The sequence below is a fragment of the Tamandua tetradactyla genome, chromosome 15 (genome assembly GCF_023851605.1).
Source record: "Tamandua tetradactyla isolate mTamTet1 chromosome 15, mTamTet1.pri, whole genome shotgun sequence".
NCBI classification, from domain to species: domain Eukaryota; kingdom Metazoa; phylum Chordata; class Mammalia; order Pilosa; family Myrmecophagidae; genus Tamandua; species Tamandua tetradactyla.
The window spans coordinates 77345252-77448310 of NC_135341.1; the positions used below are offsets into that span (position 1 = coordinate 77345252).

Here is a 103059-nt window from a genome sequence, read left to right on the forward strand (position 1 = left end):
CTTAGCTTCCTGAGGAACCGCCAAGCTGCCTTCCAGAGCGGTTGTTCCATTTTACATTCCCACCAACAGTGGATAAGTGTGTTTTTTTCTCCATATCCCTCCAGCACTTGTCATTTTCTGCTTTTTTTTTTTTTATCATGGCCATTCTAGTGAGTATCATATGATATCTCATTGTGGTTTTGATTTGCATTTCCTTAATAGACAGTGAAGTTGAGCTTCTTTTCATGTGCCTTTTAGTCATTTGTATTTCCTCTTCTGAAATGTGTCTGTTCATGTCTTTTGCCCATTTTTTAATTGGGTTGTTTGTCTTTCTGTTGTTGAGCTGGAGAATCTCTTTATGTGTTCTAGATACTATCCACTAACCTGATATGGGCTGTCTCCCATTGCATACTCTGCCTTTTTACTTTCTTGACAAAATTATTTGATGCACAAAAGTGTTTGATTTAGAGGAATTCCCATTTATCTATTTTTTCCAATGCTCGTGTTTTGGGTCTAGGTCTAGGAAACTGCCTCCTATTACAAGTTTTATAGGATATTTCCCGAAAAGTTCTATGGTCTTAGCTCCAATGTTTAGGCCTTTGATCCATTTTAAGTTAATTTTTGAATAGGGTGTGACGTGGATTCTCTTTCATTCTTTTGAACATGGATATCCAGTTCTCCATGTACCGCTTATTGAAGAGGCTCCTCTGACCCAGGTGATTTGGCCGGACCACCTTATCAAGATCAATTGTCCATAGATGAGACAGTCTATATCTGAACACTCTACTTGATTTCATTGGTCAGTATATCTATCTTTATGCCAGTTCCATGCTATCTTGACCACTGTAGCTTTATAATATGCTTTAAAGTCAGGTAGTGTGAGGCCTCTGACTTCATTTTCCTTTCTCAAGGTATGTTACCCTTTCCTTCCAAGTAAATTTGGTTATTGTTTTTTTATTTCTCCAAAGTAAGTTGGGATTTTAATTGGTATTGCATTGAATCTACAAATCAATTTGGGTAGAATTGACTTCTTAACTATATTTAGTCTTCCAGTCCATGTGCATGGTATCCCCTTCCATTTCTTTAGGTCTTCCATGATTTCTTTTAGTAATTTCTTACACTTTCCTGTGTATAGGTCTTTTGTATCCTTAGTTAAATTTATTCCTAAATAGTTTATTCTTTTGATTGCTATTGTAAATGGAATTTTTTTCTTGATTTCCTCAGATTGCTCCTTACTAGTGTATAGAAACACTACTAATTTGGGGGTGTTGATCTTGTACCCTGCCACTCTGTTGTATTCACTTTTAGCTGTAGTCGTTTTGCTGTAGATTTTTTTGGAACTTTCAGCATATAGTATCATGTCATCTGCAAACAGTGAAAGTTTTACTTCTTCCTTTCCAATTATTTCTTTTTCTTGTCTAACTGCTCTGGGTAGAACCTCCAGCACAATGTTGAATAACAGTGGTGACAGTGGGCATCCTTGTCTTGTTCCTGACCTTAGATGGAAGGCTTTCAGTCTTTCTCCATTGAGGATGATGTTAGCAGTGGTTTTTTCTTATATTCCCTTTATCATGCTGAGGAAGTTCTCTTCTATTCCTATCCTTTGAAGTATTTTTCATCAAGAAAGGATGCTGAATTTTGTCAGATGCCTTTTCTGTATCAATCAAGATGATTATTTGGTTTTTCTGATTTGATTTGTTGATATGGTGTATTACATTAATTGATTTTCTTATGTTGAATCATCCTTGCACACCTGTAATAAATCCCACTTGGTCATGATGTATGATTCTTTTAATGTACTGTTGGATTTGATTTGCAAGTATTTTGTTAAGGATTTTTGCATCTAGATTCATTAGAGAAATTGGTCTGTAGTTGGTATTAGGGTGATGTTGGCTTCATAGAATGATTTAGGAAGTTTTCCACCCTCTTCAGTTTTTTTGAAGAGTTTGAACAAGATTGGTACTAATTCTTGAATGCTTGTTAGAATTCACATGTAAAGCCATCTGTTCCTGGACCCTTCTTTTTTGAGAACTTCTTGATGGCTGATTCAGCCTGTTTACTTGTGATTGGTTTGTTGAGATCATCTATTTTTTCTCAAGTCAATGTTTGTTGTTTATGCATTTCTAGGAAGTTGTCCATTTTATCTATATTGTCTAGTTTATTAGCATATAGTTGCTCATAGTATTCTCTCATTACCTCCTTTACTTCTGCAGGGTCAGTGGGTATGTCACCTCCTTGATTTCTGATTTTATTTATTTGCATTCTCCCCCCCCCCCAAGTCAATCTAGATAATTTTATGGCTTTTCTCAAAGAATCAGCTTCTGGTTTTGTTGATTTTTTCAACTGTTTTCACGTCTCAATTTTATTTCTTCCCTTTTGTTTGCTTTGGGGTTAGTTTGCTGTTCCTACTCTAGTTCTTCCAAGTGAACAGCTCCTTCTTCCTTTTTAATATAGGCATTTAAGGCAATAAATTTCCCTCTTAACGCTACCTTTGCTGCATCCCATAATTTTTTGATATGTTGTGTTTTCATTTTCATTTGCCTTGAAATATTTACTGATTTCACTTGTAATTTCTGTCTTTTTTTTTTTTTTTTTTTTTTTTTAAAGGAAAGACAGAGAGAAGGAAGGAAGGATAGAAGGAAGGAAGGAAGGAAGAAAGGGAAACATCTTTTAAACATTTTCTTGTTTTATTGTATTCTGTTTCTCCGTTTTTGTTACATGGGCTGGGGCCGGGAATCGAACCGAGGTCCTCCGGCATAGCAGGCAAGCACTTTGCCCGCTGAGCCACCGCGGCCCGCCCTGTAATTTCTGTCTTGACCTACTGGTTGTTCGAATGTGTTGTTTAGCCTCCATATATTTGTGAATTTTCTAGCCTTCTGCCTGTTATTAACTTCCACTTTCATTGCATTATGATCCAAGAAACTGTTTTACATGGTTTCAATCTTTTTAAATTTATTGAGGTTTGTTTTGTAACCCAGCCTATGGCCTGTCCTTGAGAATGATCCATGAGCACTCGTAAAAAATGTATATCTGTTGTTGTGGGGCATAATGTTCTGTAAATGTCTGTTAAGTCTAGTTCATTTATTGTATTATTCAAATTATCTGTTTCTTTATTGATCCTCTGTCTAGATGTTCTGTCCATTGATAGGAGCAGGGAATTGAATTCTTCCACTCTTATGGTAGGGGTGTCTGTTTCTCCCTTCATTGTTGTTACTGTTTGTTTCTTGTACTTTGGAGCATTCTAGCTCAGTGCATAAGTATTTATGCTTGTCATATCTTCTTGTTGAATTGTTCCTTTTATTAGTACACAGTGTCCTTTGTCCCTTTTAACTGTTTTACATTTGAAGTCTAATATATCAGAAATTAATATAGCTATTCCTGCTCTTTTCTGATTGTTGTTTGCATGAAATATATTTTTCCAGCCTCTTACTTTCAACTTATTTTTTACCTTGGTTTAAAATGAGTCTCCTGTAGACAGCATATTAATGTGTCCTATTTTTCAATCTATCCTGCCAGTCTGTGTCTTTTGATTGAGGAATTTAATCCATTAACAATTAATGTTATTATTGTAAAGGCAGCACTTTCTTCTACCATTTTGTCTTTTGGATTTTATATGTCATATCAATTCTTTTTTTTAATCTTTTTACCTTTACTCATAGTCTTCAGTTCTACACTCTTCTTCCAGACCCTTCTCTCCTGTCTTTTCCTACCTGCCTGTAGTGCTCCCTTTAGTATATCTTGCAGAGCTGGTATATTAGTTACAAATTCTCTCAGTGATTTTCTGAAAATATTTTGATTTTTCCCTCATTTTCGAAGGACAGTTTTGCTGGATATAGAATTATTGGTTGGGAGTTTTTCTCTTTTGGAATCTTAAATATATCATACCACTGCCTTCTAGCCTCCATGGTTTCTGCTGAGAAATCCATTATTGGGTTCCCTTGTATGTGATGGATTGCTTTTCTCTTGATGCTTTCAAAATTTTCTCTTTCTTTGACATTTGAGTATTTGATTAGCAAGTGTCTTGAAGTAGGTCTATTCAGATTTATTCTGTTTGGGGTACACAGCACTTCTTGGATCTATAATCTTAAGTCTTTCATAAGAGATGGGAAATTTTCAGTGATTATTTCCTCCATTTGTCTTTTTCTTTTTCTGTTCTCTTCTTTAGGGATGCCTGCAACATGTATATTTGTGCATTTCATGTTTTCATTCAGTTCCCTGAGGCCCTGCTCATATTTTTCCATTCTTTTCCCTATATTTTCTTTTGAGAGTCAGATTTCAGATGTCCAGTCCTCTAGTTCACTAATCCTTTCTTCTGCCTCTTCCAAGTCTATTGTTGTAGGTTTCCATTGTTTTTTTCATCTCTTCTATTGTGCCTTTCACTCCCATAGGTTCTGTGATTTGTTTTTTCAAACTTTCAAGTTCTTCTTTTTTGTTTGCCTAATGCCTTCTTTATGTTTTCCCTCAACTCACTGATTTCATTGTTGATGAGATTTTCCATGTGTGTTCAGACATCCTGAATTAGTTGTTTCGACTCCTGTATCTAATTTGAATTGTTGATTGTTCCATTGACTGGGCCATATCTTTGATTTTCCTAGTATGATTCATTTTTTTTTTTTTCTGGTATCTAGGCATTTGATTTCCTTAATTAGTTTATTCTAAAGGTTTTTTCATTCTTTTACCTAGGATTTTCTCGTTGGATGGCTTTGTTCTCTATCTGGTCTTTGACATTTAGTTCAACTTATTCTAGGCCTCTAAGCATAAGGTCTAGAATTTTTCAGTTCTAGATTTTCTGTTTTGTGTCCTGCGTATATGGACTTTTTTTTGAGGAGTGTCTCCTCCGATATTATAGACCTCAGTCAGATTTTTTTCTGACCAGACAGGCCCACATTTCAGGAGGGAAGTATAGTTTTCCCTGAGGGTGAGACCCAGTAGGTTGTCAGACTTCCCTAAGAAGTCTCTAGACTCTATACTTTTCCTATCTTGCCTAGCATGTGTCACTTTTCTGCCTGGGGTAAAGTGATGTGGTGCCTTTAACTTCAGCAGACTCTCCCTGCTAGGGGTGTGGTTGAGACAGAGGAGAGGTTGTAGGTTGTCATTAATTGCTTCAGTCCCTGGGCCTGAATTCCTTGAAGGAGGGATTCCACTTGAGCTGGGCCCCAACTTTCTCTTGGGGAAGATACACCCTTTTATGGAATTAACTCCTTTCATCTGACTAGTTACTTTGTCTCTCAGACAAGCTTAATTCTGCCCTTGCCTGTGGCAGTGCTAGAGCCTGAGAGTGCTTCTAGTTCTATCTAATGAGCTGTGAAGGAGCAGAAAAAAAGCTAAAAAAAAAAAAAAAAAGCATTTCAGAGCTGGATCCCTGCTTCTCAGATTTGTTAATCAAGAGCTTAAGTTCGTTCATGGCTCTATGTATCTCCAAGCTCTATGTGCCCTCTTTTCTTTGAGTCTAGCCCTTTTCCAGTATTTTGTGCTGTCTGACTCAAAAATCCTGTTTTTTTTTGTTTCTTTTTTCCTTTGTCAGCCCTGCCCCTTCTCTGCAGGGGCAAAAATTCCTAGTACCTTTAGTGCTTATTTTAGGTTTATCTGTTGATGGCCTAACTTTAGGAGTCAGAATTTGTTAATTAATTCTGAAATTGAAGCTTGGTTGAGCTACGCCCTGCTGCTGGTAAAATCTCTTTCCTTTCCCCTCCAGGAATCAGTCTGTGGGGGGAGGGGCACCAGCCTCCATGGCATGGGGGACTTATAGTTCTGTGTGGGGTCTCAGTTGGTTCAGCTTGTCCAGACTGGTGTATGCTGTGTGTCCGGTCACTGACGTGGCCCCAGCATTGTTCTGAACTATTCCTGGCTATTTACTAGCTGCTCTGGAGGACAAACTAAATTCCACGCCTCATGAAGCCACTATCTTGTCCCCTAAAATTTTTTTGTGTGTAGAGAGGCAAGATGTACAAAATGAAGTAGCGAATGTTTTTAAATTTAAAATATGAAAACTCAAAACATTACTATTATAAATTTTTTCATGTTAGAAGGGTCTGTCACTAACACAGGGTAGGGAGATGGAACTATCTGATGTTTTGGAGGGGCCGGGCTAGGTTTCAGGACTTATCTGGACCAGGGACCCATTTGGAGGTTGTAGGTTTCTGGAAAGTTAAACTAGCACATGGAACCCTTGTGGAATCTTATATATTGCCCTAGGTGTTCTTTAGGATTGGCTGGAATGGTCCTGGTTGGGGGTCTTTTTACTTTTTAATCCCTCCTAATTTCCCCACCTTTTTATTTTTCTTGCTGTTTAATTATTGAAAGAAACCTGGTCATTTGGCTTGTAGAACTTTCCACATTCTGGATTTAGTTGATTGCTTTCCTATATTTCCTATCAACAGGTAGTGTGTCAGTTACTTATTTGTTGCCTGTAGGTTCCTTCTTTGCCGCACATTGTGATTCAGGAGATCTGAACCCTACTGACGCTCTCCTTTGCCAGCTGGCTTTGCCCAGAGAGGAACACTAAGACTAGAGCAGGAAGAAAGGTCTTTCTTTCCTCTTTCTGTTCCCTGTAGCAGCTAGCAGATTGGCGTATGGGGGCCACATGGCCTGCACCCTCTAGCAACTCTTGCAGTTCAGCTTCAATGCATATCCTCCAGCAGGTTTCACCAATCTGGTGGCAGTCATGTTTTCCCCTCATGGGTCTGAACCTCAACCATACTTAAGTTTCTAAGTTCCTTGTTCACTACCTCAGCCCTAGAGGTAGTGGCTGTTTTCTGTGGTTGCTACCCTTTAGCATTTTCCTTGACCCCTTTTAGCAGTTAATCATTCTATATGTTAAATTTTTCCTGTTAAGTAACTGGTGTAGTTTGTTTCTTGACCAAATGCTGGCCAGTAAAGAAAATGTATGAGACATTTTCTCCAGAAGACAGACTCAAAAATTGGATTTAGGGGATTGGTTTGGTGGTACTTCTGGCTCAAGCAAAATGAACAACTCCTTGCCAATGAGAAATGAGTTGCTTGTAATCCATGACATGCAGGGGCATTACAAATAAACTGTCATGTCTGATTGTGATGAAATGTCTATTGAAGCAAGTGCCTTGTGAGCCTGTGGGAAACTTGGACTGTGCTTGGTTTTTATGACAATAATAAGGACTACAAGAACTAATATGGGGTTAATTTCTCCTACAGAAAAAAATAAGCTCAGGCCCTCAAGCTCTCAGTTCAAGGCAGTCTGAGGACCAGAGAGCTTTTCATGACAGCCCTAAAAGAATCTTACTTCATGTTGCCTGGGACTGATATTGCTGACAATCAAATGCAAAAGTTAATTGTACAAGTTGCAGAATTACAGTATCAGTTGAATTCGCAGCCTCATCAAGTTTCTAACGTGAAAATTAGGATATTGATTGGGAAGAAAAATTGGAATGGCACCTCGAATAAAGCTGAGTCTTAAAAACTGTGAGGGTCTCTCTGTAACTCCTTTGCCAGTGCAAGTACCTTGCCAACTCCTGTGACTGAGGTGGCTAGCCTTCCTTTCTTGAAAACCTTGACATTAACTCATATGAAACAGACGCCTTTCAAAGAGATGCTCGTTCTTAAGAAACCTCCCATTTGACTTTAAAGTCGAAGAAACCATTACCTAACACTATGTCCTAATGTTTCCCTGTGTTTTCTTCTAGGAATTCTATAATTTTGGTTGTTATATTTACACTCTGATCCATTTTTAGTTAATATTCAGATCTGGTGTGAGGTATAGGGTCCACCTTACTTCTTTTGCACATGGACATCCAATTTCCTCTGCATCATTTGCTGAAGAGGCTATTTTTCCCCATCCAGTGGCCTTGGCACCCTTGTCAAAAATCAATTGGCCGTACAGGTGAGGGTTTATTTATAAACTCCCAATTTTATTGCGTTGGTCTATATTTATGTCCTTGTGCCATTACCACAGTTTTTTATTATTGAAGGCTTGTAGTAAGTTTGAAAATCAAGAAATATGAGCCCCCAGTTTTGTTCTTCAGGATGGCTATTCAGGGCCCCTTGCCTTTCCATATGAATGTGATGATTAGCTTTTCATTTCTGCAAAGAAGGTTGCTGGAGTTTTTATTGGGATTTCTTCCAGCAATATTTTGTAGTTTTCAGTGTACAAGTCCTTGGCATCCTAGATACTTGATTCTTTAAGTTGTAATTGTAAATGAATTTTTTTCTTGGTTTCCTCTTCAGATTGTTCATTATTGATGTATAGAAACAGTACTGATTTTTTATGTTGATCTGGTATGCCACCAGTTTGCTGAATTCATTTATTAGCTTTTATAGCTTTGTACATGGAAATTGTCCATCTTGTCTAAGTAATTTGTTGGCATATAATTGTCCTTAGTATCTTATAATCCTTTTCATTTCTGTGGGATTGATACTAATATGCCTCCTATAATTATTTCTGATTATAGTTATCTTGTTTTTCTCAATCAAAGAGTGTTATTGATTTTGCTGAGCTTTTAAAGAACCAACTTTTGGTTTCGTCATCGTTTTTTTAATTCTTTTTTTTATCTATACTCTAGTCTTTGTCATTTCCTTCCTTTTGCTCACATTGGGTTTAGTTTACTTTTTTTTTTCTAGATCCTCCAGTTGTGAGGGTACGTCTCAAATTTGAGATCTTCCTTTTTTAATGTAAGCATATAGATGTATAAACTTCCTCTCAGCTCTGATATAATTGCTGTATATTTGAATTGACCCCTTTATCACTACATAATGTCCTTTGCCCTTTGTAATAGTATTCAACCTAAAGTCTATTTATTCCACAGGTCTTCTAAACTCTGTTCACTTTTTCCTGTTCATTTTTCTTTTGCTTATCAGCCTTAATCATTTCAATTCCTGTTTGTCTTCACAAGATTGTAAAATGTGGTTTTTGCATCAGTTTGTTTTTGCTAACTCCTGACACTAAACTCCTGTAGTATCATTAGCTGAATACAAACTTAAGGAACAGACAACTCAGGGACTAAATCTTAGAGTGAATACATTAAAATATTAAAATGCATAGGGTGCAACAAAAGATTCTATGGTCCATCCAAAGAACAAGAGAAAACTTCAGAAACCATTAACATACACCAAACTTTGGACATGAACAGACAAAGGCTTTTTTTTTTTTTTTTGGCATGGGCAGGCTCCAGGAATCAAACCCAGGTCTCTGGCATGGCAGGTGAGAATTCTGCCACTGAGACACTGTTGCCCGCCCCAAAGGCTTTTTTAAAATGATCTTCAGTATGCTCAAAGAGATTCAAAAAAAATATGAGCGGGAAATAAAAGATATCAGGAAAATAATGCATGAACAATATGAGAATCTCAATAAAGAGACAGAAAATTTTAAAAGGAACCAAACCTAAATATTGGAGTTGAAGATCACTATAACTAAAATTTTTAAAATATTCGCTTGAGGGTTTCCACAGAAGATTAGGGTGTTTAATCCGCTGACATTCAATGTTATTGTAAAAGCAGTACTTACTTCAACTATTTTATCCTTTGGCTTTTATTTGTCAGATCTATTTTTTTCCTCTTTTTATCCTTTTAGTTATCCTTACTAATACTTTTCATTTCTGTGCCCTCCCCTAGGCCTTAACTGTCTTTTCAGCTAGCAGAACTCCTTTTAGTAAGTAGTTCTTGTAGGGCAGATCTCTTGCTAATAAACTCTGTCACTTCTTCTGTTTATCTGTTAAATTCCATTTTTGAAGGACAGCTTTACTAGATAGAGAATTCTTGGCCATCAAGTTTTCTCCTCCAGTATCATAAATATATCATACCATTGCCTTCTCATCTCATGGTGTCTGATGAGAAATCAGCATTTAGTCTCATGTGGCTTCCCTTGTGTGTGGTGAATTGATTTCCTCTTGCTGCTTTCCAAATTTTCTCCTCTTTGACATTTGACAGTCTGATTTGTATGTGTCTTAGAGTGGGTCTGTTTGAACTTATTCTGTTTGAAGTATGTTTGGCTTCTTGGATTTGCATATTTGTTTCATTTATAAGGGTTGGGAAATTGTCAGCCATTATTTTCCTTGAATATTCTTCCTGGCCCTCTTCCCTTCTCTTCTCCTTCTGGGACACCTGAGATACGCATGCTTATGTGCTTTGTGTTGTCAGTCATTTCCCTGAGACCCTGTTCAATTTTTTCAAGTTTTTTCAGTTGTTCTTTTGTTTGTTCAAATTTGGTTATTCTGTCTTCTAGCTTGCTGACCCTTTCTTCTGCCTCTTCAAATCTGTTGTCTCTAGTACATGATTTCATCTACAGTCTTTTCATTTCTACAAGGTCTGTTATTTTTTAACATATTCTTTCAAATTCTTTATGGTCTCCTAGTGTTTTGTTTGTTTGTTTGGTTGGTTTTTAAAAGGGGAATGTTAAGTTGCAAGTTTACAGTCCTAAGCCTATAAAAATGTCCAAACTAAGGTATCCAGGGAAAGATATCTTAATTCAAGGAAGACTGATGGGTCTGGAACACCTAGATCAGCTGGGAAGTCACATGGCTGATATCTGATGGTCTTGTGCTCCTGAGCTTCACCGCCTTCAGCCTCTGTTCCCCTGTAGGTTCCTCATTTTGCTTCTCTGTGGCTGGCTTTCATCTCTTGGTTTCCCTTGGCTCTGTCTGGGTACTGGCTTGCTTAACATCTCATGGTGACAGCTCCTGGGCTCCAAGCTTTTGCAAACAGATATCTGTGTCTCTGTTCTCCAAGTGTCAACATCTATGTCAACTCTGCTGTCTCCAAAATGTTTCCCTTTTAAAGGTCTCCTGTGAACTAATGAAGACCCACCTGGAATGCGTGGAGTCACATCTCCATCTAATCAAAAGGTCACACCCACAATTGGGCGTATCACATGACCATGGAGATAATCTAATTGCCACTTACAATATTGAATCAGGATTAAAAGAAATGGCTGCCTCCACAAGAAAAAGATCAAGATTAAAACATGGCTTTCCTGGGGTACATAATACTTTCAAACCAGCACATGTGGGAACCTCGAACATATAGCCTGTTGTTATAGGGTCACTTAATAACCTATATTGTTACTTAATAAATGCGCCTGAATGACTAGGTATATGTAAAATGAAAAACAAATTCCCAAGGAATTGGAGGTTAAAAAATTTAATAATCTTACTGATAAGAACAACTTATTAAATACTTCCTGTGTTCCAGATTCTATGCTAAATGAATCTTTTGCACACTTTATTTTATTTAATGCTTAGACTTCAAAGTAACTTATAGCATATTTATTATCATTCACATTTTGAAAATGAGACAGTTGAGCCTCAAGAAGCCTAAGTACTTTTCAAAAATCACATTGCTAGCAAGTAGATCATCTATTGCTGCGTTATAAACCACCCCAAAATTTAGTGGCTAAAACAGCAGTGTTTTATTATTTCTCACAATTCTTTGGGTTGGCTGGGGCCCAGCTCATAGGTTCCTATGCTAGTCTCTTTTGGGTATCTCATGTAGCTGCAGCAAAATGGCAAATGCTGTGCAATATCTCATAGTCAGATGCCTTAGTTTTCCCCTGCAGCTTCTCTTTCAGCCGAATGTCTACCTGGCCTATCAATTTATCCCTAGTGGCCAGGGCCAAGGAAAAAGGAAGCTTCCAGACTTTAATAATGCCTAGATCAGGAGTCCCAGAATGTCATTTTCCCCATAGCTAGTAGTTAAAGCAATCATAAACTTAGTCTAGACCCCAAGGTGAAAAGAGAAGCATGTCCATCCAGGACAGGGTAGAGTTTGTGGCCATCTTTTGAGATTCTCTATTATTATTTTTTTGGCATGGGCAGGCTCTGGGAAGCGAACCTGGGTCTCCAGCATGGCAGGTGAGAATTCTGCCACTGAGCCACCGCTGATTCTGTATTTTATTAGAGGGGCTGAACACATTCATTCATCTCCATTTATACCAGAAAGGCTGAGCAAACATGGTATTAATGAAATTGCTTGGATTCTTGGAGTTCTGCATGGGATCTCAGTTGTTCCACGCATTCCAAATTGGTGTACGCTGTGTCCACTCACTGATGTTTCCCCAACAGTTGTTCCATATAGTTCCTGGCTATTTGCTAGCTGTTCTGGACAACAAACTATTCTCTACACCTCACTATGCCTCCATCCTGCTCTTAGTCTCCATCCCTTAATAGCTTCTTAATATCCTTTATTTCTTTATGTATATTTCTCTTCATCTCCTTGAACATTTTTTATTAGTTCCTAATTGTTTCTCCTCTAACTTCTTAATTTGTTGCGTGACTAGGCCATATCTTCCTGTGTTTTAATATGCCTTGTGATTTTTACTGATATCTGGTTATCTGATTATCCTGATGAGTCAGCTTCTCTCTCTCATCTAGGATTTAGGTGTTGCCTGGGTTTGTATTAGGGCACTGCTTCGACAGTTGGATTGTATTTCCCAGCCAACAAGCGTAGGGACCCATTCAGGGGGTGTAGACCAGCTCTGATGGGCCAGGGATAGGGTCTGGAGAGGTTTTGTTTTTCCTCCTGACATCCCAATCTTCCCAGCAGATGGCACTTTGGTTAAATATTTGTCCTTAAAAACTGTTTGACTAATGGAGCCCAGCAGGTGGGGCTGACATTGCAGGGATCCTGTGTCCTCAGTTCACCAGCCAATATCTGGCTTGGTGTCGGGCGGCATATCCCTCTTTGCTTGGGCCACAGGGCTCCCATAGCCATATTCCCCCCTCCCCCCATCCCATGCAAGGACCATGCTCCTTCTGCTGCTTCCCTCAAGGGTTGGGGATGGGCATCAGGTATCACAGATGGAATTAGCGTTTTCTCAGCTCCTTTGTTCTGCACCGACCTGGACATTGAAATGTCCATCCCTGTCTCCTGAGTCCCCAGTTGATTTAGTTTTTGCTTGGCTACTTGCTGCCTTTGGGAAAGGAGTAGGTCCTGCCCTTTCCTCCCTCATCCTCCATTTTGGAAGCTCCTCCCTGGGGGTCTTTGTATTCCACACTCCCCAGTGGCTTGTGTCCTACTGTAAATTTGGGTCTCTGTCAGGATATAGTTGGGAATCTGTCTCAGCACTGTAAAAGATTTGTCTGTCCTGGTCAGAGGTGGAGTGATCCTGGTTGCAGTCTTTTGGTACTTCCCAAGCTGCGTGGGACCAAGTAAAGGGAAGAGAAGAGAACCAGCCAGTCCAGGACAGAAGTTCGCTGATATTTTTCTCTTTCAGTGTTTGTAGGGTCCTTCTCCAGTCTTCACCTTCCTTCAGAGTTTTGAGTGAGATATGGCCTTTTTTTTTCTATGAATCTCTGGGGAGAGGTTTTTAGTAGATGAGTTATGCCACCATGTTGATGATGTCATTCTCCCCATTTTGTTTTTTTCTTCCTGTTTTTAAGTTTACTTTTCTTCATTTGGCACATATCCTTTCCTGCAACTCTACCCGTTTTCCACAGTTCTGAGGAAGATGATTCTACCAGTTCTTGCTAGTTGTTCTAAGACTGTATAGTGGAACTGAACTGTGTTTCACGCCACCATCTTGGCGTGGTCAACCAGAAGGCCCCTACTCCATTTTTGAGAAAAACCTGTTAAAATTTCAGAACTTGGTGCCCATGTTAATGGCTTTACTATCCTTTAAAACTCACTAGGAACTGCATAGTTACAATCAGTTCTGATTTTGGTTTGTCCCTTAAACAGAATGAGGCAACTTTATATTTAGACAATTGTGGTAATAACATGTATCTGGTAATTAGGATTTAGCACAATAAAAGCTAATGTAATTTAATTGTTCTCATAAAAGGTTTGTTCCAACCTAATAGGATATTCTAAATAAATAACATCAGAAAAGCTTTTTAAGCTAAGTTTTGCAAATCTTTTATTGCTTTAACAGGAGAAAGGATGCCAGAGTATTAAAAACAAAAAACAAAAAACCTTATCCCTCTGGACATAACTTAGTACTAATCCAAGTCACTACTTTTATTCTTTATTGTTACATTTTCCAAGTTTTGACACCTAAACTTGGCAAACATCATGGAGATTTGTACAAATATACATATACATACATACATTTATATATATATATAGATAGATAGATAGATATATACACACACACATACATATTTACAGTTAAAGCCTCAGCCTCATTAAAACTTGTGCTCAGGCTCCTGTTAAAAAGAGGTAAAATGATGAGAAGATAAAAGTCAGGAGAAATATTTTGAGTTAATCCTAATTGATAACTCCTTTGTTATGAATTAAAACAGACATTTTAAAGCAAAATCCACCGCTGTGCTAGAACTTTCTTACAGGCTCAGACATTAAAAAAGAAAAATAATTAAGTCACCCACTTCAATGTGGTTTAATGACAAACTAGCTGAGTTATATTTTATTTTTGTTATATTAGGTAACATTTTATTCAGGAACAGTTAATAATTTAGTTCAGTGATTAAAAATTCAGGTGTTAATTAAAAACTGTCTTCAAGCCTAATCATCATTACAGTCTGAAGCAGAATTCTCCAAGTACTTGTCTTTAAGTCACTACAGAAATTCACTGCAGTAACAATCACACTTTTAAAAAAAATATTTGATAACTAAAGAGTAAATACAATTAGTGTACTCGAGGTCGTTTGATTTTATTTTTCACTATAGGAGCTTTTCTCTTTTGTGATAATCCAGGCACAGTTTCCTTATTATTCTGAAGAAATGAAACAGCTTCTGGTAGACAGTAACTTTCTACTGGAGGAGGAGATTCCTATAAAAGTAACAAAAACCAATGTTTGTATTTTTCACATTTCATAATGTTAAGTGATCAGATAATAGATTCTTTTAATCTGCTTTTTACCAGAAAAACTTTAAAAGGAAAATGCATATTCATTCTTAAGTTCTTACAAAGAAAACTTCTATCTTTCAAAGGCATGTTATTAAGCACTTGTCTTGGTTAGTGAATAGAACCTGTGGTCTCACTTTTATCAGAAAAAATAGTGTATAACTCAAGCAGAGTGGGACAAGCATAGATTTTAATAGTGGCTTCATCTGTAAAATATGGAATAAACCACCATCCCACAAAATGGTTAATAGCTATCATTTAAGTGTGAGACATTATGCTTAGTATTTTACATTTAATTTTTATTTCAGTTTTACAATAAACAGGCTAGACCAGGTATTTTTTATCCCCATTTTGCAGATAAAATAGATCAAACTAAACAACCAGCATTATATTACTAGCAGGTGGAAAATCCAAAATTCTTTGAATTTTGACTTCCAAATTCTTGCATTTCTCTCCCTTACAATGATAACACCCACATAAAAGAAAAGGATCTCCCCCTCCCCCTTATTATCAGGGTAATAAAACTTTAATTGTCTGGCAATATGGGAGAGTGGATAACCTGAGTATGGACCACCACAAAATACCAGGTGAGCCCGTTTCTATTCAACTCTTCCAGATAACCACCTGTTCTAGTTTGCTAGCTGTCAGAATGCAACACACCAGAGACGGATGGGCTTTTAATAAAAGGGGATTTATTTCATTAGTTCTTCAGCGGAAAGGCAGCTAACTTTCAACTGAGGTTTTTTCTTACGTGGGAAGGCACAGGATGATCTCTGCCGGCCTTCTCTCCAGGCCTCTGGGATCCAACAACTTTCCCTGGGGTGATTTCTTTCTGCATCTCCAAAGGCCTGGGCTGAGCTGCGAGTGCTGAGATGAGGTATGCTGACTTGCTTGGGCTGTGCTACATTGAGCTCTCTCATTTAAGCACCAGCCAATTAAATCAAACATCATTCATTGCAGCAGGCATGCCTCTTAGCCGACCGCAGATGTAATGAGCAACAAATGAGGTTCACATACCATTGGCTCATGTCCACAGCAACACAATTAGGTACCTTCACCTGGCAAAGTTGACAACTGAATCTAACTACCACACCACCATAACTGCCAATCAAAACACATTAAAAGTAACTACTCTTAAGACAATGGACAATGAAGAAAATCAAGCAAATAATAAAGAGGGCTTGATATTTGGAAGCAGGATATGGTATGGAGTGAATTTCCCTTTTTCTATTTTTTATTGCCTTTAATCTAAGGACAGGTCCCAATTTATGTCATGCACACTGGCTAAAACTAACAGAAAACTTGCAGCCTTTCTGGCTTAAAAACTTGAGGGACAACATTCTAGGGCAAACATGGCCTCTGGAAGTTACGGTGGGAGATCCCAGAAAGGGGGGAAGCTCCAAATTCAGTACATAAATTTCATAAATCTCAAGCTAAGAGTAAAAGAACTGAACTGAGATTGGAGCCGTCAATTACTGCAAAATGCAAAACTACCATTAACAGAGTGTAGTTTCTACAATTTATAATTATGTCCATGATATAATCCAAAATTACTCCACCTATGAAAAAAGCAGAACTTGGCGGATTCTTAAGACAAAAAATAATCAGAATCACTCCAAATGAAATGAAATATTTAGGTACAAACTTAAAATATATATGAGCTATTTGCTGAAAATCACAAAATGCACATGAAAGAAATCAAACCTAATAAATAGACTGCCATGTTCATGGACTGGAAGAGACAACAGAGTTAAGATGTCAGTTCACCCAAATTGATCTGCAGGTTTGATGCAATGCCTTCCAAAATCCCAGAAAGGTTTTTTATAGGCAGAAAGGTGTACATAAAAATCTATGTGAAAAGATAAAACAATCTTGAAAAAGAATAAAGTGGAAGGAATCACTAAATCACTATCTGCTATTATGCTTACTTTATATAGTTAAAGTAATCAAGACAGTGTGGTATCACAGAGAAGAGACACACAGATCAATAGGACAGAACAGAGAACCCAGAAATAGACCCACACAAATAACCCGAACTGATTTTTGACAATGCCATAAATGTAATTCAACTAACGGAAGACAGCCCTTTCAATAAATAGCGATTGGACATTCTTAGTCCAAAAAGAGAAAAAATCAAACAAAAACTTTTCATCTGAAGTTCAAGCTTTATATAAAGCTTGACTCAAAATGGATCATAAACACAGAATAGAAAAAAGATGAAACTTTTAGGAAAAAATAGATCAAGAACCTTCAAGATCTAAAGCCAGGCAAAGAGTTCCTAGATTTGACACCAAAAACACAATGGATAAGCACTAGACTCAGATACGAAAAGACAGAAGAGAGAGGTATGGGGAAGAGTGTAGAAAGAAGGAAAGTCAGATATGATATATATAATACAAAAGGCAAAATGGTAGAGGAAAATATTATCCAAACAGTAATAACTCTAAATGTTAAAGGACTGAATTCCCCAATTAAAAGACATAGACTGGCAGAATGGATTAAAAACAGGATCCTTCTATATGCTGTCTACAGGAAACACATCTTAGACCCAAAGATAAACATAGGTTGAAAGTGAAAGGTTGGGAAAAGATATTTCATGCAAATAACAACCAGAAAAGAGCAGGAGTGGCTATACTAATATCCAACAAAATAGACTTCAAACGTAAAACAGTTAAAAGAGACAAAGAAGGACACTATATACTAATAAAAGGAACAATTAAACAAGAAGACATAACAATCATAAATATTTACGCACCGAACCAGAATGCCCCAAAATACGTGAGGAATACACTGCAAACACTGAAAAGGTAAATAGACACATATACCATAATAGTTGGAGACTTCAATTCACCACTCTCATCAATGGACAGAACATCTAGACAGAGGATCAATACAGAAAAAGAGAATCTGAATATTACTATAAATGAGCTAAACTTAACAGACATTTATAGGACATTACATCCTACAACAGCAGGATACACCTTTTCTCAAGTGCTCATGGATCATTCTCAAAGATAGACCATATGCTGGGTCACAAAGCAAGTCTTAACAAATTTAAAAAGATTGAAATCATACACAACACTTTCTCGGATCATAAAGGAATGAGGTTGGAAATCAATAATAGGCGGAGTGCCAGAAAATTCACAAATACATGGAGGCTCAACAACACACTCTTAAACAACAAGTGGGTCAAAGAAGAAATTGCAAGAGAAATTAGTAAATACCTCGAGGCAAATGAAAACGAAAACACAATATATCAAAACTTATGGGACACAGCAAAGGCAGTGCTAAGAGGGAAATTTATTGCCCTAAATGCCTTTATCAGAAAAGAAGAAAAGGTAAAAATGCAGGAATTAAGTGTCCACTTGGAAGAACTGGAGAAAGAACAGCAAACTAATCCCAAAGCAAGCAAAAGGAAAGAAATAACAAAGATCAGAGCAGAAATAAATGAAATTGAAAACATGAAAACAATAGAGAAAATCAATAAGGCCAGAAGTTGGTTCTATGAGAAAATCAATAAAATTGATGGGCCCTTAGCAAGATTGACAAAAAGAAGAAGAGAGAGGATGCAAATAAATAAGATCAGAAATGGAAGAGGAGACATAACTACTGACCTCACAGAAATAAAGGAGGTAATAACAGGATACTATGAACAACTTTACGCTAATAAATACAACAATTTAGATGAAATGGACGGGTTCTGGAAAGACATGAACAACCAACTTTGACTCAAGAAGAAATAGATGACCTTAACAAACCAATCACAAGTAAAGAGATTGAATTAGTCATTCAAAAGCTCCCTAACAAGAAAAGTCCAGGACCAGACGGCTTCACGTGTGAATTCTATCAAACATTCCAGAAAGAATTAGTACCAACTCTCCTCAAACTCTTCAAAAAAATCGAAGTGGAGGGAAAACTACCTAATTCATTCTATGAAGCCAACATCACCCTCATACCAAAACCAGGCAAAGATATTACAAAAAAAGAAAACTACAGACCAATCTCTCTATTGAATATAGAAGCAAAAATCCTCAATAAAATTCTAGCAAATCGTATCCAACAACACATTAAAAGAATTATACATCATGACCAAGTAGGATTCATCCCAGGTATGCAAGGATAGTTCAACATAAGAAAATCAATTAATGTAATACACCATATCAACAAATCAAAGCAGAAAAATCACATGATCATCTCAATTGATGCAGAGAAGGCATTTGACAAGATTCAACATCCTTTCCTGTTGAAAACACTTCAAAAGATAGGAATACAAGGGAACTTCCTTAAAATGATAGAGGGAATATATGAAAAACCCACAGCTAATATCATCCTCAATGGGGAAAAATTGAAAACTTTCCCCCTAAGATCAGGAACAAGACAAGGATGTCCACTATTACCACTGTTATTCAACATTGTGTTGGAAGTTCTAGCCAAAGCAATTAGACAAGAAAAAGAAATACAAGGCATCAAAATTGGAAAGGAAGAAGTAAAACTATCACTGTTTGCAGACGATATAATACTATACGTTGAAAACCCGGAAAAATCCACAACAAAATTACTAGAGCTAATAAATGAGTACAGCAAAGTAGCAGGCTACAAGATCAACATTCAAAAATCTGTAGCATTTCTATACACTAGTAATGAACAAGCTGAGGGGGAAATCAAGAAACGAATCCCATTTACAATCGCAACTAAAAGAATAAAATACCTAGGAATAAATTTAACTAAAGAGACAAAAAACCTATATAAAGAAAACTACAAAAAACTGCTAAAAGAAATCACAGAAGACCTAAATAGATGGAAGGGCATACCGTGTTCATGGATTGGAAGACTAAATATAATTAAGATGTCAATCCTACCTAAACTGATCTACAGATTCAATGCAATACCAATCAAAATCCCAACAACTTATTTTTCAGAATTAGAAAAACCAATAAGCAAATTTATCTGGAAGGGCAGGGTGCCCCGAATTGCTAAAAACATCTTGAGGAAAAAAAAACGAAGCTGGAGGTCTTGCAATGCCGGACTTTAAGGCATATTATGAAGCCACAGTGGTCAAAACAGCATGGTATTGGCATAAAGATAGATATATCGACCAATGGAATCGAATAGAGTGCTCAGATATAGACCCTCTCATCTATGGACATTTGATCTTTGATAAGGCAGTTAAGCCAACTCACCTGGGACAGAACAGTCTCTTCAATAAATGGTGCCTAGAGAACTGGATATCCATATGTAAAAGAATGAAAGAAGACCCGTATCTCACACCTTATACAAAAGTTAACTCAAAATGGATCAAAGATCTAAACTTTAGGTCTAAGACCATAAAACAGAGGAAAATGTAGGGAGATATCTTATGAATCTTACAACTGGAGGTGGTTTTATGGACCTTAAACCTAAAGCAAGAGCACTGAAGAAGGAAATAAATAAATGGGAGCTCCTCAAAATTAAACACGTTTGTGCATCAAAGAACTTCATCAAGAAAGTAGAAAGACAGCCTACACAATGGGAGACAATATTTGGAAATGATATATCAGATAAAGGTCTAGTATCCAGAATTTATAAAGAGATTGCTCAACTCAACAACAAAAAGACAGCCAACCCAATTCACAATGAGAAAAAGACTTGAACAGACACCTACCAGAAGAGGAAATACGGATGGCCAAGAGGCACATGAAGAGATGTTCAATGTCCCTGGCCATTAGAGAAATGCAAATCAAAACCACAATGAGATATCATCTCACACCCACCAGAATGGCCATTATCAACAAAACAGAAAATGACAAGTGCTGGAGAGGATGCGGAGAAAGAGGCACACTTATCCACTGTTGGTGGGAATGTCAAATGGTGCAACCACTGTGGAAGGCAGTTTGGCGGTTCCTCAAAAAGCTGAATATAGAATTGCCATATGACCCAGCAATACCATTGCTAGGTATCTACTCAAAGGACTTAAGGGCAAAGACACAAACGGACATTTGCACACCAATGTTTATAGCAGCGTTATTTACAATTGCAAAGAGATGGAAACAGCCAAAATCTCCATCAACAGAAGAATGGCTAAACAAATTGTGGTATATACATACGATGGAATATTATGAAGCTTTAAGACAAGATAAACTTATGAAGCATATAATAACATGGATGGACCTAGAGAATATTATGCTGAGTGAGTCCAGTCAAAAACTAAAGGACAAATACTGTATGGTCCCACGGATGTGAACCGACATTCGAGAATAAACTTGAAATATGTCATTGGTAACAGAGTCCAGCAGGAGTTAGAAACAGGGTAAGATAATGGGTAATTGGAGCTGAAGGCATACAGACTGTGCGACAGGACTAGATCCAAAAACTCAAAAATGGACAGCACAATAATACCTAATTGTAAAGTAATCATGTTAAAACACTGAATGAAGCTGCATCTGAGCTATAGGGTTTTTTTGGTTTTTTTTTTTACTATTATTACTATTTTTATTTCTTTTCTCTATATTAACATTCTATATCTTTTTCTGTTGTGTTGCTAGTTCCTCTAAACCGATGCAAATGTACTAAGAAATGATGATCATGCATCTATGTGATAATGTTAAGAATTACTGATTGCATATGTAGAATGGTATGATTTCTAAATTTTGTGTTAACTTTTTTTTTCCGTTAATAAAAAAAAAAAAACACAATGGATAAAAGAAATAAGACTTCCAGGAAGATGGAGTGTGATAGGTCGAGCTCAGCCCTGCTCCAAAGCAGCTAGAGAAGTGACAGAAAAATGACTGGGGCAGTGGTTCCGGGGCGTTAAGTGACTGGGAGTTTCTTCCTCCCCATGCAAAGAGGCCCTGGTTGCTCAGACACAGAGCTGGACACCATCTAGCTAGTGAAAAAAAACCTAACAAATCCCTTTCAAAACAGGAGCCCAGAGCCATTAGGACCACATGGACAGGGAGACAGGGAGGAGGAAGTAAGCCAAGCCACATTCTTTGAACGTGCTACCCTCACACGGGCCGCCCACCCCATGATTCCCCATGAACCTGAACATCGTCACCTGCCCACCCCCACTGCACTCCAAGCAACCCTGCCCCAACCCCAATGCTGCACATCCCCACCCAGCACATGCCTGCCCCAGACCGACCCACCTCTCCCACACAAGCACAGTCTTGCCCCGTCCGTCCCGAGACCCGTGCACCCACACCCAGCTCCTCGCCCCCGCTCCCCTCCTTACCCCCTGCAGACACTCACCTTCATACCCAGTCCAGAACAACCCTCCATGAGGTAGTGCAACCCCACCCCAAGCTCCACACATGCGTACATCAGCATCTGGCCCCCCAGACCCATGCACATCAGGGCTCTGCCCTGCAGAATTGCACATGTGCACAACCACATCCTTCCTGTTGAACACCCATGCATCCAGTGCACCGACCTCTTGACCCCTTAACCCTGTCCCCTGTGCCTCACACATGTGCAAACCCTTGCCCCTTCCTTGCACAAACTTCCTGGCAGGTGCTCACATGCACACATGTACCACATAGTCCCTGCTCTGCGTATACCCCTGTCCCATACCCCCAGCACCTGCGCACCCACGCCAACCCTGCATAACTGACATCACCCACCCCTGATCTACGTCCTGCAACCCCTGCAATCTGTGCTCCACCCCTACACACTCGCACACCCACATCTGGCCACCCTGAACCCCTCCTCCTACACAAGGACATACCCACATTATGCCTTCCCTGTGCCTCATACCACACACCCTGATACCCATGACCTCCCCACTCCATGTACCCACCCACATCCTGCACAGCCACCCCAACTGGCCTTCCACCATGCCCCACCTCTGTGTCCTGCATGCCACATCCTGCTCTTGTTCTTTAAGGCTTGCCTGAACTGCACCCCATTCCCAAGGCCCCTGTACCACATCTCCACAACCCCACACCCCATGCTCACTGGCACCGGTTTAGTGTCCCCAACCTGTGTCTATTCCTGCACCCAACCCATCACTGCAATGTTATGTGCCATCCCACAACCTGCATCCACCCCACAATACAAAGCTTTAGACTACTGAAGGAAATCAACTTCCAAATTAACCCTATCAAGACATTTACATGCCTCAAAGGCAACAGAAGATCACTAAGCATATCAAGATGTAGACAGATATAGCCCAGCCTAATAATCAAAACACTGGAGGAGACACAGACTTTGAAACAACTAATCTAAGATGTTCATAGAACTCTACTTAATAAAATCAATGGGATGGCTAATGACACAAAGGAGATCAAGAAGATACTAGAACAGCATAAAGAGGAATCTGAAAGAGTAAACAGAAAAATAGCAGATATCACAGATTAACGATGTTACAGAGCAAATAAAAAATATACTAGAGACACACAACAGCAGATTTGAAGAGGCAGAAGAATAAGCAAACCAGAGGACAGAACAACTGATTTCAAACACACAAAAGAGCAAATGGCAAAAAGATGGAAAAACTTGAATTGGATCTCAGGGAAATGATGGACAACACAAAGCACACAAATATAAAAATCATCAGTATCCCAGAAGGAGAAGAAAAGAGTTAAGGGCTAGGAAGATTAGTTGAGGACATAATGGGGGAAAATTTCCCAACCCTTATAAAAGACATAAACATGCAAATCAAAGAATCCCAAAGAACAACAGAAAGAATCAGTAAAACCAAAAGCTGGTTCTTTGAGAAAATCCATGGACTACTAGCAAGGCTGACAAAAAAAAAAAAAGAAAGGTTGCAAATAAAATCAGAAATGAGAGGTGGGGTCGTTACCATTGTTCCTGAAGAAATTTTTAAAAATCATAAGAGGGTACTTTAAACACCTATATGCCAACAAACTAGACAATTTAAGTGAAATGGACAAACTCCTGGAGAAACACGAACAAGTTACATTGACTCGAAATAGAAGATCTCAACAAGCCAATCAAAAGTAAAGAGATTCATCAATCAGTCATCAAAAATCTTCCTACAAAGAAAAGCCCAGGGCCAGATGGTGTCTCTGGGGGATTTTACAAAATATTCCAAAAAGAACTAACACCAATTCTGCTCAAACTTTTCTAAAAACAAATGAGGACAAAGGAACACTACCTAACTCATTTTATGAAGCTAACATCACTTTAATACCAAAACTGAGTAAAGATGCTACAAGAAAGGAAAACTACAGGCCAATTTCCTTAATCAACATAGATGCCAAAATTCTCAACAAAATATTAGTAAATCAAATCCAACAACACATTAAACAAATTATACACCATGGCCAAGTGGAATGCAAGGATGGTTCATCACAAGAAAATCAATGTATTACAGCACATTAACAAATTGAAAGGGAAAAAAACACATGATCATCTCGAGTAATGCTAAAAAACATTCAACAAAATTTAAAATCCTTTTCTAATAAAAACACTTCAAAAGGCAGGAATCAAAGGTAACTTATTCAATATGATAATGAGCATATATGAAAAACCCATAACCAGCACTGTACTCAACAGTGAGAGACTGAAAGCCTTCCCCCTAAGATCGGGAATGAGACAAGATGCCCTCTGTCACCTCTATTATTATGCTGGTATATCATACCAGAATAATTCTAGCTAGAGCAATCAGACAGGAAAAAGAAACAAAAGGCATCCAAACTAGAAAGGAAGAAGTAAAACTTTCATTATTTGCAGATGACATGACTCTATATTTGGAAAATCCTGAGAAATCTACAACAAAGTTACATGAGCTAATAATAAACCCAGCAAGGTGGTGGGATATAAAATTAATGTGCAAAAATCAGTAATGTTTGTAATACAATTGAGAAGTCAATTAAGTAACAAATTTCATGCAAAATAGCAACTAAAAGAATCAGGTATCTAGGAATGAACTTAACTAGGGATGTTAAGGACTTGTACACAGAAAACTATACAACATTGCTAAAAGGAACGAAAGAACATCTAAACAGGTGGAAAGACATTCCCTGTTCATGGATAGGAAGGGTGAATGTAGTTAAGATGTTAATTCTACCCAAATTGATCTAAAGATTCAACACAGTACCAATAAAAATTCTAATAACCTGTTTTGAAGACTTGGAAAAGCTAGTTACCAAATTCATCTGGGAGGTAAAGAGACCCTGAATAGTTAAAAACATCCTAAAAAAGAAGTGGGAGGATTAACATGTCCTGATTTTTAAATTATTACAAAATCACAGCGGTCAAAACAGTATGGGCACAAAATAGAAGACTGACCAATGGAACTGAATCAAGAGTGCAGAAATAGTCCACCAAATCTATGGTCAACTGATCTTCAACAAGGCCCCAAAATCCACGGAACTGGGACAAAATAGTCTTTTCAATAAATGGAAATGAGAAAATTGGGTATCAATGGCCAAAAAAATGAAAGAGGACCCTTACTTTACACTCTGATAAAAAATTAACTCAAATTGGATCAAACACCTAAATATAAGTACCTAAATATAAGAATATAAGAATAATTACTTGAATATAAGAATATAAGAATAAGTACACCTAAATATAAGAATAAGTACCATAAAACTCCTAGAAGAAAATGTAGGGAAACATCCTCAAGACCTAGTAATAAGAGAAAAAAAAAAGTCAATTATGATGATAAATGCACAGCTATATGATGATACTCTGAACCACTGACTGTACATTTCGGATGATTACATTGTATGTGAATATATAATATATATCAATTAAAGAAGTCATAAATTGGGCTTTATTAGAATTTAAAATTTTCACTTTGCAAAAGACCCTGTTAAGATGCAGAGATAACCTACTGTGTGGGAGAAAATATGTGTAAACCAAATACCAAACAAGAGAATAGTATTGAGAATATATTAGTCTCATAAAACTAAACATGCGGTCAACCTTAGGGTAAAGTGGATGAAATCTAGTTGGGCTGTGTGTTTACAGCTGCTGGTCAAATGTTGGCCAGATAGACTTTCTGGAAGATGGCGGCTTAGTAAGACGCGCGGATCTTAGTTTCTTCTCCAGGACACCTACTAGGGGAGTAGAAACGATACAGAAAGCGCCCAAAGCCACAACAGAGATAAAAAAGACAGCGTACCCCATCCTGGAACGGCTGGCTGGCTGAGAGAAGCAGCTCGGGTGAGATCGCCGAGGCGCGCGGGCCTTACCGGGCGGGGTGGCAAGCGGCCGGAGTTACTCCCTTCCCCCTTCCCGGGCCGGCTGGGAGAATTGGAGAGGTGGTCCCCTGAAACCAAGGCGACTGGCGCCCACACCACGCGCAGCCCCCGGACCAACTGAGAGAATTGGATCGGAAACCCCCAGGCCGCGGAGAACGGTGACCCCGTGACTCCCGGGGAACGTGCACTCTCTCGGGCGGGCCGCTGCCGCTGGCGCCCTCCCGCCACGCTTGTTGCCCAGGGCCGACTAGGAAATTCGGACGGGATCTTTCCCTGGCTGCGGCGACCAGCAACCCTCCCTGCGTTCGGACCCCGGGCCGGCTCAAGCCGCTTCGGCTAGCGAACCCCCAGGACGGCGAGAGTTTTCCAAAGTTTAAGGTCCCACAGCACCTTTTACTGGTGGGACCCGCAGACAAACGTGTGCCACGAGCGCCACCTACTGGGCAGGATAAGAAAAACAGAACCCAGAGATTTCACAGAAAAATATTACAACCTTGCTGGGTCCAACACCAAGAGAAATCTGAATAAATGCCCAGACGCCAGCAGCAGAAGATAACTGTCCACGCTCAAAAGATGGAGAATATGGCTCAGTCAAAGGAACAAACCAATAGCTCAAATGAGACACAAGAGCTGAGACAACTAATGCTGAATATACGAACAGAAATGGAAAACCTCTTCAAAAATGAAATCGATAAATTGAGGGAGGACATGAAGAGGACATGGGCTGAACATAAAGAAGAAATAGAAAAACTGAAAAAACAAATCGCAGAACTTATGGAAGTGAAGGATAAAGTAGCAAACATAGAAAAAATAATGGATAGCTACAATGATAGATTTAAAGAGACAGAAGATAGAATTAGTGATTTGGAGGATGGAACATCTGAATTCCAAAAAGAAACAGAAACTATAGGGAAAAGAATGGAAAAATTTGAACAGGGTATCAGGGAACTCAAGGACAATATGAACCGCACAAATATACGTGTTGTGGGTGTCCCAGAAGGAGAAGAGAAGGGAAAAGGAGGAGAAAAACTAATGGAAGAAATTATCACTGAAAATTTCCCAACTCTTATGAAAGACCTAAAATTACAGATCCAAGAAGTGCAGCGCACCCCAAAGAGATTAGACCCAAATAGATGTTCTCCAAGACACTTACTAGTTAGAATGTCAGAGGTCAAAGAGAAAGAGAAGATCTTGAAAGCAGCAAGAGAAAAACAATCCATTACATACAAGGGAAACCCAATAAGACTTTGTGTAGATTTCTCAGCAGAAACCATGGAAGCTAGAAGACAGTGGGATGATATATTTAAATTACTAAAAGAGAAAAACTGCCAACCAAGACTCCTATATCCAGCAAAATTATCCTTCAAATATGAGGGAGAAATTAAAACATTCTCAGACAAAAAGTCACTGAAAGAATTTGTGACCAAGAGACCAGCTCTGCAAGAAATAAAGGGAGCACTAGAGTCAGATACAAAAAGACAGAAGAGAGAGATATGGAAAAGAGTGTAGAAAGAAGGACAATCAGATATGATATATATAATACAAAAGGCAAAATGTTAGAGGAAAATATTATCCAAACAGTAATAACACTAAATGTCAATGGACTGAATTCCCCAATCAAAAGACATAGATTGGCAGAATGGATTAAAAAACAAGATCCTTCTATATGCTGTCTACAGGAAACACATCTTAGACCCAAAGATAAACATAGGTTGAAAGTGAAAGGTTGGGAAAAGATATTTCATGCAAATAACAACCAGAAAAGAGCAGGAGTGGCTATACTAATATCCAACAAATTAGACTTCAAATGTAAAACAGTTAAAAGAGACAAAGAAGGACACTATATACTAATAAAAGGAACAATTAAACAAGAAGACATAACAATCATAAATATTTACGCACCGAATCAGAATGCCCCAAAATACGTGAGGAATATACTGCAAACACTGAAAAGGGAAATAGACTCATATACCATAATAGTTGGAGACTTCAACTCACCACTCTCATCAAGGGACAGAACATCTAGACAGAGGATCAACAAAGAAGTAGAGAATCTGAATATTACTATAAATGAACTAGACTTAATAGACATTTATAGGACATTACATCCCACAACAGCAGGATACACCTTTTTCTCAAGTGCTCATGGATCATTCTCAAAGATAGACCATATGCTGGGTCACAAAGCAAGTCTTAACAAATTTAAAAAGATTGAAATCTTACACAACACTTTCTCGGACCATAAAGGAATGATGTTGGAAATCAATAATAGGCAGAGTGCCAGAAAATTCACAAATACGTGGAGGCTCAACAACACACTCCTAAACAACGACTGGGTCAAAGAAGAAATTGCAAGAGAAATTAGCAAATACCTCGAGGCGAATGAAAATGAAAACACAACATATCAAAACTTATGGGACGCAGCAAAGGCAGTGCTAAGAGGGAAATTTATTGCTCTAAATGCCTATATCAGAAAAGAAGAAAAGGTAAAAATGCAGGAATTAACTATCCATTTGGAAGAACTGGAGAAAGAACAGCAAGCTAACCCCAAAGCAAGCAAAAGGAAAGAAATAACAAAGATTAGAGCACAAATAAATGAAATTGAAAACATGAAAACAATAGAGAAAATCAATAAGGCCAGAAGTTGGTTCTATGAGAAAATCAATAAGATTGATGGGCCCTTAGCAAGATTGACAAAAAGAAGAAGAGAGAGGATGCAAATAAATAAGATCAGAAATGGAAGAGGAGACATAACTACTGACCTCACAGAAATAAAGGAGGTAATAACAGGATACTATGAACAACTTTACGCTAATAAATACAACAATTTAGAGGAAATGGACGGGTTCCTGGAAAGACATGAACAACCAACTTTGACTCAAGAAGACATAGATGACCTCAACAAACCAATCACAAGTAAAGAAATTGAATTAGTCATTCAAAAGCTTCCTAAAAAGAAAAGTCCAGGACCAGATGGCTTCACATGTGAATTCTACCAAACGTTCCAGAAAGAATTAGTACCAATTCTCTTCAAACTCTTCAAAAAAATCGAAGTGGAGGGAAAACTACCTAATTCATTCTATGAAGCCAACATCACCCTCATACCAAAACCAGGCAAAGATATTACAAAAAAAGAAAACTACAGACCAATCTCTCTAATGAATACAGATGCAAAAATCCTCAATAAAATTCTAGCAAATCGTATCCAACAACACATTAAAAGAATTATACATCATGACCAAGTAGGATTCATCCCAGGTATGCAAGGATGGTTCAACATAAGAAAATCAATTAATGTAATACACCATATCAACAAATCAAAGCAGAAAAATCACATGATCATCTCAATTGATGCAGAGAAGGCATTCGACAAGATTCAACATCCTTTCCTGTTGAAAACACTTCAAAAGATAGGAATACAAGGGAACTTCCTTAAAATGATAGAGGGAATATATGAAAAACCCACAGCTAATATCATCCTCAATGGGGAAAAATTGAAAACTTTCCCCCTAAGATCAGGAACAAGACAAGGATGTCCACTATCACCACTATTATTCAACATTGTGTTGGAGGTTCTAGCCAGAGCAATTAGACAAGAAAAAGAAATACAAGGCATCAAAATTGGAAAGGAAGAAGTAAAACTATCACTGTTTGCAGACGATATGATACTATACGTCGAAAACCCGGAAAAATCCACAACAAAACTACTAGAGCTAATAAATGAGTACAGCAAAGTAGCAGGTTACAAGATCAACATTCAAAAATCTGTAGCATTTCTATACACTAGTAATGAACAAGCTGAGGGGGAAATCAAGAAACGAATCCCATTTACAATTGCAACTAAAAGAATAAAATACCTAGGAATAAATTTAACTAAAGAGACAAAAAACCTATATAAAGAAAACTACAAAAAACTGTTAAAAGAAATCACAGAAGACCTAAATAGATGGAAGGGCATACCGTGTTCATGGATTGGAAGACTAAATATAGTTAAGATGTCAATCCTACCTAAATTGATTTACAGATTCAATGCAATACCAATCAAAATCCCAACAACTTATTTTTCAGAAATAGAAAAACCAATAAGCAAATTTATCTGGAAGGGCAGGGTGCCCCGAATTGCTAAAGACATCTTGAGGAAAAAAAACGAAGCTGGAGGTCTCGCGCTGCCTGACTTTAAGGCATATTATGAAGCCACAGTGGTCAAAACAGCATGGTATTGGCATAAAGATAGATATATCGACCAATGGAATCGAATAGAGTGCTCAGATATAGACCCTCTCATCTATGGACATTTGATCTTTGATAAGGCAGTCAAGCCAACTCACCTGGGACAGAGCAGTCTCTTCAATAAATGGTGCCTAGAGAACTGGATATCCATATGCAAAAGAATGAAAGAAGACCCATCTCTCACACCCTATACAAAAGTTAACTCAAAATGGATCAAAGATCTAAACATTAGGTCTAAGACCATAAAACAGTTAGAGGAAAATGTTGGGAGATATCTTATGGATCTTACAACTGGAGGCGGTTTTATGGACCTTAAACCTAAAGCAAGAGCACTGAAGAAGGAAATAAATAAATGGGAACTCCTCAAAATTAAACACTTTTGTGCATCAAAGAACTTCATCAAGAAAGTAGAAAGACAGCCTTCACAATGGGAGACTATATTTGGAAATGATATATCAGATAAAGGTCTAGTATCCAGAATTTATAAAGAGATTGTTCATCTCAACAACAAAAAGACAGCCAACCCAATTACAAAATGGGAAAAAGACTTGAACAGACACCTCTCAGAAGAGGAAATACGGATGGCCAAGAGGCACATGAAGAGATGCTCAATGTCCCTGGCCATTAGAGAAATGCAAATCAAAACCACAATGAGATATCATCTCACACCCACCAGAATGGCCATTATCAACAAAACAGAAAATGACAAGTGCTGGAGAGGATGCGGAGAAAGAGGCACACTTATCCACTGTTGGTGGGAATGTCAAAGGGTGCAACCACTGTGGAAGGCAGTTTGGCGGTTCCTCAAAAAGCTGAATATAGAATTGCCATACGACCCAGCAATACCATTGCTAGGTATCTACTCAAAGGACTTAAGGGCAAAGACACAAACGGACATTTGCACACCAATGTTTATAGCAGCATTATTTACAATTGCAAAGAGATGGAAACAGCCAAAATCTCCATCAACAGAAGAGTGGCTAAACAAACTGTGGTATATACATACGATGGAATATTATGCAGCTTTAAGACAAGATAAACTTATGAACCATGTAATAACATGGATGGACCTAGAGAATATTATGCTGAGTGAATCCAGCCAAAAACTAAAGGACAAATACTGTATGGTCCCACTGATGTGAACGGACATTCGAGAATAAACTTGAAATATGTCATTGGTAACAGAGTCCAGCAGGAGTTAGAAACAGGGTAAGACAATGGGTAATTGAAGCTGAAGGGATACAGACTGTGCAACAGGACTAGATACAAAAACTCAAAAATGGACAGCACAATAATACCTAATTGTAAAGTAATCATGTTAAAACACTGAATGAAGCTGCATCTGAGCTATAGGTTTTTGTTTTGTTTTGTTTTGTTTTGATTTTACTATTATTACTTTTATTTTTTTCCTCTATATTAACATTCTATATCTTTTTCGGTTATGTTGCTAGTTCTTCTAAACCAATGCAAATGTACTAAGAAATGATGATCATGCATCTATGTGATGATGTTAAGAATTAATGATTGCATGTGTAGAATGGTATGATCTCTAAATGTTGGGTTAATTTCTTTTTTTCCGTTAATTAAAAAAAAAAAAAAAAAGAGAAGGGATAATTGGAGATGAAGGGATACAGACTGTACAACGGGACTGGATATAAAAACTCAGAAATGGACAGCACAATACTACCCAATTGTAATGCAATTATGTTAAAACACTGAATGAAGCTGCATGTGAGGTATAGGTTTTTTGTTTTTGTTTTTTTTGTTTTTTTTTCTTTCTATTATTTTTTAATTCTTATTCTGTTGTCTTTTTATTTCTTTTTCTAAATTGATGCAAATGTACTAAGAAATGATGAATATGCAACTATGTGATGTTATTAAGAATTACTGATTGTACATGTAGATTGGAATGATTTCTAATTGTTTTGTTAATTCTTTTTTTAATTAATAAAAAAAAAACTAAACATGCAATCTTCATGCAACCTAGCAATTACACCCTTGGGCATTTATACCAGAGAAATAAAAACTCAAATTAATACAAAAACATACACACAAATGTTCAAAGCAGTTCTATTCATAATAGCCCAAACCTGGAAACAATCCAGATATCCTTGAACAGACTATACAATCCAGATATCCTTCAACAGGCTATTGGTTAAATTGTGGCACAACAGAACCATGGAATACTACTCGGCAATAAAAAGGCACAAACAACTGGGGTGAATCTCAAGGTGATTATGCTGAGATTCTGCGTAATCTGACAAAAAAGTCAATAGTAGAAGGTTACTATAGTGAATCCATTTAAAGGAAATTCTTAAAATAACAAATTAGTGGTTGCCAGGGGTTAGGGATGGAGGGAGAGGAGATGAGAGGGAGATAGATGTGGTTATGGAAGGGCAACATGAGATCCTTATAGTGCTGGCACTATCCAGTATCCTGATTATGGTTGTGGGTACACAAACCTATACATGTAATAAAACTGTATAAAACTAAATACACATGCACAAACACCCAAATAAGTACAAGTGAAAATGGAGAAATCTGAATAAGATTGGTCCAAGATGTAGCTGGGGGAATATGGGTAAATGATAAATGGGAATTCAGTATTACTTTTTACAACTACATGTAAACCTACAATTACCTCAAAATTAAGAATAAAAAAGAAAAGTTAAAAGAACCAGCCCCCTGATGACTCAGACGTTGGAAACAGCAGAAAAAGATTTTTTCAAGATGCTATTATAACTGTGCTCAGTAATGTAAAGGAAAAAATGCTTAAAATTACTGAAAAAAGGAAATCTCAGCATGAAAACAGAAATGATTAAAAAGAATCAAAGGGAAATTCTAAAGCTGGAACATATAATATCTAAAAATCTTATTGGATCATCTTAATAGCAGAATGAAGATGACAGAGGTTAAGTCAGTAAACTTGAAAACAGATAAAGAGATTAGCCAATTAGAAAACAGAAGAGATTAAATTTAAAAAGACTGTAAAAAAGTGAAGGAGGCTTTAGGGACCTGTGGGATAATATCTAAAAGTTATAGGTCTAACATAAGTAACATAAGTAATGGATTCCCAGGCAGAGGGGGAGAGAAGGAAGCAGAAAAAAATATTCGAAGAATTAATGGCCAAAAATTTCCCATGAAGAGAAAAATGAGACAAAGTAAAGTTTCAGTGGCTGAGAGACTTTAAACAGAGTTGAGAGATTATCTCGGAGATTATTCTTACGCATTATATAGACATTCCATTTTAGTTTAGGGTGAATTGGCTAGAGGGAAGTATACTGAAACTACTGAACTGTGTTCCAGTAGCCTTGATTCTTGAAGATGACTATATAACTATATAGCTTTTACAATGTGATTGTGAAAACCTTGTGTCTGATGTTCCTTTTATCCAGGGTATGTATAGATGAATAAAAAAATAAGGATAAAAATAAATAAATAATGGGGATCAGTAAAGGGAAAAAAATTAGGTAGACAGAAATACTATTGGTCCAATGATAGGGTGAGGTATGGGTTATGTGAGTTTTTCCTTTTTATTTCTTTTTCTGAAGTGATGCAAATGTTCTAAAAATGATCATCGTGATGAATATATAACTATGAATGATATTGTGAGCCACTGATTGTGTACTATGTTTGGATGGACTGTATGTGTGAAGATTTTCCATTAAAAAAAAAATTCCCAAATGTGGTTAAAGACAGAGTTCAAATCATACAGTGTGTGTTCTCTGACTATAAAAGAATTATATAGCTCAGAAACTAAAATACAGAAAAATCTCATATAACCGAGAGCTAAACAGCTCACTTATTAATGACTATAAATCAACAAATCACACAGGGCATTAGAAAATATTTTGAACTGATTGAGAATGAAAATATTACATAAAATTTGTGGCATAAGGCTAAAGCTGTGCTCAAAGAGAAATTTACAGCTTTCAAAGTTTATATTAGAAAAGAACTAAAATCAGTGACTTAAAAATCTACCTTAAGCAAGAAATGAAAAAGCCATGTAAACTGAAAGTAAAAGGAAAAAAGAAAGCAATGAAACAGAAACTAGGTAAACAAAAAATTTACAAAGCCCAAAGTTGTTTTTTTAAAGAGACCAAAACTGGATAATTCTCCCTAGCTAGACTGATTAAGGAAAGGAAAACACAAGTCACCAATGTCAAGAGTAAAGAAGGGCTTATCAACGTTGACACAAGATGAATCAAAATATGAAAGTCCTATATCTAATAAAGAAAAAAATCATTACCAAAAACCACCTTACAAAAAACACCCCATGCCAGATGGTAATGGAGAATCCTATCACACAGTAAGAAAGAAATAACAACCTCTTGCACAAACTCTTTCAGCAAACAGAGGAGGGTACATTTAGCAACTTGTTTTTACTCTAATGGCCGAATATGACAAAGACAATGCAAAAAAATGAAAAGTACCTAACAATATCCCCCAAGAAAACAGATGCAAAACATGATTAATCAAATCCAGCAATAAATAAAAAGACAAATGTCATCAATAAGTGAGACTGACCCCATAAAGTTAATGTTAAAGTTCACGTTTGGAAATTAAATGCAATCCACCATATTAACAGAATAAAGGAAAATACATATAATCACTTCAACAGCTGCAGAAAAATGTGACAAGCCAACCTCCCATCCATGATTTTAAAACAAACAAAAAAGTACTCAGCAAACTAGTAAAGGGAATTCATATAAAACCCACAGATAGCTACTACCATGCTTAATGGTGACTACGGATGTCCAATCTCACTATTTTATCCAGCATTATTGAGATCTTAGCTATACAAGACAAGAAAAAAGAAAAAGAAAAGGCATGACACATCAGATTAAATTATTTATGTGGAAAATCCTAAGGATCTAACAACTAAAATTAATTTAGCAAGATCATAAGATATATAATATACAAAACTGATTACATTTTATATATTGGCAGCAAACATTAGGAAAATGATTAAAATTTTCTACTTACAATAGTAGCAAAAAACATACCTAGGATTAGATTTAACAAAAGACAATTAAAATCTTTATACTGAAACCATAAAACTTTGCTGACGGAATGGCTTGCCTGCCATGCAGGAGATCTGGGTTTGATTCCCGGCCCATGCACCCTCAAAAAATGCTGCTGAAAGAAATTTTTTTTTTTAAAGATCTAAATAAACAGCTATACTATGATCATGGATCGGAATACTCAATATTCTAAAATGTACACTTTCTAAAGACAACACAACCCAAATCTTAAACCCTCTAGCTTTAAGGTTAAAGCTGATCCAAACTGATACCCTGATCCAAAAATACACCGACAAATGCAAAGGACCTTGAAAAAGAGCAAAAGTGTAAGTTTTACATTAACTTCAAATGTTACGATGTGGCCATGGTAATTTAGACAGTATGGGAGAAGTATAAAGATCAATAAATAGATAATGGAACAGAACAGAGCACGTAAATAGACCCACACATATATGGTTATTTGATTACTGACAAAGGTGCCAAAATCTTTGGGGAAAAGAAAAATCTGTTCAACAGGTGCTGCTTAAAGAGTTGGATATCCATATGGAAAAAAATAAACCCCAGCCCCTACCTCATAGCATATGGAAAAATTAGAGATGGAGCAGACTTAAACATAAACTAAACCTGTAAAGATTTTAGAAAAAAACATTAGCGAATATCTTCATGCTTTGAAGAAAACAAAGATTTCTCTAAACAGGATGCAAAAAGCAATATCTATAAAGGAAAAAAAAAGATACTTAGACAATACAAATTTAAAATTTCTGCTCATCAAAAATGGTTAAGAAAACAATAAAGGAAGTATAGACTGGGAGAAAATATTCTTAAAACATATATCTGATAAAGGACTAGCACTCTGGATGGATATATAAAGAAATCCTACAACTAAATAAAAAGACAAAAATCTCAAAAAATGAGTTAAAGAACTGAATAGCCATCACAAAACAACTTATATGAATGGCCAATAAGCATTACGTGAAAGTCTTCCAGGCCCAAATTTCTTCATCTGTAAAAACAGAATATGGTAAAATACTTCAAAGGGTCACTGGAAGATTAAATAAAATAATCCATGCACAGAACTTGGCAAATGGGGGCCCTATAAAGTTGGATGTTGTTACGTATGGAATTAACATTCGATTTTTCTTCCGCCTCTTTTCTCTTGGTAGCTCCTCATTCCTTCCTACGATTTTTCTATTTCTCACATATGTCTCCTACATCACTGATTCAAATTCTTTTCTGTAATGTTAATTTTGAAAGCCAATTGGCTTAACCACTAATGTTTTTTGAGGGCTGATGGGGATGGGATATAATAGAGTTCTCTATACTCTCCCAACTCCTGTCATTTTTCCCACTGGGAAAAAATTTTTAATGTCACACATGCACACAGAGAGCTTTCTTACAAGTTATTCAGGTGCTCAAGAAGAGTTACCACTTGGTTACTAATTCCTAATTAGTACACTCCACTGCTTTATAACAAAGGCTTTGTGTTTATATTTTAGGTGTTCTTTCTATTAATCCTGAGTTCCCTACAAACACACGAAGCAGGCTGAGATTTGGCTTGGTCCTCTTTCAAAACCCTTTTGTTTGAAATCCTTCATAGTAAGTAAGACATTTCTGAGCATGTGTCATGTTCTGTTGATTCCTTATGGCATGTAAGGCACTCTAGTGCCAAAGGAGAGGAAGATTTTTCATTGCCTATTAAAATCATTTCACACAGGCTGATTATGAACACTGAGGGTAGTGAAACTTTCCTACAGCAAATGCTTAATTTACCACATCTTCTAACAGGTATTTATTGTTTACCAACGCAAAAGGTAAAAAAAACTAAAGAAAGACCTTTCTTTCTCCTTGGACTTCTGGAATCAATTTCTACTTTCTTTATATGCCAAAATTCTAATGGGCATTTTCAAGGTTTTAACAGGTATCTAGATTTTTAGTCTTCTCATATTAACTTCCAAGCTAAACATTAACGTGTATTCATTATTTAAAAATAGAATAAAATCAGAAGGGGTTGTGTAGAGGAGAAATAACGGAGACTAACATTCTATTAATAACAAGCTAAGAGTTTTGATATGCAGTTACTTCTATAACCACATAAGGACATCTTTTATAAAAGGAGGTCAAAGATATAATCTCACAAACCTGCATAAGATAATCAGCAATATATTCTGTCTTCAAGCAGTATACATTCTGGGCAGCAGCTTCTGCTATATTAACTCCTGAGTCATCTGGTTTCAGTTTATTAAAGTCAGAAAAGAGATGTGTGGCTTCTTTAAATAAAGGCACAGAATGACCAAGTAACACCTAATTAAAAAATAAACATCACAATCAATGTCCCAAAGTAGTTCAACTGTATTAATATATACTATGGCTTACCATCTCACAAAGTACAGAAAATCAAGAGCTGATCACATCAGCCTTAATTAGAAAATAAATATATTAAAAAAAAAAATCAGTAAATTGATTCAATACAAACCTTTGCTCCTCCAGACTGAAGAAGGCGTTTGAATCCTGCTTCTCGGGACTGATCAACATGCAAAACAACCTTCCACCCGCTAAATGCCCCCTACAAATAAAAAAATAATCCGTGTTGAAATCATTTGGAAAATAGTGATAAAATAATGCAGAAATGCAGACTGCATTATTTTATGTACAGATTTAGTTTTCTGGCAATGAATGATCTTGTAACCTGTACATTTGCCATGGTGCTAATTGTCTCTAGTCAGAATATTCTGACACACATAACCAACAGCCAGAGCCTGGTACGCAGTAGGCCACCAAGAAATTCTTGAGGAATGAAGGAAAACAATTTGATGATGATTAGGCAACATTAACACAAAACAGCTTGACTTATGTTTAGTTTTCTCAAGTATTTCTTACAATTAAACGATATTAGCACCCAAAGTAAAGTTATCTTAGATTAAATGAATCCACCATTACATTTCTCTTGAAAATGTTTATATATTGGAAATAAAAAATATTTAATAAGATTTAACAACAGAAGCCAGTGGAATCATTCTAAAAGAAAGATAATCAAGGTTACAAAGATTTGGAGATAGAGTACTGAGAATATAACATGAAAAATTATTTAACTTGAGATCTTGTTAACTTTTATGTATATCATGGGCCCCTTTGGCAGTCTGGTGAATAGTACAGTATTTTTTAATGTACAAGATAAAATATAAGGGATTACAAGGAAATCACTTTATTGAAAGTTATCAAAACTAGTAAAAAACAGATTAATGATGAAATAATAGGTGAGCTTCCATACTAATGCATTCAATTACAAGATCTAGTGGGGTCTAATAACTTCTATAATTTTTATATAGTGATGAATGTATTAAGTAGTATTAAGATACCTGTAGCTATAATGTGACAGAAAAATATCTGATTTTTCTTGGTACAAAGTGATGGGTCATAATGATAATAAAGCTGTGATTTGTTGCCTAGACCTGTAACTGAAGGAAGTGCCAAATTTCAGTTAGAGACTGCAAAAATAAAGATGCATGCCCCCCACCCATCCACAGTTAATAGACTTCATGAATGTGATCCTTGAACTTCTTTGAGGGAATCTGAGGTCTCCAGGTTAAAAGTCCCTAAAGCTAGATACTGAAAAGATTCTTGGAAGAAATATTTATGTGTTACTTTTTTTTTTTTATTGTATAGTATAACATATATACAAAGCAAAGAAATAAAAAAGCAATAGTTTCAAAGCATTATTCAACAAGTAGTTACAGGCCAGATCCCAGAGTTTGTCATGGGCTGCCATATGATCCTCTCAGATTTTTCCTTCTAGCTGCTCTAGAATATAGGAGGCTAGAAGGCTTAAGTATTTTTTTATCATCACAATCAACTTTCTTTTCCTTCTTTTTTTGTGAACAATAACTTATATACGAAAAAGCCATAATGTTGAATAATAGTGGCGACAGTGGGCATCCTTGTCTTGTACCTGATCTTTGGGGAAGGCTTTTAGTCTCTCTCTGAGTACGATGCTGGCTATTGGTTTTTCATATATTCCCTTTATCATAGTGGGGTAGTTTTACCTTTGATTCCTATCTTTTGGAGTGTTTTTATCAGAAAAGGATGCTGAATTTTGTCGAATGCTTTTTCAGCATCAATCGAGATGATCATGTGATTTTTCCCTTTTGATTTGTTAATGTGCTGTATTCATTGATTGATTTGCTTGTGTTGAACCATTCTTCCATTCCTGGTATAAACCCCACTTGGTCATGGTGTGTAACTCTTTTAATGTGCTGCTGGATTCGATGTGCTAGTAGTTTATTGAGAATTTTTGCATCTATGTTCATTAGGGAGATTGGCCTGCAGTTTTCTTTTCTTATAGCATCTTTATCCAATTTTGATATTAAAATGCAAGTAGTTTCATAAAATGAGTTAGGTAGAGTTACTTTTTCCTCAATTTTTGGAAAAGTTTGAGCAGGATTGGTGTTAGTTCTTTCTGTACTGTTTGATAAAATTCCCCTGTGAAGCCATCTGGCCCTGGGCTTTTCTTTGTAAGATTTTTGATGACTGATTGAATCTCTTTACTTGTGATTGGTTTGTTGCGACCTTCTATTTCTTTCTGAGTCAGTGTAGCTTTTTTGTGTGTCTCCAGGAATTTGTCCATTTCATCTGAGTTGTCTAGTTTGTTGACACACAGTTGTTGTTATATAGTTGTATAAGTATCCTCTTATGATTTATTTCTTCAGGGTCTTAGTAACACACTCCTCATTTCTGATTCTGTTTATTTGCATCCTCTCTTTTTTTCTTTGTCAGTCTTGCTAGCGGCCCATCAATTTTATTAATTTTCTCAAAGAACAAACTTTTCGTTTTGTTGATTCTATTATTGTTTTGTTCTCCCATTCATTTATCTCTGCTTTAATCTTTATTTCTCTTCTCCTATTTGCTTTGGGGTTAGTTTGCTGTTCTTTCTCAAGTTCCTCCAGATCTGCTGTTAAGTCCTCGATTTTTGTCCTTTCTTGTTTTTTAATTAAGGCAATAAATTTCCCTCTAAGCACAGCCTTTGACACACCCCATAAGTACTGATAAGCTGTATTTTCATTTTCATTCATCTCCAGATAGCTACTGATTTCTCTAGCAATTTCTTATTTGATCCACTGTTTGTTTAAGAATGTGTTATTTAATCTCCATATATTTGTGAATATTCTTGTTTTTCGGTGGTTATTGAGATCCAGCTTCATCCCACTGTGATCAGATAAAGTGCTTTGAATAATTTCAATATTTAAAAATTTATAAAGATCTGTTTTGTGCCTAGCATATGATCTATCCTGGAGAATGTTCCATGAGTACTAGAGGAGAATGTATAATCTTGTACTTTGGGGTGCAATAACCTATATATGTCTGCTAGGTCTAATTCATTTTCAAGCTATTTAACTTCTCGGTTTCCTTATTGAGCTTCTGTCTGGTTGTTCTATTTATAGAGGAGAGTGGTGTATTGAAGTCTCCTACTATTATCTTTGAAACATCTATCGCTCCTTTCAGTTTTGCCAATGTCTGTCTCATGTACTTTGGAGCTCCCTGATTGGGAGCATGAACATTTATGATTGTTATATCTTCTTAGTGAACCGACCCTTTAATTAGTATATAGTGTCCTTCTTTGTCTCTTATGATGTCTTTACATTTAAAGTCTATTTTGTCCGATATTAGGATAGCTAATCCTGCTTTCTTTTGGTTACAACTTGCATGAAAAATCTTTTTCCATCCTTTCACTTTCACTCTATTTGTATCCTTGTGTCTAAGGTGAGTTTCTTGTAAGCAGCATATAGCTGGATTATGTTTCTTAATCCATTCTGCCAATCTATATCTTCTAATTGGTAAATTTAGTCCATTAACATTCAAAGTTATTACTGTAAAGGTGTTTCTTGATTCCACCATCTTTATCTTTTTTATTTGTCAGATCTGAATATTCTTTTCCCTCTTTCTCTTTGTATTCTTTTAATTATGCTTAGTGGTACTCTTCAATTCTGTGCCCTCCTCCAGACCTCCCTCTCATATCTTTTTCCTTCAGCTGGCAGAATTCCTTTTAGTAATTTTTTTAGGGCCAGTCTCTTGTTGACAAATTCTTTCAGGAGTTCTTTGTCTATGAAAACTTTAATCTCTCCCTCAATTTTGAAGGACAATTTGGCTAGGTACAGAATTCTTGGCTGGAAGTCTTTCTTTCAGGATCTTGAATATATCCTACCACTGCCTTCTTGCCTCCAGGGTGCTAGTTGAGTAGTCTGAACTCAGTCTTATTTGATTTCCCTTATATGTAGTAGATTGTTTTTCTCTTGCCGCTCTCAGGATTTTCTACTTCTTTCCAACATTTGACAGATTGATTAGCAAGCGCATTGGGGAAGGCCTGTATTTGGATTTATTCTGTTTGGAGTTCTTTGGGCTTCTTTGACTTGTATATTTATGTCCTTTATGAGGGTTGGAAGTTTTCCCCCATTTTATCCTCAACTAAGTTTTGGGTTACATTTTACACGTAAAAACTATTTTTCAAAATGCCATCAGTATTATATATATCTCACTATCAATCACAATTAGAACAATTCTTGACATTAAGCTCATACAGAATGTCAAAAGTATCAATCAAGTGATTAAAAATAAGGAGAACTATTTTTATTTGGTCAAGCATATTCATTCCCTTAAAAAAATTAAAATCTGGAATAGTCACAATTTTGAGTATCATGTATACCTTTACATAATTACATACGTTAATACCTCAACAATGCCTGTTTCTTGTCTTTGCTGGATTTTTTTCCTCCATCTCATTGCTGCAAGTGCTAGCCTCCGCTGCTGTACATTGATTCCAGTCAAAACATCAAGTATGGAACTACTTCCCCATTCGTAATCTTCTTCCTGGAGAATCAGCCCAATAAACTTTTGAATTCCTACAATATGAGGAAGCCACCATGCTGCATACAGTTTTCTGTCTTTAAGGAGCCCACAATCAAGTAAGAAAAGCTATACATTCAATTGTCACAAATACAGAAAATACTAAGCATTTAATCAACATGAAGGAAATGTAGATTAATTTGCCTTCATATGAAAGTCAAGTATATCTGACTTTTAACTAGAAATCAGAAAAATACTACATAAATTTCTATGAAACAGTTATAACTGTACCTTGGCAACTGGTAATATTTAGAATATTGGGCTTCATCTAATAATATAAGATTAACTTAACAGGAAGGTTCATCTCAGAGGAGATATGTATTAACAACTTAATTACCTGTCTATACATGAGATCCCTAAGGGAGCCTGATTGAAAAACATTAAAAACTAAATGATGGATTCTACTATGACAGAAACCAAAGAAAAGCTTATATGAGACAAATCTTGAAATTTTCTGACATTAAGTCAATGGTACTTCAATTAAACACAAAACAAACAAAAGCCACATCCACATTAAGCAATTTAAAAAGGGAAGAAACTGATATAACTAGTAATTGTGATCTCTAGACTGCTTTGCTTTAGTTATTAAAGAGGACCTTATAATTATTATATAATCTAATTAGTCACTTTGGTTAATTCAATTACATGGTCAGTATTACTTGGTATTGAAACATTTACTTTTAAAGAACAAGGGCCCTCTGCATTCATGTGAATACACACCGACACAAAGTGCCCAGCAGTCCTGCAGGCTTCCAGGTAGGAGCGATGAAGCACCCACTTCCCAGCTGCCACTGAGGCTAAATACTTCTCATTTCGAAGTGGATGTCCGACAACAATGTGTGTACAGCTGGGATCAAAGCACTGCTTCTCTATCACTAATCCACCTGAAGTAGAGAAAAGCAAGTTGTATTTTACCAATTCTTTACGTAATTTCAAAAATGCATAGAGATTTCTGTATAAACAAAATGCACTAAACAAAGTAAAACTTTGAGAAAAGTTTTAAAAAGAGAAAAACACACTATGAGAGGATGAAGTAGCAGGGATTTGAAAAAGCAATATATAATCAATATCCAATTGTATATAATAAAGTTATTCTGTGACTCAACAGAAAAGATCAATTTGTTTATGTATCTCTATAGGCTAATTACTTCATTTATAAAATGAATGGCTGGACACGATGTCTATCATAATATCTCTTTACATTCTAATATCAGAAACCCTCTAGAATCATGGACTTCTAATTCCACCACTATCTATATACTCACTCACGCCTCTGTTCCCTGTCCTCTTTTAGATCAATTCTCTACTAACTGCTACTACTCTTGTCCACAGTTTTCATAAATGTAACATTCTACTAGAAACAGACTCTTGGGTAAAGTTTAACAATTTTGATTTATAATCTCATGTAATTTATTGGATGACTGGGAAACAAAGCATTCCATGTGAGAAAAGTTTCCAAGAAGAAACACAGCTTCTCAAGAATCCAACTGTTTTTCACAGAAATCTTTAAAAAATGCTTATTTTCTCTCTTGATGTCAAGATGTCAGAATGAGTTCTCTTAACTATAATTTACCTAACTCTATAGAGCTGCTTTGTTCATCACAGCAGCCACTAGTCAGTCACATGTGGCTATCAAGCACCTGAAATGTGATTAGTACAAATTAAGATATGCTTAAGCGTAAAATATAAACCAGATTTCAAAGACTTGGCATTAAAAAAAATAGTATAATATTTTTATATTACACACACTGATAGTTTGAACATAGAGGAGTTAAATAAAAATATATAAAATTAATTTCACTTGTCTCTTTTCACTTTTTAAAATGCAGCTAACTAGAAAATTTATACTTGTTTATATGGCTCTGCTGGTTTTTTACTGGACAGTGCTAATATCGACTATCCAGTTACCCTCTTAGTATGATGTCAGATGGAGAAGCTGACAACAAGTGGAATAAGAATACTGCTACATAAGAAAGATCCAGGTCAACAGTAAAGAGCAAATGGCATGACTTAAATGTCAGGGGTTCTGGGATCACTATTTCAGATTCTCCCAGAATCTAGCACAGTTGATTGATAGAATCCTCCTCTGTGGATAAGATGTTACTATACGTTGAAGCTCATCAAAATGTGACCTTATTTATCAGTCTATAATTTCATTGATTTTGTTAAAGATTTCATCAAATGCTCAAAGAAGCACTATGGAGTGGTTTCAATTTAAATGTTTAGACCAATGACCTAGTGACTTTATAAAAACACAGCTCTAATGCTGACTTGATGTGTAGCCTTAGATAAAATACCCACGTTTAATTTCTACATCTTACAAATGATTTCAACTACATTTGACTTCCAAATAAGGTTACTATATAGGACTTTTTTTTTTATTTAAGTAAAATACTGGTACCTAGTTTTTCAATCAGATGACAATAATCAATACGTTCTTGAGGATTCAGAGATGACAACTGAAATATGTACTGTTTTTTTAAGTCTTCATGAGTCTCCTCTATCATTAAAATCTGGAATGCAAGAGTTTTATTTTAGACAAAATTAACATAAAAAAAGCTGCCAGACATATGGTTCTTACATTGTGACATTTTACTAAATTTTCTGAATGTCAAATATAGAATAATACAAAGAATAATAATGCAAAGTAAAGCATAGTTTGTAACATCTGATGAATCCGTGATAATATCAACACATTTCTAATGCAGCAAACAGCAATATTCAAAAACCATATCACCATACTAAGGATGAACAAACCTTTTCTCTAGGATGTGGAGCCACAGGTGGGTTGGCTAGGGGGAAGGCGATACTGGGGGCCTGAGGTGTAGGGATCAGATGGCTGTCTTTTATTGGAACTTCTGGTTCTTCTGAGACTGGATGTTTTGGGGCTTCAGTCACACATGTGTTTCCAGGATGACAACCAGCTGAGGGCAATAAAATGATACAGTGTGATATTATTCAAATATGACTAAGAACAAATTCTGGGGAATATTCTGATCTGTCTTGGTCAAGATGAAATTAAACACAAAATCTGGGGTGTAAACAGTGTATGCAAAAGAAGTACACTATTACTACAGCTTATATGCAAATGCAATTATTTAGCTTTAAAAGAGCACATGGTGTAATCCTTCTCTTTAAATATCAAGATTTCATCAGTGAAGTGTAGCCCAAATCTGTAAAATGAAAGCAACTCATTTTGAGAAAATTAGAAGGAAAGGGAAAAATCTATGTATCTAACTAATATAGGGAAATAATCATATGATGTGAAAAAAAAGAAATAGGAAGAAAAAGACAACCAAGATAAAAGACGAAAAACATTCTGTTTGCAAGGTAAAGCTCATGGAAGAAAAAAATAAGGAGAATTCAGAAGGGAATTCACATAAATCCAAAGAACAAGAGCTGGGGAGAATTTAGAAGACTTAAATGAAAACAAGATGCCTGAGAGAAAGCCACACAGCTGCATAAATGAAAAAAGGTCTAGAATGAAAGGAAAAGCAATAGTGAAAACATGCTGGGAAAAATTGCCTAGCCCTATATTTCCACGTTCAATATCAAGAGTATACTTTTCAATTTACTTATAAATACCAAATTTATAAATTACTTTTCTAACTTTTAAACCAAAATCAGAAAAATCTAAACAATTTTTCATTTGTATGTGTAATTCAGAAAACCACAATATGCTTATCTGTTTGTTATTAAGAGATCAACATGTACTCAACACAAACAAGTAAACAGATTTCTTTCTCATTACCCTGATCAACAATTTCTGTGTCATGTAAAGGCTCCTGGAAAGGGGAATCCTCCAATTTTTTAACGTCAACCTGAAGTTCAGAGTATTGTGTGGGACAACTGGGCCACTGCAAATTGCTGGCAAGCCTTGCTCTCTCCTCCCTGGCTGTAGGGTCATCCCAAATGATCTGTTCATTCTGGGAGGGCTCTGTGTTGACATCAGGTACTGTTTGACGTGACTGCCTAAAGAATAAAATCGAGAATTTTAAATACCCAGATAGTTATGACAACTCAAAACTCACAAAATAAAGAATTAAGAATTAAATTTGTGGTTCACTTCTATATGCCTATCATCTATCTACACATAGTAGATACCTGAAAATATTTATTGAATTAATGAAATCTGGGAAATACCTTCTTTTTAAAATATTTCTCCAGAAACTTGTCTAAGGTAGAATATTTAAAATGTGTATTTTCTTTCTTTTTTTCTTTTTGTTATGGGCAGGCACCAGAAACCAAACTAAAATGTATTTTGAACGAATGGATATACGTTTAAAACTTCAAAGTGTTGAAAAAGTCCAACAATCATGAAGATTTTACAAAATTCCAAAATGATTGTTGTATTTGAAATATAGATTTCCCGTCATTATATAGGATTAGAGAAACACAGTAATGTTAAAAATACTAGTTATGTGCTTAACAGCTTTTTTTAATCACATGCAACTATGAGAAGTGTAATTTACACAGGAAGTTTACTGTCAGGCTGCCCTTTGGCCCTAGTAATCAAACCTCCCAGAGTCGTAGGTAGACCAGATTTATACAGAATTACGGTGAAGTGTGTTTTATGGTGTAATCTAATGATTCCACTTGAGAGTAAACAGAATACTAAAGATTCTCTTTGACTGTAAATACACAAACATTATCTAAAGCATAATAAACAGAAAGTCACTTTTCCTTAGTACTCAGATAAACAATTATCCTTATGAAGTATACAATTAGCATGAGATAAAAGCACAGTTAATATTCAACTAATCATGTCAAGATATAAATCTCATAATATTCATTATACTGAATATCAGATATTTTTCTTCTATCAGGAAAAAGATGACCATATTATGTCACTGAACTTAAGTTACATCACACTAAGATCTGTAATCACCTTTCCTAGAAGATAAACTTATAGGGAATACAAAATGCTTGCAAAAAGTAAAAGTTTGAAAACTTTCATATATGTATGTGTATATACTTACTATTTAACACTATTTAATACTAATACTAAAGAATGGAGAGGACTGCCCACAGAATCCATTTCTAATGAGGCAAACTGGATCTTAACATCATTTCCTCAGGGGAGGTAATAAAAAGTCATGATCAGTCCTCACTCTGTAAGTTCCCTGACCCCAGGTAAGAATTGCAGAACTCCTTGGAGGGAGGAAAGGAGAGAGGAAAGCCTGGCCAGCAGAGGACCCAAACCAATGGACAATATCTGAATAGAACATATATCATGTAGGCTAAAGAAGAGGTCAGGAAAACGACCTTTTCATTGGTCTTGATAGTCCCAAACTTCTTCTTTACTGCTTATTTAAACAAACAAAAAGCAAAATTATGCCTAACTCATGTCACTAGATACCAAAACATGGAGCTATATTTCTCTCAAGTCATTTTGTTACTTCTTTCTGCCGCCTGTGATAGATGCGTACCTCAGCGCCTCCAGGACCCTACTGCGGCCGCTGCGGGCAGAGCGAGTGCTGTCAGGGGTTGAAGAAGCACTGTTACATCCGCTCCGTGGAAGGGAAGTCCTCTGCCCTTGGGGTTTCGCTATTGATGTTGCAGACATTATCTCCTGCAGCTGCTTTTGGAAGTTCTCTCTCATCTCCAAGGTCTGTGTCAGAGCTTGAAACAAACAAAAATACACTAATCGAGGTGACATTACTCTTTTCATCATATCTTGTTCGCATGAACTATTTTGTTTAGATCTGGCTAGACACAAATTTGTTAAGTAGACATCTATTGACACTTACACAATGTACAACATACGAATACTTAAGAACATAAAGCTCGCCCTTACCATGAAGGGACTATATATGAAATGACAAGAAAACTCTTTGGGGACACTCTGGCAACACCTATAGTGAATATCCCTTTCCTACAGTTCCCAACCAGGTTCTAATGCTCTCCATGGTGACGACTACCCTACCCTCCCTCTGCTCCTTGAAAACAGATGCTAACATATATTTATTTTCAGTTTCCTTATACACTAAAAAAAGAAGTAGGTACTAAATAAATATTTTTGGAATAAACACAGTGGGACTAAACAATTATAGTGTAAGTCACAGGGAAAGTTCTGGTAGGATAGGTGAGCAAGGAAAATATATGTAAGGTTATTCACCACAGTACTATTTATAATAGCAAGAAATTAAAAACAACCTAAATGTCCAACAACAAGGGATTGGCTACACAAACTAGGGCCGTCCATATATCAAATGCAAAAAATAAGTGGCTCCTTATTTACTGATATGAAACAATCCCTAAGTTGAACTAGGAAGCAAAAAGATCAAGGCGCACAATAGGTCACTACTTATATAGTTTTTTTAAATGGGCAAAGGAGAAAACATGCATATGTATAACGGTTTATGCATTAAAATAGCTATGGAAGGAAACATAAGAAACTAATAAGATTGGGGGACTGGAGAAAAGGTAGGAGAAACTTTTCATACCTCCTTCTGTACCTTTAAAATCAGGTGAATATATATGAAAATCAATGAAAAGAACTGAATCAAAGAACAAATATTTTAAAAGATCAGTAGTTCCACATACCTCTAAAGAATAGGGCTGTGCCAGATAAACTCTGTGGATACCTAGTTCCATAAATATCACAGGTCTTATACTCAAATCACTTAACTATTTCACAGTGAATGGAAAAAGCTTTGCAAATCATTACTTAATTACTGATAAGGACCCTTAAATCATTCCTCAAAGTATGTTTTACTTGTGTTTAGCAACATGGAAAATAACTTTTTCTATCTGAGGTAAAGGAGGCACTCTGTATGAAAGACATAAATTTGTAAAAAGAATTTTTGCAACTTAAAATATTTTACCTCCTTTAGAGTTATTCTTTCCATTTCCATTTGATGTTACTGATTCTTTATTACTGGTAGTCATGTTGTCTATATCATTTTCTTCTAAAGGCAAATGATTAGGCTATTGAAGGAAAAAGAATAATTTCTCAGTCCAAGTAATGGCATACAGATTTCACAGCAATAAATGATTATACATTCAGCTTAAGGAGGGGTTAAATGTATTTCCATGTTATCTACCTCATCATCCTTTGATGTTGAATCAGCTGACAGTAGTCGACTACTACAGAGTTTGCCATCTTGCACTGCACTGATATCCAGACTCATTTTGGGATTATAAGTATGTGGATAAAGAGACTCAGGAAGATGTTTGTATTCTTGGGCACACTGCAACACAATGGGGTGGTTTAAATAGGACTAAAAAATTCTTAGTGATTAAAAGGAAGATGTTTAATAGGATAAGGACAACCAATGCATTATGCCCTAAATTGGCAAAGTTCCCAAACTAAAAGTTTTGAAAAGTAGTTTACATGAAAAATTCCATCATTCAAAAGATAATTAAAACATCCTCACTTTTTGAATGTCACATCCACTAAAATATAAAGTCTAATTCTATTTCTTTGCTTTGTGACCAAGATATCAATCATATTCCAAGGAATACTCCCAGGGCAAGGGGTAGAAGGTAGAAGGAAGGAAGGCAGAGAGCAAGGGAAGCAGGAGAAAATACCATTCTAGATTCTACTGGTATTCTAAATGAATTACTGAATTAATACAAAATTTTCATTCATATCTTTTTTTTGGGTGCATGGTCCGAATTGAACCTGGGTCTCCCACATGGAAGGTGAGCATTGAACCACTGAACCCACCTGTGCACCTTTTTCATGTTATTTTTAATTAGTGAAAGAAATGAGAGAATCAGAAAGAGGAGTACCCACTAAAAAACTTGTTAAGAATTTAAGGAATAAAGATCTTTAGGTTTTGAAGCTAAAGAAATGAACTATGTATAGTGAGCCAAGATTATTAAACTTGTTTATACACACTGAAAATGGCCTGTGCTCTGAAATTACATTTCTGTAAATTTTCATTAATCAGAAAGAAAAGGAAAAAAAGTACTGCTTACTTCTAAAAGCCAGTGCTCTGAAACAATGTGTATTCCTCTTTCTTTTACAGATTTATACTCTCGATTAGTGTCATTTGGTCGCCCTTGATAGATAAAATGGGTCACTGTTTCATCAATACTCCACCTGAAACAGACAAAACATAAAACCCAAATAACAAAGAGAAATATTCATGTTAGTTAAGGTAAACATTATTCATTATAGACTATTCTGACCTTTCTACAATTTTCAGAATTATATTAATAATATGAAAGAACATTAAAATTACATGCTTCATTTTCTGGTAATATTTTATACAACTACCTCTAGGTATATAAATAAAGAGACGTTTAAAAGGATTTTCTTTAAAGTATTACTTTCTTCTTTATACTTCTCTGAACTGTTTCAATTTTTCTTTTACAATGAATATTGATTACAATAACAATAAAGGTATTTTCAAATCAATAAAATGGCAAAGCATACACTCTTTCCTCCAGTATTTGACAGTCACTATTCACTCTACATTTGTTTTATGCCATACACCAGACTAGGTACATTATATCATCACCAAATTTATTCCTCCCAACAAGGCTGAAATGTGGGCATTAACATATCCACTTTATAGATAAGAAAACTGAGGAGCCTGGGTAAATTGTTCACAGATATTCAGCAAGTAAGTGATAGAACCAGGTACGATTTCAAAACCCACACTCTTAACTATTTATTCCCTTCAATATTTTCTTGACCTGAGAACATATCCTAAAAAATGTAAAACATCCTTCAAAGGATCAAGTACAAGGCAGTGAAGAAGTAAAAACTGTTTCAAAAAATAATCACCAAAATAAATAAATAAAGGTCCCTCTTTATGGACACGTAATTTGCCTTCCATTTCTTAAATAAGAAATATCTCTGAAACTTTTGAATATTCAAGTTAAGCAAATTAAGTAATATTTTCTCATTATTTTTTAAACATCTCTATTGCCAGGTACTACCTACTTCCTCTGTATCCTTAAAAATAACATTAAAAAATACTTTCTAAAAACTGTTAGTGTTCTAAAAAAAGGCTCTATTTTTGCTGTAGAGGTAAATAATACATTTAAATAAATTATCAAGATAGCTCAGAAAAATAGAGCAGTATTTTGCCTGAATCATCTTGGTTTGCTATTCAACTCCACTTGCGGTAATCTGGAAACTATGAGCCTTAGTCTTCACAGGTCCCTTAAGAGCAGACTCTCAGGTTTAGTCCAGAGTGGTAACTGTTATTTCCAGATTTTGAGGAGCTGTTTTATGTATGTATAACCTGGTATTTAGAGGTAAGATGAAACCAATCAGGTCGGAATTAAGGAAATTCAAAAAACAAGAGTAAGGAGGAGATTATCTATATTTTAAAACCTCATCTACTCTTTGAGACCAAATGAAAAAATGCTTATTCTGTCTAGAACCTAAATTTTCTGCAGCACATAATCTAACTCAACCTGTCTGGATAGATAATTTAAACAATCCAAACACAGGGAGTCCAAAATAAGAATTAAGGTCTTTAATCCCGTATAGGTTAATGTAATGAATGCCTGGATGCATCCCAGAGTATATTAAGCAGATGATCAAAAAGTACTGGCAAAGTCCCTTGAGGGATAGGAGATAAATTATGGAACTATTAAACTCCACTAGGGAAACCCCTGATATTGTGTCAAAGATTAGGGACACCCAAATCAATAGGCAAACCCTTGATCTTGAGGTTTGCTCTTGTGAAGCTTATATATGTAGCGGAGAAGCTTAGCCTACCGACAGGTATGCCTAAGAGGACCTCTTCTGTTGCTCCTGTGTGGCCTCTCTCTCTAAGCCCAATTCTCCAAGTGAAATCATTGCCCTCCCTGCTATGTGGGATGTGGCACCCAGGGGTGAAAGTCTCTCTGGCACTTGGGAGATGACTCCCAGGGATGAGCCTGGCCCTGGCATGGAGGGAAAAACAATGTTATCCTGACCAAAAGTAGGAAAAGAAGTGTAACAAATAAGGTATCAGTGGCTGACGAAGTTCAAAGAGTTGAGAGGCTACTCTGGAGATCACTCTTACAAATGCTTCAGTTAGACATTGTTACCTATCATAACTTGCCAAACCCTAACCAAAACCATTCCTGCCAATCCTAAAGAACACCTAGGGCTTTATGTAAGAGTCTACAAAGGTTCCATGCACTAGGGCAATTTCCAGAAACCTATAACCTCCAGATGGCTCCCTGAATCAGGTAAGGCCTGAAATGCAAAGGGGTCAGCCACTCCAGTACATCAATTAGTTCCATCCCCCTATCCCATATTACTGACAGCCCCTTCCAACATGAAAAAGTTAGAACGAACATAGCCCAGATATCCCTAAAAAGTGGGAGAAAGATCAAAGGTGATGATGGAGTTATACAAAAAAGGTAGGGCTTAACAAATGGGTATGACTGCTGAGTCATACTGATATTTCTTTTAGTCTCCAGTATCTTAGAGTAACTAGAAATAGAAATCTAAAATTGTGAAATTGTAATCCATGTTAAACTCTGAAATCTGTTCTACAACTAACTGTTGCAGTGTGCTTTGAAATTTATTGCTTTTTTGTATATGCTATTTTTCACAAAGGAAAAAAAAAGTTGTGATGATAAATGCAGTTATATGATGATACTGGGAACCATTCATTGTATACTTTGGATGATTACATGGTATGTGAATATATATCAATAAAAAAATAAAGAAAAAAACATAAAAGGAGAAGGTGCCATGTTTCTTGAGGATGACTGAATAATGATAAAGCTTTCACAATGTGACTGTGTGACAGTGAAAACCTTGTGTCTGATGCTCCTTTTATCTACCTTGTCAACAGACGAGTAGAACATATGGAATAGAAATAAATAATAAGGGGAACAAATGTTAAAATAAATTTAGTTTGAAATGCTAGTAACCAATGAAAGGGAGGGGTAAGGGGTATGGTATGTATGGTCTTTTTTTTTTCTCTTTTCGTTTTATTTCTTTTTCTGTGTCTTTTTATTTCTTTTTCTGAATTGACGCAAATGTTCTAAGAAATGATCATGATGATGAATATGCAACTACATGATGATATTGTGAATTACTGATTATATATGTAGAATGGAATGATCATATGTTAAGAATGTTTTGTTCGTTTGTTGTTAATTTTAATAAAAAATAAAAAAGGGTATTATATAAATTGAAAAACAACTTTTAAATTTCATCAGTATTAATAATGTATTCTTCAAAGGTTAAAAAAAAAGAATACATAAATGTATTCTCTGCATATTAAAGGATTCTTCACTATCATCCATTATCCAACCTGAGAAATCTAATTCAAGGTAGATTTAATGCAAAATGCAAGTTAGTAAGATTAAATAGTTAAAATTCAAAGCAATCCTATTACCTTTTAGAGATTTCAGCAATAAATTACTCTTCTTATACTGAGAGGACTAGTATTAAAATCTTATAAAAACACAAGTCCTTATATGTTTCCTTTTAAACCTTACATGAAGTCCATATATAAACAGGATATCTAAGAAAGCATTCAATTTTAACAAATTATACACCCTCAGGAAGAAATGAGATAACGTGTGGCCCAAATAAGTGCTCCATAATAACAGGTAATGTAAACATAATAGGTAATTATGAAATAATAAATAAGCAATATGAATAATAAGTTATAGATGATAAAGCCAAACTATTCACAACATATGCTTTACTAAGCTGCTTATAAGTATCATAGATACATTTTGTTTTTATATGTTAAAACCAATTACTTGATCAAAAAGAAAGCTAACTGAAATAGGATTTACCCAAAGTGGAAGATGAAGCTAAGCATATTTCTCAAGCTGTTCATCACTTGTAAAACCAATCATTATTTATCTATGAATGGCTTAACACAAGTGATCAAGAAAGCCAGCACTGCAGACAGTGGAAGAGTTCATAAATTCAGAATTGGCTAGAAGAGGCAAGGGTCTCTCAGTTATTGATATGGATTCCATCTGTGCTATACATAAGCTATCTCTATCTAAGGCTGCCAGTTTGAAGGCAAATCTGATAATCTACATCTCCAAAGTAGTGCAAAGATGACTGAACTTAAAACAACACCAAAAAACGATCATCTTTATTCAGGAATGTTGCTAAAGTACTTAGAACTACTCAGAAATTTAACCTCAAAATCACTAAGACAAAAATTTGCTTAACCTCAGATCTAGTTTTTTTTACTAGTTTATAAACTCCTTGAAGACAGGACTATACTGTTCATTCATGGATTCCAAGTTTTGAGAATAGTGTGTAGTACAAACTAGATACTCAATAGAATATGACACACTAAAAGGCAAAATACATTTGGTTTCTTGTAGATGCTCATTACAACTTTAGATTTCCCTATGACCTTAGGCCAGATCATCTCCAAGCAGAAAAATGTGCCACCTACCTGTAATCTGCTCCTAGAGAGGCTGCAATCCCATTTAGTTCACTCTGCCTCTTACTAAGTTTTTTACTAACACATACCACTACCTTGTGGAGTGGCTTTGGGGCTTCTTCCTGTACACAGAAAATAAAAGAAACAGATCAACTGTTTTATTATTATTATCTGAAATGTTTTATTACCTAAAATGTCCTTTTAATAAGAAACTTAATCCTACCTTCTCTGATTGGGCATCCTTCAGTTGAGGGCTGGCAGAAAGAGCCACAGCATTTCGAGAGCTATTTGCCAAAGCAAGTTTCAAGTTTCTGACAATGACTTCTGAGAGTGGTGTACTCAACTTTCTTTTCTGCTGGCTAGAATCTCCTGGAGTTTCCAAGGCAGCAAGTGCATCCTATGCACATTGTGGGGGGGAGCCGGGGGGGAAGGAAGAAAAGAAGAGAAAAAGGAAGAAGAGAGGAGAAAGGTAAACAGGGTAGAGAAAGAGAAACAGGGAAGGAGAGGTAGAGGGAGAAAAGGAGATAATCCTCAATATTAATTGGATTACAGCTTTAATCATCTCTGGATTCATTTCCTCCATACAACAATAAAAAGAATGAAATATACTCTGTATCTATATACTACGAAGGAAAAAGAATGGCACAGTTTTCAGCAAATTGGTCCAAAGAGAGTAACAAGCTTACATTTTCAGCAGTGAATTCCCTATTTACCTGACTCTAAAGCATTGAAGTTCAGTTAAAACGCAAAAATAAAACAAAACCAGAAGGATCTAACTAAGCAGGAAGGGTAAAAGTAAGACATGAACTATAAGGAGGGTTAAAAAGCCAGATTGTGAAAGGGTCTTGACAAGTAAAAAAATATATATATATATCTATAGATATATAGATATATCTATAGATATATATATACTTTTGTCCCAAGCCACCTAGTTCCTTCATGAGAAGCCACGATTGCCCAAATGGTCATCTGCAGAGTATTCCACATTCACACAGAAAGTATAGAGCCAGCATGTAACTGATGAACCTTAAAGTTAACAATTCTTTGCTAGCCCTGTACTCACACTGGAGAAAAGGGAACCACTTAAGTAAAATGCATGCACCAATGCCAGCACTCTTATGGGCAAAGCATGTTTCCATACATGCTTGACCGTGCAGTGGGTAATCAGATTTTTTTTTCCAATTGGATAAAAACTTATCTGTATGCTTTAATTTTCCACTGTCTTATGTGGAATGAGATTAAACATCTTTATGCTTGTATACTATTTGTATTTAATTTGGAAGGACAACTATATGTTCCTATCCTTTGCTCATTTTTTCACTGGGTTATTAGTTTTTGTATACTGACTTGTATGAACATTTTTCATATTTGCTTTTGTGAATTTATTCACACATCTACTATGATATAATATATACACATTTGTCCCCAGTTTGTTATCTGTCAAACACAAAAGGTAGACTGAAGGTTACTGGGAGTTCAAGGGAGGGGAAAAGGGTGAGTTTTTGCTTGGTGGGTGGAGAGTGTTCGTAAATAATTCTTAAAAAAAAAAAAGAAAAAAGAAAAAAAGTCCAATTTCGGCATGCAGAATTGTTTAAATGTCAAATTCATTAATTTGTGTGGGGGGAGTTTGGGGGTGGGGAGTATGTTATAGTTAGAAAGGGCTCTCCCACACTGAGATTACATAAAAACAAACAAGCCTTCTTAGGGCCTGTCCTGGAATTTTTATGGCTTCATTTCTACATTAAAATACGCAATCTTCCAGAGATTTACTGTAATATAAAGTTTAAGGTTTAATCCCAATTGTTTTCTCAGATGGCTATCCAGTTTCTTATTTGAATTCCATCCACCTTTATGATAGAGTAAGTTTCCTTATCTATGGGGTATAATTTTGTCAACTGATCTGAGAATGCATGTGACAGTAACACATAATTTCAATTATTGCAGTTTTCTAATATGTTTTATAAATGGTAGGGCGAGTGCCTACCTCAAATTATTCTTTTTAGAATTTTTATACTATTTGTGCTTACATTCTTAATAAGATCTACATTGCCTTCATAGAACTTTATGATATTTAATCTTTTTTGCAAGAACATATATCTATATGCTAAAGTTTTTTTGTTTCTCCAGAGCATTTGTGATGATCCTTCATATAGAAGAAGTTAAAAGTTCCCATACTGCATCCATCCACCTTCAGCAACTGTGCCATGAACCCTGCTTCCCTCCTGGTACTTTCCACCTCTTAGGCGCTAGTTCTCAAGCCCTCACCAGTTAAGGATGTGGTTCCAGCAATTCTCCCTTCCTGTGTGAATCGTCAACTGGATTTCTAATGGATCATTCACATTGGAATACACAGCCATTTCTTTCACCTTAAAAATAAAACAAGCTTCTTCACCCCATTTTGGCCTACTGCTACCACCAATTTCTCTATCCCTTAAAGAAAACTCCTCAAAAGCACTGCTTTTACTCCCTGTCTCCAATAATTCTCACATTCTCTTATGAATCCATACTGGCTTCCATCTCCACCACCATCAACCCTTAATTACTGTTAGGATCACCAGTGACCTCTACCATGCTAAATCCAGTGCAATTTTCTGTTCTCACCTTTCTTGATTTTTCAGCAATATCTGACACAAGTTATCCCTCCTTTCTCTTCAAAATACTTTTCTTACTTGGCCTCTAATATAATCTCAAGGCTTTTCTCCACCCTCACAGGTAGCTCCTTCTCAAATCCTTTGCTGGTTCCTCCTCTAAATGTGAGCACCTCAGGGTACCCCTTGTACCTCTTCTCTTCCTTATCTTCTTCTACTCCCTTGATACCTATTCTCATACGGCTTAAATGTTTACAAGCTCAGATTCCCAAATTTCTATCTCTAGCCCAGACCATTCACCAAACTACAGGCTTTATAGGAACTGTCTACTGACAATTGTACTTAAGACATCTAACAGGAATCTCAATATTTCTAAAACATAAACTTGACCTTAAGGCCCCAATCCCAACCTGCTCAATTCATGGCCTTCTTCAATTTAGTTGATTGGTAGCTCCATTCTTCTAATCTCTCAGACCAAAAATTCCTTACTCCTCTCTTTCTCTCACACTAACACAACCAATCTGTCACTAAATACCTGTTGGCCTTTCAAAATATATCTTATCACATCCATCGGTATCACCTTGATCAAGCCACTATCATCTCTCCCCTGGATTATCACAACATCTCCTAATTGGTCTCTTCACACCCACCCTTATTCTCCTAGAAACCCCAAACAAAAACCTGAAAAACTCCTTTAAACAAAGTAAGCTAGCTCATATCATAACTGTCAAAATCTTTCAATGGTTTACCCTATCAATGAACACAAGTCAAAGTTTTTACAGTGGTCTAGAACACCAACCTGTGTGATACTGGACTCCTCCTACTGCTCAAGAGTGGTCAATGCGCTCTCACCTAAAGTCATCTGTACTTGCTTTCCCCCTTACCTGGGAGGCTCTTATACATAAATCCACATAGCTCAATACATCCTCTCTGAGTGTTTGCTCAAGTCACTGAAGTGAGACTTTTCCCAAATCAACCTATTTGAAATTGACTACCACCCCAGCCTCGTTCTAGTCATCTTCTCTGCTGTTTTTCTCCATAACACTCATCATCACAGAGTATGTTACATGTTTTACATATCAGTTTATTATGTCTCCTCTCCATTAAAATCCATGCAAGAACAAGGATTTTTGCATGTTTTGTTCATTGTATTCATTATTTAAGACACTGTTTAATAATTAGATCTTAAATTTATTAACTCAAAGTTATTGTAATGGGATCTTTCCTAACTGCTTTGTTATTTGTAATAGGTGAAGGTAACTAACAGGTGAAATAGGTCAAGCTGGATATGTTGAGCCAGCTACCATGATCAAAGTCTCTCAGAAATTTGAGTTCTGCCTCTGGTTTTCCTGACCCAAATAATGATCATTTTAAACTCCTTCTTTTCAAATTTTCATACCTTTTACCTAAATGCACTAGCTGGTTTGATGGCAGACATCCTTAATCTAGTCTTAAACCTTAATGGGAATACTTCATGTGACCCCTTATGATGGTGTGAAATGATGTATGTATGTATCCTAGAAAATCCATGTTTTAATCGTAATCCCATTTTGTAAAGGCAGCCATTTCTTCTAATCCATATTCAGTACTGTATGCTTGAAACTGTAATTAGATCATCTCACCGGAGATGTGATTTAATCAAGAGTGGTTAAGCTGGAGTAGGCAGAGGCATGTCTCCACCCATTTGGGTGGGTCTTGATTAGTTCCCGAAGTCCTATAAAAGATGAAACATTTTGGAGAATAAGAGATTAACAGAGAGCAAAGCAGAACAACACAGCCACGAGAAGCAGAGTCCACCAGCCAGCAACCTTTGGAGATGAAGAAGGAAAATGCCTCCTGGTGAGCTTCATGAAACAGGACGCCAGGAGAAGAAGCTAGCAGATGACGCCATGTTTGCCATGTGCCCTTCCAGATGAGAGAGAAGCCCTGACTGTACTTGCCATGTGCCTTCTCACTTGAGAGAGAGACCCTGAACTTCATCAGCCTTCTTGAACCAAGGGATCACTCCTTGGATGCCTTTGATTGGACATTTCTATAGACTTGTTTTAATTGGGACATTTTCTTGGCCTCAGAACTGTAAACTAGTAACTCATTAAATCCCCCCCTTAAAAAGCCATTCTGTTTCTGGTACATTGCATTCTGGCAGCTAGCAAACTAGAACATCCCTTATTAAGTACAATGCTCATTTTAAGACTGAAAAAAAAATATTGTCATAGTAAATTCTATTCCTAGCTTGTTAAAATTTTTTTTAAATTTAGAATAAATGGAGTACTTTATCAAATACCTTTTAAAACATCTAAGGAGATGCTTTATCAGCCAAGAAGATAAATCCCATTAATAGGTATCCTAACACATTTGTACACAGCTCATTCCGTTCTTACATTTTTTTTTTTTTTTTTGCATGGGGAGGCACCAGGAATTGAACCTGGGTCTCCAGCATGGCAGGTGAGAACTCTGCCTGCTGGGCCACCTCCTTTTTTTAAAACTTTTTTTGTTTGTTCGTTTTATTTTTTATTTAAGTAGCTTTACTGATACCTAATTTACTTAACATAAAATTTACCTATGTGAAGTGTATAACTCAAAGATTTTTAGTATAAACAGAATTGTTTATCTTTTACCATAATCTAATTTTAGAACATTTTCATTAGCCAAAAGAAACTATATATACACAGTAGTCTCCTTTCTTAATATACAAATACTGAACGCAGGTCAGACTTGATAATTCATACGGCTGGCTACAGGGTGAGCATGAAAATGAGCAGGACCAGAAGTAGTAGCTCAGAGAACCATTCTTCATGGGAAGGAGACAGAGAAGGGATAGTATACACTGAAGAGGAAGGAGTAAAGGTACAGAAGGAAACAAGGAAGGGAAAATTGGGGATCCTACAAAAACAAAAGAGAAACGACACACACCAACCTTTACCCTCCTACTTCCATCATCTACGACATGATCTATAATAGAAACTGCCCCAAAAGGGCAGAACTGACAGAAAATAGCACACTCAAACTAGAAACCTTCTTGAAATGAATAGGGATAGGGAAAAACAGACCACATCCATATGAAACTCTGTAAAAAGTCAGACACTGTAAATTTCCCTTCCAGCAAAAAATCTTCCCCAAAAACCTAACACAAAGCTATGGAAATCATAACACAACACTCCACACTGAATTAAGCAGGCTCAAATAAGCTCTTGGGGATCTTAAAGAAAAAAGTTAAATAAAAAATATAAAAGCTGAGATGAAAATGGACCAATCTGTTTCCCCTGCCCCAAAAAAGTAGAAGAAATAAAACAAGAATTGACTGAACTCAAGAAATAGAAGAAAAAACAAAATACACCAGAAATGAAGACTAATTAAAGATGTCTACAGGAAAAAGGATTCAAGTGAAAACTCAGTGAAGGACACTGAAGAAAAGTAGGAAAACAACTAGGAGAATGAAAATGAGACAAAGAAATAAGTAAAAATGGTCAGAAAGAAAGAGGGTGAAATGGAAGTCAGGCAAAGGAGGTCAAGTCACACTTATGTACTGGTGTCCACAAACAAGAAAACCAAATCAATGGAACAGAAATAATATTTTAAACTTTAATCCAAGAAAACTTTCCAGAAACAAAAGATCCAAATCTAAACCTTTAAAATGCCCACTAGGTACTAAGGAAAAATAATACAGAATGATCTAGACATATCTTTGTAAAACTATTAGACTTTAAAGATAAAAGAAAAATCCACATGCCCTCAAGGCAAAAAGATGTAATAAGCAAGATAATTTGACATCAGATTCCTCAAAAACAACACACAAGGCAAGGTAGCAGAAGAGCACCATTTTCCAGAAACTCAAGGGAGAAAGCACAGACCAAGAATAGTATATTCGAACAATCAGTTGAAGGGTCAATATCACAAAAGATGAAAGGGAAAAACCTCACTGTGCCATCTTGAAAGGATTATGTGCTCTAGAAAAGCCCTGCTTTAATCCTGATTCATCTCATGGAGGCAGTTGTTTCTTTTAATCCCTATTCAGCACTGTAGGCTGGGAATTTGATTAGGTTTTCTTCACACAGATGTGGCACACCCAGCTGTGGGTATTAACCTTTTATTAGAGGGAGATATGATACCACCCACTCCATGTGGGTCTTGATTAGTTTACTGGAATCCTTTAAAAGAGGAAACACGTAACAGAGCCACAAGAACCACACAGCCCCCACAGCTAGAGCCTTTGATGAAGAAGGAAAATGTCCCGGGGGGGAGCTTCATGAAACAAGAAGCCCAGAAAAGAAAGCCAGCAGACGTTGCCATGTACACCACGTGCCTTTCCAGCTGAGAGAGAAACTCTGAACTTCATCGGGCTTTCTTGAGTGGAAAGTCCAACTCCTGTTGGTGCCTCAATTTGGACGTTTTTACAGACTTGCTTTAATTGGGACATTTTCATGGCCTCAAACTGTGAACTTGCAACCTGATAAATTCCCCCTTCTAAAAGCCATTCTGTTTCTGGTATATAGCATTCTGGCAGCTAGCAAACTAGAACACACATTAAGAACTGACAGTGAGTATTTCAAATATTTGTTTGTAGAGTTAAGACTAAAGCAAGGGTGAGGTCCCTGGGTTAGAGAATATATAAGCATTTTATTTTCTGACAAGGCAAAATGCAATTAAAAACAGTAGAAAGGTTAAAAAGAAAGTGGGGGGGGAGTAAAATAAGATCAATGACTACAGTAGAGGCAATAAGTGGGAGTCAAAAAATACTATTTAAAATTGACAAATAGTAAAAGGTTAAGTAAGGGAAAGGGGGAATAAGAGCACTATAAAAAGTATTACAACAAATATAAGCTACAAGAATAATAATTTTAAGATAATTCTAAATACCAAATAATAATGCTAAATACCAAAAGAAGTAAACAAATAAAGAGGACATATCAAATGGAGAAACACAATAAACATAACCATTAAATTATTAACTCAGGACTTTTTCCTATAAACTTACCTTCACATCAAAGGAAGGCTTGAAGAGTTTGTCTTTGGACAGAAATTTTGATGGTGTATCCAGGTGTAATGAGGGCTCCTTCTGAAGGGGCAACCCTACTGCTGGGGAGAGAGAAACCTGTCCGGTGTGTTGTGAAATGACAGTATGGAAAGCTTTACTCTGAAACCGGTTCATATCTAAAGGTGAAACAGTGGGTTTTCTGTGAGTTTCCAAGTTTGTGGCAAAATGCTCTGGAGTATCTGGATTTAGATTCACCCCATTTATTATTTCAGTTTCCAAACTTTGTTCTAGAGATAAGCAAATGGAATGAAAAGAAACAATACATGAGCCACTAATATTCACTTTTTCTCTGAAGAAGTAGACTGACGTTTTTATATCTTATTGTTTGTTAACATGTTAGTTCTCAGGTACATTTTAAACAATAAGGTTTTATACCTATTTTTCAAGAAGCAAACTACATGATATATAAAAATACATGTTGACTTAGATAAGCAGAATAGCTAGGAAAGAATGAAAACAGATTTCTTGTTTCATCTTCTTATATCTTGAAATAGTATTAATCAACCATATAATTTTCAAAAATTATATAAATTATCATCCAAGTCAATGGCAGAGTGAAAAGAAAACCACAGTTATCTGTACTCTTGAGTTAAAAAAAAATACAGTCTGAAAATACAGATCAGTCAAGTTTTTGATTGGCCTTAATAAAATTTTAATATAGCCTAAAATTTACTTTTGCCTCAGTTGTAACATATCCTGTCTAGATAAATAAGAAATGGTTCGAGAGCTATTCCCACACTGGCGCCTTTCTCTGAAATTTGCTCAGGGATGGTATCATCTTACAAGAAGGGAAAGCTACTGTGTCCTCCCACCTCTGCCTTTTAAAACATTTAAAAACATTTAAAAATATTTATTAGCTGGCTATTCCATGCCAGGCTCAATGCTAGACATTGATAAGATACAAAGCACAAGACAGGCATATTCCTTGTTTTCACAGAGTTTATAGTTTAAGCGGGGAGTCACAAAACTAAACCAGCACTGTAACTAACACTAGGATAAGAGCCACAAGAGGGAAAACAGAGTGTTATGGGAAGACAAAGTAGCATAAAGGCCATACTAGATAAGTCAAGGAAGGCCTCCCAGGTAAAGTCATATCCAAGCTGAGAATTAAAAGATAAGGAGGAAGAACAGGCAAGAGTGAGGTGAGCTCAAGTATAAAGGTGAGTGGAAGTGAGCACATTAATTACACCATACATTAGTATGAACCGCAGAAAGAATCAATAGTAAATGGCATCCAGGCTCACAGCTTCAGTTTCAACACTGAGATCCTAGAATGTTTCTATATTGCTTGCATCCTCCAGTTTTTAGATAATGCCTATGCATGATAGTAGCTACAAATTAAACATTTGTGTCTGGCACATGCATTCATTTTGACACTCAATAAATAGTATAATGGCCACAGCGGTTCACTCTACCAATAAAGTATTGCACCCAATGTGAAAAGCAGAAATCCACAAACTTTCCAAAAAACAAGCTTTTTTCCCAGCTACCACCAAATTGTAAAAATGTAATTGTAAAAAACACGAATACCTTCTTTAGGTGAATTTTCAATCAGAAAATGGTTTTCATCGGCTCTCTTTCCCATTCTAGCAGTCTGCAATAGCCAAGCTATCGTGACTGCCGGTAAATTCCACTTCTTCGCAGCTTCATATTTAGAACCACCTGGTTCTTTCAATACAAGATGTGTACTGGCAAACATACCTTTCTTTGCATTAGATTTGCGAACAAAGAATTCTTGAACACTGAAAGTATATTTAAAGCAAGCAAATGGTCACATACACTTAACCAGTCATACACATTAGTCAGTAAACTAAGAACAAAGTTTCTTAACAGTGTAGTCAGAGTTAACCCAAGTATAAGAAAATACACACTGATTAAAAATCGGTCTATCATATTTCTTAAATTAACCTAATCTACTTACAAATGCTTACTCTAAAAACAACATGTACCTTTTTAGCCCTCTATAACATCTCAAAGAATTTTCACATATAATCTGATTTAATCCTCTCAATATTTTTGAAATATCAATATTTTACAGACATGGAGAAAAACAAAGAAATTAAACTACTTGCTTAAGATTACTAGGTACTAAATTCAGAGAATAAGGAAGCAGAAACAAAAGTCCACCACACAAGACATAAACAAAATTCAGTCATTTCTTTTATGACTTCTAGGTTTTGTGTTCTAACTTCTCATTGTAAGATATTTTCTAAATCTTTCAGGTTTTTTCTAGTACTATTAAAGTTTCATTTATTTACACTTAACCCTCTGATTCTTTCATATTTTTATGGAATGAGATCAGGCTCCAACTTTACTGTATTTCACCAGTTATTCCAATACTATCTATTGAATCAGCAATCTTCCTCAATAATTTGAGATGCCACCTTTATCATAAACTTAACTTGTTGGTATTTGGGCCTCTTTCTAGACTTTGTTTAAGTTAATCAAATTTCTGCTACTTACAGCCATATTGTTGAGTGAAATTTTATTAAAATGTTCATATGTGCATGTGAGTGCGTGTATATATATATATATGTGTGTATGGTAGATATATATACATACTTTAATAGACTTTAGTTTTAGGTTTACATAAAATTGAGCAGAAAACAGCTCCCACTATACCCTGTAATGGGCTGAACTGTGTCTCCATAAGGCATACTCAAGCCTCATGTTCAGTCTTCTCAATGTGACCTTATTTTGGAAATCAGGTCTTCCTAAATGTTAGTTAAAATGTGGACAAATTGAATTAGGGTGTGCCCTAATCCCATATGATAGGTGCCCTTATAAGAGAACTGGACACAGACAGAATACAGGGGGAGAAAATCATCAGACAAATGAAGTAGAGACTGGAAGCCCAAGGATTGATGGCAACCATCTAGAAGTTAGAAAGAAATAAGAAACTGAGACAATAAATTTCTGTAGCTTTAAGCCACCCAGTTAGTAGTATTACAGCAGCCCTAGGAAACAAAGATAGCCCTTCCTCCATTCACCACCACCACCCTCCCCGCCTCATTTCCTGTTATTAACGTCATGCATTAGTGTGGTACATTTATAACCACTGATGACGCAATATTGGTACCTTATTATTAACTGAAGTTTATAGTTTCCATTAGATTCACTCTCTATAAAATATACTGTAATACCCGGTAGGACTAGTCTCAATTATTCTTCTATTTCAGAATTTCTATGGCTTTGCTTATCTTTTCACATGAATTTTAGAATTAGTTTGTCTAGTGCCCTCCACAAAAAAAGTTGGTATTTTTGTTGGAATCATGTTAAATGTATACATTAACTTAGGGAAGAAACAAACTTCTTCATGATATTTAGTTTTCCCTTCCAAGAATCCACTTACCCACTCTACCTCTTACCCAATACTGAAATTTTATTTCATTTCCCTTATCTGCATTTTGCAAGATTTCTAAAGCTCTTCCAAGTTTCACGTTAAACCTACTGCTGGTATCTTATCTTTTTTTTGAAGACTTAGGAAAAGGCCTTTATTTCCATTAGTTCTTCTACTACCAATTGTAAGTAAAAAGGACACTCTTGTCTATACTAATTTTCTACATAGGCATGTTACTGAATTTTTCTAAGCACTATTTGAATGCTCTCCATTGGGTCTGACATTGTGCATTTGTAGTCATTTTCTAGAAATTTTAAACGTTTAATACAATTTAAATATTGAACACAGCAAAAAGTAAACATAAAGTTTCATTAATTAAATTATGAGGTTAACACCCTTATAAAGTACCACATCAGTATATAGAAACTTGCCAGTCATCACAGAACCACTCCACTGACCCCTCTCAATCATAACCCTCTCCCTCCCATCTAAGAGCGGCCACTATGGACATCTGAGGTAATTCTTTCCTTGCCCTTGTTTAAGGATGTTTAGTGCATCCTTAAACAGTATATGCTATATTTCACTTTGCAAGTTTTTATTATTTCTTTTTTTTTATTTGATGACATTTTAGTTCATAGGTTTTGCCTTCAATTCCCCCAACAAATATCAGTTGAAAAAAACTGGTCCATTTATTCTGTAGCATATAGATTTTGGTCCCAGGATCTTGGGTTTGCAGATTATAGTCCTGTGGAATAGTTATTTTTTTCACTCTTATTTTAAAAAAAACATTTTTATTGAGATATGTTCATAGACACACAGTCCATCCAAAGTATACAATCACGGGTTCACAATAACATCACATAGCTTTGTACTCATTACCATGATCATTTTTGGACATTTGCATCACTCGAGAAATAAAAAGGAAAAAACCCCATACATGTCATGCCCCTTACCCCTCCCTCTCACTGATCATTGGTATTGCAATATACCCAATTTTTAATCCCTTATGCCCCTCTATTATTTATTTACTTTTTTTTTTTTTAACTCATCTGTCCATACCCTGGATAAACTGAACTATCAGACACAAAGTTTTTATAATCACACAGTCCCAGCTATATAGTTACGCATTTGTCTTCAAGAATCAAGGCTTTTGGAATATAGCTCAACAGTTTCAGGTACTTTCCTCTAGCAACTCTAATACACTACACATTAAAAGGGGATATCTATGTAATTGTATAAGCATAGCCTCTCGACTCTATATTTAAAATCTCTCAGCCACTGAAATTTTGCCTCATTTCACTTTTCCCCCTTTTGGTCAAGAAGGCTTTCTCAATCCCATGATGCCAGGTTCCAGCTCATTCCCAGGAGTTATGTCCCACGTTGCCAGGGAGATTTACACCTCTGGGAATTACGTTCCATGTACTAGGAAGAGCCGTGAAGTTGGTTTTAAGGGAAAGGCCACATCTGAGCAACAAATGAGGTTCTCTGGGGGGTGATTATAAAGCATAATTATAAGTAGCTTTAGCTTCTCCTTTGCAGGAATAAGTTTCATAGGGGTGAGCCCCAAGACTGAGGGCTCAGCCTATTGAACTGGTTGTCCCCACTGCTTGCACAGAATATCAGGAATTCCCAAGATGGGGAAGTTTAATACTTCCTCCTTTCTCACCAGTCCCCAAAGAAGACTTTGCAAATATTTTTTAATTCTCCGCCCAAATTACTCTGGGATGTATCAGGGCGTCACACTAACCTATACAAACCAACAAAATCTCATAACCTATTCAAGAATCCAAGTAATTATAGTGCTCAAATAAACTGACCATAAAACTTATATTCAATAATGCATTACCAAAAATATAAATTTTGCACCAAATAAACATCTCTTCCTTTAGTCTCATACAGAAGTTGAAGTATAGATCACACCATCCTTTACCCTACTCTGATTTACCTTAGTCCTCTTCAGATCAGCTTCAGTCATATTTCTAGTCAATATCTAATTACTCTTACAACTGTCACTGTATGGGGGCAATGCTGACTCTTTCATAGCTTCATAGCTATATAACTGTGAGTCTCCAGTATCACACAAATACCTAAAGTTTTAGGGAACAACCATATTATACACAAGTAGCTCAGTATCTCAGAATTTTGAAGTAACAATAACAACTCTGGACTAGATGTGTTTGCTCTAAGAACTTACAATCTAAATCCTTTCTTTACAGTAGACCCCAACCTGATAACCCATACTCTCAACTTCAATTCTCCAAGTTTGTACATATTAGATTATATGAGTGGGGCGTAACATCTGTCTTTCAGTTTCTGATATTTCATTCAACATACTGTCCTAAAGGTTCATTCACCTAGTTGCATGCTTCACAACTAAATTCCTTCTTACAGCCACTGAGTAGTCCGTTGTATGTATACACAACAGTTCCCTTTCCATTCCTTAGTCGTTACACTCTTATGCCACCGCCACCCACTGTGAACTTGCAAACACTGCCACCAGAAACACAGTGTGCAAATGTCCATTCCAGTCCCCACTCTCAGTTTCTCTAGATATGTATCTAAGAGCAGTAGGGTTGTACGACAATATGGCCACAACACACTTAACCACCTGTGGAACAACCACAGCAGCCTCCAGGGCACCTCTCAGCTTCCCTACCAACAGTGAATAGGTACATCTCTTTCTCTACATTTTCTCCAGCATTTGTATCTCTCTGCTCATTTTTAAGCTTTATTATTCCACATCGTACAATCCATCCTAAGTAAAATCAATGGTTCCTGGTATAATCACAAAGTCATGCTTTTGCTACCACTATCTATATGAAGACATTTCCTTTTCTTCTGCAAAAAATCCCACACACCTCCACCATATCCCCCGCTGATTGACATTTAGTTTCAACATATTGCCTTTGTTACATTCAATGGAAGCATATAAGACACCGACTGTCTTTTTCTGTATACTATTCCATTTTCAACCCCTGACAACAGTGACATTCTTTTGTTCTACCTCATGCAAAAACATTCTTATACTTGTACATTTACCATAGGCATCATTGTCCACTATAGGCATTTCTAAGTTACATCGTCTCAGTCTTTATCTGTTTTCTTTCCTTCTGGTGTCATATATGTCCCCAGACTTTCTCCCTCAACCATACTTATATTCAGCTTCATTCAGTGTATTTATATTATTGTACTACCATCAGACAGTATTGTGCTATCCATTTTTAAATTTTTACAATCAGTCCTGCTGCACATTCTGTACTCCTTGGCACCAAATGCCCAATCTGTACTCTCTATCTCCTGATAACCTGTATTTTTAACTTTAACTCTCAAAGTTCACTCATTGTTGGTTCATACAAGAGAGACCATATAGTATTCGTCCTTTTGTTGCTGGCTAATTTCACTCAACATAATGTCAAGGTTCATTCACACTTACATGCTTCATGACTTTATTCTGTCTTACACATTCATAATATTCCATTGTATGTATATGCCACAATTTGTTTAGCCACTCATCTGTTGATGGACATTTGGACTGTTTCCATCTCTTGGCAATTGTAATAACACTGCTATAAACACTGGTGAGCAAATGCTCAATTGTGTCTTTGTCTTCAGTTTCTCTGAATATATTCCTAGTAATGGGATTGCTGGATCATGTCAATTCTATACTTAGCTTCCTGAGTAAACTACCAAACTGCCTTCCAGAGAAGTTATACCACTGTATATTCCTGTCAACAGTGGGTAAGTGTGTCTCTTCACATCCTCTCCAGCACTTGTCTTTTTTTTTTTTTTTTTTTTTTTTGATAATGGCCATTCTACTGGGTGTCAGATGATATCTCACTGTGGTTTTGATTTGCATTTCCCTAATAGCCAGTGAAGCGGACCATCTCTTCATATGCTTTTTAGCCATTTGTATTTCCTCTTCTGGAAATACAAGTGTCTGTTCATGCCTTTTACCCATTTCTCAATTGGGTTGTTTGTCTTTTTTTTGTTGATTTGTAGAATTTCCTTAAATATTCTGAATAGAAAACCCTTATTTGATATGTGGTTTCCAGATACTGTCTCCCATCGTGTAGGCTGCCTTCTTACTTTCCTAACAACATTCTTTCACGCACAAAAGTATTTACTTCTGAAAAGATTTCCTTTACCTATTTTTTTCATTGCTTATACTTAAGGTGTAAGGTCTAGAAAACTACCTCCTATCACAAGTCTTATATTTCCCTAAATTTTCTTGTAGAAATTTTATGATCTTGGCTCTAATGTTTAGGTCTTTGATCCATTTGAGTTAATTTTTGTATAGGGTATGAGATACGGATCCTCGTTCATTCTTTTACATATGGATATCCAGTTCTCCAAACACTATTTACTGAAGCAGCTGCTATTTTCTGGTTGGGTTGGCTTGACTGCCTGATCAAACATCAATTGTCTATAGATGAGAAGGTCTATTTCTGAACACTCAATTAGATTCAATTGATCAGCATATCTATTTCTATGTCAGTACCATGCTATTTTAGTACAGCAGTTAAAATAATATGCTGAAACTAATTGTAATATGCCTTAAACTCAGGTAGCGTAAGACCTCCCACTTCTTCCTCAAGATTATTTTTTAGCTATTTGGGGCAGGGTGCCCCAAATAGCTAAAAAACGGTTATTGGTTTTTCTATTTCTGGAGAATAAATTGCTAGGATTTTACTGGTATTGCATTGAATCCATAAACTACTCTGAGTAGAATTAATATCTTAACTATATTTTGTCTTCCAATTGATGAACATGGTATGCCCATCCACTTATTTAGGTCTTCCATGATTTCTTTGGGCAATTTCTTATAATTTTCTGTATACAGGACTTTTGTATACTTAGATAATTTTACTTCTAAATATTTTATTATTTTGGTTACAACTATAAATGGAGATTTTTCTTGATTTTCTCCTCAGATTGCTCATTCCTAGTGTATAGGAACACTACTCATTTTTGGGTGTTGATCTTGTACCCTGGTACTTTGCTGTACTCATTTATTAGGGCTAGTATCTTTGCTGTGGATTTTTCAGGGTTTTTGATGTATAGTATCATATCATCTATAAACAGTAAGAGTTTTACTTCTTATTTTCCACTGTGGATGCCTTTCATTTCTTTTTCTTGTCTAACTGCTCTGGCTAGCACGCCTAGTACAATGCTGAATAACAATGGTTACAATGGGTGTCTTGCTCCTGATCTTGGAGGGAAAGCTTTCAGTCTTTCCCCATTGAGGATGTTAGCTGTGGGTTTTCATATATTTCCTTTATCATGCTGAGGAAATTCCCTTCTATTCCTATTCTTTAAAGTGTTTTTATCAAGAACTGATGTCGAGTTTTGTCAAATGCCTTTACTGCATCAACTGAGAGGACTGTATAGTTTTTCTGCTTTGACTTATTGATATAGTGCACTACATTAATTGGTTTTCTTGTGTTGAACCACTTTGCATACCCACTTGGTCTTGGTGCATAATTTTTTTAATGTACTGCTGGATTCTATTTGTAAGTATTTTGTTAAGGATTTTTGCATCTATGTTCATTAAAGAGATTGGTCTGTAATTCCCTTTTCTTGTAGTATCTTTGGTTTTGTTATTATGGTTACGTTAGCTTCATAGAATGAGTTAGGCAGCTTTCCCTCCCCTTCCACATGTGAATTTTTGTTTATTAATTTTAAAAAATTAACAAACAAAACATTTAGAAATCATTCCATTCTACATATATAATCAGTAATTCTTAATATCATCACATAGTTGCATATCACATGTGAATTTTTGTTAGCAGGGTTGGTACTAATTCTTTCTTGAATACTTGGTAGAATTCACATGTGAAGCCATCTGGTCCTGGACTTTTCTTCTCAGGGAGGTTGTGATGACTGATTCAATCTCTACTTGTGACTGGTTTGTTGAAGTCATCTATTTCTTCTGAGTCACTGTCGTTCATAATTTTCTAGGAAGTTTTTTTTTCTATTTCATCTACATTATCTCGTTTATTAGCATATAGTTGCTCATAGTAACCTCTCATTACCTTCTTTATTTCTGCAGGGCACCCACTTCCATTTGTGATTTTGTTTATTCGCGTCCTGTTTTTAATTTTTTGTCACCCTAGCTAAGTGTCTGTGCCAGTCTGAATCAATTATGTACCCCAGAAAAGCTATGTCCTTTAATCCTCATTCATTATTGCTGGGTAGGAGCTTTTTTATTCTTGTGGGCGGTATTTTTTGATTAGATGGTTTCCATGAAGGTGTGTCTCTACCCATTCAGAATGGAGTTACTTACTGGAGCTATTTTGGAACCATTTTGGAAAAAGGTTCAGAGCCCACGCGGTCAGAGATCTTTGGAGATGAAGAAGGAAAATGCCCTCGGGGGAACGTAATGTAACAAGAAGCTGGGAGAGAAAGTAAGCAGACTTCACCATTTGCCTTTCCAGCTGAAAGAGAAACCCTGAACTTTATCAGTCTTTTTTTATTGGTGCCTTAATTTGGACATTTTCATAGCTCACAGCCTTAGAACTTTAAACTTGAACTTAATAAATTCCCCCCTTAAAAAGCCATTCTGTTTCTGGTGTATTGCATTCCAGCAGCTTGCAAGCTAGAAAAAGGTTCATCAATTTTATAGATTTTCTCAAACCAACTTCTGGTTTTGTTGATTCTCTCTGTTTTCATATTCTCACTTGCATTTATTTCTGCTCTAATCTTCATTATTTCTTTCCCTCTGTTTGCTTTGGGGTTACTTTGCTGTTCTTTCTCTAGTTCTTCCAGGCGAACAGTTAATTCCTGGATTTTTGCCCTTTCTTTTTTTAAATATAGGCATTTAGGGGAATAAATCTCTCAGCACCACCTCTGCTGCATCCTATCCATTTTGATATATGGTGTTTTCATTTTTATTTGCATCAAATATTTACTGAATTCCCATGTAACTTTCCTTGAGCCATTGGTTAAGAATGTGTTGTTTAGCCTCTACATGATTGTGAATTTTCCAGCCTTCTTCCTGTTAACTGATTCCGGTCATTCTAATATGATCCAAGAAAGTATTCTGTATCATGTCAATCTTTATAAATTTACTGAGCCATGCTTTCTGACCCAGCATATAGCCTATCACTGAGAATGATCCATAAGCACTTAAGAAAACTATGTATCCTGCTGTGTGGGGTATAATGTTCTGTCTAGATGTTCGATCCATTGATGAGACCAGTGAATTGAAGGCTCCAACTATTATGGTAGAGGTGTTTACTTCTCCCTTTAGCACCATCAGTGTTTGCCTTCTGTATTTTGGGGCACTCTGGCTCAGTGCAAAAATATTTACGACTGTTACGTCTTGTCGAATTTTTATTACTATATATATTATTCTTTGTCTTTTTTAAATGTTTTACATTTGAAACCTAATGTGTTGGCTATTAGTATGGGTACCCCTGCTCATTTCTGTATATCTTTTTCCAACCTTTCCTTTCAATCTGTCTTTGTCCTTGGGTCTAAAGTGAGTCTCCTATAGAATGCATATAGATGGTTCTTGTAACCCATTCTGCCAATCTGTTTTTTGATTGGGGAGTTTAGTCCAATAACAGTTTTTTTTGTATGCTGTGTGGTGGGGTCACATTTCATTATTTTTCCATATGAGTATTCTATTATTGCAGCACCATTTGTTGAATTTTTGTTTGTTCTGTTTCTTTGTTTTTTGGGGGAAAGTACATGGACCAGGAATCGAACCCAGATTTCCCACAGGGCAGGCAAGAATTCTACCACTGAACTACCCTTGCACCCCCTCAAATTCATTAACATCTAATGTTACTATGGTGAAGGCATTACTTTTTTCTACCATTTTGTCTTTTGGATTTTATATGTAATATCTTCTTTTTCTTTTTCTTTTTTTTTTTTACCTTTACTGACAGTCTTCATTTCTACACTCTTCTCCAGAACTCTCTCTCCTGTTTTTCCTATCTGCCTGTATTGCTCCCTTTAGTATTTCTCGTGGAGCCAGTCTCTTAGTCACAAATTCTCTCAGCAATGGTTTGTCTGAAAATATTTTAAATTACCCTCATTTTAGAAGGACACTTTTGCTGAGTATAGAATTCTTGACTGGCAAGTTTTTCTTTCAGAATTTTAAATAGATCATACCACTGCCTTCTTGCCTCCTTGGTTTCTGCTGAGAAATCCACACTTAGTATTATTAATGAGCTTCCCTTATATGTGATAGGTTGCTTTTCTCTCGCTTTCAAAATTCTCTTTGTCTTTATCTGACAATCCAATTAGTAAGTGTCTTGGAGTACATCTATTTGGAGCTATTCTGTTTGGGGAATGCTGCACTTCTTGGATCTGGTAAATTTTCAATGATTATACACTCCATTATTCTTTTTGCCTCTTTTCCCCTCTCTTCTTCTTGGACACCCACAGCATGTATATTTGTGTGTTTCATGTTGTCATTCAATTCCCTGAGATCCTGTTCACATTTTCCCATTCTTTTCCCCATTCTTTGGTGTTTAGAATTTCAGATGCCCTGTCTTCTAGTTCACTAATCCTTTCTTCTGCCTCTTCAAATTTGCTGTTACATGTCTCAATTGCATTTTTCATCTCTTCTATTGTGTCTTTCATTCCCATAAGTTCTGCGATACATTCTACCAAACTTTTGAGTTCTTCATGTTCGCCAAATGTCTTCTTTATATTCTTCAACTCTTTTGTCTATCTTCCCTCAACCCATTAATTTGATTTCTGATGTGATGTTACATGTCCTTTTGAACAATCTTAATAAGTTGTTTCAACTACTGCATCTCATTTGAAGTGTTGGTTTGTGTTCTTGACTGGGTCATATATTCAATTTTCCTAGGATGACTCATTATTTTTTGTTGGCTTCTAGGCATTTTATTTCCTTAATTAGTTTATTCTAGATGTCGTTTTCTCTTTTTTACCTAGGACTTTCTTTTTGGTCAGCTTTGGTCTCTATCTATTCTTTGGCATTCAGTTCAACTTATTCTAGACCGCTAACGTAGGTTGTGCTTAAGTGATAAGAATTTTTCAGTTCTTGTTCTTCTGAGTCTTACCCTGTCTATATAGAACCTTTTTAAAAAAATTTTTATTCATTAAAAAAATTACAAGAAACAAACATTCCTAACACATACACTCAGCAATTCACATTATCATCACATAGTTGCATATATGATCATTTCCCAGAACATTAGCATCAATTCAGAAAAAGAAATAAAAAGACAACAGAAAAATATAACAAACAGAAAAAAAAATTTTTTACAGGCCATACCCCTTACTGATCCCTTTCATTGATCACTAGCATTTCAAACTAAATCTATTTTAACATTTGTTCCCCCTATTATTTATTTTTATTCCATATGTTCCTCTCATCTGTTGACAAGGTAGATAAAAGGAGCATCAGACACAAGGCTTACACAATCACAGAGTCACACTGTGAAAGCTATATCATTATACAATCATCATCAAGAAACATGGCTACTGGAACACAGCTCTACATTTTCAGGCAGTTCCCTCCAGCCTCTCCATTACATCTTGGATAACAAGGTGATATCTACTTAATGCATAAGAATAATCTCCAGGATAACCTCTCAACTCTGTTTGGAATCTCTCAGCCACTGATACTTCGTCTCATTTCACTCTTCCCCCTTTTGGTCCAGAAGAGTGGGGGTGACTCTTGGGCTAAATTTTTAGTAGGCTTGACCTATCCCCTGTGGGGTTAAGTTTCATATGAACAAACCCCAAAACTGGGGGCTCAGCCTATAGCTTTGGTTGTCCACACTGCTTGTGAGAATATCAAGAATTCAACTTGGGGAAGTTGAGTTTTCCCCCGTTCTCGCCATTCCCCGAAGGGGACTTTGCAAATACTTTTCCACTCACTGACCAAATCACTCTGGGATTCATCAGGGCATCACCTGGACAAACCAACAAAATATCATGTCCTATACAAAGTTCCATGTACCTAAGGTGTTCAATCAACTATCTACATAAGTTATATTAGGAGATGCCTAGTCAAAGTGTAGATTTGTACCTAATAAACATTTTTTTGTTTTAGTCTCACACATTAGTTGAAATTTTAAAATATTAAGTACCATCTATTTTCAACACACTGCAGTAATGACATTCTTTTGTTCTTCCTCATGCAAAAACATTTTTTAAATTTGTACATTTAGTTACTATCATTATACACTCTAGGCATTCCTAGATTACACCACCTCAATCTTTGTCGTCTTTCTTTGTGATTTCATTTATGCCCCAGCCCTCCTCCCTCTATCATTCTCATATGCAGCTTCATTCAGTTTTTTAACATAACTGTATTACAGTTAGGTAATACTGTGCTGTCCATTTCTGAGTTTTTATATTCAGTCCTGTTGCACAATCTGTATCCCTTCAGTTCCAATTACCCAACATCTTACCCTATTTCTATCTCCTGATGGTCTCTATTACCAACAAAATATTCCCAGTTTATTCACTAATGTCAGTTCATATCTGTGAGACCATACAGTATTTGTCCTTTTGTTTCTGGCTAATCACACTCAGCATAATGTCCTTAAGGTCCATTCATGTTACATACTTCATAACTTTATTCTGTCTTACAGCTGCATAATATTCCATCTTATATAAATGTCAGTTTGTTTAGCCAACTGTCTGCTGATGGACATTTTGGCTGTTTCCATCTCTTGGTAATTGTTAATAATGCTGCTATAAACATTGGTGTGTTAATGTCATTTCTGTCCTTGGCCTTGTGTCCTTTGAGTAGAGACAGCATATAGATGGGTCCTGTTTTTCAATCCATTCTGCCAGACTATGCCTTTTGATTGGAGAGTTTAATCCATAAACATTCAGTGTTATTACTGCATGGGTAGTACTTTCTTCTACTATTTTGCCTTTTGGATTTTACATGTCATACCTAATTTTCCTTCTTTTTACCTTTACTCATAGTTTTCCTTTCTACACTCTTCTCCACACCTCTCTCTTCTGTCCGTATCTGTCTCTAGTGCTCCCTTTAGTATTTCTTGCAGAGCTGGTCTCTTGGTCACAAATTCTCTCAGTGATTTTTTGTCTGAAAATGTTTTCATTTCTCCCTCATTTTTGAAGGACAATTTTGCTGAATATAGAATTCTTGGTTGGCAGTTTTTCTCTTTTAATAATTTAACTATATTATCCCACTGTCTTCTCGCCTCCGTGGTTTCTGCTGAGGGATCTGCGCGTAGTCTTATTGGGCTTCCCTTGTATGTGATGGATTGCTTTTCTCTTGCTGCTTTCAAGATCCTCTCTTTCTCTTTGACCTCTGACATTCTGATTATTAAATGTCTTGGAGTATGTCTATTTGGGGTACGCTGCACTTCTTGGATCTGTAATTTTAAGTCTTTCATAAGAGTTGGGAAATTTTCAGTGATAATTTCCTCCATTAGTTTTTCTCCTCCTTTTCCCTTCTCTTCTCCTTCTGGGACACCCACAACACGTATACTCATGCGCTTCATATTGTCTTTCAATTCCCTGAGTCCCTGCTCATATTTTTCCATTTTTTTCCTATAGTTTCTTTTCCTTGTCGGATTTCAGATGTTCCGTCCTCCAGTTCAGAAATCCTATGTTCTGTCTCTCAAAATCTACCATTGTAGGTTTCCATTGTTTTTTTTTCATCTTTTCTACTGTGTCTTTCATTCCCATAAGTTCTGTGATTTGTTTTTTCAGACTTTCAGTTTCTTCTTTTTGCTCTTTCCTTGCCTTCTTTATATCCTCTCTCAATTCATTGATTTGGTTTTTGATGAGGTTTTCCATGTCTGTTCCTACATTCTGAATTGTTTCAGTTTCTCTATGTCACTTGAATTCTTGGTTTGTTCCTTTGACTGGGCCATATCTTCAATTTTCCTAGTGTGATTTGTTATTTTTTGCTGGCGCCTAGGCATTTATTTACCTTAATTAGTTTATTCTGGAGATTGTTTTCACTTCTGTTATCTAGGGTTTTCTTGCTGGATGAATTTGTTGTCTATCTGTTCTTTGACATTCCGTTCAGCTTTATCTGGACCTTTAGCTTAAGTTTTGTTTAACAGAGAAGAATTTTTCAGTTCTTGTTTTCTTGTTTCTTGCCCTGCTTGTGTGGTGCCTTACCCCCACACACACACACTTAGGAGGGTCTACTTAGATATTATAGACCCCAGCCAGATTTTCCCAAAGCAAACTGGCCTCCTATCAGGAGGAAAGAGTCACCTGCATCGGTTTTCCCTGAGGGTGAGACACAGCAGGTTGAAAGACTTTCCTGTTAAGTCTCTGGACTCTGTTTTTCTTATTCTGCCCAGTATGTGGCGCTTGTCTGACTGCAGGTCCCAGCAGCATAAGATGATGCGGTACCTTTAACTTTGGCAGACTCTCCCTGCTGGGGGCGTGGTAGAGACAGAAGAGAGGTTGTAGGCTGGTTTTAATGGCTTCAAATTACCAAGCCCTGGTGTCTAAATTCCTTGATGGAGGGATTCCACCTGGGTGGGGCTTCATCCCTCCCCTAGGGAAGGCACAAGCTCCAGATAAGCCCCTAAAAGAACTCACTTCTGCCTGTGCCTGGGGCAGTTGCAGCCTGAAAAGTCCTTCCACTGTATCCAGAGGCAGTCAAGCCTTTATAGATACACAGCCACAAAAACCTCTGCTTCCTTCTTTTTTTCCCCCCTTTTTCTGTCAGTCCTGCCCCCTTGGTACCGGGGCAAAAATGAGCAACCTCCGCTTTGATCAGGTTCACCTAAGCTGGGAGCCTATTTTTAGTAGTTAGAATTTGTTAATTAGTTCCACAATTGGCGTTTGATTGTGCCCAGTCCCTGCTGCTGGTAAAGTCCTTTCCTTTCCCCTCTGGGAAGCAGCCTGTGGGAGAGTGGCGCTGGCCACCACAGCTTTGGGAACTCAAGGTTCTGGGGGGTGCTCGCAGCCGGTCCAGCTGGTCCAGACTTGGGTACGCTGTGTGTCTGGTCACTATCGAGGCTCCAGGAGCTGTTCTGTACTGTTTATGGTTATTTAGTAGTTGTCTGGAGAACGAACTAAAATGCGCACGTTGTTAAACCGCCATCTTGACCCGGAAACTACAGAACCTTTTTTTGAAGTGGGTCTCCTTAGATATGATTGACCATTCAGATTTTTGCAGAGCAGACAGGCCCATGTCTCAGGAGGAGGAGTAGCCAGTATCAAGTTTCCCTGAGGGTGAAATCCAGCTAGACTTTGCTGCAAAGTCTCTGGACTGTGCTTTTTCCATTTTGCCCAGCGCGTGGCACTTGTCTGCATGCAAGTTCCCACTAGCATAGTGTTGTGGTGCCTTTAATTTCAGTACCATCTCTGCCTGTAGTTTGGCTAAGATAGAGGGTGAGGTAGAGGGTGGGCTTAGGTTGCTTTTGTTTTCTGGCCCCTGAGGCCTGAATTCCCTGAAGGACGGCTGCAACTTGAGCTGGGCCTCACCACCCTTTTCTTGAGAAGATACATCCTTTAGAGAACTGTCCCCATTTATATGACTTAGATTTGCCTTAATTCCACCCCTACCTGGGGCAGTCGTAAAGCCTGAGAGTGCTGGGAGTTCTATCTAATGAGCTTTTAAGAAGAAAAAGAAAAAAAGAGCCTTTTTAGAACTGGACCCCAGCTCCCCAGGTTTACCAATCAAGAGCTGGAGGGGCACTATGTATCTCCAGACTCTATGTGCCCCTCTTTCCTTGGGGTCTAGTCCTTTACCAATATTTTGTGCAGTCCAAAAAAATCTGTTTGCTTGTTTTCTGTCAGCCCTGCCCCTTTCTGCCAGGCTGAAAACTCCTGGTTCCTTTAGCACTTACTCCAGGTTTATCTGTGCTCACGACATGTTTTCAGCAATCCAAATCTGTTCATTAATTCTGCAGTTGGAACTTGGTTGAGCTAACTTACTTGTTACTAGTAAAACCTGTTTCCTTTCCCCTCGGGGAACCAGTCTGCTGTGCCCACGGGGGAGGGTCACCAGCCTCCGCAGCTTGGGACCCTTAAGTTCTGTGTGGGATCTCAGCCATTCCACCCATTCCAGATCACTGATCTGTCACACCACTGATATTCCCCTAACAATTGTTTCATACAGTTACTGGCTATTTAATACCTGATCTGAAGGATGAACTAAATTTCACATTTCATCTTCTGTGGTGTAATTTAACATGTTGGTCTCCTGAATATATTTCCCATAAATTGGTACGTGGATCTAGAGGGTTAAACGGATTAAGGTTTGATTACTTTGGCAAGACTTCATAGGTTGCAGTGTGTTTTTCTTCAGAAGGCACAGTCTGTCCGGATGTAACTTTTTAGTGTAGCTAGCAATTGATACTCAATGCCTACATGCTTTATCGGAGGTTATTTGTTGGAATACCTCTATAAAGGGAAAGAGAGCCTCATCCACTTTATGTTACCCTGACACACTGCATAGGAAAGGCAGGATAAATACTTGATCTTTTCCCTTTATTTATCAGCTTTAAAAATGAAGAGTTGACCTCCTAGCATCTTTCAGATGTGACCAATTTATTTTTATCTTTATGAAGTCATGATTTAGTATTATTTGTTGTGTTTGGATTCACTGCAGGCTACCTTTACTTAAATTTTCCTACCCTTGGCCAGGAGAGGTTCTATCTACCTGGTCTGACAAAATGTTCCAAACTCAGAAAACTATTTCCTACCACAGGTCTGGAATTAACCATTCTTTTAAGCTTCAGTTCCTTGTTGTGGGACTGGCATTTTAAAAACATAATCTGAGGCTTTTTACTATTTCTAGGCTTGTTGATTGTTTTGATTTCCTCTGAAACAAGAGTTATTAAAAAAAACTTCTAGTTGTTAGGGTCTCCTTGTTTTACTTTTATGATTAATTTCCAATTTTTTTGTACTGTTATCAGAGAATATGGTCTGCACTCTTGACTTTTGGGAGTTTACTGAATTTTCCTTAGAAGCTAAGTTTTTTATATGAAACTTTTATAAATGTTCCACAGACATTTGAAAAGGCATGTTCATTGTTTCAAGGTAGTTATCTAATTATGCTACTTTGGTCTTTATCTTTCCTTGTTTTCTGTCCACTTGACCTGTCATGAAGTTAAAGATAGAACTTAGTCTCCTACAAGCACTGTGTTTTGATTGATTTCTAATAGTTTTTGTTGTTCTTGTCTTAGGAGTGTGATGCTCTATTTGGTACACAGATATTTTATCTTCAGTGTGAACAATACTATTTATGCTGTTCTTCTTTTTCTTGTTTACTGCCCTCTGATATGAAGTCAAGCTTATCTGATATTAAAATTGCAACCACTTCTTTTTGTACACATTACTTGACCTATCTTTGTCCATCATTTGTTCCTTCAAACTTTCTCAATTACTGTTTCAGGTGCATCTGTTGTTTTAAAGCAGAGTTCTGTTTTGGCTTATGATCTAACCTAAAAGTATCTTTTAATTAATTCTTCTAAATTATTAGTTCAACTCATTTATATTTATTAACATAACAGTATTCTATTTCCTTTTTTAAACGCCACCATCTAATGCTCACCGAAGGGTTGGGCCAATATGGATGGATTCTGAAAGCTACTTTAAATTCATTTTTTCCTTCAAGGTATTTATTAGCCCTGCTTAACACCTGACATTTCTGGCTGAAAACCAGAGAAACTATGAAATGTATACTGAAAAATAAATCATCAATAAGGGACATGGAAAGGAATAATGTTTACACAAGCAATATTTAATACTGGTTCATATATTAGTATTAAATATTGTTTTCTTGCGGTTAATTATTTCCTATAGTCCTAAAATTCTGCCAGTCATCTATCTAGTAGTACCCTCCCTTTGCCAGGCTGAACCAACACAGAGAGCGCCACATTCTACCCACAGATATAATAAAGATGACTCATTGAATTATAATTTGAATGTTCCCCAATATGTCAAAATAAATGAAAGGGTACACCAGGACAGCAGGTCCTCTTAAAACACCACATACCTTGCTCCAAGGCGATTTGCTAGGAATGTCAAAGAATCTTTTTCTGCTCCAACACACTGGCTGAATGAAATAACACAATCTTCTAAAGGAGTTGCTCCTGTCATTACAGGGACTGGTGTAAAGAGAGGATTTGACTTGGGATCAACCAAAGTCTGATAGTCTATACAAGTAACCTTTTAAAAACAAGAAAGACAAAAAGCCAACCTGAAATAAGGAATCAAATACTGGACCAGTCACAGTAACAGTGGTTTTAGTTTGGATGAAAAGCAATTGTACTTTAACAGAAAACTGTGAATGCTCATTCTCAATATATTTCAAGTTACACTATTTAAAGAAATATATATATACACATAATTCATTATATCACAATATCAAATTCAGATTTATCATTGGCATTACTGAACATAGTTTTAATTCTTCTAAATTATTAGTTTATATATTTTTTCTCTTAATTCTTAGAAAGCTAAAACCAAATGAATGGTGAAACTATCAGTGATAAACTAACAAGGTGGGATAATACAAAAGTTGCACATCATGATGTGGTTGTGGGCAAACAGGAAAGACTAAAATAGTATGAAATGACCTGGAGTGACCTCCTAAGAAAGAACTCTGCTGCTTTCACCCCCAGAGGACAGTAAGCTCTACTCTACCAGGATTGGAAACAATTTCATATGTTTAAATTTCCAATGCTAAAAGTAAGATCCAGACTGCATTCAAACTCAAAAGGCAATTTATCTAAATAGAACTGCCTAAGTAATAAACAACACTTCAAATTCAGGTATCTTTTCAATACTATGTTTCAATTGCTCCATCCTTTTCTTACCAGCCAGGTATTTGTAACAACTTCTCCCACAGTTACTTCTACTTCACATCCCAGGAGAGGAACCACAGCATAATCAGCAACAGTTCTGCTCTGAAGGGAAACAATTTTTCCAGCATTTTCTCTTATGATGTTTGCAATATTAGACTCATTTTCAACACTAAAACCCAAAACAAGAAAACTCTTTTGGCTAAATAAGCCCTCTTCAGTAACTGTAGAAGCATCATGGAGGCAATGACTCATGGAAGACTGGTTTTCTTCTTGCAGAGAAATGTGAGTAGAATTGTTAAAGGACTCAACACGAGTAGAATCATTTAAGGGCCCAATTCCAGCCTTCTCAGCTTCAGAGCTCTTAGCTTCAACTGGAGGAAAAAAAGAAATATTTTCTAACAACAAATTATCTACCTTATAAAGCTCCTTTCATAAATGTAACAAAGTATGCAAACTTAACCAAACTTAGAAATCCCATACACAATGAAAAAAGATGTGAGCCCACTCTATTTTCTAGGTTATCAATGTCATTATCTTCCATTATGAAGAACAACTGCAATCACGTTATTGCTCTAAGTGTTCCTATTATACCAGAAACCCTAATTAGTTGAAAATTATTTAGCGCCAATAACGCCATGGGTCTGTCTTAGTTCAAAACTGGTTTAGATAATTAACAACACAATCAAGAAAATATAAAGGAAAAAACAGAAGTATCAGGTCTAAGTTGTGCAACTGTCAAGCCCTTAACATGGAAATAACTATAAGAGAATTTACAGCCTGAAACACCTAACATGTTTCATTTGGAAACTACAGCTTAATTTCTATATAGATTTCTGAAGAGGACAAGTAATCAAGGACCCAAGTAAATGGTCTCACTATTTTATTTTGGATAAAGTTGGCTGACAGATGGGTATTAGAACAAGTACTGTATTTCTATATTTCCCTCACGTGAGGCCTTCACTCTCACAAACACTAGAGTTGGAGCAGACTGCATCCTGTGTAAACAAATCCAGAACCCCTGAATGGAAACATTTTTAGTAAAAATGTAGACCAAAACCAACTGAACAACAATAGCAACAAAGCCACCTTGCAAAATATACTTGGCCTTGGCTGTGGGTCAAGGAGGAAAACATCTCTCCTGAAAATGCTTCACGGTAGGTTGGTCCTCAAGTAGGTTAGGGCAGAAATAAACACTAGCTTGATGAGGTAAAGAAACATCCAGCCAATAAACTAACTTAAAGGTGCTGTGAGATGGAACTCTCCTACAGGCACCTGGTAGATACAAACACGAACCTTTTCTGGAGGAGCAATGCTTCACACCAGATTTCTCAGAATTCCCCAGGAATTAATGAATATGAGCTCATAATACAAATCACACAACACATGAGGAAACAAGGCACCATGAACAAGAGTCAACAGAACTAGCTTCCACTACTCCCAAATGCAGATACTACAATAAGTTTAATATGTTTGAGAAAAGAATAAAAAACATATAGAGTAACAGACTACTAAAAGAACAAGAATTGAGGAATTTAAAAAATAATCATTCACATTGCAAATTTAATGGATGGGTTCAACAGATTAGATAAATAGGTGAGGAGAGAATTCGTGATCTGGAAGAAAAATCTGAAGAAATTACATAGACAAAAAGATGGAACACAAGGAGAGATAAAGAGATCCATACATATAACTAACGAGTTAAAAAATGAGGGAAAAGCAATATTCACAAAGTAACAGCTGAAAAATGTCAAGAAATGACCAAAAAAAAAGAAAAAACCCTAATTCTTGGAGTTAAAAGCACAATGAATCCCAAGCAGGACGAATGGTAAAACTATAGGGCATGAAAAGACAAAGGAAGATCTTAAAAACAGCTAGAAAGAAAAGACATTATCTACAAGGAAATGACAATTAGGCATCTGGTTTCTTATTCAACAGCCACAGAAACAAACCACAGTGAAATAAGAGATCCAAAAAGTTTAGATAAAATAGTTGTCTAGACAGAACTGTCTTCTAAGAACAAAGGCAAAATAAAGGCATTTTCAGGTGAACAGAAAATAAAGGATCCTCTAAAGGTTGAACAAAGAAAATTATTCCAGAAGAGAGATCTCATGTATAAAAAGGAAAGAGGGACAAAGAAATAGTTAAACATGTTGGTAAATTAAAAAAATTAATGATCATATATATATTGAGGTAGTCAACAGCACTTTATGCATTAAAGACCTGAAAAATAAGTAACAGGCAGTGCCACAAGGTTTATATAAGAAGTTCTTGTTATTCTAACTCACACACAAATCTAACAGTGCCTGCACATAAAACAGACCAAGGTGGAGCTGCCTGGTTGAAGAGAGGAGGGGAGCTAGGAATTTGGAGGGTTCAGAGCCCCCATAGCTTTGCCTCCTCAGAACAAAACTACAAACAAAACCATTTTAAAAGAAGAAACGGGTTAGTTGCAATTAAAATCTAGAAAGCCTGGCAAAAATCATATAGGTATATATTTGGCTCTGAAATATTTTTTAATCACTGAAAATACTGGTCAGTTATTTCTTACCTACTGTTGAGTTATTATTTACATACTGGGAGAGCAGATCTTCATCAGCTTGCTCATGCTTTTCATTAAGTGTAAAGTCTTTCTTAGAGAAGGTGCTGCCATTCTTTTTTAAAACAGCCGTTTTATTTTCAGGTTGATCTGGAACTGGAATTTCCACTGGCTGGTAGTTAACATGGATATATGGCTCTTCAGGAAGCATATAACCTTTACTAAAACACTCTAGCAACCATTTGGCTCCCACTACATGAGGCCTACAAAAATAGTACATAATTATATATTAGTTTAAAACCATCATCCCACTTGTCATGCAGTTTCCATAATTGCATGGACATGCAATTTTAAAAGAAATGGTTACATAATAGGAACTGCTTTGAATTAAAAACTGGCAAAACCTGTGGGTTGATTTATTCCAAAAGTGCTTCAATTCATCATCATAATCTCCCACAATAACATGAGTTACATCTTCATTGAGCTGATTAAAACGAACTCCACCTCCACTGTTGATAAGCCTTCTCAGTTTATCTAGCTTTCTGCCACTAAAGCCACAAAGATATATCTGCAAAAAAAGAAAATATTTAATGCATTTAAGATGCTTTATTTCTCTCAATAGTTGAAAGTTTATTTATGTTTAATCTAAATTCATTGTGTGGAAATAACTCTTTTTTACATTTCAAGATCTACAGGGAAATAAAAAGTGGATTTTGCATGATTTTTTTTTACGGGCAAGGCAGCAGGAATCGAACCTGGGTCTCTGGCATGGCAGGCGAGAACTCTGTCTGCTGAGCCAGTGTGGCCCACCCAAAACTGATGTTTTTTAATCATTCTTTGCAACACCACAGCATATTATCTTTTACCATAGATAACTGGTAACTATTTTAAGGTTTTAAATAAAACAGAAATCAGAATCTAACTTTTCTTTTTAATATTAATGCATAGCAATTTCAAAATGCAGGTAGCTTCTTGAACATTGTATAGGTTTTACTAATTGCAAATTTTAAAATGATTGAAATAAACTCCAGTTAATCGACTGAAATGGAAAACCTAGGTTTAACTCCTGGCTCATTTGGAATATGACCATGGGCAGGTTACTTAAGCTCTTGAAATCTGTATTCTTATAATTTGAGGTATCTTTTTCACACAGTTGATTAAACAAGAAAAAAATGTCAAAGAACTGGGCACAATGCTTTCAAGAAAATATGTAAGCAACATAAAAATCTTTTTCCCCCCTAATTTACATAGGTATTTTAAAAAGTATTTCTTAAGGATGACAAATGTATTCCCAACTGCATTTATAGCTCAAACTAAATCTCCATTGCTAGATTATATTTTCTTTTAAAAGTTAAGAATCACTTCTTATATGTAAAAGATATAAATTTCAAGTCTTACCCAGAATTAGTATAGTCTAGGAAAGAACATTAAGCAAGACACTTTCTGTTCTGCCAATAATCTGATAAGTTTTTGAAGTACAGAAAGGTAAGGTAGTTTTCCAGTTTCCTTTCTAGCAGTAAAATAGGGTTATATATTAGCCACCCAGTGAGAATTAATGCATAAGCTGCTCATTCTACAAATAGCAATATATTAAACAATGTGGGAGGTATTCTAGAAATCTGAGAAGTATAGCATATCATGTTTACATCAAGTGTATTCATACACTAACATATTAAATAAATCCAAGAAATGTAAGACAAAACAATGGACCTAATGGTAGGGACAAAGCTTTGGGGTAGACGACCAGCTAAAATCTTTGTGACCCTAGATAAGAATTTTAATCCACTAAGCTTCAAAATGATATCTATTTTAGGGTTATTTGTAGGAAGTAAATGATATTACATACAACATATTAACATAATACATATGAAATGATTAGCTCGGTGTCTAGCGCATGGTAAACACTTAATAAACGTTATTAAATTAAAAATCCACTAAATGGTTCAAAAACTAAGGGATCTCAAAACCCAATGTATGAAAAGATTAATACAGTCATGAGCATTCAAAGAAGAGTTGAAAATGGATATGAACTTTGAAGGATGGCAGAGGAATGTACATCCCAGGCAGAAAGACCCTGACAGTCCAAGCATGAACATGGTCTAGTGAGCGTATCTGTTTGGCTAGAGTGGAGAATTTATGTAGATAAAGAGTAGGATCAACTATGAAGAGTCGTCAATGGCAAGCTAATGAGTATTAATGTATGCTATCACTTACTGTACTTACTACTAATAAAGACATACCCGACAGCCATCTAATAAATCTTCAGGTGCTTGAAATGCGCTGACATCCAGATTTTCCAGATTTTCAAGTGTAGGCTCCAATTTGCTACTCAAAATTGAAGTACATATGGATTCATTTATGCAACTTGCACTGATGTTAGAAATATGGCTGACATCTGAAAGAGTATGACCTACATATTAAAAAGGATGCATAAATTCATGGAGATAAGAAAATAATTATTAAACTCTCTTAATAGTAGCTTGTTTCCCACATAAATTTGAAGTTGTTAGCTTTAAGGTCCTAGAAGCTAACATTTGAAAAACATTTATAACACTTTGCTAAACTGCCAGCATATAAAACATGGCATCAATAAGTTTTTAAATTTAATATGAATACTGACGATCTATAACAATTGAAGCAAAGAACTAAATACAGAAAATTTACTAATATTTATCAGTAAAGCTTTAAAATTATTTTATTTTAGATCTCTATCTTTGGTAGTCTTAATTTCTTTGACCATGTCTTAGATTATATCAGGATGTGAAAGAAAGCAGCCAATTATATACTCTAGCTATTTTATAATTATGCCTGGAAACATAGCAAAAACAGATCAAGTTTCCTACTATATCCCAGTTATCCTATTAACAAATCAATTCTTGTATAGAAAATTGATTGTTTTAAGAATGATGATTTACTTTAATCCCAATGAGACTTACTATTAATTGGGTTGAACTGGTCAGTAGGAGTTGAAGTTTCAGGCATAATCTTTGTTTCTGGTCTAGGCTGTGTCTTGTATATGGATTCATCCTGACAAAAACCTTTCTCAACACTGTCAAAAAACCATTGTGTGGTCACACAGTGTACATTCCATCTCTTGGCACATTCATATTTCTGACCTATCATGCTCATTCAGAAAGAAAAAGAGAGAGACCGAGAAATGCAGACCATTAAAATCTACCCTTGCAGAAACATTTAAATTATGATAGGTTATTAAAAAATACAAAATGAAAATAAAGTTATCAGTAATAACTACTACTTTTAAAGAGAATGCTATCTCATATATTCAAAAGTGATGCTTTAAGCTATTACTCAATTATTCGGTGTGTAAATGCATATGTTGTATGAGGTTTACCTTTTATGCATACTGTGCAGAGAAAGAAGCAGTTGTGGGTAACTGAAATAATACTGGACTCCAGCACTTTTTTTAAAACCATAGCATCTCATTTTGTAAAATGAGAATAACTCACAAAATTATAAAATAGTTTTATAAGAATTTATAAAACTGACAATTGTAAATATATCCAAATACCAGCTTTGAACAGACTGTCAAATGTCAACAGGGTTTCCAAATGAAGTCCAGGATAGATAAATAGAAAAGTAATTTAATAAATTATATTAATTATATGTATTTTTTATCACCTTAAGGAATTTAACACAATATATTTTCAAACACTATCACAGAGAAATTGAGGTCAATATGTACTAACCAGTAACACAAAAGGATTTTGTGGGTTTTTTAACATTCTTGAGAGCCAAGAGATAAACTGCCTTCAGATTCAGAAAAGCAATAGCACTATCAACCTTATCACAATCATCATATTGTAATTAGTTCTGACGTAAGGACTATTACCAATTAATTTGAACAATTTTTCTCTAATTTTATCTCTCACCTGAAAGGCTTAGTATATGTTAACAAAATTCTTCCCTAATAAGTATGTAACTATTTTTAAAGTACTGGCAAACAAAATTCTCCAGAAGGGACATAAAGGTTATAGAACACCAACATTAATCACAATGTTCAATAATCCTTATTGATAAAGTAATTTCTTTCTTTTAACTGTCTCATAATCTCCACGGTGAACCTTCAAATTGAAACTTGTAGTTTACTCAGTTAAGCTGGTTCACTTCATTAAAAACTAAGCCAAACCTTTAAAATTGGTCATTAGAAAGAAATATAATTTAGCCATATACATTTAGCTTTCTTGTTATTCAGCCAAATTCTTTTTCCTTAAGCATCTGGTAACTGTGTGGGAAAATTTTTTTTTTTAATCAAAAGATCTGATAACAAACATAAAATAGCACTGAAAGTTTCTGGGGTTTTGAATTTATTTAATTACCTTGATAAATACTAGAACGGTAATATAATTTTTCTAGTTTGGGAACCAAACTTTCTTTCCAAGATTTTAGAGAAAGAAATATCAAACTTGGATGAATTATATGTCAAATTAAAAGGTGTTCTGCAAAGATTTTTAAATCATAAATACTAGATAAAAATTTGCAATTGTCCATTTGGGAAGCACAGCTTTACCTTTTGGTTCTTGCACAATGAGATGTGTACATTCATTCATTTTCAAATGTCCCATGTATTGACCTCCATGCTTAATTGTGAGCTGCTGGACTGCCTTCCTGTCTACACTACCCAAGCCAGTCACACAGATTATGCAACCAAGAAAAACAGGACACTTGAAGTCTTCCATGTTTATATCAGTGTATCTATCTATTTTTCTGCGGAAAAAATGTTAGAAAGAAAGAAACATATTACATTTTAAATATGCCAGATGGTTTTACATTTACTAGAATAATGATAAAATTCTGACAAGAAAGAATGCCAGTGTTGCTTTCCTTTTTTTTTAGAATTTAAAATTATTTTTCTTTTAAGAAAAGGAGAGAAGACAAACACTCAAATTAAACTAATCGCTCACCTAGTTCAATACAACGTCTCTAGTAAAAACTAATCTATCAGAAACAGGCTCTCAAGTAGAACTGTTAAGGGGAAATACATATTTCATTCACTTTTACTAAAACCCATGATAGTACAAATGGTATATTTTCTGAAATTATTAAGTCTGAACCTCTACTTAAAATCCCAAAGGTTTTTTTTTTTTTTTTTTAAATCACTGTGCCAGTTGGAATCTGTTGTGTACCCCAGAAAACTCAAGTTCTTTCATCCTCATTCAATATTGTTGGGGGGGAGTTTTTTGATTGTTGCCATGGAATGCAACCCACTCAATTGTGGGTGGTAACTTCTAATCAGATGGTTTCCATGCAGATGTGCTTCCACCCATTCAAGGTGAGGCTGCTTACTGGAGCCGTTTAAGAGGGAACCATTTTGAAAAAAGCTTTAGAGCCACAAGAGCCAACAGAACCAACACAGCCAATAGAACGGACAGAACCCCTGGAGAAACTGTTGAAAAGAAAGTTAGCAGATCTTGCCATGTGCCTTTCCAGCAGAGAGAGAAACCCTGAATGTCATCGGCTTTCTTGAACCAAGGTACCTTTCCCTGGATGTCTTAGATTGGACATTTTTATAGACTTGCTTTAATTTGGACATTTTCATTGCCTTAGAAACGTTACTTGCAACATAATAAATTTCCCTTTATAAAAGCTGTTGCTTCTGGTACGTTGTATTCCAACAGCTTGCAAACTAGAACAATCACCTACTAGAAAAATGGGCCTTTTACAATTCCATCATACCACAGAAGTAAATACATGATGATTTTTGCAGAATATAAACAAAAATACCATTATCATCCTGCTGACATGCTAGGAAGATGTTGATGAAGTAGCTGGTTTGGGAATGAGTATACCAAAGTGGAAATACATTTAGGATATGATGAACGGTGTTGAAAGCAAGTCAAGAAAAATGACTATATAAATTCAAATTGTAGTATCTGGACTTAGGTTGCTAATCTAATTTCAGAAAATTAACTGTGTCCCTTGAAATAAGCTCTAAACTCCATGAAGGCACAGATGCTTATTTTACTCACTACATAAATATTCTCTGGCTCAAGCCAGGTACATAAAAAGGGCTCAACTAACATTTATTGAATGATCAGTTCTCCGTTGATGGCTTGCATGTTTAATTCAACATTTCATATGCCTCCTTTGGGAATAGGCTATCAAAGTAGCTAATCTATTCTCCATCTTAAAATATGGACAAAATATTGAAGGATAATGCACCATAAGAAAGAGTACAATCACCACACTGATTTTCTCAACTATTTTAGAAATAGTTATTCTGCTGAAATCAACTTTATTTTGTATAAAATAAAGTTGTATTGGATATGGATTCATCCTGACAAAAACCTTTCTCAACACTGTCAAAAAACCATTGTGTGGTCACACAGTGTACATTCCATCTCTTGGCACATTCATATTTCTGACCTATCATGCTCATTCAGAAAGAAAAAGAGAGAGACCGAGAAATGCAGACCATTAAACCATTAATATATCACATTGCAGCTAATGCTAAACCTACAGCCCATTGTCAACCTATACTTGGATAATAAGAGGGCTTGTAGACTCTGGCTGTTTTCACTGGAAGGGTACTAACCTAATTTTTGTCCCTGAATAGGAAATCCAAAGAGGATATCATAAAATTTCCCCTATGAAAACTCAAGAGTATGTTAAAAATGATTGAATGCATCACTTTTTCAACTCTAGAAAATATCAAATGATTTTCTTACTTCTCCTGTGACTTCTCCCAAAGTGTTTTTACCCAAGAAGGAAGCAAAATAGGTTTCTTTAAGTTTGCAGCAACTAAATATTTTTTGCTACCAACTTCTCCTGCAATAAGGTGAGTTACTGATATATTAAGGTCTCTGTATACTCGTCCGCCCATCATTTGAACATATTTGTGAACTTCTTCCTATAGCACAAAAGACAATATAATATTAATACAATATCTCAGAGATACATTTTGTTGTTAACTTGAATACACAAATGTTACCATTATGAAGTTAAATTAGAAAAATAACTTTCTGGAATTTAGACAGATATGAATTAAAAATTTTAAAAATAATTATCTTTAATTTTCCTATATTCATTCCTTTCAATTCATTTCCATGAATTGTTTAAACTGTTGGCATCTAAAATAACTATTATATTTTTATATAATATATAAACATTTAAAGTACATATATAAATTCATGATATATAAAAATACTTGTATCTTTAAAATCAGTTTTTAAAAGATAATTCATCCATGGCAAGAAAAAGTGATTCAAAATAAGTGCCAACTTGCCCCTACCACCACCAACACGGAGATCTTGTATCAAGTCCCACTTTTTGTGCTTAAATGTTCAAACCTGAAGCTGAATAAGCTGCCCTGGGAGCACATACCATCGGCTAAGACAGTGTACGCTCTGATGGTGATGTCTTACTTCCTCATCACTGGAGGAATAATTTATGATACTATTTTTGAAACTTCAAGTGGTGGCTCTATGACTGATGAACACAGGCATCAGAGGCCAGTTTTCCGGCCTACAGAGTAAACGGACAATACATTATGGAAGGACTTGCATCCAGCTTCCTATTTACAATGGGACGTTTAGGATTCATAATCCTAGACTGATCCAATGCATCAAACATCCAAAACTCAATCGATTTCTTCCACCGTTCACTGGATTCATCTGTGTACTCTGAGCTTTTTCATGGCTACAGTATTCATGAGAATGAAACTGCCAGACTATGTGATGGATTAGAGTGCCTTCTGAGAAGAAAACAATGGATACTGTATTTGCTCCTCTTAATGAAGTTTTAAAGGCTGTACCAATGCTCCAATATGAAATGTGGAAAAGGATGAAAGGCAACAGAGGAAGAATCTAGTGAAAACAGGAAGCTTATTAAAACCTGGACTAGAATTTCTGCTTGATAATAGCAGAGAGCAATTTTACCACAGATATTTTTTTCCTGCTAGCTTAACAAAGATGCAAAGTGGCATTTTCTACTTAGTTTTTTTATTTCTAGAAGGAAATATGCTTCACTTCTACAAGTATAATATTGAATAAAGTTATTTTTTTATAACTCCCTTAGCATTTTTTAGCGATAGCCATTTCTGATTTTCAGAAATTAATATAAAATCCGGAAACAAGATCCTGTAACCCGAGAACTTTGGATGGTTGATGAGCTTTTTCTATGGTGCTCTGCCTTTAAACAGGATGTGTGATAGAACGTTATTTCAGATATGTATGTAAGACTGTTTCCTGAACAATAAAATATATGACAGGAGCATAAATAAATGATTTTTCTAATTAAAAAAAACAAAATAAGTTCAATGACTGCATATAGAAAAAAATGAATTCCTTTTTAATCAAAGCAAAAACTTCAATAAATCTTTGTTTTCAGTAAAACTGATTGACTGTACTGCATTTATTTAAAAAAAAAGATATACACTGTTGTTCTACATCAAATTTGTTATAAGGCATGAACACTAAGCACAAGGTCCTTTCAAAGTATCTCCCATGCAGCAAAAAAATTAAATGTGGAAGTATACATACTGATCATAATATTCCTTTCAATAACCTACCCTTTTTTCTTTATCGAGGCTTGTACAAGATATAGTTACATCAGACATAACCATATTATAAACTGGATGTTCGGCTCTCGGGACACATCGCTGGTGGTGCATACAAAATATGACTACTTGAGGACCAACAATTCTGCAACCAAGCTATAAAAAAAAGAAAATATTTTACTAAGCTATGAAGGAAAAGACAATCATCCTTATAAAATTACATCTTTAAATATTTACCAATTTTTCTACAGAAGTTGACCACTGCTAAAAAAAATCACCGAGTAGTCATAAAAAAAAACAAAGGCCACAATATAATTTTTCAGAAACACTATACTTTAAATAAAGCAAATCAAACAATGTAAGCTATCAAAACGGAATAAGCTCAAAAAGCCCCCCTCACTCAAAACTGGCATCAAAATGTTAATCTCTGAAACAAACATAATCTTGATGGATGTATTAGCAATAGCCATAGGCTATAACAAATAGGAAATACCCACATGTAGTTTTCAAATGAAGCAGTTTAAAATGAGAGCTTACAAGTAACTCTCCAAAAACCTTATTATGTCACACACACACACACACACACACACACACACACACACACACACACACACACACGCTAATCTTAGAGGCAGTTTTTACATTTGGGTTTTAAATACTTTTTTCAGCTCAGTTTCTTTCCAAGGAAGACCTGCAATGATTTCTCCTAAGGTACCACAGGCTAAACTCAAACATTGACTTTTCATTTTCATTGATACTGAGTTAAGAAAGGTTGAGTTTTGCTTAGCATCAGCATACTCAAGACCAAACTGAAAAGCCAACAGTTGCATAGCTGATTTAAGTGTCTACAGAGCAAACTCTTTCTGCTACAGCCATAAGAAAATTGTTTTTTGATACTATTGATTCTATATTACGAGTTACGGTATTTCCAAAAGGAGGGTAAGGAAAGCAACACTTAGACAAAGGTGCTCAAGAGACCTTCCATAAACTGTATAGTTACTGCATCTACCTACTCTCCTATGCCTTCTCCTTCAAACAAGAATCACTTCTTTGTAATCTGGGTAGAATTACAGCCAGTGTGTGCAAGACCACATAGGAAAGGCAGTAAGTAATCAAACACTCAGCTGAGATCTTTCACTACCCTTGATTATTTCTCCTTGAAATATTTCACAATCAAACAGTTTAAGTATAGCAGAACTGAACTCCATTATTAAACTGCTTCATTACTATAGGGTTCACCTACACAAAGTAAAGTTACGTCCCCAGAAATATTAAAAACTACATATAATAAAACCCTACTGTAACATAATTAGCCTTTAAAGATGCTATTATTTTCCCGGTGCCTGCCCATGCAAAAAAAAAAAGATGCTATTATTCTGGTCCCCACCAAACCAAAATCATTCCACTACATTAATAATTTGTATAATATATCATGACCACTAAATAATTTACGTTCACTGAAGCAAAAACAAACAAAAATAGCAGACAAACAAAGAAAACACTAGATATTAGCAAACCTTTCTGAGATGATCAAAGACAGAACCACTAAACGGGTCACAGATATAAAGCGATCTATCATTCTCCTTTATAGTCAATGCCTCTTCTTCTGTAATAATCTGAAGATATTCTTCTGATTGGAACTCTTTTATTGACTGAAAGAAAAATAAAATATGAATGCACCTGAAATTAGTCACCTGTATTTAAGTCCTATCAACTCTGTCTTTAAAAGCCATCTCAAATCCAGCCTCTCTGCACCTTAATTGTTGCCACCCTACTTGTACACTATCATCACCTCACCTAGACCTCTGCAGTAGCCTCCCTAGTGGTCTCCCTCTCCTTTCCTTGCCCTAAATCAATTCTCCATATAGCAGCTAGTAATATTTTTTAAAAAACAAACAAGATCATATCACTCTGCTCAAAATCCTCCAATGGCTTCCCACCAGACTCAGAATAACAGTCTATGAGACCAATCTGGCCCATTTGTCTCCCCAACCTCACTTTCTACCTGTTTCCCTTCTTGCTAATTCTAGCCAGTCCAGCTTTCTAGATGAAACTGAAACAAGCTAAGTACAATCTCATTTAGAGGCTTTGCTCTTGTTCCTGCTGCCTGTAATGCTTTTTGACTGGTTTGATCCCTCATTGAAGCTAGGACTCTGATCAAATGTCACCTCCTCAGAGATGTCTTTCTTGACCGTGCTTTCTAACATCATTCCCTCATGTCTTTGGTCTGTTTTATGAAACAAATAAGATGGACACTATGTATATAATTTTTTGCCTCTCATCCCCCTAAGAACAAAAATTTCATGATCCATCTTATTTGCCAATATATCCTAGCACCCAAGAAGCACTCAATATTTTCTCAACAAGTTTCGAAGTCCTTATGTTAAATACTTAGAGTGATCCTTTTAAAATGATAAATCAGATCATGTTATTCTTCTGATTAAAACCCCCTAGTGGCTCTCCACTCTACTGAGAGAAAAGCCAAAGTCCTCACAACAGCCCACAAGGCCCTACAAGGCCTCTTCGCCCTTACTCTCAGAAGTATCCTTTAATATACTTTCCCTACTCCCGTTCACTCCCTATAACCACACTAACCTTCTTACTATTCCTTAAACAGATACTTCAAGCCCATATATCTTCCCATGGGCCTTTGCACTGGTTGTCTCCTTGCCTGAAACCTTCTTTCTCAAATATCACATAACTATCGCACCACCTTCAAGTTTACTCAAGCATCACCTGCTCCATACAACCTACTCTAATCACACTATTTAAAATCCTAACTTTCCGTTCTCCTTCCCCCTAACAAACATCTTTTGGAATTGGCTAACCTGTTGTGATTTTTTCCCCCTCTTTCCATAAAACTTAGAATCTCCTGCTAGAATGTAAGCTCTGAGAAAACAGGGATCTTTGCCTGCTCTGATCACGGATGTATACCAAGCACTACAACAGGGCCTGCAAATCACACACACTCCGTAAATATTTGATGAATGAATGAACTATAAGGAAAAACCTGCTACATCAGTGTTTCTCAAAATTTAATGTCCACAGGAATCACACAGATGATCTTGTTTAAATGCAGATTCTAATTTCTAAGTCTGCAGTGGGAACAGAGAGTTTTCATTTCTAACTCCCAGGCCACGCTGATGCTTCTGGAGTCTGTGAGCACCGAGGCTCCACACCACCTGTACACCCTATGTTATGCTGTACATAATGAAGCATGCATTTAACAATTAAACAAAAAAATGCTGATGTGTAACCAATACAAAATTGAATGAATGCTTTTCCACACACAAGGACCATTGGTTAGGAGACAGAAGGTAACTTGATTTCCAAAAACTGCAAGTCAGCCACATCCAAGAGAAATGTCATAATAGTTTCAAGCCCTCCAAAATACACAATGATATACCTATCTATAGCAATTAAAAAATAGGTAACAATAATCTCTACATTTCATGGAGGCTATGGTAGAACTATTATGAAACATCTATTACTAAGGCAAAAAGAGCCCAATAAATCAAAAGTACTAAAAACAAGAAAATTAATTCACAGCGTCAAACAAGACATTTTCAACTATTCTTACCTCAAGAGCTTTAAAAAAACATTCGGAATTGTCTGGAGATTTTAAAAACTTCACAAAAAACGGTTCTTTGTCATTTCTGGACATTTTTGAACTGCCGAAATAAAGGAATCATTAACTAGAACAAAACACATCACATGTGAAATTAAAATTTTAGAACACCTATGTTTCTGTGCAAACAAGAGTTCCTAAGGATAGCCATTCTGGCCTTCCTATATATTTGTCCTGCACGTTTGTAAGGAATTTGGGTAAAATCAAGGAAAAAGATGACACCAATCCTAGCAATTCAGAAAACGAAGCTAAGATCCCCAAACTGAATGCTTCGAGGAAGGGCCCTTGCTGTGAGGGCTCTAAGTCCCCTCAGCAAATGACATCCGATTGCACACAGCTTAAAGATCCTCAGAGGATACCACGACCCTCAAGGATTGTTTACCCCTCCATCAAAAACGGATTTTTCCATATGAACAGGGAAGCCAAACAGCAAGATCAAAAAGCCAGAAAATCCGCGTCCCTGCTTTTAGGGAAAGGCCTGACTCCCGTCCAGCCGCAGTCACGTCCTCTCGGCGTCAAAGTCCCACCCGCCGATTCGAGGGCCGGTTGGACCCGCAAGAAAGGAAGGCCCCGCAGGCCCCAGGGCGCGTTGGGACCCCTGGTTGGGGGCAGGAAGGAGCCAGATCCTTACTCAACGCCGCACTCACCTCGATGGAGCCTGGGGGCCTTCAAGAAAGGAGTGGGGAGGCGCGCGGCCGGCAGGACAGCGGCGGGGGTCGGGCGCCACCCCGGGGCTCAGCCACCCCACCCCGCGGCGCCCCCAACCCGGAGGAAACGCCGGAGAACCCGGAAATTGCCGGACAGTGAACCGACTTTCGCGCCAACCGCGGCTGTGCGACCGCCTCTTCCGGCGGAAGTGACCCGACCAGCCGCTGCTACAGGAAGGCGGGAGACGTAGAAAGTGAAGTAGTTACGGCGCGCAGCCGAGGTGGGGCGCTGTGCCCGGCGGCCAAGGATTTACCCGGAGGATTGGAGCGAGGCTCCCGGATTGAGGGCTGTGCGGGACTGAGCGGGGCGTCACTCAGGGTTGGCCGAGCGCCCAGGATTCAGGGGATGGGGCTCACGAGAGCTTTTGGAGCGTTAGCGGGGGAAAAGGAGTGTTTTCCCAATAGACATTTAGTTTACACCTACCGTAGGGAGGCAGTGCTCGAGAAACCATGCATTACCATGCAAAACGACTTTGTGAGCCAGATAGTGGCATCTCCATTTTACAGATGTAACAAAATGAGGCTTATAGAAGTTATCTGATGTGTCCAAGGTCACGCAGCTAAGGTAAGGACTGGATCCAAGTCTTTTTGATTAGGCTTTTTCTCCTCCAACATAGCAGGAGTAAATCACCTCTTAGGGCTCTGAAAGCAGGAAAGATGGCAAAATGACTTGGATTACACAGTGAATGCATGGGTGGGAAGGTTTGCCAAGCTCTTCGATGGACTCTGCCCCCTTCCAAGGCTGTCCCTTTGTTTTTGCACCTGCCTGATTGTTGGGGAGGTTCTGTGATGGAACCTAATGGTAAAATGGAAAAGAGCAGAAAAGGAAAGAAATTGGACTTTTAGAATCTAAGCCCATGCATAACCAGTGAAAAACTGCTTAGCTAGTGCTAGTTCTTATTTTATTCTTGACTATTGAAATAGAGAAGATCATAACTTTGGATCTAGTAGTGTGAGATTTTAATGTCATGTGCTTAGTTTAGTTAAGTTTGTTTTTCGTTTTAGAAACAGTGAGGCACTTAGGTCCAAATGTGTGAATACACCCACAGAAGGTGAGTGAGAGTCAGTATCTTGGGGCTCAAAGGTAAAGGTCCATGGTTGAGGAGAGCCTTAAAAACAAAAATTACTAAAGCCGGGGGAGTGAGGGGAGAGAAGCCATAGTTACTTGTTAAGATGCACATCTGTCATATAGCTATGATAACAGTTAACATTTGTAGGGCATTTTACAGATGACAGAGGCTTCTGCTTGCGCTGTTTCCATTTGCTCTTTTCAGCAATCCTACAGTATGTGGGCATTACTGTCCCACATTATGTAGATGGGAAATCCAAGGCTTAGGCTGTGTGACTTGTCCAAGGCCACACAACCAGGGAGTGGCAGCACCCAGTCTTGAGAGCAGGTAGCGTGACTGGAAATCCTTCCCAATCCACCACACTGCTCTGGGTTCCATGCTGCCTGCCCATCTCAGTACAAAGGTCAGCAGCCCACAGAAGCCCATTTCTGGCATTTATGGGACTAAGTGGAAGCCTCACGGAGGAGGGAATTCTAGATGCTGGAGATGAGGAGGAAAATAAAAGCAACCCCTCAGCTTTTAGCAAACTGGAATTCCATAGCAGGGGGAGTCAACCTGGTCTTTACAATAGGAGACCGCCACCTACTGACAAGTTCTCTTTTTTTTTTTCCAGAAACTTGTAATTTTATTGAGATAGCATCAATGAAAGATAATTAGACCATCTTAGGATCCCAGATTATTTAAAAGATCTAACTAATTTAAGGCAGTCATAGAAACGGGAGAATGATGCACTACTATATGGTCTAAAAACGTTCACTGGCAAAAAGGCAGAACACTGATTTGCGAACAGTTCAAAGAAAATCTTACAGACAAAAACAAAACCAGTTCTGGTAGGGAGGGGGGACTCGGTGTCCTGCTGGCATCCGTGGCCCTCCCCTATCCCCTACTTCCTTGTCCCCTACCTTCAAAGGTGTGTGATTTGAAAACTACTTTCCTAAGTTAAGGGGCATGTGCGTCCGCAAATGAGGACAAGGATAAGCAAGTGAAATGTAGGCAGTGGTTCTCCAAGAGTGATCACCTGCATCAGCATCACCTGGAAACTTGTCGGAAAAACAAAAATTTGGGGGACTGACTAAGTCAGAAGCTGCAGGGAGGGCCCAGTGATCTGTGGTTTAACAAGACCTGCCCCGGAGATTCCGATGCCCATTAAAGTTTGCTTCAACAGCAATTCTTTGGAGAAGGGTGAGTGGGTATGTGAGTTGTGGTCCATGAATGAGGAATGTTTGTGATGTGCTCTCAGGCAGCCACCTCAGGAGCTAGAATTGGAGATTAACTTTCCCCTCACCTGCCCAACGAACCCTGTTTCTCTGGCACTGCTGTCACCTGCAGCCAGATGTGCCATATACAGTTTGAGATGGAGTAAGGGGAATTTTATATTGATCTGTGTTTAGAATGAAAAGCCTAGGAAACAAATGTGACAAAATTGTGACTTTTAAAATATGGGTAGTGGAAATATGAGTTTTTACTTCTTGTTATACCTTGCTGCATAGAAAAGATTTCTCAAAATGAGAAAAAAAAAACTAAAAATAGATGTTTTGAATGATATGACTTTATGTCTCAATTTCCAGTTCTGTGAATGAATAAACATATATGCATAAATAAATGTATAATTTAAATATGAAAATAGCAAAAGGTCTTTATTGCTGCAGAAATGCAATGGCAAAACATTTGTCTAAACGTTTGATTTCAGTAACCGGGAAGAGAGAATATAGGCTTACTGAGCTGCTAAGGTCTCGAAAGAGGAGAAAATTACAATGTCAGCGGCACATTTGGATACTACTGGCTGTGTTTAATAAAGTATTATAAGATAGAGAAAACTCAGGGAAGAATTATCCTGTTTTCAAACAAAAATAGAAGGGGTTTTCAAGGTTGGAAAAGCTAACTTCACGTGAACCATAAAAACAAGAGATATATCTGAGAGAGGTTTTGAGTGGCAAAGGTCCATTAAGATCCATGCATGTGGAAAAGATCTAATTAAGAGTGTGGTCCTTCAGGTGAGCTAAAATATATATATATATAATGGGGGGGATAAGGGGTTAAAAACAAATTGGGTAGATTACAACACTAGTGGTAGTGAGAGGAAGAAGTAAGGCATATATGGGTTTTTTTATTTTGACTTTTTATTTCTTTTTCTGGAGTGATGCAAATGTTCTTAAAATGATCATGATGATGAATGCACAAGTATGTGATGATTCTGTGAGTCATTGATTGTATACTTTGGATAGACTGTATGTTGTGAAAATGTCTCAATAAAAATATAGAGTGTGGTCCTTTCACTCCAGTAGATTAAGTGAGAGAAGGAGTTATGGGGCCAAGAATAGAAAGCAGACTTGAGAGTTGTGTCTAAGAAAGATATGATGTGGGTGTGGCTGCAAAGATATAGGCCCAGCCCTGCCATGATGTCCTGGTGGTTTTGCACATATCCTTGTAGGCAAAGGCTTGAATGGCAGTTTATTTCAGTCTTGGCAGAACATTTTGTGATCCTGCTAGAACACGAGAAGATGGAAAGTTTCTTAAGGAACTGCTACAATACCATCTCCCACTTGTCTCCATATCTCCCTCGAAGGCTGTCATGAGTTTCTCGTCACCTCCCAGGTTCTGCTGGGATAAGGGTCTGCTTGCCCACCCCACCCCCAGACTAGAACAGCAGAATATCAAACCACTTAGCTACTGTCCAGATTTGGCTCCTCAGCATGGAGTATCCCACAACTTACACTGTAGTTAATCAACCCCTTTTGTTTTGGTGTCATCCCTTTTGGTGTCTAGGACAAGAATCCAGAGCCCTGGCACTTTGGGCTTATTCTTATTTTCACTATCTGTGTAAGTAATCTACGGTCTAAATCTGTAAGTGGCTCATTACATCTTTACGCATCAAATCAGTCAGGCTTTGCCCTGACCTTGTCTTGTGAGTTTGACAACTACAAAGCAAAGCTAACTAGAAGCAAATGGATTTGAAGGTTACTAAGATTTTGAGATAACTGCTTTGCCAAGGAAACCTGGAGTACTCAACTGTGATACAACCTTTAAGCTTGCACAGCAGGAAGTAGATGCAGAAGTCATACAGCCCCCCAAAAGAGTAAACTCCCCAATGTTGTAAACCCTATCGGTGGGATATTCTACTCTGGTGTGCGTTCTACTGTGACTCCCAGAGTTTCCCCAGTGGCATTCAGCTCCAGTTTCCTACAGTGGCAAATGACATGTTAATACACCCTTTTGATGCCCTCTGTATTACACAGAGTTCTCCTGAAAAACGAAACAGATATATATATAATATTAAGAGATCTATTATAGGAATTGGCTCACATGACCATGGGGTTTGGCAAGTCCAACTTTCTTAGGGCAGGCCACAAGTTGGGAACTCCGTTGAAGGTAACCATGAATTTCCCAGGAGAGGCTGGCTGGCTGAATTAGTAATAGAAATTCTTTTTTCTGACTGCTGAAATCCTCAGTTCTCCCGTTGAAGCCTTCAAGTGATTGGATGAGACTCCTCTCATTGCTGAAGGAAATCTCCTTTGTTGATTATAGATGTAATCAGCCATAGACACAACTAATGATTTAAATCCACAGGATATCTGCACAGTAACAGTCAGGCCAGTGCTTGCTTGATCAAAGAATTACACACCGTAACCTACCCAAGCTGATACATGAAATCGACCAAAACACCTTCCTTTCCCTGTTTTATTTCTCTACTCTATTTACCTTTTTTTTTTTTTTTTGGTTTCCAAATATAACACTTAAAATGCCTCATCTAAGAGTCTGCTTCTGAGGAATCCAAGTTAAGACAGAAGACCCAAGATTTCTGATCACCCCCCTTTTTTGTTGTTATTTATTTATTTATTTTTTGTATGTAGCTTTATTTATTTTCTTTTTCTGATCCTCTATTGTACTATAGTGTTGTTGCTAAGAATTAGCTGCTCAGCCAGAGATGTTATTTTCCATCCCTTACATCTTGCGGGAGTCATGTGACTGAGTTATGGCCAGTAGACTAGAGGGAAAAGTGAAGTTTATCACTTCCAGGCCTGCTCCATGAAACCCCTCTTGCACTATTTTTCACACTTTCTTATTCTTTCATCTGGATGTTGATACCCAGGACAATCTTAGAAATCACATATTGAAAATGGCAGAGCTTCCCTGAACCTGGGTCCCGAATTGCTGAATAGAGCTGTGGAGGTGAATCCTACCCCAACCAATCAAAACCATCACTGCCAGTTGGGCTTCATGTTATCAAGAAGTCAGCCTCAACTGTGTGACGTCACTGAGATTTGGGTATTTATCTGTTACGGCAGCTAGTACCAACCTAACCAATTCTGGGCTTGGCAACATATTAAAATATATGTTTTTCCATTGCAAAAATTGTCTTAATTACTACAAGGGTCCTTGGAAAGGACAGTGTGATGATGCTTCTGAGAAAAATGCCAGCATCCACATGGAAAAGAGCATGGACTGTGGACACAGGCTGCCTTGTTTGAATGCCAACCCTATGTGTACTACCTGTTTGAACTTGGGCAAGTTACTTATCCTCTCT

The 103059-nt window shown here is 36.5% G+C and overlaps 1 protein-coding gene, 1 long non-coding RNA gene and 1 pseudogene across 5 annotated transcripts; 2 read left to right on the forward strand and 1 right to left on the reverse strand.

Moving 5' to 3' along the window:
* Positions 1-13782: 13782 nt before the first annotated feature.
* Positions 13783-97554, reverse strand: TOPBP1 (DNA topoisomerase II binding protein 1). Of its 4 annotated transcripts, none has more exons than XM_077130147.1 (28): positions 97405-97554; positions 96710-96800; positions 94647-94781; positions 93142-93285; positions 91301-91482; positions 89143-89339; positions 87551-87730; positions 86855-87024; positions 85019-85182; positions 84627-84877; positions 82091-82449; positions 81268-81440; positions 63524-63735; positions 61934-62220; positions 54594-54767; positions 54383-54492; positions 49971-50094; positions 49091-49237; positions 48872-48974; positions 47474-47666; positions 45796-46016; positions 44802-44968; positions 44446-44557; positions 42765-42928; positions 41871-42008; positions 37624-37713; positions 37290-37451; positions 13783-14671 (listed from the first exon to the last, which is right to left on the reverse strand). In XM_077130147.1, the coding sequence occupies exons 2-28, from the start codon at positions 96791-96793 to the stop codon at positions 14528-14530; spliced, it is 4587 nt and encodes a 1528-aa protein (XP_076986262.1). In that variant the 5' UTR covers positions 96794-96800; positions 97405-97554; the 3' UTR covers positions 13783-14527. The 4 variants fall into 4 exon arrangements, with proteins under 4 accessions (XP_076986262.1, XP_076986261.1, XP_076986263.1 ...); XM_077130146.1 differs by having other exon boundaries at positions 96710-96824; XM_077130148.1 differs by having other exon boundaries at positions 86855-87009; positions 96710-96824; positions 97405-97553.
* LOC143657594 (uncharacterized) lies at positions 35854-56924 on the forward strand. Its single transcript, XR_013162914.1, has 4 exons — positions 35854-36746; positions 41931-42103; positions 47466-50152; positions 56498-56924. It is a non-coding gene; the product is annotated as an uncharacterized LOC143657594 (long non-coding RNA).
* LOC143657779 (oligosaccharyltransferase complex subunit OSTC pseudogene) lies at positions 91823-92542 on the forward strand (annotated as a pseudogene).
* Positions 97555-103059: the final 5505 nt, after the last annotated feature.

Bases quoted from the DNA above. Each gene is read 5' to 3' on its own strand.
- TOPBP1 (XM_077130147.1), bottom strand. From the start codon at position 96,793: ATGTCCAGAAATGACAAAGAACCGTTTTTTGTGAAGTTTTTAAAATCT. The intron at 87,731-89,142 runs GTAAAGCTGTGC...TGAGCATGATAG, and splicing joins CATTGTGCAAGAACCAAAAG to GTCAGAAATATGAATGTGCC. The intron at 14,672-37,289 runs GTTTGTGAGATT...TTACTTTTATAG, and splicing joins TTGCTGATTATCTTATGCAG to GAATCTCCTCCTCCAGTAGA.